Here is a 105460-nt window from a genome sequence, read left to right as displayed (position 1 = left end):
TCCATAGGCAAGCCAGTTGGAGGAGGAGGAGGAGGCACTCAGGGGCGGGACAACCACCCTGATTGGGTGTTAAGCCATGAGACCAGCTCCTTCTCCAAGCCCTGACCAGAAATATTAAATGGAACAGATAATTGTGTGTGTAGGGGATGGGGGTTCTTGGGCCCACACAAACCTTCTTCCAATTATTTGGCTGTTTTTAAATGTTTTAACTGTTTTAATTTTTAACTATTATCAGGTATTTCTCATTCCTACAAACCAGGATTCTGAGGGACAGAACTTTACAGTGCCATCCTGATCTTGAACTTTACAGTGCCATCCGCGGGCGCCACGGACTAAATAAAAGAGTAAGGTGTTCTGGGGCGGGATGTGTCCGGGATGAGGAAGGGTCCGGATTGGACCCTTCCTCATGACAGACAATCGGAGGGACCAATCAGCAGGCGCTTTGCGCCTGCCGATTGGTCTCTCTGATTCCCAGCCCTAGCAACTGCGAGCTGCGCGCAGCACGGCTCGCAGTTGCTCCCGGCCTGACGCCCGAGGGAGCCCCCGGCAATCGCGCGGAGCGCAGCTGCCGGGGGCTCCCTGCCTGGCAGCCTGATGCCACAGAAATAACGCCACCAAGTCGCACAACCCAGCAGCCCACCGACGCCCAACCCAGCTGAGCTGTGGTCATCGGCAGCAGCGGCGACGCGATCGATGCCGGTGCCGTGATTGGAGGCACCGGAAGAGCCGCCATTACTCCCCGCCCTTCCCACCACCCCCGCAAACGCCCCTCAAAGCTCACCACCACCAGCGACCTTCCCCCCCCCCGCTTCCCACTCACCGCCTCGCCGCTTCGCCGCCTCTCCGGCCGGCTCCCCATCACCGCCGCATCCAGCCTGCTTTCCCCGGCGGCCCATCGCCGCCGCCTGCAGCTCCCGAGCTCCTGGGCCTACTCCATTTCACTGCCGCTGCTGGGGCAAGGCCTGCCGATCCATGAGGCCCCCAGCAAAAACCAGGCCACCGCCCACGTGCTCCGCCGCCAACACCCTGCACACAGTGCCATACCACATGCCCGCGAACACAACGGGCCTGCCGCCGCTGCAGCACGACGCCCCTGCAAACTCCTGCCCTCGCCAGCTACTGAACAGCCACCCAAGCCGCAGAAGGAGCCGCCCGCCCTCCAAAATGGCCGCAGACAAAAAAAACCCGCCACGGAGCCGCCACCCGCGCTCTCACTTCATCGCCCACTTCATGAGGCTGCCAGGGAGCCGCCGCAGGAAGCCACGGCCTCTCTTCTCACCTCCTTTCCCTGCCCGCCGACATGACAAGGACGCCGTGGAGCCGCTGCCCGCCCTCGAAAATGGCTGCTCTTACTGGTAAGTTTCCTTCCCTCACGCTGCCCCCGGGACCCCTGCCATACTGCGTGCTGCCCACCATGCGCCACGTCTGCCACCCCTCTCCCTTTCTACCCACTCGCTGGCCCCACAGTGCTCGCAGGGAACACGGGCACTTCCAGGGACCCCTGCCCGCACCCCCAGGAAAGCCGGAGTGGCTGCTAGCGCCCATTGTATTTTTGCTACAATGGGCTTTATTCCTAGTGAAGATATAAAGATCAAAACTTGGGAGAACCCTGAAGAAAGATGCTGGTACTTAATACTGCTGAGTACCACCCCCACCCCCCATCGGAACATTTGCCATGCATATAAGCTTAGTTGTAATCAGGGGTGGTTTATCCATATAGCATGTGCTACAGGCCCTGCACTCCCAGAGGCCCCACACAATGCCTTCCCTCCATGGATGAGGACTTCTCTCCTCTCCCCCCTTTTCCCTCTTTAAGAACATTCAGAACACCACTGTGGGGGTCTCTCTGCCCCTAGTCTGGCTGCTCCCACCAAAACTGTACTTTACTAGAGCCCTGCAAATACTCAAACCACTCCTGGTTGTAATGTAGTAAAAGGTTACAAAACAGTGAATCTTAAATGTGAATCAAAAACTATAGCACAGGAATAATTTTATCTGAGATAGACAAAGATAGGATCACATCCCTCACTCCTACACTGGCATAGCCCAGAAAGATGGGGGCAACCTCAATGAGCTCTCTACCATATTCACCACAGCTGCTCATATATGTCCCTGCCACTGGCTACTACCTTTACATATTGTAATGAACCAACCCTAGGGCTTTAGTGAACTATGTGGTAAGATAAAAATGTTAAAATAAACACAGAAACCTATTTATAGAACTCTCAATCTTCCAAACTTTTGAGTGTTTGGGTACAGATGAACAAGACTGTAAAGCATTCCTAAAACTGCTGGATTCAGTCTCATAAATGCCAAGAGCAAAGGTTAAAATTGTACAAGTGGTTTTATTCTTTCTACAGCATCTGTTCACATGGTCCGAATATTCTTGCGCTGAACTGAAGATGCTCTGCTGGGCAGGCTGATATCTGGAATGAATACAAAACCATACACAAAGACAGACAAAAAAGAAAGAAACTTCAATGCTAAATTGGTAGAAACCTTGTGACCTGCTTTGCTGAACAAAGGTGCCCAAGCACAGACAAAGGAAACAGCAGGAGATCCTTGTTCAAAAAATATTTCAATTGCACATTTTGGTATAATGGATCTTATGCAGAGCACAAAAGCAATCGCTATGGTTTAGGAGTCATCTTGCATTGCTCTTGCAATTCTCTTGTTCCATTACATTCCACTTCAACCAGCAAGATCCCTGCGGAGTTACCTCAGGCAACTGCTGATTAACAAATGCTTCTTGCACTACATTTCTGTTGTATTAGGCTTACCAAAGGCAAGATGCTCTAAGTAATGCACAAATCTTGTCATCACATGTAGCTAAGCAAGAAGAGTGGATAAGCACAATTCTCCATTTTTAGGTGTTGGAAACTAAAGGCCTCAGCTCTGGTACATAGCAGTATCAGATGTGATGTGCAAGGTTGTGGCTATTGGGATGGTCCTGCTACACATGATCCTAGAAAAGATTTAGGACACTCTCACAAACACAAAAACAACCTTAGTGCAAACCAGCATATGGATTTCCTAAAAGCAGACAAACTACTAACAGGTTCCTGTATTATTTGGACTGACAGCAAGGCATTGGCCAGTTTAGGCTCACTAACAAAGTCCAAGAAATAGGATTAAAACTGCAGGTAAAAGCCAAGTACTGGAGAATGTGGAATAGTTCCCAGCCAAGACAATGTTGCTGAAATAGTTAACTAAGCTCAGCTGCATATCTAGAGCAGACCTTCTGAATGCCCAGCAAATCTCATAGATAAATGCAATAGAATGTAAAGGAGAACAGGTCTACACTGTAGCATTGGAAGTCTACGCTCTCCTCTTCTTGAGATATTCTGATGATGTCATCCATCATAACCATTTGGACCCATGGGAAGAACAGTGTATGCAACAAAAGCACAACTACAATGTGAACCTGCTGCTGGAATTCATATGGAGATCTTATACTGTCACCCTTGGGCTCAGTAGTGGATGAGAATTACAAGCTCTTTGTACACTAACTGATTGTCTTTCACTTACTTACTGTATCTCATACTCTACATTGTAATTTAATGCAGATGTTTCTTGGAAATAATCATCCCTTCATCCACATCAGCCCTTGAATGAGAAGAAAGATGGTTCCTTAGCACAAGGTATGTGTCTCCACATAAATGGGTCCTGCAGGTTTGTCCTCAAGCTGCAGCTTCCCAAGCCACTTTCTTGATCCTCAGAATGGGTATTTCAAGGTCAACACAGTTGCAGTGGGCAAAAAAACCCAACAACCATTAAGGGATAGCAAGGTATATATGCTACAGGTATGCATTGCTAACACTTTAGTCTATCTAAATGGAGCGTACTATTTTAAAGGAGAGAGAAAAGCCAAATAATTCTGCAGCCAGAGATAATGGAACTAAAATTAGATGCCTCTAAACCACAATGCCAAGAAATGAGAACAAGAAAAGTCCATTAGTGCCAAGTTCTTATTTCTTTAAATCTTTATTAAGGTTATGGCTTTGGGAATCAGAGGCCAGTCGCTTCTTGTACTGAGACCAATCACAGTGAACTTCACAAGTTAAACAGCTTAATTTGCAGATATCAGCAGATGCCACCTTATGGGAAAGACAGACACTTCCTCAGTGAGTGTTTATATTGAGCTGGAATCTGACAATTCAGTCAAAAATAATGATTAATGAAATCTCAGTTATTTATTTTTTAAGTAAATAAATTGTATTTAAAGGGAAACAAAGAATACTATATATAATATACTACAAAACTGCTATTTCGAAAAAGGATAAACATAAAACTTGCATTTAATAATAATGATGTAATATAATTATTTTATTTTTATTGCCTGCCCTTTCCTGCTGGCTCAGGATGAGTAACAAAAAGTATACATGATTACATGGGTAACAACTTTTAAATGCTTTAAATGAACATACCACCTCCTTAAAAACCTTCCAAAGGGGAATTTATTTTTGTTGGGTGGTTGGTGTTATGGATGGAGCATTACTTCTTTTTGAGCAGGGAGGCCAGCATTTTCTCTGGGTTCATTTCCTGGCCTCAGACATAGGCCTGGCAGAGCAGCTCTGTTTTATAGATCCTCCAGAACTGCTGAAGGACCTGGAGGGCTTTGATCTAACCACAGCGAGCATTCCATCAGGTTGGGACCAGGACTGAAAAGGCATTGGCCCTTATTGAGCTCACTTTTACTTCTCTGGGGCCAGGGATCTTGAGAAGGTATTGTTCCCTCAACCTTAGTCCTCTTTAAGGGGGAGGGTATAGTGGAAGAGGTGGTCCTGTAAATAGTCACAGACCATGTAGGGCTTTAAAGGTTAGTACCAACACCTTGAACCTCCGGTCTGGCCCCAGTGCATTTGGGAGAGAACAGGTGTAATGTGGGCTCTCCATTGAGTCCTAGTAAGTAAGGACTCATGCTGCTGCATTTTGGACCAGCTGGAGTCTCTGGATCAGCTTCAAGGGCAGCCCTGCATAGAGTGAGTCACAGGTCTAATCTGGTGACCATGGATCACAGTGGCCAGGTTGGATGCTGACAGGTATGGCACAAGCTGTTGTGCCTGGCGGAGATGGAAGAAAGCCTGGTTGGTGACCTTTGTGATCTGGGCCTCTTTAGACATCCAGAATCACACTAGACTCCTGGCAGTGTCAGTTGGTGTTAAACAGACCCTATCTAGCATTGGGAGTTGCACTGTTTCCTCTTCCACATACCAGCCCAATCAAAGGACCTCTATCTTTGTTGGATTTAATTTGAACCAACTCTACTTGAGCTAGTCCACCACTGCCTCCAGACATTTATCCAGGGAGTCTGGAGATGTTAATGAATGGCCACCCATCAGCAGAAGTAACTGAGTGTCATTGTATTGGTCACAACCCAGCCCAAAATTTCAGACCAGTTGGGCAATGGGGTGCATGTAGATATTAAATGACATCGGGGAGAGAATAACTCCCTGTGGGACTCTGTATATCCTCCAGGATATTTTCTACCTTAGTGCCACCCTCTGTCCCTGACCTTGGTGGAAAGACTATAGAAGAAAAAAGAAGTAGCTTTTATCTACTGAAGGAGTCTCAAAGCAGCTTACAATCGCCTTCCCTTTCCTCTCCCCACAACAGACACCCTGTGAGGTGGGTGAGGCTGAGAGAGCCCTGATATCACTGCTCCATCAGAACAGCTTTATCAGTGTCGTGGCGATCCCAAGGTCACCCAACTGGTGGCGTGTGGGAGAGCACAGAATCAAACCCGGCTCACCAGACTAGTATTCCTAACCACTATGCAAAGCTAGGTCTTGAATTTCCATGTTGGCTAGGCAGTGAATCAAGATCCCATGGTCAACTGTATTGAATGCCACTGTCAAGTCCAGCAAGAGCAACAGCACTGGTCTGCCTAGATCCAACTGTCTCTGGAGATAATTTGTGATAAGGGGTGTTGGAATATGCAAGATCTGTGCTTATATACAAAGAACTGACAGAAAAATCCTACAGGGGCAGTAACCGGGACAGATAGCTAGAATAGTATGGTTAATGACCTTCCCCTATTTCAAATACTTAGTCTTCTTATTTCTGATTGGCTCATTCAGGTTTCCCCCTGCTTTTCTGAGTAATAATTCTCTTCTTCATTCCAGCTAGAGCAGAGATGCTTCTCTCTCTCATCTTTCCTATACAGTTTGTTCTCTTATTCAATACATCTGTTTTGTTCTTAATCAGCATGTGCTTAACTTCAATGCATATTTAGACTCTGCCAACAAAGTCATTTACATATAGGTAAGAACAATTTAAGCTGCTCTGAGGAAAAATAATGAAGCAAATAATAGTGATCTTTGTCTTGGAATAGTTGTAAAACTTATATAAGTCACTGGCTGAAAGTTTTTTGCTACTGAATGAGTGAGTGTTCTGAGTGAAAAGGGCTGCATTTGATAGACTCCCCTCCCCAAGCTACAAACCTACATGTGAGTGTGAAATTCTGCTTATGGCTGAATGCCATATCTGGAACCAGATTGAAGTGGATAGCTGTGCTGGTCTGAAGTAGCACAACAAAATTTGAATCCCGGTTCCGCTTCTGGTTGCGCCCCAGTCACCCGGAAGCCGCGCTTTCTTCCGCGTTTCGCTAATGCGGCTTTTTCGGTGGCATGCACCGAATCTGCGTCCGGTTGCAGCCAGCACCGTGCGTTGTCCGTGATTTTAGTTGCCGCCATTCCACCCCAAATGTGCATAATGGGTCATATGCACATTCCTTACAATTCCCTCTTCTTTTTATTTTATTGGGACTATGAGACTATGTGATGTAAGCATTAAATGCTATTTAGACTATAACTCTCTGTTCTCAGGACAGGATAATAAGGTCAGCATGGCTTGTCACTTGTGGGAACATGCTTGGGTGGTGATGGATGGGGCTAGAAACAAGTCTGTTTTAATTTCTTCTTTTCACAACTGGGAAGGTGTCTGCCATTAATCACTAAGCTTTTTAATTGTCCCAACTCTTTTGTGAATGACAATTGAACCCAAAGGACCGATTTGCTTTTCTAGTAAAGAATTATTATACTGCATATTTTAAACATTGTGATGCTGTTTACTAATTCGCTACTAATTTACTTTCTCCTTAAATCCGTACTCTTATGATTCCCGTCCCATTGTCTGAGGAAGTGTCCATGCATACAAAAGCTCATGCCTTGAATAAATCTTTATTGGTCTTAAAGATCCTATTGGTATACCTGGGGCCACTGATCCATTAAGAAGAGAACTTATGCCTTCAGTTATTTAAGCAATGTTTATTTCACCTTTCTGCCATAAATGCATTTTCTCTTCTTTTAATGAGATTCATTTTCTACATTTATCTCACTTTCCCTCTTTTTAAGAAAATTTTCAGTTTAATGGGGAGGGGGAGGTAGAGAGAAGTCTCCTGAGGCCAGCAAGCTATTATAAGAATGTTTTGCTTCTTTTATGATTTATGGACATGGCTGAGTATCCTTAGTTAATATTTTATTGAAATTGTTGCATATAAATGTTGCAGTGTGCTTAGAGCATAGGAGTGGTGAGGTGAACAAATAAGAATGAATAAATAAAGTGACTATTGCCCATTCAAACATCACATCTTCCATCAAGACCGTCTACAGATATGTAAACACTCCATCTGGTGGGCGATGTATTATGGTTATTTGCAAAAGCTCTTGTTCTTAAGTTGCAACTAAATCAATTACTTTTACATTTATAAAATAACAAAGAAGACACTACACTCTTTCAGTTCCTCACCCCATGTTTGCATGTAGTCTTAAAATTCTACTTCCAGCAGTGATCTCCCTTAATTGTCTCAGTTGTCTGATCTTTAGCTTATTTTCCAATCCTCCTGTTCTTCTATCACTGAAGTGGCCCTAAGAAAACCTTTTAATAATTTCATTTATGCAAGTCAGTGGCTTTGATCTCTAGAAAAATAATACTTTTCTCTAATTTCAACATATGCTTCTCAAACAATTATTGTTGCAGGCTGAAGAGCTGCTGGCTATCAAAAAATGCTGGATCTGTGGGTTCAGAGACCAGGACACTTTGAATTCATTTCAGCTTTTTATTGTACAATGGTACAAGAGGCAAAAACTGAACTAGGAAACCCACACATACCCTGAATTTATATACATAACGGGACAAAAAGATCTTCCTGCCAGTGTGTGCTACTGGTCAGTTTCACTTTAAACTGACTGGATCCAGCAGATGGGACCTGACCTTATGCTGACCAATCACATGCTCAGTATTATGATCCTGCCTTGAACCTCAAGCTCAGTCCTCAGCAGATCTACAGACACAACAAAAAAGAACTACAAATGTGAAGAAAATATGCAATATGATCTCTGTAGGAATCTTTTAAACTTTGGTAGGGAATTCCAAGAGGAAATTCTGCTTTCTCCTAGCAGCTTGCATAAGTGTCAGTTGCTAAATAAAACAGAACAGTTACTCAGGTTGCTAGGTGGCCCCTCCACATCCACCAATGGGGGATAGAGGGGGCAGGTTTGCCAGCTCATGGTTGGGAAACTCCTGAAGATTTGGGGATGAAGCCTGGGTGCACAGGGATCTCAGTGGGGTACAATGTCATGGAGTCTACCCTCCAAAGCATCCATTTTCTTCAGGGGAACTGATCTTGGCCATTTAGAGATGAGCTGTATTTCCATGGTCTCCCCAAGCCCCACCTGGAGGCTGGCACCCCTATGAATTACACTAACCATTGTAACTATTTGCAGAGCAATAACCTTAAAACAAAACTCTGAACTTATTGAAATCCTTCTTAAAGTGAATACATATTGAAAGCTGTTATATAGCCTCTCATAGCTATTGTTGTGTAATAAATTCACTTATTGTATGTCACTAATTAAACGTAAACTTTTCCACACTGAACTCTGGAACAGAAACAATTACTGACATTGAAAACTATCTGGAGAAGGCTTGAAGGTACATACTATAAGCATTTTATTAAGTATGAGCAGAGGGTTGGATCCAATGGCACTTTTCTTGATGGAAGAGGTGGAGAACGTTTTGCTGAACACCTCTCCCTTGCAGGCCCTACATCATACCCGACACTATTCCTGAAGGCCTCTTGAATGGAAAGGGACATTGTGGTGTATGTGTGTGAGAGAGAAAAAGGGAGACACTGTTCCTTCCCGCAAAGAGCTCCACATACAAATAATCGGATTTAACCCACACACTTTGGGCCATTCCGCACCAGGATCTATGTAGCAAATTGGTTGCGGAACGAAAAAACGCCATTTTAAATAGTGGAATTCATTGTTATGCATACCTTCCTTTGTAGTGGAATCCAGTTGCGTTTCTATCATTTCCCACAGGTTTCCGGTCTCGGCAAAAATCGCTAGCCAGGAAGCAATATTGCCGAGCTTTGTCCCGTCCCTGGCCATCAAGCAGCCAATGGGCAGCCGTTATCATGCTCCCAAAAAGCCCCTTTCCCTTTAAGGGAGGTTTTTAAAACACACACACACACACACACACACACACACTGCAACGAATTTGCGTTGATTCGTTGCAACGGAGAGACCCATCTAGCTAGCAGGTGGTATTTGAGCTGCCGTTTCATCGTTGTCATGCTCCCCCTGAGTGAAAAAAAAATAACCCTCCCCCCCCCCGCACGGGTGCGATTTTCGGCCGAAAATAGAGTGAAAAATAAAGGGAAAATAAACCAGCAAACGGGGCTGTGTGTTGCTTGGTGCTTGGTGACTTAAAACAGCTCTCGGGAGGGACTGCAGCCAGGGAAGCCTCGCTGGGTAAACGAAGGCTTGCCGGTGCGTTGATCTCCGCTCGCTCCGAGAAAAAAAAATGGCGATCGCTTCGCTGGAAGATCAGAGGAGAGAGCTAGGGGGAGGGACTTTGCAGAAACTGCAACAATGGTAACGCACAGAACTTTCCCGCTAGTGTTGCAGTTTGGTTGCAAGAGTGTAGCGCTTTCCGGAGGGTGAATCCACTTTTTGGGATTTCCCTGAAAGCGCTACAACGAAGCGCTTTTTGCGGATCGGTTTCAGGAGTGTTGCAGATTGTCAATGATGTTGTGCATAAGAGCAAAACAGTAGCAATTTCAATTTGCAACCATTGTGCAATTTTGAACGAGTGCGGAATGGCCCTTTAAAGTGAAATACATCAGACAACCAGCTATATATAAACTGAAATAAATTCATATTTGACCTTTGCTGCCTATTCACACAAACACATCATTGTTCCATGTTCAAAATACACTTAGAGAGAGCGAGTTTGGTGTAGTGGTTAGGAGTGCGGACGTCTAATCTGGCATGCTGCGTTCGATTCTGCACTCCCCCACATGCATCCAGCTGGGTGACTTTGTGCAATGATGAAGCTGTTCTGACCAAGCAGTGATATCAGGGCTCTCTCAGCCTCACCCACCTCACAGGGTGTCTGTTGGGGGGAGAGGAATGGGAAGGCGACTATCAGCCGCTTTGAACCTCCTTCTATAAGGGGGAAAGAAAAAAGAGAAGGCAAAGGTCCTCAGCACATACACCAGCAAGTGAGCCATGCTGAAATACAGAGATTTCAGTAGAAATAACTCTACATAGCAATGCATACATGTTTACAGTCAGGTTAAAAAAACACAACAAAACCAGAATACAATTATGCATTGAACGGTTTTAACAAGATAACTGAAATAAATAAATATCTATCCTGCTTCTTTATCCATACTGGCTCTACTTTCAAGTTCCCAAACAAAAGAAGTAATTTATTTTGACTAAATAACACAATCATGGTATGAAACATATCATACTGGAAGCTATTTACTATCCTAAGGAAGAAGAAGAGATTGGGGGGGGGGTAAGAAAAACTGTGAGGAAAAAGTCACTTGAATTAATAGCTCATCTGGAGCCCTCTGCAGGTCAGTTAAGGACATACAAGATAGTTTGCCAATTACATTTAGCTTTTTTCACGAAATCTAACCTCTAACTCCTAAAGTTACTATGTTTTAATATCAGTAGAGTTAGCTTCAGATATTTACAAGCCTAATACTCTATACATATTAGCCCAGTAATCATGAAAACAATAGTAAAACAGGTTACTAATGTAGTACAGGGATGGAGACTGCAGACATGAGTTACTGCTTTGCAAGGCACGACGAGGTAAAAATGGCTCAATAAATAATTAAGCTGCAGACCTCCTCGAGAACCTCCTGTAATTTGAAGCCGATAAAGAGGAACTCTGGCCGAAAGAACCAAACGGCTGTTAGGAGAAAGGAAGCAAACGTGGCGGGACTGTTTAATCAACCAGATTATTTTCTCTATAAAGTGGATTAAAAACAATCCAGTTTGAATTATATTGAGAAATAGGAGCGCGCGCAAATGACTAGCTCGGAGGGAAGAGACTATCTTTCCAAATCAAACGACGGAGACAAAACCACTGGAGGCAAGCACGGAAGTTCTTGGGGAGCGAGCAGACCGAAAGGCACAGTTGACTCTTCCTCCCCATTTCTGGCAGCCGTAGGCAGCGCTCGCCGGGAAGGAGGGCCGGCTTTGGAAGTAAACCGCGGAGAACGAAAGGACAGAGCCAACTCGCGCATGCGCATTGCACATAGTCCCCGGGGAGGCGGAATGCCGCGAGAAGGTAGATCGTGACGCCTAGGAAACGGGGCGGGGCGTGAAGGGGAAGATCCGAGCTGCAGGGTAGACTTCCCTTTGGCGCGTCTCGAGGGATGAGGTTGGTGGAGCGGGAGCAGAGAGGGACGAGGGGAAAGTTGGGGCAGAGAATGACTGCCGTTCCGGGAGACAGTATGTTTTCTGCAAGAATCTGAGGACGCGGGTTTGTTTTTGTGGGGGTGGGAATAGAGCCTGGGCAGACCCGGAGATCTGGTTGGAGCAGCAGCTGGGATCAAAGTTCCGCTCGAACCCGCCGAGCTCTAGCGCGGCCCCTGCTGATGTTTGTGATGTTATCTTGCGCCTCATCCAGGAGCCTCCAGCATTTATACGGAGGGCTTAGAATTCTTTATTTAGAAGCCGCAGTTGTCAGTTTAAAAATGTATGCACGACATAATTTCAAGTGGGTTAGGAGGAGTCCTGTGACATTTGTGGCAGCTTCAAGACTAACGCATGTTTATGCGTCTGTGGACTTTACTTAAAGTGGGGCTGTCAACCCAAAGTTAGGGCCTGGGGTTCTCCTGGAGCTGATCTCCAAACGACACAAATAATTTCTCCTGGGAGAAGTGGCAGCTCCAAAGGGTTGATTCTGTGGGAGCACTATTGAATCCTCTGCCCTCTCCAAACTCCATTTTCACAGGCACTGTCTCCAAATTGGACTTGGCAGCCCAATCTAGGGGGTCCTCAGTGGATCAGATGAGTTGAGATCATTTGTTAGGAGGGCCTGATCTGATGTAAGTGTCCATGTGTGCCATCAAGGATTCAATTCCAGGGCTTGGAACTAGATACAGGGGTCTAGGTCCCAGGCTGTAGGAGCAAGCGCATGTTACAGGCAGCAAGGCAGGGTGCAGCTGTATTTGCTAATCAGGCCAGCCTCACCAAACTGTCGCAAACAAGGCTGCTCCCACACCAAGACTTGCTTGGAATATTCCTTTTATCTGCTGGTTTTGTTGACTCATCCCCAGAGGCCCTTACAGTCACTTTCCCATTTTGACACCTTTCTTTCAGTCTGTCAGTCCTGGTCCTGCAAGGACTCTGCTCCAAGAATTAATACTGATAGTTGCTGAGCAAACAGGTGAGGGCTTCATCTTCTCTCTAGAGTTGTCAAGCTCTCTCTCCTCCTATGCTCTGCTGGATTGGGAGAAGCCAGTGGAGATAGAGACACCCGCTTCTGTGGTGTCTCATCTAGAAGTCTGAGCAGCCTTGATATGACTGGGAAACGTTCTTGTTTTCTGATACTTCTTGTGTTGCGTCTGCTGCTGCACCCAGCTGCTCAGGTGGGGATTCCATTGATTTGAGACAGAATTCTTCTGATTCCTCCTCCTCCAAAATGCTAGTAACTGGCTGGCCACCATCCAAGCAGCCTCCTGTCTCCCTCACCCTAATTGCTCATGAGCCAGATAAAAGCTCTGAACAGGCTGGTTCTGATCCACAGGCTGGATATTTGGCAGCCCTGCATTTTTTGCCATACATGAAACATGAAGTGAATTCTATACCTACTGGCTTTTTCTTGCAGTATCTAAAATTATTGCCACCAGCTTCTATCCTTCCTTGTCCCAGGAGAAGGATTAGAAATTCTTTCTTATGGTGGTGTTCCCACTTCTGAGAATGAGGGTAAGATACTTTTTCCGTACAACTATTATTGCACATTGGACCTTGTTGGTTATTGAATTCTAACTAGGAACTCTAATATGATGGTAGGTGTTTAGCTAGATCAGTGTTTTTCAACTGGTGTATCACAAGAGCCCCTCAGATGTACCGGGGTGCAGGGGCTTCCAAGATGGTGGCTGCACGGGGCCAACAGCAACCACCACAGCATTGCTGCCCCCAGCCAGTGCCAGCTTCTGCTCAACCTCCTGGTCCTGCATGTTCCATGCACCAGACTATGCTGGGCAGGCTGCAGCATGCATGGAACCAGCAGCATACAAAAACATGGAGCCAGCAGCCTTGTTTTGATCTCCCTGCTTAGAGCCGAGAGCCTTGGCCCATCCTCCCTGCACGGAGCCAGCAGCACTGCTGCCTGTTAATGCTGGCCTCAGCTCTGTCAAGGAGTGGTGAGGTGAGGAGACTGCAGAGAGATGGGCTTACTTGTGTTATTTTATTTTAATTATATTTGCAAATGGGGCATTGCAGCCATGGTGTGGTAGGGTAAGAAGATGGGGAGAACTGGTTTTTATTTTTATATTTTAATTTGCGTATTTTTATTTTATCTGTATTTGCATATGGAGCATGAACAACTAACATCACTTCTGTGGTACCTTGAAGTCTGAAAAATATCCATCCTTTGAAATACTAGTTTTCCTAAATGTGTATAAGATTGCGTGGCCTTGTGATATTTGTTGGTTTAATTTTGTGCTCCTGTGTCTGTTAGGAAATAGATATACACTTGGTAAAGTAATAAATGTGTTGTTCCTTTCTAGGTTCACCACACTCTCCAGAAATTTACCATGTCTTTTTTCAACATCCTGCTCCCTGTTATTTCAAACTTCCAAGAGCAAGTGTCAACAAAATGCCTCAGGCATAAAGAAAATAGTGTGCTTATTTAGCTACCGGAATGTAAGGAACACTGTCAACATGGTTCCATGTGCCATGATGCACACTTCTTACATCAGTTTCAGCATAAAAAACAAACATCAGTATATAAAATCCTTCCCAATATTAGATGGAAACATCCCTTTCCTATATAGACATGTGTTGGATGGAAATTCAAGCAACAGTGAGATCTGCATTCAGAGGTAATTTATTAATAACCTTATAAGTTAGTTCTGTATATATACAAAGAACAGTTGAGGAATTATAGGGAATTCTCGATTCATGGGAATTCTGAACTAGGGTGACATTATTTACACCAGAATCCAAAGTAATTGTGTTTGGTTTCAAAGCAGCCACAATCAGTTTTCTAATTTGAAAGTTTCCTAAAGCAACTTGGGCATTGAAAATAGTTTTGAGTTATTATTTCCATACTTCCTTTAGACAACTTAAATATTCTAGTTGATTCAAACATATAAACTTGAAAACTATATTACATAATGCTTCTTGTGCATTTTAATAAGTTTGGAATTATTCCTCATCTTATGTGAATGGGGATTTTTATCTGCATGGAGTGGATAGATAAAGGACAATTTACCCAGGGTTGTTGGATAATTTTATTTTTCCCTTTAAATTTTATCATTACTGTATGCTTTGCATACTTTTGCAAACTTCATGAAATTTGCCACACACTTGATTCCAAATTGAGAGACATATATGAGTCGTATCTTTCTACAGCCTGATTGAAGTTGTTTTACTTAATCATGATTTATTGACAAAGGCAATATGTGCTTAAGGACCAAAGAATAGCAGCCCAAATGACTTTAATCAGAGCTGTAAACATGAACAGAAAGAATGCAAGAAGGCAGTGTGCTGCCTGACCATTGCTAAATGTGGTAAGGCTGAAATGCGTCTGGTCAGTGGACGCATTACTATGTATGCATTGATTTTATTGAGGCTATGCTAAAAGCCTTGGCTTTTTAATTTGATTAATAAATACTGGTACTATGTTTTTTAAAATTGTGTTCCACCCTGCATAGGCGAAAGTTAATTTCCCTTGCGTTGACCTTTTTAGGTTCTTGACTTTTGTTTGGGTCATTATATATTTTTCTTTTTCTTTTGAACCCTACAGGGTTACCATAAGTCAGTTGTGATGATGGAATTTTCCATGATTAGTTCTACTAATGACTACTCTTTGGTTTAGTTGTTCAGAAATAAATGTGTTTGACTAGAATTCTTAAAAAAAAAAGATATCCAGTCATAGACCCAATTGAAACTAAGATCTATATGAAAATACAACCAATGGTTATCTAGTACAAGGAACGTTCCTCTGAGGTAAAAGGTTTTTTCTGCTGATAGAAGAACATGTTGCATCTGAGGCAGGTGCAACATGTTTGTAGAACAAACCTGTTATTTCCTCAAATTCACTATGATTAAGCTAATACGCACAAGTCACACAGATCCAGCTTAAATTTGTGGAATAGTACAGTTGACAAGCCATTTTCATTTGCATATAGAAATATGCTAAATAAAAACTACCATCTTAAACTTGTCTGATACCTTAACCAGTCTAAGACAAAGGTAATTTATATATGGAATACTAACTTGTTTTTAAAGTGCTTAGTTATTTGGAAAAGTTTTCCTTTGATCTTTTGTTTTTGATGTCAGATACTTGGATTTGCTTGCGAAGGTCAATAAAAGTGGAGGAGAAAATGCAATCTTTCGTCACACTCAAAGGAACAAGAAGCTGCTTGTTCGTGAACGCTTAAGGATGCTTCTTGATGATGAATTTTTCCTTGAGTTGTCCCCACTTGCAGGCCTTGATATGCCTTATGGTGATGTTCCTGCTGCAGGATGTCTCACTGGTAGGTTTTATGTAAAGGAAAATTGCTATGATCGGCTGCATTTGATGTGGTCAATCACACATTGGTCCACCGCATCTCCGGGGCTGGGATTAGGGAACAGCCATCTAGTGGTTGACCACCTTTCTTAAGAACTGGACACAGAGTCCAGTTTGCTGCGGGGGAAGGGTTTGCTGACCCATTTGGGCTCCCGTGTGGAATTCCACAAGGGGTGATACTCTCCCATACACTTTTTAGCATCTATATGTGCTCTCTGGCTCAGCTGGTCCACTAGCTTGTGCCCAGAAAACTTGGCCACAGTTATCCATGCAACGGTTACTTCCAGACTAGAGTTCTGTAACTCGCTCTACATGGGCCTACCCTTGTCCCTGACCCAGAAATTAATCAGAAAGGCCAAAAGCTAAAGTGAGCTAAGATTGGCCAGGGAAGCCCACTGTAACAAGAAAAGATTTTTCAGTTATGTGAGGAGCAAACGTAAAGTAAAGGAGGCAATAGGCCACGGGTGCGGATGGACAAACTCTAACGGAGGATGCAGAGAAAGCAGCGCCTATTTTACATCTGTTTTTTCCCACAGGTCAAAGGGTTTAGGCACATCTAGAGATGGCAGTAGCCAAGGGATAGTGTCTGGGTGGCAGGTTGACATGGACAGAGAGGTTGTCAAAAGGCATTTAGCTGCACTGGATGAGTTCAGATCCCCTGGGCCGGATGAAATGCACCCGAGAGTGCTCAAAAAACTTTCCGGAGAACTTGCAGAACCCTTGTCCATCATCTTCGGGACCTCTTTAAGGACTGGAGATGTCCCGGAGGACTGGAAGAGAGCAAACGATATCCCAATCTTCAAAAAAGGGAGGAAGGATGACCCGGGATACTACAGACCAGTGAGTCTGACCTCTGTTGTGGGGAAGATAATGGAGCAGATATTAAAGTGAGTGATCTGGAGGACAATTTGGTGATCCAAGGAAGTCAGCATGGATTTGTCTCCAACAGGTCCTGTCAGACCAACCTGGTTTCCTTTTTTGACCAAGTAACAGGTTTGCTGGATCGTGGAAATTCGGTTGATGTCGTTTACTTGGATTTTAGTAAAGCTTTTGATAAGGTTCCCCATGATGTTCTGCTGGATAAATTGAAGGACTGCAATCTGGATTTTCAGATCATTAGGTGTATAGGGAATTGGTTAGAGAACGGCACTCAAAGAGTTGTTGTCAATGGTGTTTCATCAGACTGGAGGGAGGTGAGTAGCAGGGTACTTCAGGGCTCGGTGCTCGGTCCGGTACTTTTTAACATATTTATTAATGATCTAGAGGAGGGGGTGGAGGGATTACTCATCAGGTTTGCAGATGATACCAAATTGGGAGGACTGGCAAATACTCCGGAAGATAGAGTCAGAGTTCAGCGAGATCTGAACACGATGGAAAAATGGGCAAATGAGAACAAGATGCAATTTAATAAAGATAAGTGTAAAGTTCTGCATCTGGGTCAGAAAAATGAAAAGCATGCTTACTGGATGGGGGATACGCTTCTAGGTAACACTGTGTGTGAACGAGACCTTGGGGTACTTGTGGATTGTAAACTAAACATGAGCAGGCAGTGTGATGCAGCGGTAAAAAAGGCAAATGCATTTTGGGCTATATCAACGGGCATCACATGAAAATCACAAGATGTCATAGTCCCATTGTATACGGCACTGGTCAGACCACACCTGGAGTACTGTGTGCAGTTCTGGAGGCCTCACTTCAAGAAGGACGTCGATAAAATTGAAAGGGTACAGAGGAGAGTGACGAGGATGATCTGGGGCCAAGGGACCAAGCCCTATGAAGATAGGTTGAGGAACTTGGGAATGTTCAGCCTAGAGAAAAGGAGGTTGAGGGGGGGCATGATTAGCCCTCTTTAAGTATTTGAAAGGTTGTCATTTGGAGGAGGGCAGGCTGCTGTTTCCGTTGGCTGCAGAGGAAAGGACGCGCAGTAATGGGTTTAAACCAGTGGTCCCCAACCTGCGGGCTGCGGCCCGGTGCCGGGCCGCGATGGCCATGGCGCCGGGCCGCGGCTCCCTCTCCCCGCCCCCCCACCAGTAAAAAACTTCCCAGGCCGCAAGCTTGTGGCCCGGCAAGCTTCTTACTGCGGCAGGGCGGGGAGAGGGAATCGGGCCCGTGGGCGCGGCCGATGCGTGGGCGTGGCCCGCGCGGGCCGCGCCCCAATGCCCTGCCGGTCCCCAACCTCAGAAAGGTTGGGGACCACTGGTTTAAACTACAACGATATTGGCTAGATATCAGGGAAAATTTTTTCACAGTCAGAGTAGTTCAGCAGTGGAATAGGCTGCCTAAGGAGGTGGTGAGCTCCCCCTCACTGGCAGTCTTCAAGCAAAGGTTCATAGAATTATAGAATCATAGAGTTGGAAGGGGCCATACAGGCCATCTAGTCCAACCCCCTGCTCTACGCAGGATCAGCCCTAAGCATCCTAAAGCATCCAAGAAAAGTGTGTATCCAATCATCAACCGAATTTCCCCGATCCAGCAAACCTGTTACTTGGTCAAAAAAGGAAACCAGGTTGGTCTGGCAGAACCTGTTGGAGACAAATCCATGCTGACTTCCTTGGATCACCAAATTGTCCTCCAGATGTTTGCAGATCCCTCCCTTTAATATCTGCTCCATTATCTTCCCCACAACAGAGGTCAGACTCACTGGTCTGTAGTTTCCCGGGTCATCCTTCCTCCCTTTTTTGAAGAACCGAATAACGTTTGCTCTCTTCCAGTCCTCCGGGACATCTCCAGTCCTTAAAGAGGTTCCGAAGATGATGGACAAGGGCTGTGCAAGTTCTCTGGAAAGTTCTTTGAGCACTCTCGGGTGCACTTCATCCGGACCAGGGGATTTGAACTCATCCAGTGCAGCTAAATGCCTCTCGACAACCTCTCTATCCATGTTAACCTGCCACCCAGACACTATCCTTTGGCTACGGCTATCTCTACATGTGCCTAAACCCTTTGACCTGTGGGAAAAAACAGATATAAAATAGGCACTAAGCCTTTCTGCTTTCTCTGCATCCTCCGTTAGAGTTTGTCCATCCGCACCCAACAGTGATCCTATTGCCTCCTTTACTTTACGTTTGCTCCTCACATAACTGAAAAATCTTTTCTTGTTACCATGGGCTTCCCTGGCCAATTTTAGCTCACTCTCAGCTTTGGCTTTTCTGATGATTGATCTACAGTGCCTAGTAACCTGTAGGTACTCATCTTTAGAGCTATGTCCTTCCCTCCATTTCCTGAACATTTTCCTTTTCTTTCTTAGTTCCTCTTGAAGTTCTCTGTTCATCCAAATAGGCTTCTTAGAGCTCCTGCAGTGTTTTCGTCTTTCTGGGACAGTCATTGATTGAGCATGCAATAGCTCTTGTTTGTGTAGCGCCCACCCGTCACATGCTCCCTTCCCTTCCAGCATTTTTGTCCATGGCATGACACTCATCATGTCTCTGAGTTTATTAAAGTTTGCCCTACGAAAATCCAACATCCGCATCTGGCTACAAGCTTCCTTGGCTCCCCATCTCAAAAGGAATTCTATGAGGACATGGTCACTTCCCCCTAGGGTCCCCACCTCCTTCACCTCATCCACCAACTCTTGCCTGTTGGTCAGTATTAAGTCCAGTATGGCTGAACCTCTTGTGGGTTCATCTACCATTTGATAAATGAAGTTGTCAGCCAGGTTGGATACACACTTTTCTTGGATGCTTTAGGATGCTTTGGGCTGATCCTGCGTTGAGCAGGGATTGGACTAGATGGCCTGTATGGCCCCTTCCAACTCTATGATTCTATGAAATTGCAGTTGGTACAGAATGCGGCTCTGAGGGGCCTCATTGAGTCAGCATGGAGGTCCCATGTTCAGCCAATGTGGCATTGGTTGGCAGTTAGCTTCCAGATCACGTTAAAGGTTGTGGTTTTGACCTTTAAGGCTATATGCAGGCTAGGTCCTAGATTTCTGTGGGACCGCTTATCTCCTTATGTTCCCTGCAGGGCTCTTCGCTCTGTGGGTATGAATTTACTGGTTGTCCCGGGCCCTCAGGAGGTGTGCTTGGCCTTGACCAGAGCCAGGGCCTTTTTGATCCTGGCCCCATCTGGTGGAATGAGATCCCAGAAGAGCTGAGGACTCTGTCAGAGCTCTTTGGGTTCCGCAGGGCCTGCAAGACGAGTTCTTCCACCAGGCTTTTGGTTGAGGTCAGGCTGGAGGCTGGGGCTGGTAAGATTGGGTCCCTTCCTTCCCCTCTTGTGATGAGGCTGACATCGCCTTGGACCAATTATAGTGGACATAGACTGCAAGCAGCAGAGTCAAGACTTCTTGGGAAATAATAGGTTATCGTTTGTTGATGCCATCGATGTTTTATAATTATGTATTGGGGTTTTAATGGTTTTATATTTTTTATCGTAAACCGTCACAAGCCAGCCTGGCCAGGAATGGCATTCTAGAAGCTAAATAAATAAATATTTGGTTTGTTTCATTTGTAGCCCACTTTTCAATCAGGAGCTTGGCCTGTCACTAGTGTCTGTTTGATAGCTGGTAAAATGAATTTCTGTACTGTATGAGGTTTCATGAGGAGAGACTTGAGAGCTATTATTACTTGCCATCTTGATGTGTAAAAATAAATATGCTCAGAATAATCTTTGTTGTAGAACATATGAAAAAATCCTTGGAAACCTTGCAAAGTTGTCTTTAATAGTAATTTTCAAGTTAAAGGTGATAATTGTATTCAGGTGTATACAGTTGTTATGTTTTATTTTGCAACTCATAAGAATTTCTGGGGGACGCTTTCTGTCTGTTAATTAAATTAAGGAGGTGACTAATGTAAATTGGAAGAGAGATAGAGAGAAGGACACAGCCACAGACTTTGGTAACATTAGCATATTTCTGTGGTTGTATAATTTTCTGTCTGCTTTAAGGCATAAGTACAAAGTCTTTCCATGTGGATAATTGAAATTGTTCTAAAACATTTATTTTTGTAAGGTCTTCTTTGCAATACTTTCTTTGATCTGCATTGCAGGAATTGGGAGAATATGTCAAATTTGGTGTGTCTTCATGGCAAATGATGCAACTGTGAAAGGTGGAACCATTTATCCTGTAACTGTTAAGAAGCAGCTAAGAGCTCAGGAAATAGCAATTCAAAACAGACTTCCATGTGTCTATCTAGTAGATAGTGGAGGAGCATTCTTACCACTTCAGGTAAAATATAGGTCATATGGAATTCAGTTCTGATCATTTCCTTATAAATTTACTCACTAGTTTTAGTCTCTCTTTTGTTTGGCTCTCCCTACTTGAACTTTCTATATGCTAGGGAAATGTTAGTTAAGTAAATTGCCTACATTGCAATAGCAAAGCTAAAGCCAGAATTCAAATGAGCTGCTAAAACATTACCATAGTTGGAGAGCTGGATGCAGTGTCAAATGAACACAGAGAATTCATAAATGTGTTTTGTGACATCTAAACAGCAAAAAACAAAACAGTTAATCACTGATTTGAGGGATGATGTGATAGAACACTTTGACTTATCATGTCTCAACACCATCAGTGCACAGAACTAAAGAGCTGATGAGACTATTGCTGGAAGGGATGAAGATACAGAAGGAAGCATTACTATTTTTGTATTGGTCAATTGCTTATAGTTTAATAGTTGCTATCCAGTTATGTAAAAATACCATGTCTCATCTTGTTTGTGACGTGCTCCTCCTCACGTTTGTGATTGCTTTTGTTCTGGGGGATAGGAGGAGCAGTTGCAGGCTGAAGTTCCTGCCATTTGGCGTTTATATAGATACACACACACACACACACACACACACACACACACTACACACACACACTTAAAATGATCAGTGTTCTAATTTCATAGCCAGGCAAGAACCTATGGGATGCAAAAGAAAATAGCTTTACATCTTAATTTAGAAATTGACTATGAATATAAAATAGAGACAGGTATGGTTTTTGAATGAAAAATGAAGATTCAAAAGTTGCGTTTTGAATTTAATGTACTGCTGAAATGCCTTGGTTCTTTCATCTTCCTTCATAATTAGGCAGAACTTTTTCCTGACCAGTTCCATGGAGGTAGAAGTTTCTACAATGAAGCTGTGATGTCTGCAATGAAAATCCCTCAGGTATAATCTACCCAGTGCAGTAGTGCAGTTCATGGGGGGGGGGGAGTGGATAGTTGTTGAGTGGAGCACTTAATGCTTCAGAAGTGTCACATTCCATTTGAGATTTTGCATTGGATGTATATGCTGTTTTCTGTGCTCCAGGAACAGTATAATAGATGGAGCAAAATTAGCAATTAAATATTTGTCTTAAGATCTTTTGATCTTCTGCAGTATGATTAGCAGTTATATACTTTCCTAAGCCCACAGAATGTCTGTTGTGGGGAGAGGAAAGGGAAGGTGAATGTAAGCCACTTTGACACTCCTTCGGGTAGAGAAAAGGGACATATAAGAACCAACTTTTCTTAATGTTAGTTATTCTTAAAAAGGTGTAGCTCTGTTTTGGATTGCCTTGTAAATATGGGTTTTTCAGAGCTGTTGCTTGCTGCTACTGCTATTGCTGAAATACATCTTAAATTTTCTATGTACTGCTACTGTGTGAAGCATTTCCATCGGAACTTCCCTTTTAACCAGTAATGTTGATTGTCCTCTAGGTAGCAGTTGTGTGTGGTTCTTGTACAGCAGGAGGTGCTTATGTCCCTACTATGGCAGAGGAAACAGCCATTGTAGATAAAATTGGTACAATGTTCCTGGCTGGGCCCCCATTAGTTAAGGCTGCCACAGGAGAAGACATTCTTCCTGAGGAATTAGGAGGAGCTAGCCTACACTCCAAGTAGGTACATTTTAAAATCTTACTACTGAATGAATCTTATGACTTCAGTTGTAGTACAGCACTTTTCAGGTAGTTTTTGTGAAGAGATTTTGAGGGGCTCTTAAAAATAAAAATGGAGAAGCCCTGGTTAATTTGCACCAACCTTTGTTCTTGAGTCTTTTTTCAGGACAAGAATTATCGTGAACATACATAGTATTACTGAATTTATATTTCCTGCTAAAGAAGGGTGGCTTTGTTTCTTTTGAGATACAGTTGTCCCTAAACCATATAATTAGCTTATCTTACAGGTTCATTTTCACTCAGGGGACATAGCACATTCCTTTTTAAGAATAGCAGCATCTTGCTTCTCAGGAAGTTCTTTTCTGGAGAAACTTGTCATACGTGGAAAGGATGTAACTGAAAAACCCATTGCATGGAGCGTACAATGCCCATAACATTTTGAATCTTCACCAGTACGCCTTTCAGCTAGATTTCTGAACGCGTCACATCTATGACACAGTCTGCCTGAGGCTATTAGAATGCCTTAATATTTCTGTTGCTTTGCAGAATGTGAAAAACAGAATTGTTCAGGGGGGTATTCTAGAGGAGTAGAGCTGTGATGGACCAGCTTGGAAGGTGATCTCTATTGGGGGCATTGTGTTCTTTCTTCCAGTTCTTCAGTTCTTGCTCCACTATATTACTCTGTTTTACCAGGAATTTTTGCTGTGAGGGTCAAATACTGTTATCATATTTTGCAATCTGCTTATTTACTGACTTGTTCTATCATATTGTAATCTGCCTTGAATCTCACTGAGAATGGGAGATTATAAATAAAACTAAATAAAATATAAAGTACCAAATAATGAAAAATTAGTTTTAGTGTCAAATTTCAGTTTAAGTGCTGAACCTAAACATTTATTTAGAAAGTCAAAAAATATTTAAAAATACACAAGTATATGGCCTAATTGCACAGTAACAACATGTAGAAAGTTTAAAATATCCAAATATATTATAATACATGCATTTATTATAAAGTAATTAAAAACAATTTCAGGCCTAAATAATAGCCTCTCATACAGAGAGGCTCTCATACAGAGAGGCTCACTTACTTTGGCCGCATCATGCAATCCAATTCAAAGGTGAAAGAAATTATGCTAGGATTGGTCAGTGGCAGAAGGAAACCAGGCCGACAAAGAACACAGTGGTTAGACACGATCAGAATGGACACCAGTCAGAACATTGCTTTATAGAAATTATTTCAGATCACTTACTAAAGTTATTGACTGTAACACAGGACCAGAATAAAAAAGCAGAACTCTTTTTATAAGTAACTATCAGCCCTGGTCAAATGTTGTTGTTGTTGTTAGGTGCAAAGTCGTGTCCGACCCATCGCGACCCCATGGACAATGATCCTCCAGGCCTTCCTGTCCTCTACCATTCCCCGGAGTCCATTTAAGTTCACACCGACTGCTTCAGTGACTCCATCCAGCCACTGCAGTCTCTGTCGTCCCCTTCTTCTTTTGCCCTCTTTTTGAAGGCTAATGTGCTTTATGCTATCTTTATACCGCTCCGCGGGAGTGGTATAAATAAAGCAGTAAGGGGGGTTGGGGTGGGCCCAGTCCAAGATGAGGAAAGGAGCCCATTGGCCCTTGGCCCAGGACTGATAATCGGGGGGGGGGGCAATCGGGAGGTACTTCACGCCTCCTGATTGGCCCCCCCCCGATACTCAGTCCAGGGCCAATCGGGAGCCGTGCACAGCGTGGCTCCCAATTGGCCCCCTGAGCCCCGGACTGTCCACTTAGCCCACTGACTCGCCTGCCTGCCACCACAACCCTTCTAGAAGAAATGGCTGTACACAAAATACAACAGGTATGGCGCAGCGACCCTCCCCCCCCCCAGCAGCTACGGCAGCTTACCAGAAGACCACTGGCGGGCTGCGCCGTCTCTGCCACCGTCCCCAAGCCCCGTCGCAGGGTATCTGCCATCAGCGAGCCTCTGCAAGCGGAGGGGATGGCTCTTGAAAGCGCTGTGCGGGGAGCTGTGTGCTGCTGCTGCCCAGGTTGTCACAGCCTCGCCGCCAGGGGCATGTCGCTGCTGGCGGGTCTGTGCTCAGCGGGGGTCTGCGGTGGGTGTTTGCCACACTAAGAGGCGGATGGTTATCACTCGTGCTCGACAGTGGGAATGTAAGATCGTTGCATACAGCTGCATGATTACTGCCTCCCTCTTACTGCACCCAAGACCCCGCCCAGAGGGCTGCCAAAGCCCAGGCTGCTGAGCAGAGATCCGCCGCCAGCGACCTGCCCCTCATGACGAGGCTGCGCCACCCAGGGCTGTGGTGCTCGGCTCCCTGCGCAGCACTCTCAAAAGCTGCCCCCGCTGCCTGCTCAGGCTTGCTGGCGCTGCGTACTCTGCAATGGGTATGAGGACGCCATCAGACATGGCAGCAGCCTGCCAGCGGTCTTGTGGTAAGCTCACGCTGATGCTGGGGGGGGGCCTTATCTGCTAGTTTCTTCTATAAAGTACAAATGGAAGAGCAGTCACTTCACGTATAAGTATTTCTATAACCCGTTTTCTGGAACAAAATTGTACTATGCCTGAAGCAAGAGTAAAAGTCTGTTTCAAGCCTTGAGACAGTTGAAATACAAATACAACTAGTGTAAATCAGTTGTCTTGATCATGTTGATATTTTGCTTGCTGTGACTTATCCTGAACCTTGTTATGTGTGCATACTTTCTTGCTCAGAGTCAGTGGCTGTGTTGACCACTTTGCGTCTTCAGAAAAAGAAGCATATGAATGTGTTCGAAATATCTTTGCAACACTGAATTATGAAATTCCAGCAGAAAATATTCTAGACTATGACAGCCCTTTGTACAATGCCAAGGAACTGCTAGGGCTTGCACCAAAAGATTATAACTACACTCTACCTATAAAATTGGTAAGAACGTTTCTTGTAACATTACCCACAGTGAAGCTGCTTAAAACCAATTCCCATTTAGAGCACCTGTGTGCAAGATTATTGTTTTCTTTTTGAGCTTTCTGACTTTAGATTTGCTCTGGTTTATAAGAATAATAGGACAGTAGCTTAAACCATGCCCATACGTATGTGTCACAGACACATTTCCTTATGTACAATTTCTTTATGTACAAATCAGCTGACATCTTGAGCTTCAATACTCCTTCCATTTTCCTTCCTTCCCTTGTATGCAGTGCCATGACTGAAGATTTTCTGGTTTAGAAACTTTCATAAATTGTTGTGACATGTGAGTTCAGGTGCCTCAACAAAGTGGTATTTGTTTCTTACCCCAAACTGGAATTATAATCTAGTTTTAAAACATGTTTTTTTTAAAGAGGTGGGCAGATATCAGGTTTGCAGGAACCACTTTATCTTGGGCTGGAAAACCGAGGTCCATTATCTGGACACAAAATAATGGGCATAGATGGTAGAGCCAATCGCTTGCAGTATCACTTGAACCAGATTCCAGGATAACTTGTTTATATGTGTGCAGTAGAAGTGGGAGGGAGGGAAAGCGAACCTGCCTGAGGAGAAGCTGTTGCCATTGATGGCAGAGCTGCCTCCCTACCCCCAAGGGGGGGGTAGACATGTTATTACGTATTTCTGCTTTTGTGTATGTTTGTGTATGGGGTGTGTGTGTGTGTGATATTGAAAACCACTTAAGTGGAGAAAAAGTAGGTTAAAAGTACCCAAAGAATGACGGCTGATTAATTACTCCTGTTACAAATGAGGAACACTGGGGCTAAAATGGGGCTAAATAGGGGGGTTTTTTACTTGTAATTTGTAAGGATTAGTGAGTTACATTAGAATGCATTGGCCATGCATCAGTCAAATAAATGTGCACAAAGACTGAAGGGTATTTGCACATACATTCTCTGTCATGCCACTTCTCTGGAAACCAGATTATCAGAGAGCCAAATCAAATATGTACAGCAAGTTCCATGTTTTGGAAATCCAAGCAATTTTTAAATGTTATTTTTCAAATGTATGACACTTGATTTTGATCAAGGCTGCAGCATGCAAAGAGAGGGGTTTAAGCCTCCCCCCTCTATTTTCCTAACTTTGAAATGGCCCTAGAGAATTGCTATTTATATTACATGGAATCTGTTCTTTTGTAAACTGTTTTGAGGAGCATTTAATTGAAATATAGACTATGAATCTTTAATCAATACAAGTGTTCCATACCTAAGAGAATATATTCTCCCCTTGCGCATGTTTAAAAGACTGACTGCAAAGCTTGGCACTAGGTATATGATTGTTATCTAACAGTTAAATTTCCCCCCCCAGCATAACGTATTATTAGATTTAATAGTATACAAGTTGTGATCTAATATAATCTTCAAACAAGAAGCTACAATTTCTTACTGAAGGAAAACATGTCTTTTTTTTCTTTTATAAAGCATCTTAATATTGATTTTTCACTTCTCTTGAAAATGGCTTTATAGATTCTGAGCCGCATGATAGATGGCAGCAGGTTCCAGGAATTCAAAGCTAATTATGGAACAACTTTAGTGACTGGATTTGCCTACATAGAAGGGTAAGAATAAAGTTTTCCAAACAACCAGACCAGATTCCTTTAAAGTAATTATTTAAAGTAGTCTTAGAATCATAGAATCATAGAGTTGGAAGGGGCCATACAGGCCATCTAGTCCAAACCCCTGCTCAACGCAGGTTCAGCCCAAAGCATCCTAAAGCAAAGTCTTGATCAAGCAAGTTATGGGATTCTATGATCTACATCAGCTGTTCTTTGTGATTATTGTGAATTTAGATTTACTGCCATTTGTAGCCAGCTATGCCTTTGTAACTATTTTATACAGAATCCCAAACTGGAGTTTTAATTGTATTTGGATTTAGCATAATTTTATATTGAATTTATTTAGTACTTCATGTTGAGTATAAACAAATATTGTCTGTGCTTGGTTATCTGGCTTAAGAAATATGCATTGCTGATTAATGTTTAATTTCTTCAGGCATTTTCTTGCTCTTTGTCAAACATTCTTTAGTTGCTTCAAGTTGATTTACTGCACTGATACATGTTAAGCACTGTGCTTGAGAGGCCTTTCCCATGCCTAGCCCTCTTGAAAATGGATAGTGAGATGAAGTTGAGTTTGAAAGTTAACTGAGTTCTGCACACACATATTGACTCTCGTATTGGGGAGAGGAAAGGGAAGGCGATTGTAAACCACTTTTGAGACTCCTTAGGGTAGAGAAAAGTGGCATATAAGAATCAACTCTACTTCTTCTACCTGTTCATGAAAGAGAATGGTTTGTTTAAGTAATCTCAAAATTTTTTGCTTTCAAACACATTCTACTCTTCTCCATCCCCTCTGTTTCTTAGATGAACTATAGGTCTCTTATGTAAGCTGAAAACCTCTGTAAATATTGGTAGTTGAAAACAGTGCTGCTTATCTAGCACAAAGAATGTGAAATTGCTGCTTTGTATGTTGTAGTGCAGTGGTCCCCAACCACCAGGCCACGGCCCCGTGCCGGGCTGCGAAGGCCTCGGCACTGGGCCGCAGCTCCCCCCCCCCCGCAGTGAGAAACTTCCCAGGCTGCCAGAAAATCGGCCGCCAAAGAGGCCAATTAGCTTGCAGCCCGGCAAGCTTCTTTCTGCGGGGTGGGGGAGGGAAGCGCGGCTGGCAGTGCAAATGCGCATGCACGGCAGGTCCGCACATGTGTGTTTGCGGTCCCACTGGGCATGACCTGCCCACTGGGCATGACCTGCCGCGCATGCACGTTTGTGCAGGGGCTGCCACGCATGCGCGGCCGCCGGATCACCTTCCCCCCACCGGTCCACAACCCGAAAAAGGTTGCGGACCACTGTTGTAGTGGATTTAAATATCCTCCCCCCTGTATAGTGTGTCAGCTGTGGGGAAATACCGTTTTCCCAACACACTATCAACAGTTTAATGCTAGGAAAATGTGTATCGCCTACTTATGATGCCATCCACTAACAATTACTACTGTAAATGTATGAAGTGTGTGGGGAGGTGTCATGGGCATTGATTGACAAGTGATATTCCTTCCCACACTTTATTATAAAACTTTATTTTTAATTTTTCATGATATAGCTGAGTACTTGTCATTGGCACTCATCTCACCTTTCACACAATTGCGAGAAGCTGGAAACTGCCAAGCACTGGCAGCCCACCCACACGTGCCTTTCCACAACATTGGTCTACACTGTTGTTTTTTGGGGTGGGTGGGTTAGGTGAGCCCTTTCTAAGTTAGTTTAGACTGGAGCATGTATACTCTCTTGGAAACCAAATTTAAAGAGTATGGTCAGGTTTGTCCGCTCACAACACATATATTCCTATTTGTTTTCTACTTTTGTACTTGCCCTTCTCCAGTGAACTCGGAATGGTGTGCATGGCTTTAGCTGCATAAGCATCCTGTGAGATAGATTAGGTTGAGGGATAGTGTCCAAGGTTACCTGGTGGGACTCCTGACTGATCAGGGACAAATGTCCAGGTCTCTCCAGTCTCACTTGCACTACACTGAGCTCTCCCAGCAGCTGGCTGCCAGCTCCCTGCCTTTCTCTGACATCTGGCTGGTGAAGACATAGTACTTCCCTGCTAGCTTTCATTACATGAATGCTGCTTCAGACATTTCTTTTAGTGCTGCTGTGTTTTCATGAGGTGGCTTTGTTGTGTGATGAGCAAATTCCACGGATAGTTCCTTGAGCCCTGTGCCCATGATGCAAGATGAAAGAGCCTGAGCTGCCACCTCTTGGGTTCAGCCGAGTGGATAAGCAGCACACTTCAGTCTCCAGGGGAGTTAGTAAGACTGCTTGCTCTAGCTGTAAAGTCACTTAGCATTTTACAACTGGAGTGGATATTTAAAAGTCAATTTTGTATATGAAAAAGTAGCTTCTAGGAGACATAACCTTTTCCCTTAACATTTACCTTCTCTCCAAACAGTGCTAACAAAGTGAATAATTTTGCTAGGTTTAATAAAGCATGCTTCTGACTCGAACAAATTGATTTCCTCTGAGATGAAAATGTGAGAGCTAAGATGCTTTTTTCACCATTATGATGGAAAGGCAAATTGCACCATTGAGAATATGGATGAATGTATTTTGCTTGCTGCAGTAAGCAGCTGGAGCGGTATAGGCTAAGACTAGAAGCTACATATCAATTCTTTATTTGTGAGCCTTGATTTATAAAAATGTATACTTTTGATACAGGATAACTATATAAAACTACTATGAGCTACATCTTGTGGTATTGAAGAGATGCAATCATGCACACTGTTATTTGAAGAAGAAAAGAAGAAGAAAAGAAGAAGAAGAAGAAGAAGAAGAGTTGGTTCTTATATGCCGCTTTTCCCTACCCGAAGGAGGCTCAAAGCGGCTTACAGTTGCCTTCCCATTCCTCTCCCCACAACAGACACCCTGTGGGGTGGGTGAGGCTGAGAGAGCCCTGATATCACTGCCCGGTCAGAACAGTTTTATCAGTGCTGTGGCGAGCCCAAGGTCAGCTGGTTGCATGTGGGGGAGTGCAGAATCGAACCTGGCAACCCAGATTAGAAGTCCGCACTCCTAACCACTACACCAAACTGGCTCTCAATTTGTACAGTGATAACTCTCTGAATTATTATTTCTATTTTCTACATCTGAACTGAGTTTAGTCACAGGTTCTACAGTAGATAAAAGGTAAAGGTATCCCCTGTGCAAGCACCAGGTCATGTCTGACCCTTGGAGTGATGCCCTCTAGCGTTTTCATGGCAGACTCAATACGGGGTGGTTTGCCAGTGCCTTCCCCAGTCATTACCGTTTACCCCCCAGCAAGCTGTGTACTCATTTTACCGACCTCAGAAGGATGGAAGGCTGGGTCAACCTTGAGCCAGCTGCTGAGATGGAACTCCCAGCATCATGGGCAGAGCTTCATACTACATGTCTGCTGCCTTACCACTTTGCGCCACAAGAGGCTTTTCTACTGTAGATAGACAAACTTTAATTGGCAAAGTGAAAACTGGGAGAGGAGCCCCAACTGCTTGACCTTATAAACTAGCGGTAGTTGTTTGAAATGTAGATGCTTAAGAATCTTCAGCTCTGTGCTTTTTTTCTTTGGCTGATCAGATGACTCATGATGCAAGATGAAAGAGCCTATTAGGAATAGGCTGCCTAAGGAGATGGTCAGCTCCCCCTCACTGGCAGTCTTCAAGCAAAGGTTGGATACACGCTTTTCTTGGATGCTTCGGGCTGATCCTGCGTTGAGCAGGGGGTTGGACTAGATGGCCTGTATGGCCCCTTCCAACTCTATGATTCTATGATTCTATTCTATGACTGCTTTTTACCTCAAATTGTGTGAAGACAAGCAGTCATCTAACCACCCAAGGGAAGAAGGCACATTTGCCACTGACTTGCTGTAAGGATTTGGACAAGAAATTGCCCATGTCTTACTGTTATTTTAAACTCCTCATAGTGAAATAAGTATCTCAGAAGGCTTTATATCAAGAGAAATGCAAGGCATTTGAATGCCTCTTCAAGATGGCATGATGAAACCCCAGTACTAATAAAGTGTGTAAGATTTTGGTTTAATTTAGTTTCATGCAGTGTTTGCATCACTTTTGACTACATAACATGTTCATGTTATTAGACAGCTGGTTGGAATAGTGGCTAACAATGGTGAGCTGACTCATGATGCTTCTCTAAAGGGCTGTCACTTCATCCAACTTTGTAATCAACGAAACATTCCTATCCTGTTCCTTCTGAATACAGCTCCACAGGCAGCAGAGCCTCTCAGTTTTGCTCAGGTAAAGTGAACGCGCTGCAGTATAGCTGTGGGATTAAGAAACAACTTTAAAAATGACTGGGTTATTTATTATTATTATTATTATTATTATTATTATTAATTAGATTTATTTCCAGCCACTCCCCGTAGGCTCGTGGCGGGTCACAATAGTCCTATCCCGATTAAAATACCCATTAAAAGACTTTAAAAACAATCCTCTTATTATTCCCACCCCTCCTATCAGAGCGGCAGGGAGGGTGGGGAGGAGATCTAACTTACTAGGTCCGGGGGGGGGGGGAATGCTGGCACTCATTCGCTGACCCCGGCCTCAACCAAAAACCTGGCGGAAGAGCTCCGTCTTGCAGGCTCTGTGGAAAGCTGGTAAATCCTGCAGGGCCCGCAGCTCACCCGGGAGCTCATTCCACCAGGTAGGGGCCAGGACCGAAAAGGCCCTGGCCCTGGTTGAGGCCAGGCACGCTTCTCTAGGGCCAGGAACGATCAGGAGATTCTCCCCCATTGATTGTAAAGCCCTGCGGGGGGATATAGGGCGGTAGGCAGTCCCTCAGGTATGTGGGTCCCAACCCGCGTATAGCCTTAAAGGTTAAAACCAGAACCTTGAACCTGATCCGGGCAGCAATTGGCAACCAATGTAGCTGCCTCAGCACTGGCTGGATATGGGCCCTCCAAGGTGTACCAGTGAGGACCCGAGCAGCTGTGTTTTGCACTAGCTGGAGTTTCCGGATGAGAGACAAGGGTAGGCCGGCGTAGAGCGAGTTACAGAAATCTATTCTGGTGGTGACTGTCGCATGGATCACTGTAGCCAAGTGGTCATGGGACAGGTAGGGCGCTAGTAGTTGGTGCCTGGCGAAGATAGAAAAACGCCTGACCCGCTACTCTCTTGACCTGAGCCTCCATAGTCAGGGAGGTATTGATGGTCACCCCCAAATTCCTGGCCTGGGGTGCGATAGTAAGTTGCGCTCCTGCCAGGGTGGGTAAGCGCGCTGCCTGGTCCTGCCCTCTGCCTCCCAGCCACAGGACCTCCGTCTTGGAGGGGTTGAGTTTCAGGCAACTCTGCACGAACCATTCAGTCACTGCTTCCAAACATCTGGCGAATGGTTCCGGGGGGGAGTTCATGAGGAGATAGAGCTGGGTGTCATCAACGTACTGGTGGCAACCCAGCCCAAAACTCCGTACCAGTTGGGCCAGAGGGCGCATAAAAATGTTAAATAACGTGGGGGAGAGGACTGCGCCCTGCGGTACCCCATAGGGGAGTCTGTAGGGACGCGAGAACTCTTCCCCTACCGCAACCCTCTGGGTCCGGTTCTGGAGAAAGGAGCGTATCCAGTGCAAGGCTGTGCTCCGTATCCCCGTGCCGGCGAGGCGATGGATCAGAAGGCCATGATCCACGATGTCAAAGGCCGCCGATAGGTCCAAAAGGACCAACACGGCCGACCCACCTCTGTCCAGCTGGCGACGAAGATCATCCAAAAGGGCGACCAACACCGTCTCCACCCCGTGGCCAGGACGGAAGCCCGACTGATATGGATCGAGTGCCGAAGTTTCCTCCAAGAATGCCGAGAGCTGGTCAGCCGCAGCCCTCTCCACCACCTTGCCCAGGAACACCAGATGCGATACTGGGCGGTAGTTGGCAGCGTCCTGCGGGTCCAGCGTTGATTTTTTTAGGAGAGGGCGAACCACTGCCCCCTTTAGCTGCTCAGGAAACTCCCCTGAACTTAGGGAGGAGTTGATGATGTCTCTGAGCTGGCCTCCTATCCCCTGGCCACCTCCCTTGAGGAGCCAGGAAGGGCAGGGATCAAGGGGGCAAGTGGTCGCCCTGACCGAGCTCAGCAATTTATTCCATGTCTTTTTGAAAAATGCAAAGTAATTAATATTTGTAGCTTACTCTTTTGATAAATTAATTTTATTTACTGTTAGGAAAGAATATTAGGAGTTCTCAATGCTATAAACATTGAAAGCCCTTGTAATAAACCATTAAGGACCTCTGAAGTTCAGTGTTTCCAAGTACTGTGGCATGTTTTTGTTGATGAGGAAGAATGAACTTGCAGATTTTGAAAACTGTTTGTATAACTTTGTTTTCTCAGATAGAACTAGTTTTGTAGAAAGATGAAGTCTAGCGATGGCACAGAACCTAACACTAATTGATAGTGTCTACCTCTCTTCTTCCTTCTTGAGTTGTCAGGCAAATAGAGAAATTATTATAAAACTTTCTCATGTAGGCTGAGGATCATACAAGGAGGTTAAAGGCACAGGGCTCCATGATGGCTGTGGTTGCTTCTGCTGCTGTTCCCAAAATAACTCTTGTGATTGGTGGCTGTTACGGAAGTGAAAGTTACGCTATGGTAAGATTTTTTTGAGCATGTTGGCTAATATGTCAGAGTGTTAGGTGCTTGTGATAAACTTGTCTCATCTTGCCAACTTTCCAATATTCAGATCTAGTCTGTGTTAGTTGTATGATTAATGAATGGCCTAGCAAAGAAAAAATCACTGATCTTGTTTAAATAAGCATTTACATGGAATCTTGGCTTTACTGTGGATATGATGCATGTATTTGAGCCAGACCTTGTACATATTCCATGTATTTGGTTCTGTGTGTAATAGAAAACTGAGTTATAATTATGGATGTGAGATTTGGATCAGATAAGCCCAAAAGAACTCGAATCAATGCTGATTCGGGGTTTTGGGGAGCTTATCTGAACTGAATTGCAATCCTCATTAGTTTAAATGGGTCAAATCAGAAGATTCAACTGATTGAGAAAGACTCTGCCAAGCAGCTGATCCTGAGGATCATCTGTTTGGCATTGTCTTCAAATGTCCCCCCAGCAGACCTGGTCTGATGCTTTGGAGAGCTGGCCCTCCACAGCATCAGCTGTTTGCTAGGCTCCAGTGGAGTTGAATACATTTGGGTACACCTGAATTATGGGAACCCAAATCACTTTGCTGAGCTAGCGATTTGGGTTATTGGGTATACTCAAATCAATATAGGATGAATCAAAATCGTACTGAACATTTTTAGGGTGTATGTCCCTAATTATAGTTTGTATGAGATTAAATTTATGTCATTGAACCGACTCTTCTTCTACTGGGAAAGTGCTACTGTGGAAACAGTATCCCCCAGCCTCCACATCTCCCTATGGCCTTATGGTGCTTCTGTGCCCTGTCTGTCCTTTCCCCATCTTCCATGCCATTGGTCTCAAATTTGCTTTGTTGTAGTGGTCTTGGAAAGACTGCAGCACTACCAAGGTGGTATCCATATGGAAAGGGAAAGTCTGTATCTTCCCAGTCCCTCCCACATCAGCATTAATTTCCCAGCTGCAATTGCCTGTGATGGCTACCCCCAAAGCATTCCTCCCCTTTTGGATTGCAAATTGCAAACCTCACATGACTTACTCATGAGTAAACATTCTCAGGTCACAGGCTTGTCCTGGGTCCCAGAGGGCTGGCAGGGGGGGCATTTCTTGGCCTCTTACAGTCCCCCCTCCATATGGTGCACAGAGGCAGGCGATGTGAAGAACAGTGTTATGGTGTGAGGGAAAGGAACTCTTTGAATTAAAACACCAGGAAGTGATTGCAGCTTGGTCTAGCTCTGTCTTTTGTGAACCAGAGGCCTGGTGGTTCAGCCATGTGGCACCTCAGTGATTTTTTTAATTTTATTTTTTAGTGTGGAAGATCATTTGATCCAAATTTCCTGTTCCTTTGGCCTAATGCAAGAATTGCTCTTGTGGATCCAAGACATTTCCCCACATACTCACTGCTTTGGAATGACAGTTGGACAGGAACAGAGTTAAAACAACTAAAGGAAAAGTAAATGTATTGTGAACAAAAATCTCTAAGACTGAATTAATGTTATTTGCATGTGTTTGGATTTCAGGATACTTCTGAATTTCCTAATCAACTGATATTTAAAATTACTCTGCTTGTGATTATCTTTAGCACTCTAAAATGCAATGTATTTAACAGATTTGAGTTACATTTTGGGATGTTTTTCTCCTCATGAAATTACACTTGTCCCTTGAGGAAAGAACACTTCAAGGGCCACACAGAATCACTGTATGGATTCTTTATAAATGTCTCTGAAGAAAGCGTTTGTGTTTTTAAAAATATCCTTTATAATTTTTTTACATTTCCAGGCTAGAAGAAGAAAGCAGTGCATTTTACTCTTCTGCCAGGGTGTGGGATGATGGTGTGATTCTGCCTCAGAATTCTAGGAAGGTAGGTTACTTACACCTATGCCTTAGAAGCTTACTCCACACAAAATGTATTCTGGCCCCTTAGGCTCTCGGGCCCTGCATATCAAAATACCTGTTTACAGTTATTTTCATACTTTTCATGTACCCTGTTACAACTTTGCCATTCATTCAGTCAGCACAAATGATTCCTGTTCCTAACATCTGATACAATTGGCAGAAGCGTTTTCGTCCATATTCCTAAGAAGTCACCTGGAATTACAGCCCCATTGAACACAATGGAGCTTACTTTCTAGTAAATCTACATATGATTGCACACTGTCATTCTCTCTAATAGGAAATCATAAATTTAGACTAGAGCATCTTTCTCCCTAGTTTTTTCATTCTTTCACGCTCTCCCAGGCAATGGATGGCTGAAAATCTTTTACCTTGTTGCTTTTGGAAACGAAATGCATGGGCAAAGCCAAGACTAGCAGCCAGATCCTTGGCATGTTTATCAGAAGCCACGACTGTGTTGTTTAGTAGGACTATTCCAAAGTAAGTGTATGACTCTTGTGGTGCAATGTGTGTTTACTTGGGAGTAAATTCCACTGGGTTTAAATGTGCATATGATTGAATCTTTAATCAGGTGATTTGAAAAGGAGCCAGAACAAGACAGAATAGGAAAAAGACAGTTGTTAACGGCATACTTCAGAGAGGTAACTACTGTTTAGGAAAATGAGAACAAATGCTTCTATAGGCCAACAAGTTGCTTCTTTTTACTGCATTATGAAACATACTTCTTACTGTTATATACACATGCATGCTTTATGTTTCACTACATGCAATATTACTTGTCTCTTGCCAGTTCTGCCATCATATTTCCTGTTCTTAGTACCTGAGATTTACAGTGACCTAAGAGTTTCATATTGGTGTCTTCAGTAATCACCTATATATTACTCTTCAGCTTTGGATCCAAAGTTCCTACTGCTACAACACAATTCTCCCACCCCACCCCCTTTGAAAAGTGACTACAGAAAGCCTGAAGCAGCAGAGTGGTGGATGGTACAGGTCATTTTCCTTCCCCCTTTTGGCTCATGAGGCAGGACTTTTGGATCAGATAGTATTGTTTGCTTGTTACTTCAAAGAGGTGATTTGAGATGACAACTTGCTGTATCTGTGACTGCCTTTATGACTGCCATGTACTGAGATTTGTAGCCTGCTGTATTTTCAGAAGGAAATTGCTGTTTCTTAGGTTGGCCTTTAATAATAAATAATAATAAAAGTGTGTTCAATTGCAAGTGATGAGCAGGGGTAGTCTGCCCCTGCCTTTCTTTGCACGGCAACTCTGCTCTTCCCATCCAAGTACTGACCATGGCTGACCCAGTTTAGCTTCCACGCTCTGACAAACTCCAGTGACTCTGGGATATTCAGATTCCCCACATTGGTCCTTAATGGAACAAAATGAACCTGCATGTTTTTTGTGTCATGATTAGTGAAGGAGGAGGTTTAAAAAGTGTATTACTGCTGCGCTAAGACTCAAGATATTCAAACTATTCTGGTGCTGAAGAGGAAACAGCAGTCATACAGAAAAAGGTTCCTAGAAGTAAATGTTGTGGTTGTGGCTCTATTCAACTGTTATCTGGTGTTATTTATGTTGTTCTTTCTCTTTTGGCAGATTATTGCACAGTGTTTGAGAATTATAAAACAGCAGAAATATCAGATCCTGTCACCGCAACAATATCCTTCACCTGCCATAAGGATGTAAGCAGGAGTGGATGCCTGGGAAAAGGTTATGATACCAATACAATGTGACTGGAAATCCAATCTTTGCAGCAAACTTGTAGTAGTTAAGAGCAGCGGCTTCTAATCTGGCAAGCTGGTTTTGATTCCCCGTTCCTCCACATGCAGCCAGCTGGGTGACCTTGGCCTCATCCCAGCCCTGGCAATGCTGTTCTGGCCGAGCAGTCCTTTCAGAAGCTCTCTCAGCCTCACCTACCTCACAGGGTGCCTCTTATGGGGAGTGGAAGGGAATTGAAAGCCACTCTGAGACTCCTTGGGCAGTGAAAAGCAGGGTATAAAAACAAACTCTTCTTCTTCTAGTGTTTCTATTTCATCATTTTTAAATTTGTGTAATCCAGTTTTATTGTATTATTCATGGAAGACACTATACATCATAACTGCAAAATAGTAGGAAGAGTGCAGTCTTTAATCCACTTTGAATCTCAATGAGGTGGACAACAAATAAGTAATAAAAAATAGTCACACCTTTAGCATTAGAGCCAGTTTGGTGTAGTGGTGAGGTGTGGACTTCTAATCCGATGAGCCAGGTTTGATTTCCCGCTCCACCACATGCAGCCAGCTGGGTGACCTTGGGCTCACCACAGCACTGATAAAGCTGTTCTGACCGAGCAGTGATATCAGGGCTCCCTCAGCCTCACCTGATAGAGAAAAAAGCAGCATATAAGAACCAACTCTTCTAGATGTTGCGTAGGATTATTTGTTAGAATGATGAATTAAAAGTGTACTTGGCACTGTGAAGTACCTATACTCAAAACTCTACAAATGAAACCAGACATTTACTTTTGAGATTAATGGATAAAGAACTTGAAAAAATAAATTTTGTTTTTATATATGATTACGGCAGCAAGACAGTTACATGCTCAAAAATGGAAATTTGTGATTATCCACAATGAACGAGTGGCTGATTAAAATGATAGTATTGGCAGAGATGTCCAAACTCACTTCTTTAATTAGAGAAAAAACAATCTGTGTTTGTCGCTAATTGGAAATCTCTTAGACTTTTTGTGTGATGCAGGGGGAAATGAACTGATGGTGTATGGTTTTGAGGATTAAGAAAAAACAATGAGTTTACAGAAAAACTTCTTTTAATAGTGCAACTGATATGTAATTGGATTTATATTAATCATAGATCAAGCTGGAAGCCTTTTCTTTTTCTTTATGTAATTTTTTGTTTTATTTGTCTTTTTAAATATCTGTATTTTGTTATGTTTTAAAATATTTAATAAAAGTTATTTGAAAAAAAATTAAAATATTATCAATGAGACACAATGTTGACAATTTCCAAAAACCTTTATGGTATACAAGGTTCACAAAAGCATGTTTAAATTATGTAGATTTGCCCCTTTTTGAAGTGTTAGTCTTACTAAATTAACAAGTCACTGTCCACAGTGGGTCTGAGTTCCATTATTCTGAAAGGCAGGTGCCAGTGGTGATGGACTCACAGCTGCTGTCATGCTCTCTTGAACATTCCATGAAAAGTAACTGGAATATTTATGTCTACTTCAGCCCTGGCAAGTTCACTCATGTCCTGTGCTCTCAAGATCAAAAGGTAGGCTGGCTTTGGTCCACTGCCAGGGCTAATGACAATGCTCAAGATAATACCTGAATAAAAAATAAATAGGAATTACCCAAATGAAGAGGCACTCATTTCCACCACTAAAACAGCTACAATTACAGTTATTGATCAAAACCATGATGAGTTCATCAGTTAAAATCTGGTGGGGACAAACCACATTTCTCTTTCAGAGGCCCCACCTGACCCCACAGAGACAGGAGAGTGTAATGGACTTGTATAAAGACATTACCATCGTCTTCTTCCAGGGCATCTGGTTGAGAAACAAAGATTGGTTCAGAAGGGTATGCATCTGTTTCTTGCCACACCCATGTCTCTCTAGTTTTAACATTCATCTTACAAAGCTGGAAAAAATAAAGAGAAATTATTACTGAATGTTAATTGGAAGGTAACAAGGGCTAATCAGACAGAAACCTTCACTACTACCTTTGTTGATATTACAAGGTCGTGTCAATTAACTTTTATCCATAATTTTCCCCTTATTGTTCATCAGAGTATGCTATGAAATATTACTGTATGAATACATTTAAATGATACAATATCAATTAAAAGTTACTTTGTCCTTTCATATGTTAGAAGCCATTAAGAGAACTGAGTCTTATTTAATATTATCCTTTCATGTTGGTATTATTGGTAGCCTTGTTCTGGGAAGAAATGGTAGCTTATCTGTTGGCTAGAATTGAGAAACTTCAGAGCAGCAGACAGAGCTGTACTGCCTGCTATGCATATGGATGTATACGCCTTGTGCAATGTATAGAACCTGCATTGTACTGCATGCACATAAACTGTTATCTATGTTACTTTTAAATGGAATTGAAAAAAAAACATTTTTGCTGATTTGAGCTTTTATATACACACATACTTAGGCAGGCCAGGATTGGAATAAATATTAAAATATATTTCAAGTTTGCGTTAAACCAGATTGCTTTTTATTGGTCATAAATTGCAACCAACGTAATGATTCAGTAATTCAAATTGCTGCTGAGCATTGGTGGAGAGAAAACAGGTATGAAAAATTGTTCTTTGGTACATCTATATCAATGCTAGTCCTGGCCATGAGAATGATTGTGGATTTGCATTCATCTTTTCACCTTTACGCTAGAGCAAGAGTTTTGCCTAGTGCAGACATTAGCATGTAATGTTTACCCTGTCTGGAACGAAGTGATTCAGTCCGAGTCCATATGCATACATGTAGGGCTTTCCTGAATACTTTGTGTAGTTTATTTGTGGAAACTCAAACGCTATAAAACAAGAGAGATGTTTACAGAAAATTTTTTCAATCATTTGACTTTACTCAGCTACTTTTGTTTCCTGTGGCTGAAGTTGAGGTTAATCTTACCTTGACGAGGTCCTGAAAAAATGACTTCTGGTTCCAGCCAGATTGTTTCATCACTGCGTAGTACGGCAGTAGCAGTTGTGTTAGGCAAGGTGATTAAATTTTTGCCTGTGTCAGCCTGAGACAGTGAAAGAGGCAGGAAAATACTAAAGCATCCAGTGTTATACTTCCAGTACTTTATACTGTTCCTCAACATTGCACCCGTCTCTCAAGGTTCTGTCACTGCTGAAGTGTAACCAAAACCCAGAACCCATTACTGCACTGTGACACTGAACAAAGCAGAGGCTGGTTTGTAAATGGACATGAATCTGGCTTGTTGCCATGCCCCCTCTTCCACCCCACTCCAGAAGGCACCGGAAACCTTCATGGTCTTCAGCCAAACTCCTTTTTGCTACCACTTTTGAGTGTGGGCATGTGGATCTTTCAGAGATTCCTTCCCTATAAGCCTGGATTTTAAACAATGCTAAACCAGTTCTCATTTATTTCCCAACAAATATAACAAAAAATTAGAAGTCAGCATTCAGACCATTCATATGGGATTTTCAAAAGTTAGGCCTTGATATTCTCAAATAAATGAACCTGTAATTGGCAATTACCTTCTCAATATTTAGGGGAAGGACATAACGCCGAACTTCAGGTTGAGGAGCTTTTTGTGCATTTCTTTTCACTTCATCCCAGTTTTCCCGCAAATTGGCTAAATATAAGTAATTGTAAACAAACTCATACCTGTACAATGACATAATTAACATTAAAATCAGCTTTATTTAAAATTATTTTAAAATACAGTTGGTGGAATTTGTTATTGATCCATACAGCATCAGTTTTCTTAATAGGTATAGTTATCACAACTATGACAAATAAGCAGACATCCACTGGAGAACAGGCCAATGTCTGGTTCTCTAACCATCATCTAAATTTAATAGCATCATCATCAATTTATTTACGGTCCATTGACTAGTGAATTCCAACAATTATAACAATGTGGCATAAGTGATTAGTAATGATAATTTAAAGATGATAAAGAGTGTGGGTGTGCTGAAAGAGTGTGGGTGTGCCCTGTAAAACTGCCAAGGGAAGGGCATTGAATCTAGCCTTGGAAAATGTTCGTCTTAATTTTGGACTTGTGGTTTTCTCAAGACATCCTGGAGTCAAGCTGAAATCTGATCTTAAATTCTTATAGAAGGTGGGAAATTTAATAGCATGAGGTTAAACCTAAATCTGTTGCAGAATTAGATTAAAGCACCTTAGGTTGCATCTGGAAATGAGGTCTCAACTAGATGACTATTTGGGTGACCTATGAATGGATGTTTTCAAGTGACAGCTGCTGCTGCCATTTGTGCTGCGTATTTTTGCTGTTGCCATTTGTGCTGTATGCTGTCAGCAACCCTGTTGGGCCAATAGAACTATAGTGTGAGAAAATAATGTGTATTTAAATGGTCCTTTGTTACCCTCTGGTGTCATACTCTGAATGGGAGGCACACATAGTTGCTCTTCTCATTAAGAACTCCAATCCAGATACATCGTTCAGTGTTTCATCTGGTTTGATCTTGAATTCCAGTAGAATAACTGATTTTTAATCCTAAACACAAAGCCTTGTCAAAACAAAATTATTTCTGAGTATTATTTTTAAAAGTTGTCCTTAGGAGTGATCTTCACAGTGAATGGACTGATTATAGTCATGATTGGATCTTCTGTTAAACTGGCCTCTCTGTGTAATATCTCTCCCCGTTTCTATTGTTTGCATCCTTCAATATATATTTCAACGGCCTCATGGACATATATTTCATGCATCTGATAAAGTATGCTCTGACTCATAAAATTATTATGCTGGAATAAATGTTGTTGGTATCTAAAGGAAACAAATTTTGTAAATACATTGCCACTTGAATATTGTTTTCTTTTTAGGTTCTATTTGGACACCGGAGCTTTGAATGCAGCGTTTTCAGTGCCAGAATCTTACCCCTTCCAGGTGCATAGGTCAACAACCAGAAATCCATTATCTTCATAAGTATTAATATGATGAAAGAGGTTAAAGGATGATGTCCTGTATTTGATGTTGAGGTATTTCCCTTTTTTCTTGTCAGCTACATGCATCCAGACCTAAAAATATAATAAGTCAGACAGTTCATCTTGCAAAACAAAGAGGCAGTTATTGCTATATGTACTTCCATATTCTTTTTAACAATGGTGGCAGGTAATGTTAGATTGATTTCCACCAGAAAGAACCTATGTTACTTTTGCATAGTGTACCTCACTTTCCCTAGAACAGCCTTTATCAACTTTTTTACTGTTGAGAAACCCCTGAAACATTCCTCAGGCTTTGAGAAACACTAGAAGTGTTGCAATCATGCAGAATATGATTGGGAAGTATAGCTATATACACACCTACCTGGAGTCCCCCTCCCCCCCTCCAGGCCTATCATTTGGGTGGGTTGACATGACCATATATGGTCATGTCACCCGATAAATGTTTTAAAAATTTCAAAAAATATATTTTAAAATAATCCCCACCCATTTGGCAAACTCCAGTTGAGAAAGCTGGCCCTAGAAACAAACCTACGTTTATTTATTGATCACCTCAGAGCCATGTAAATCAAAGTGATTTTTTTATTTGTTGAGATTTAGTACAAGAATTTTAAGAACTGGCATTAAATTGCTGTTGATTGAGATTCATAAGATGCTTTATCATATTTTAGAGCAGGGGTAGTCAACGTGTGGTCCTCCAGATGTTCATGGACTACAATTCCCATGAGCCCCTGCCAGCCTGTTTTAGAGAACCCTTGCCTAACTTTTTTAGCATAGAGAAACTCCTGAAGCATTCTTGGTTTAAAAAGCAGTATAAAACTATGGAAAATAAATATGAATAACTTCACTTACACCCATGCTTTCATTAGACTCAAAGCAGTCCATGTAGTTGGCTCCCCAGAGACTCCAGGAAGAAAGAAACTTCAGCAGGTTGATTTTCACAGGTGTTTCAACAAACACAATATAATTTGGAGTCAGCCCAAAACTATTCAAATACATAATGAGAATAGTATCTATCAGATAGCAATGCTTTATATTTATGAAAATGACAGCAAACAAAATTCAACTGCAGGTTTTTGGATCATTGCACATTTCTTTGGCTTTTCAATTCTAGTTGCTGGTTTCATGTTTTCCTGTCAACATGAAATGGTTCCTTAACATGTCAATTCCTTTGCATTTTGGGTATATTTTCTAAAAATACTAATTTAAGAATAGCACAGTTTAATACTATCTGAGCGATTTTCGACTGCATTCTTACTTTGAAGTTTCTTTGTAGGTGGACTTCGATCAGCACCAAATGCCCTAGAAGATTAAAATATTCACCCATTGGCTAATGAATGTTCAATTGTTCATGTCAGATTTGAACCATTTGTTCTTTTGAGTATGGTTTTACTTTTCCTACCAGTGTAGAGAATAGAAGGGCACTGTTGATACACACTGGCAGATACTAGATTGGAGGATGAGCAGCCAGATGGGACCAAGATGGTAAAGCTGATGTTATTAGGTTGTGTGGTTGGGTTGCATAAGAGTATGTGACAATAAAATTACATATATGCCAACATCCCTAGATTAATCCTATTTTAGCCTGTCTATTCACAGTTCGGAATGGTCCTCATCCACTCTGATTGGATTAAGGACCCTTTTGATTTGCCCTTGTTTTAAACTAGTCTCTCTTTTTGTACCTCAGCCACTAAAGCGACAGTAGAGTCTTGCTACAGTTTATTTTACCTCTATTGTGTAGGTCTAGATAGCCATCTGTTAATATAATTTATTTATATAAGGAATTAGAATTTACCTGTGAACATAAGATGGCTTGAATCTGTCACTGCAAGGAAACTGAACAACCACTTCACATTTGGTAATTGGGTCTTTCTTTTCTGAAAGAAGATTGAATTCAAGGGCAAAATCCACTCAAGCAATTTCTCCTGCACAAGCTAGTCAATGATAACTGTATAAGAATGCCTCTTTGTTTTTCAACCCAAGCATGGGTTCTTGTAATTAAGGAAACTTCTTTCATTGACTCCATAAAAATCTTTGTTGTTGTTGCTTTGTTTTTATATTTACAGGCAACAGATATATTTGGAATATTTGGCAAAACGAAATTTCAAGCAAATGGGGACTTTGGGGGATAGAGGGAGGGGTGATATTGTAATCCAATATATTCTTTCCTTGTTCTTTTCTATATATAAAAATAAAAAATTATATTTAAAAAAAATAAAAAAATCTTTCAAAATGTCAACCTATATATAAGATATGGCAATGCTATCACCTAAACAGTCAAAACTACAACACAAGCAGATTTAACTGGTAAACGGAAGAAATAAATGTTCAGTCATGTTCTGAAACACAGTGGTGTTTTTTGGTAATGAACAAACCTGCTTTCAGGGGAGGGATCCGCACAATATTGTAGGCAAGTGAAAAATTCTTTCCAAAACAGTTACCAATATTGTAAACTGTTCCATCATTTTCAATGTGAGGATGTGCTGTCACCCCATTGACTGAAACATATTTGCTGACATCCACCTAAGAAATGAAACAAAGAGCTGACTTAGTTGGGAAAAATTCTGTACATTCTTGTGTACGTAGTTCTTTCCATAAGCCATAATGCTTTAATTGAGCGACTAAGCTCTGGAGCTATATTCTGAACCAACTGTAGGCATACTTCCCAAGATTTTTAGGGGAAATCATCTGAGAAAAATGGAATCATCTTCTCTTAGACATGAATGTGAACAACATTTGACATGATAAACCTCATTACTCTCCTAGATACTTAAACATTATCTAGCAATTCATCACAAATTATTACATTTAGACAGTTCTGAGTGGTTGAAATAGCTGCTAGAAAGATAGTTTATAAGAAAATACATATGGTTAACTACAATGACTTCTTTGGAGAACGGGAATATGATTTATTTGAAATTGTTTTTACCCAGTGGAAAATGTTTTTTGGGGGTGGGGGAATGACATTTTACACAAGTAGTCTGTTTGTCACACAATCTATAGAAACAAACCAATGTGCAGGAAAATTGTTAGTCTTTGGAATTAGGAAGTAAATGTTCAAAGAATACATAAGGACAAGTTATTCAAGGCAGCTGTGATCATGGGCAGTGGAAGGTTTTGCAAGTGGGAAGAGGCAGGACATGCATGAGGGTGGATGGAAGGGAAAGGGGTTGTGAGTAGGGGCCTGATGGTGGGCAGAGAAAGGTAGAGGGCCCTGGGAATTCTCTGAGCAGGACCTCCAGAATCTGATTCCTTTAATTGACTTCATTGCTATTGATAATTTGTGTCTTAATTGTCTTTGCCAATACTACTTCTCAGAAATTCTGTATCTTTCACATTTATATCAAATTCTATAAAATTACCAGTCTGTCTGCTGCCACTTGGACTAAATGCTAATATGCCCAATCTACAGAGTCACGATCAGTATTGCTCCCAAGTGTCTCATAAGTTCTTATAACCAGGCAGACTGACGCTGGCCAGTGCATTCTGAGAAAATGTTTTTAGTAGAACATTTGGTGCAGGAGGCCAACATTTGAATTAAATTTGATCAGAAAATGGAGTTTGGCTTCTGCCTCAGACCTTATATACAAGCAGACCATTTTTTAAGGCAAAGCATTCCACATCATTCTGCTCTTCCTACATGTTTTGTTAGATATTCAGTGTTGTTAATTTCTATTTTTCATTCACCTCTGGCTTTTATCTATCAACAGTTTACCTTTTTAATTGTTTCCAAATTCTCTGGGTTAATTCTTGTTATGAAGTTGGTCTCAGTACAAGCATAAAAATCTTCTCCCACAGGATACACATTCACCAGGGCATTGTCAGTGATTTCTACACCTTGGAAGTATGAAAAAAACCTGGCAAAGACATCCAACAAGAAAATAAGATTTCCCCCCCCTCCTAAACCATGTAGCGGGAAAATGAGTTTAACAATATACTTTCTGTTACCTGGAAAATATATTCTTGCATGGATCTGGGTAAGCATATGTGCCAAATTCTGTTATTACTATTCTTTTCTCTGTCATTGCTCTTACATAGGCATCGGTACGGACAAACCTATGAAGAAAACAAGACTGTAAGAGCTATAAATATATGCAGTAGGTCCTGATCAAATGTTACCAGCTGTAGCATGGTGGCTGCTTCCTTAAAGCTGCTCTCATGCCAGTTTTGGCCAATGTAGGCAACTTCTGCCCATAGGGCTAGGGTAGATTGTGTGATGATTTGTTGTTGTTCTGTATTGCTCTTTGATATGGGAAGAAGAAGATTTTTTTAATCCCATTTTCTTTTCACTAACTGAAGAAGTCTCAAGCAGTTTACAAACAAAAACAGCCATGGGATAGCAACAGTCATGTTACTGCCAGCCCTAGAATGGAAGAGGCACCACATTGAGAAACGAAGCTAAGGAGCATCCACAAATACTGAAAGCTACATCCAAAGCATCCTTGTTGCATGGTCTTCAGCAGGAATTATTCACTACTGAATACCATTATTCACAAATTATTCATTTGTTTAACATGCTTTAAAATACATTGTCCAAAAACACTAAAATAGGTTTTGGAAGTATAAAATTGGCCAAAACCTAACATGAATTTTTAACTGAATTATTGTAAAGACAAGTTTTGATATAAACAAAACAGAAGATTCTGGTGAAGCTAAAGGGTACCATCTTGTCATTCATTGGCAACACTGGAGATTATGACGTGCACCACTTGCTTGCTGAGCACTGACCTTCTGTAATAAGTGACATGGCCCTCCTTAAAGTCAAACTTGTGAAGGAGCGCTTGCCCATCAAACAGATGATAAAATGGTTCTGAGCCGACTTCAAATAATCCAGGTCCACATCTGAGGAGACTGCCTTTGAGCCAAACTGGAATACTACCTATTGCCAAGAGAGCAAAGCAAAGTTCTCCAATAAAACACTTCAGAAACAATAGATGTCGGGAGTTGTGTAGTATGAAGTACATTTTTAAAGGCGGGGGTGTCAGACATACAGCCTGTGGGCTAGAAGTGGCCTGTCCAGGGCTCTTATCTGGCCTGTGAGCAACTGGTCATTACCAGAAGACAGAGTCTTTCCATGATGCCCCTGTATATTGTCCCAGTGCTAATGAGTAATAGATGGTAGAAATGGGAGAGTGGGCATCCAGGGGATACTTGAAGAAAACTTGCTGTATTGTAACAGTATTCAAGGTTTAGATTTGACTTTAGTGGGATTTCAGCAGCCAAACTGAGCACCAGATTCCAGTTGGAGTTCACACAGAAATTAATTCTGCATTACAATGTGAGTGTGTATAACTGCTATTTTTTTTAAGAAGCCAGCCTCTATATTAGCCTTTGCATTTACAGCGTGGGGTTTCTCTCTCTTTCTTCCCTCCAATATCACTAGACCTCTGAGACGAACTCTACCTTCTTTATCTCAGTGAACAGAATCCTGTTCTTGAAAGCAAGGTTAAAAAAAAGAAAAGAAAACATTAGCAAAGCACTCACCTGTAATATGAGCTGTTATTGGCGAGGACAGTTCCTCTACAGTCTCAAAAAGCTTCTTGTATCCCCCAGCTGGGTGCTCAACTCTGAAAGATGTCAAAGCGGACAGGGACACACATTTGAATAATTGGGAGGGAAGAAGATGGGAGTAAACTTTAAGCTGGCCAGGAATTGTATTGACTTAAACCAAAAGGAGGAATTTGAAGACAGTACAGTCCTAAGCATGACTTCAGTGGGACTACTTCCTAGGAAATGTTTTTGCAGCCAAAATGTATCATCTTATTCCCACTGCTTGGAAGCAGTTATAATTCTTTCCAGCCAAGGGCAGTAAGTTGTGTTTCCAGAGATGGGCTGCATGTTTCCAGACTATAACCAAGATTAGCCAAAGGCAAAATGGCCACACACACTGCTTGCATCAAGTTCCGCCTCAAGATCATCACATTATGTAAGAACTAAATATACAGATTAGCCATTTTCACATGTGCCAGACTCCAGGAAGATGGCAGTCATCAAAATCTGAACACTCACACACACACAAAATGCCCTCCTTAAACTGATCCCAACCAAACTGGTCACAATTCAAAGACCAATGGATCCAGCAGGGCTCTGAACACGAGCTTCTTGAATAGCAGCTCCCTGTACCCACAGTATACTACTTTAAACATTAGGGAGTTTCAAAAGTGGTTTGTGAAATGGGCATATGTAGATTTTGAGAGCTCCTGAATGCGCTCTTTGGCCGCTGCGTAATACTTTACCTATTTCTATGTATTTAAAATCTAAGAATAAGGGAGAGCTAATTGCAGTTCTATGAGTATCCATTGCAAACTGCCTTCTCATATCTGGTGTTCTCCCCCTAAAATTCTGAGGATTCAAATCACAATCCTGTGATACCAAGAAACCTGGGAAGATGCAATCCTTTTTTCGCTTCTGAAAAATTAGCCAGCTGCCATAAGTAAGTATCAATGGTATCTTTTGTTAGTTGGTATTCAATCTGAGAAAAACCTAAAGGATACTCACTGGTTGTACATGTCTGCAGTAAGATTGAAACTTTCCTGAGCCAAGCGTAGACTACAGCAGTCAGAGATGTGGACTGGGCATTTATATGAATGCTAGGTGTTCCTGAAGGGAGCATTGGCTTTAAGAAAACACAGAAGCCAATCAGCTTGCTACCAGTAAACAGAAGCATCTTTCACTACTCAAATCCTCCTGAAGCTTTATGAGATTTTGTCCTGCTGTTCAAAGGTCTTTGAATGTTTCCCAGAGACCTAAATCCTCAAGCAGAAATGGATTACAAAGAAACAAGGACAAGGAGAACAGACTATAGTCACACAGCCTGTAACGTGCTTGCTCCTTGGCACCAACCATTACCCAGTGCCCAAATTCCCAGTTTAGAGAAATTGGCCCCAGGCAGGCACACTGCTGGCTCCAAATTTGTATAAGGCTTCTCCAGTTATCATATTACATGCAGGATTGCGCACTGCTTTCTCTTCTCTGGAGAGGCTCTGATGAACATGCCAAGCAGAAGATTTCAGCAATTGTTAATTTATCTTCTGCTCACAGCATATTTTTGTGAGACTGATAATGTGTGCTGCTTTTCTGATCACCAAATGAACTCCTGGTGTGTTAACCATTTTTATTTCTCAGTTGTCAAAGTTATGTCTAGGGAGTACATAATACAGAACAAGGCATAATTTAACCAAAACATTAGTGGAAAGGTAGTCTTTAGTTATACAGAACTCTTAGGTCAGTGGTCCCTAACCTGCGGGCCGCGGCCTGGTGCCGGGCCGCGGCTCCCTCTCCCCGCCCCCCCCTGCAGTAAAAAACTTCCCATGCCGCAAGCTTGCGGCCCGGGAAGCTTCTTACTGCGGGAGGGCGGGGAGAGGGAATCAGGGCCGGCTGTGCCCATGTGGGCGCGGCCCGATGCGCGGGCGCAGCCGATGCGTGGGCGTGGCCCGCGGGCCGATGCCCTGCCGGTCCCCAACCTCAGAAAGGTTGGGGACCACTGTCTTAGGTAGTCAGGTTACTCCAAAAACACTTAATTCCCACTCTGTTTTAAATGTATCAACTTGCAATTAAATCTCACTAATTTTAATGGACTGACTTTGTTTATCACAGCCTTATTCTCCTAAACCAGACTTTCTCAACCCTGGGTAGGTGTGGGTGGGTATCTCTAAGCCTGAAGAATGTATCAAAGTTTTCTCAACAGTAAAAGAAATTGAGAAAGGCTGATCTATACTATGGGCTTAGTCTCAGAAACTTCACTTAGCATAGAACAATGGCGAGGACAGTTGTCATAAGGGATTTTTTTTACTTTCTCCTGTTTCCTGTGCCACATAAAAGCTGCTTTTGAGCACTTAGGAATCCTGGTCAACAGTAAGGGATGTAGTACAAGGGCGAATTAGCCCAAGGATTTCATTTCTATGCACTCCTGCTCCACTTGAAGAACAGCTTTTACATGGAGAGGACTGATTTCTGCTAATATCTCCTTTGTATAAACCCATGCTGCATTCCATGGCATTCATTAAAAATAAATAAGTACCATTATAAGTACCAGAATAATTAAGGAAATGTGTGCAATGGGAGGGGAAGACTGGTAATGATCACTTCGATTAAACCATAGGCAGGACTTAGGACTCAAGCCAGAAAAATTAAACTGTATGTGAAATCTAATTCTCAACATCGCCATGGATAAACAGGACAGATCTTTCTACAAAACTGAGAAAAGCCCCAGATTTGCAGAAAAATTTGAACTCTCAAAACCTTTTGGGGAGGTAACAACCAGAATATGAGAAAAAGCACATGTGTCTGTTGCTAAACAAATACTATATTATTGCTACTGCAAGGTTGGGCATGAACTGGCTCACAAAGAAGTTTGTGCCAGGTCAGCCAGCATGAACTTTTCATTGGTTCATAAATGGATACACTTCCAGACAATCTCTGCTCAACTGAAATGCAGGGTGAGGTTCTCTGCAGTTTGGTGTGCATAGCTTGCAGGGGGTCTGTTCTACACACTGCTGAACCTGTCATTTCCCCAGAAAGCACCTTCCTGGGAGCACATTCTTGGGGAGGGGCATAACTTTGATCCTGTAAATGCTGTCTTCACTGAACTTGGAACAGCTGGAGAGCCTCTGCACATTTGGTCTCTAGCAGGGCACTGGGTCATTCAAACCTCACATATAGAACCCATTTTTTTCTGTTGTCTGAGAGTTCATGACACAAACTGAACCGTTTTCCTGGTTCACCCCCATTCCTATTTGCCAGCCTCAGTATGAAATAAATTGCCCTTTAAACAGCTTAATTTAGAAGAAAGACACTATTTACCCTAGAACTAGTCCTATTTAAACTGACTAGTTTTAAGAGAAATTGGACCTGCAATTTCCCCCCTGCACATCTGCTATATATTGTACTGAACTTACAGAAGCATACAGTTAATCTTCAAGGATGATTGACTTTATTAAGGACTATACAATTAAGCCCTTTCCAGACATTAAATGTGAGGATGGGGCTTTTCTTCCATTTTTTCAATATCTCGAGACTAGATCGTAGCATATATATTTTACTTTAGTCCCTAAGTCTGAATGCATTCTCACTCAAAGAAAAAAAGCAACTATTGGTAGCTGTGATTTACAGATTGATAGAATCCAGAAAGACAACTTATACAAGGGAAAAAGATTTATCAATATGTATCTCAGAAGAACTGGACCGATACCGTAAAGATATCAAAAGAATCCATTAATGTGGGGATCAAGGAAAATATACTAAAAATTATGCCTAAGTAGAACTGCAAAAGTGGTACTTAGAACCAGCACTAGCATTTCAATAAAAGGATAGGGGTGTTTTTTACATATTGAGTGGCAAGGTTCAGAGGTAAAAAAATTCTGGATTGAAATATCTAAGATGTGAAATAAAATTTAACAACAGAGTTTTCCTGGGGAGAGGCTGCCACAGGACGGTAGGAGGGAAAGCTGAAGGTGTGTGGCTGATGGAGGTGCAGAAAAATGGCTACAGAGGGTTTTATAGAAGGGAACAAGGAAATAAGCAAAAGTAAAATTGATCCCAAATCCAGATGCTTCATTTTATGCTAATTAGATCCTTCTACTAAAATTCAGGTGGCTGGATGGAGTCACTGAAGCAGCAGGTGCAAACGTAAATGGACTTCGGGGAATGGTAAAGGACAGGAAGGCTTGGAGGATCATTGTCCATGGGGTCGCGATGGGTCGGACACGACTTCGCACCTAACAACAACAACAACAACAACTAAAATTCAGTTTTGACACAGCTGAAACACACACTTTCCCCAACGTATTTCAAAGCAAGATACCCACATTAAATCAAGGTTTATTAAACAATTTATTTTGACAGATATAATCAAAAGGTAAGTTTAAATAACATATCAATGCTGTAAATACAATGAAGATAAACACACAAAAAATATAGTCTACTTTTACAACAGAACATTCAGACATGAACTGAACAAAAACAAACAAACAAAAAACCCCAGACTTGGCACATTACACAAAAAAATGAAATAAAGGCTCATAAACCTTGTGATTCAATTTACCCCACAGTGGTGCCAATGCAAGGGAGGTATGAACAGCCCTTATGGCTATTGAAGCAAAGCAGCCATCTCTTTCATACGCTAGAATTCAACAAAAATAGCCAGCATTGTAAACAGAATTTTGATCACCCCTTTCTATTCAACATCTGTGACCATGCTGTATGCTTCCTAGTATTCACTGTTTTGTCAAAACAGTGTTACATCACAACTGGGTACATCACTTGGAAATACATATAATTCTATTAACAATAAGTGCAAATTGTAGGAGAGATGCACAGTCGGGTTACCCAAACCAAGGTTCAAGCCCAATGTTTTTACTTAAGATCCAACCATTTAATATTTATCAAAACTGAATGCAAAGGACAATTTATCGGTGTATTGAAAAAGTGCACCCTTTCCAGAAATGGTACACCAAACAGCTATGCCATATTTGCTTCGTTTTCTCAAGACCACCAGTAGTACTATGCCAGTTCTTTCTTTTTGGCTGTTAGTGTGGCTGTACTTGATGTTGCCTTCATTTCACTTAAACACTTGTTTTTTTATTTATTTACAGCTACTCAGTTCATTTGTAAACACTGTCACTTTCACTTTCGACTATTTTAGAACATTTCAGCATACTTGCCCACAAAGGCCGTTTACAAGGGAGCTTCCAAAAGATGTAAATCAGTGTCTTAGACTATAAAACTTTGGTTTTTGCAGAATGAGCATTGGCTGCTTAATTGTGGGCTTGTCTTCAAATAATATGGCTTCACTTTCTGTTGATGGAAATCTCCTCTGATAGATCTGTGGGTATGCTTTCTGAAACTGGTGGGGGGAAAAAGATATACCAATTATTTAAACTGGAATTTCCTAGAGTAGGATCAGTACACCTGCCAATTTAGCAATTAAATGTTATCAGCTGACCAAAAAACTCACTACCTATTATTGGACAATAATGCAATGTTCCAGGAAGCTTGTCTGTCAATGACTAGAGCTAGGGCTTTCTTGGTTTTGGCCTCCACCTGGTGGAATGAGCTCTCAGACGACATCAGGGCCCTGCCAGAGCTTCCGCACGGCCTGCAAAAAGGAGCTCTTCCACAAGGCTTTTGGTGAAGACAAGTAAACAACCACCAACCATTATCCAGAAGCCCCATCAACTGCACCAACAGAGAACGTAACTGCAGTGCAGACAAACTAAATTGTTGATTGTTAAATTACACTTTCATTACAAGTTTTCAATGTTAAATGTTTATATTTGAATCAAGATATTAATTGTACTGTATTGCTTTATAAGAGTTACAATGTAAACTATCCTGAGCCAAAAGGGAGTGTGGTATATAAACATAAATAATATATGTTGGTTTTCCTTCTGAATGTCAGTATAGTGTTATTTGTTAGCAAGAGTATAGAGTCATCTGCCAGTAATGGCTGCTTGCCCATGTTGGCTTGATGCCTACTTACTATAAATGCAAGACTATTCAAATAATGACTGCTGTTACTATGCCTGTACTTTGACAATTGTTTAGGAACTGCAGTATGAGACTGGAAACAGGCTTGCGTCATGAGTGGAGACAAATATCAGCCCAGAAAACATCCCAGGGTAGGCATGACAGCCAGTGGCAGCGTGGTATAGTCATCAGAATTTTGTGCTAGGATCTGGGAGTTCCAATCCCCACTCTGCCACAGAAGCTTGTGGAGTGTCCTCGGGCCAGTCACACACTCTTAGGCTTCTTAGGGATGTGGCGAGAATGAAAGGGAGGGGAGGAGGAAACAGGCTTCGGTCATGAGTGGAGAGAAATATCGGGTATAATAAATGAAGTGAAGAAAATTAATCATCAAGGCAAGCAGCCCACCAGAGAAACATATTGGATACAAGTCTCAGGCTTCCCTATCAGTCTTACACATTTAAGTCTGATTCACCATAAGCTCAGGATAGCTTTCTGAGCATGCCCACAACCACACTGAGAATGTCAAACAGAAAGGGGCTATTTTCTTTGCCTATGATGGCTCTGATGCTTTCAGGCCAATGGAACAAAATTAGGCTCCCAATTCATTTTCACTGGATTTCTTTTCAGCTTTCCCATGGTCTCTGTTAATCTGGCTGTACCATTTAAGGGTGGTTTGGCTTTCAAGCTTCACTTCCACAGACAATGCAGAACAAGAGTAGGGTTTCTAAGAGACAAGACCTGACTTTAGAGATTTCCTACTAAAAAACTGGAGCAGAAACTACTAAAGATAGGATGAAGGGTGTTGTATTGTTTTAGACATTTTTGAAAGCAGCTGGTGAATGCTCTTCCAAACACCTTCAACATAAGAACTGTCAGGAGCTAAAAACTGAAAATAAAAACAAGTTGTTCCTTTGCCCATAAGTACATGGCTACTGGATGCAATGGCATTTTGTGCCCATCTCTATAATACGTTCTTTTTAAAGTACAAATCACTCTGTATGGTAAATTGCAAGTTAACAGAGCTGTCTGTATATGTAGAGACAGGTGTCTGAAACATAAAGCCTTTGCCTACTTTATTGCAAGCTTAATGCATTGCCAAAACTCTGTTTCTGAATTCTTCCCCTATCATCACTTAGATCTATTTGGTCAGATTTATTTAGTACATTTTGGTACCCTCACATTTACCACACTGGTGGTGCTCCACTAAGCTGCTGCAAGGGTGTTTGCGACAGGGCAGTTTGCCTTGCTGCTTCCTGCATACCCCATGGAGGACCTTTTACAGTGGCGCTGCCCTGGGCTGCTGACGGGTATTTGCAACAGGGCAGTTTGTCCTGCTGCTTCCTTTGTCCCCCATGGGGGAACTTTTTCATTGGCACACTCCATCTATCCCAGATTTCTGCCTCCAGATGAGGCAGCCAGGGTGGAAACGTTCTGCTGTGTGTGTGTGTGTGTGTCTGTGTGTGTGTGTAATGGGGGCTTTTTTTTGTTTAGGAAAGTGGTAGCGATACTAACGTTCCTAAATAAAAAGTGCCCATGCAGCACGGCGGCGCTGCACAACACAATGGAGTCAGCCAAGGTATATTTTTCCCCTTTTGGGACACTGTAGTCGGAGGAGGAGCCAGGCTTGGACAGCTCGAATCAACCCCTGATGCCCCATCCAAGGGCCTGTTGCTGCCCATGGCAAAAAAGAGATTGCAGATATATTTGCGAGCCCTTGCTGCAGGGCAATGGAGTGCCTGAATCAGGCCACGTCTAGGATGGACCCAATTCGTCACGGATGTCATTCAGAACTGGGAATCAGCCCCGCCACCGGACAAGCAGTAAGGTGGGGCTGATTCCCAGTGTGGAAAAGGTCCTTCTTTCTCCCAGGAGCTCAGGGTGATATACAGGTTCACCTCCTCCCGCATTTACATTCACAAAGAACCATGTGCGGTAGGTTAGACTGAGAGAATTAGTGGACAAGTTCAGTCACTAGGGTTAATGGCAAGATCAGATATGAATCTGTTTCTGCAGTCCTAATCTAATCACTATGAGGACCCTCAAGATTCTGTATCATGGGGAAGTAAAATGGAAACAGCAAACATTGCTGCACAACCCATTACAACAGGGAACCCTGGCATTATGTGGCAAGGGCTAGGACAATCACAACCAATATACAACCATCAGTCTTCTGATCTACATCAGTATTTGAATTTATATTTTTATCATCTAGAACAAAAAACAGTAATTCTGGAAGAGAAAGACAAGACAGACAGGAGCTGAGGAACTGGTGTATCTATTAAAATGTTTGACAAAATATCAGAAACATTTTAAAGCACTACATGGTCTGCATTTCTGCAAGAGAGTGTAGGGAGAGGGAGCAACAGCAATTTAGTGACTTAAACGCTTGTTTACAGCCAGGCTCCAGTCATAAGACTTGCTTAGGAAAGTCTGGGACAAGTGCAATTGTGTATAGCAGATCTTGGCAAGTTTCTCTGAACAAGGTTTTCTGCAAAAAGAACAGGAATCCTCTGTGCTAAGCTCTGCCAAAGTTGTTTCACTTTATCACAAAGCAGATTATAAATTATGTGCTACATGACTTTGAATAAACAGTTTAAAATGATATAGTTTACATCTCATGACAAGATATTCATGGTACAGTATTAACATTAATAAGTCCAGCTGCGAAAGAAGGAAGGAAAGAAAGAAAGCATAGCAAGTTCATTATGTTAAGAATGCAAGACTATACGCATGTATTTCCATGTAAATTCCACTGAACTAGGTGGGATTTATGTCCAAGGAAACAACAGGGTTTCAGCTTAGGCCAAAGAAATCAGATTTTAACTATTGCTTTATAGTGCCACCTAACCCAGAACATGAACAGCATAAGGTTTTGCAACAAGATCATCTCATGCTATCTTGTTTAGTAATGGTAGTATCATACTGAGGATGTCCCTGCATACTGCAGCTATGCTGCACAAGGGGTTTGTGGGGACAGAGCCCAGAGACACTGCCACCACTTCCTCCTACTGCAGTTAAGTCTTAGCCCCAGTGTAATACCAAGGCAAAAAGATGTGCTTCTTATGCTTTAAAAAGTACACACCAAGCCTTTGCAGTAGTTCAAAGGTGCTTCGTACCACAAGAATGATTAAAGTCTTATTTACAGATTATCAAAAGCTGGCCCCATGAAATAACAAAAAGATCCCACAGTCAACGGAAAGAGAACTTTCTCGCAGGCCCTCCTAAAGAACATGAGAGATGTTTGGACACCCACAGCTGTGGGTTTTCCAAACCAGATCTGATCAAAGGAACAAAACCTTTGCCTAGATCCTGTTTGGAACTTCTGCATGCACCAGGGGGATGGCTTGAATAATCCCCCTCTCCAAACTTTTGCTGGGGTTTCCCCAACTTTGAGACATTTTCCCTACATGACAGGGGAGATTAAAAGATTTGGTTACGGTCTCTCATTAGTAACCCCTTCAAATAATAAAAATCTCCAGCTTTCGTGTAATGCCTAAAAGATGCTAGTAGAATATTCTTCTGTTACCTGTTTAAGTTTTTTCTTCTTATCTTTAAGAGATAATTTCTGCTCCTTAATAATGCCTTCCAAGAGCTCTGCAACTGCAGCCTGAGAGGTATATACTTTTTGTTCATCAAATTCTTGAGTAGTTATCCTCTTGCAGTAGGAGTAAGTAGGAAATACAGCACTCAGATCTTCCCCAAAACATTCATTCTGTTGACCAACAAGGCAGCAGAGAAATCATTAGTATTTTGACCACAGAGAACCAGTAAAATTTAAGAAGTCAGTGTGAAGCCTCCAACTAAAATGTAAGCTCAGTGGGAACTCTCTGGACTTAAATAAAGCACAATTCTCATTAGTCTCTAATACTGCCATAACACTGGTCTATTTTACAGGGACTGACAGAATTTATGTAAAGCATCTGTTACAGCTGCAACGGAGCACTATAAAGTACTATCACTACATAAAAGTATACAGCATGGTTTGACAAGTTAAATCACTTAATAGTTTTCTTTTAAGTAATAACTATAGTTTCACACAAAAAGCTGGGCAGAATTAAGAAAAATGTTGGCTTTAGCTATGGATAATTCCAGGAGGGTATCCTATTGTAGCTACTTATTGGGTTAGTTTATGGTTGTAAGAAAAAACAGAAGTTCCGCAGCACTCTAAAAAAGTCAAAGACAGAATGCAACACAGAAATACTGAACTATAACTCATCAAGAAATTGAATAATCTGACCTCAACGGACACTTGGATCGCCTTACTCATTAACATTTTTAACTAAACAGGACAAACTTCTTAGAAATTCTGACTTTTCTTAACATCTTGTATTGTACTATTATTAATTCATCATCATTATTATTATATTATTATTATTTATTTATGTATAGCCCTTTACTGATGTTAGTATATTTTCTCATGCGTCCGTTGTGTTGATCCTACTTCTTTACAGCTTAACTGTACCACATGGGAGGCCGAAACCTCTGGTCTCTTCTCAACATCCATTAAGTCTAACAACCAAATATGTTCTAGTGCCTTACACAAGGAATTACACCTGAAAGATTTATGATAGGATTCACATCTGGCCTCTCTGCTTTAACTCCTCCTCTTTCTCCCCCCACTTCTGTGATTTGTTAAAATCTCCAAAATTATTTCCTTCCCATTTGCATCTGAAGAATTGATCACCAGCTTATGAAAGTTCATGATGGAACAGGCTGTGTTAATCTTTAAGGTGTCCCAGGACTTTGTTTTATTTTGTTTCTGTTCCTCTGTCATTAAAAGGAAGGTCACCCTTCAATGCAATGCATGCAGAATTACATTGTGAAAATTCATGTGCCCTGGAGAACAATGCTTCCACTAAGGACTTGTAATTATTTCTGGAACAGAATGCCTTTAAGGCCATTTCCTTTTAGAATGCATGGTCTGAAAACAAGGGAGATCAAAAGACTCTGCATTGAACATGACTTATACTGCCAGTAAGATAGGAACCTCAAGCCTATCTTACTGACATCTGTGGCAGTTTGATTGAAGAACTACAGAAAAAGGTTTCCATAACATCAGGATGCAGATCAAGCAAAGAGACTACTAAGTGATTAGATCCCCCAAGAGACAATTCAGCTAGCTAAGTTATGTGTCGTCACCATAAAAATCTGATCCTCCTAAGTAATAGTTTTAAACTTTATTTTAGGATTTGTTGTAATTGTATTACATTTAATGACCATACTGATTTAGTATCTTATTATTCTGTTTAGATATAACTTGGGCTGAATGCCTCTAATAAAGTTTGACTGACAGTCTAACAGATTCTGCTCTACTGCGTCACACCCAAACATTTGCTCTGTGGCACAGCAGGTTCCTAAAAATTCTTGATACAAAGACATATACAGACACAAGAAACAAAGTCTGGATTGTGCTGATACTTTCTCTTAGTTTTCAGGCAGTTATGTTGCTTCTGTGGTAAGTACAAAACTAATTCTGCTAAGCTGTAAACTCAACTGGTCAAAACCTAAGCATTGCATAGACATTTATTCAAGAAACATGTGGTACACCAGCCACCAAGCTATTACATCAATGGAAGCATCCTATGTAACTTTCATCAAGCAGCAAGGACTGTTGTTGAATCCTGTATTTTAAATATGACCCAAGAGTAGGTACTATCTCAGGAGAGAGAGGAAGAGGAAAAAAAAAGTTGTCAACAGCCTAGAGCAGTGGTCCCAACCCCCAGTCCGGGGACAGGTCCCGGTCCGTGGATCACTCAGTACCGGGCTGCGGCTCCTCCTTGTCCTCCTCCCCGGCTGCTGCCTTGGGGGCTGCCCTGCCACTCTGCCGCTGGCTCATCTTTGGTGTTCTCCAGCAGCTGCCATGGCTGGGGCTCCCCCTCGGCGTGGCACTGTGCACTGCTGCTGGCAGCACCCCCCAGCGGGTGGCGGGAAGTCAGGGGCACCGGCAGGAAAGCAAGTGGAGCAGGGGCTCAGGCGGTGGCGAAGTCCCTCGGCAAAAGACTACCCACCCCCAGGCCTCAGTAAAATTTTCAAGCATTGACCGGTCCCTGGTGATAAAAAGGTTGGGGGACCACTGACCTAGAGAACCAGTGACTCTAACTGACTAAATCTCACAGGGGCTTCTAGACAAAAAGCTTTAACCCTTTCCCACATTATCTCACCTGAGTAGTTTTTAAAGACTCTATGTGGTCTTGTACTGCAACTTGTAAATAAGTTGGGACTTGAAAAATATCTTGATGATGATCCATTAGAAAAGAAACTAATCTAGTGGCAAGCAGCTCATCAAGGTCTACTTCTTCTTCACAACGCAATACACATCGAGAAAACGTCTGTATCATCTGAAAACATGTAAACAGGCCATGTAACAAAGGGATTTCCATTAAATATGGATCTCACTGCAACACTTATTTAAAGCCCACCTTTCTCACTGAGACTCTGGGTGTAAAACAATGCATTCCAATAGCACCTGACATTAAAAACTGTTTTTCTTACATTAACCTCTTTTTCAGCAATACAATCTTCTTTCTATTTCTAAATGACATTATACAGCTGGAAAATGTAAAAATTACTTGCGGAGAGAAAGGAATCTCACCAAAGACCTTGTGCCCACTGCATCATGGAAGCGTGGCATATCAACGTTTTCACTCATTCGGGAGACCATGCGCATTAAAAGTTGAAGTTTTCTGCGGCTGGGTGGTGGAAGGAGCAAACAGCATACTTGCAGAGCTTCGATGGCTACTCTTTCTAAATGAGGTTGCAACAGACCTAGGGATTAAGGATTGGGGAAATGTGATAGACTATTATGAAAACAAAGGTGGTAATAACAAGTCTAATTTCTTTAGAATTTTTAAAATAAGCATCCCTCTTACAGTAAGTTAAATGTTTGCTCCCATCTTACAAAGTACAAATATGATAAACTAGATCAATATCACAGGCTGGACCAGAGAAGAAATACTTGTATTAGCATGCACAACAGAAGATATTGAGGCTTGCATTACAAAGTATTAGATTAACATGTTTCTTAACCTGCAGGCTACAGGCTCCTGTTTGATAAGCCTAGCAATTCAAACTCAAGCAGCAGTAAAAGAAAGCAGAAAAAGTTTAGTTGTTTTTTTTTTTAAATCATGCTCTGGAAAGCAATCTTACTTGATGTGCCAGTCAACATAAAAGAGGCAGGAGAAAATGCGTTTTCTGAAAGTTCTGTGGAACTTTTGCAGAGTCTCTTACGGATGACAGTATCAGTACATTGAGGCTCACTTCCTGTTTTAGCAGCCAATTTAGCAATACTTTGGTTTTTGTGGTTTTCTGGATGTGGTTTTCTGGATGTGATCTCTACAACTGGAGCACTGATGTCACACTGATTGGATTTGTTATTTGCACGTAAACTCTGAGACCTGGCAAGTTGCTTTGGCTGGTAGTTACCACTATGTAGTTCTTGCTCAGTATCACCTGATGCAGAAACTCTCTTGATGCCACCTGATTGTTTTTGATTAGTGTTACTAGAACAGAGATCCATCAAAGTGTCTGGTTTAGACTGTGAAGGAAGCAGCTGGTTTTCATTTTTTATGACTTGGGTGATGTGAACTCCAGCTTGAGAAAACGTTTTAAATCCATCTTTGCTAAGCACAGTTGTTGTGGTATCTGCGATCCCCTCCAAAGAGCAGCATCTTGCCTTAGGTTTGAGAGGAAGGGCTTGTTCATTTTTCAGTCTTGAAAGATTCTGGTAACTGCCACCCATTAGTTCATGGGCACTGCAACGTTTATGGGCCATATTATATCGCTGAAACTTTGCACCGTAACTGCTTTCAACTCTATACATCTTTTTAGAAAGAGTTCCAGAAGTCTCAGAGTCCTCTTTTTTGTCAGTACCCCGATGCAGCAAACTTAGCAGGAGACACTCAGTTGATTTGAAAGAGTTTAAACGTGGAGTTTTTGGAAGCTCCAAGCCATTCCGGGTACTGAGGTTTCCACAGGATCTATTTGGAATTGAGATGTAGCCGCACAAGACTATCAAAAAATGAAATACAAATTAAGATGCAAGTGGTGTGACAGGACAACAAACAAGCAACTGAATCAGAAAAGTTAACAAGGCAGAGATTTAAGTTTAGCATTAGTAAGAACACTTGCTCTATCAGAGGTCATTCCAAAACAAACATGCAACCAATAGCTGCCCTAATATGCAATGCTAAAGACAAACAGATCATTCTGTGATCAACAATCAGCACCTAGACTAGGATGCACTCAAACCAGAAGTTATTCGGATTTACAGTAGTTTACATGGATTACTTATGCTAAAATCCAGGTACAGTTTACCCTGAAAATCAGCCTGCAGTGATTAATGGTATTTTAATCCATCCTCTCAATTGCACATACGTTTTCAGTGCCACAGATAAATGCATACCTAAGATGTTCACAAACAGTTCATAGTACTCAAAGGTAAGCAAAGGTTCAGGGAGGCTAAGGAAGTAGTCAGCAACTGTTTTAAATACATCTCGTTCAAAGCCCATGTAAATTGGCTGGCTCATATCATTACTTCTAGGCCCTGAATGTAGAAGGGAAAAAAAAAGGATTTTTCTGTTAAAGAATTACAGTGTGAAATGTAAACACCATACAGAACCGCCTAGTATTGCTGCAGTACAAGTCTTATGTCACCTCTCATATGCACCAATGAAAATACTTCAGAAAGCATGAGATTTAACTACAATTGTGATGTCAAAATATATTTTAGTAATACAGAGAAGTAAAAATATTTTAAGAGACACGAAAATTTACTATTCCATTTATCTTCAGAAATAATATTAGTTGCTCTTATTTTCTTCTTACAAAGCGACATAGCCCTTATTGAATAATTTCCTTCCAAAGGCTTCCGTTAGTTACAGGCATGAAGATGTTAAAGAAGCCACAAAATATTTCCAACAGAAGACATTAGCTCTCAACTCAATACAAGTTAGCTTTCCTCATTAATGTTGTCAGTAAATAACATCAAATTCAACACACTGGCCTCTGATCTTCAGTGAGTTGGAGCCACCTACTTTTGCAGTCATCAAGTTCTCCCCCTTCTTACAGCCCCCATTCCACATGGTTTGTTCATGCAAGTCCTACAATCCCCAGCATAGCTTTTCTGAAGGGGACCCCTCCTCCTTTTTTCAGTCAAAAACTGGTAACGCCTCAGACTCAGCACCCTAAGTACAGCCACCTTTTCAACCAACTTTCTGCCTCCCTTAGAATGTCTTTTGCTCTTGATCCCTGTGAAGGTTTTGTTTTATGGCCTCCCTGTCATTTACTCTTTTTACTTCACTTCCCTATCTTCTCTGTCATTCTTTTCCTTGTCGTTCTTTGCCTCTTTCACATAGTTTCCTTCAATTATGCTGCTTTGAGGAGGGCTTGTGGTTCAAGAGCAGGGCTGATGGGTGGTATGCAAAATGTCATGGGTATCCCCAGTTAGTCTCCCAGATAACAGGTCCTGGGAAAGACTCTGCTTAGGACTCAGTAGGACCACTGCTTGTCAAATAGACAAAAGCTGAGTTAATTGCCTCAATGGCCTGATTTTGTACAAAAAAGCGTCAGAGAACGCTGCTTTCAGCCACCCTGTCTCTTCATATTCTGTTCCTTTGGCTCTTTTTTTTCTATGGCCTGTCCCTACTAACTTGTTTAGAAAATGTCTATGCTGCCTCTCCAATGATTTGCTTGAGGCAGTTTGTGAAGCAACACACTATAACAATCTAATCCTAAATAAAACCATCATTAAAATTCACCATGAAGCCACATTAGTGAAGATCATTTTAGGCTGTTAAAATGGTCTTTGGAGTGGAAGCAGACTGAAGAATGGTTAAATAATCTAATTTCTCTGTTAAAAATATTAAAAGAAATATTCTGGCACCTTCCTTTCTCTGCTCATTCTCTGGCAGCCAAGGATGATCCTGCTACCCTGGTAGGGACTCAGTCCCTGGACACCACACTTTCCTTACAGAACTCTCCTTGAAAGCTTACTGTTGGCTACTCCACTACCTCAGCAAAATTTTTGCAAAATTCTGGGCCTTAACAGCAACTCAGCCAAAGTTTTATTACAAAATCCAATAATTATACTATGAACTTCCTGTACAGAGATGGAAGGACTGGTGAGGAATAGAATCAACCACAGGTGCTCCTGTGACACCAGATGTGGAAGATAATGAGACAGCAAGTGAATGCATGCCAAACAGAAACAAAGGATCTTTAAACTAAGGTATAGAAACAGGATTGATTGATTGATAGAAACAGAATTGGGTAGTTAGTTGTGAAAAGGTGAGCATATGTCAGTAATAGGGGCTGGCATTTCTTTGAGAAATGCATTGCAAACAAAGTTCTAAATGTTACTATTGTGTGATACATATTAAGTAAAAAGCTGGAACGTATTGGATATTTCACTCAAAGTTATAGCAGGTAGTAAATTCCCATGATTACATGTTCCTAGTTGGAGCACTAAAAGTTATTTAGCAGATGTTTGAGCTGCTATCCAGGGAACATGCCCAATGCGGATTACAAAGTGTGCTTATAGAATTCATCACTGGGTAATGCAGCACTGACGGCTATATAAAGATCAGGCATAATCATGGAAGATCCATTTTTAGCAGTTATGGCTAACAAGGTAACACCCAAGCCCAGGGCTTTAATAAAGCAACAATTAATATTTGGATGATTTAATAGAAAGGTAGATTACCAGTCATGAAAGTGCTTGATATCAGGTACATCACCAGTATATGATGCACCCTGGCATTGTAATTGCATGACCATAGTTTTATTTGTATAATATTAGTCTTTCCATTATTATCTGGTCTATCTTGAAGTCTGAAATCTGTGCTCCAGAACAGAAGATTCTAACAGAAGTCACTAGTAGAGTATACTACAGTTCTGCAGAACAAAAATCAAGTTTTTGGCATTTCAAACAGTTGTCTAACTTACAGTTTGCTAAACACTTCATGGCAGACAGTACCCAATGCGGAAGGTCTTCTGCAGGAAAGAGGGGTGGGGAGGAAAGACATTTGTATTTGCATACTGTCATGAGTCCTAAGAAGTGTACTTTGATGCAGTGGTCCCCAACCCGCGGGCTGCGGCTCCTTCTTCCCTCCCCCCCCCCGAAGCAAGAAGCTCACCAGGTGACGAGCAAATCGGCCGCCAAATCGGCCGATTAGCTCGCGGCCTGGCAAGCTTCTTGTTTCGGGAGGGAAGAGAAGCTTGCCGAGTTTGTTTCTTGTTTGCACTGGGGCTGCCGCGTGTGCTCGGGCCCCTGGGCCGCCCTCTCCCCCCACTCGGCCGCAGCGGCCGAAAGCTTGCGGACCGCTGCTTTGATGTACTGGTTTTCTGGAGGCTGGTGCTTATCCCATGACTAGAAAATGCCTGGCCCATCTTTCCTACTGTGACACAAAACCTAGTGCTGTGGTACAGATTCACTAGCAGTCAGCAAGCTCCAGAAAGGCTGAGTCTCCGCCAACGATAGTGACCATGGGGGAACTTCCAGCATTGGCTGAGACAGTGGTGAATACACCATTGAGGCCCCATCTTAGCAGCTGAGTAATGGCTCAATCCAATATACAAGGGCACGAGGTGGGTGGAGTTTGGAAGGGGCTAGCTGGTCTATTTAAACTAAGCCAGTCCTGGGCCAAGGAGGATCAGCAGGGGGCTGCTCTTGGAGTGCAGGACTGCCCAGAGAGAAGGGAAGGCACTCCAAAACAGATCTGAGGAACTAGGGAAGTCCAAAGTGATGTGAATCTGCCTTCCCTCTGATTCTGAGGCCCAAGGAAGCTGACCAATGTTTGAATCCAGATAATTCCAAACCCCACCTGAGGGATGGAGGATACCTGCTTTCAGGTAAGCAGAGCAAGCCCCTCATCCCCCACTCTGGTATACATCACTGTCTAAAAAGAGCCTCTCTTTTAGCAATATCTTTCCTATAAACTCACCCGGCAGCCAATTTTTCCAAATTCCATTTAATGAAAGAATTTGTTTGCGTGGATGGAATGTCCTAGATACTTTGCCACATTTACTGTTTTGTTGTCATATGTTTTTGATGTATCAGCATTCCCCAGTCAGTTATATGAAAAAATTGAAATGTGATTGTGTAGAAGAGAAGCAACTGGTTAAAATGTTGAGTGAGAAAGTCTATCAACTATGTTTGGGATAGCCAAAATTTTGTTGGCCATTTTAAGAATAAATCTCTCATTGATGGAGACTGTTGGTATTAAATAAGGTACAACTGCTCTCATTTTATATGCCCTCTGAACTTTACTCATTATATTGAAGTCTGATGAATTTATTTTCTATGCCAATAAAGGTTTTCTGAATATGGTGTACAACGGGTCTCTCACTTGAATGGGAATTTGAACCTGTCACTATACAACAATGGCTTAGTTTAAAATGCAAGAAGGGCCACAAATACTAAATTTCAACTTTATCCTTGCATCTCCACCATTAGAAGACAGTCCTCAAGGATATTACCAAGAAGAGCTATCAAAACCATTGGCTCTTGGTTCCTATGAATGTTTTCTAGGATAGTTGCTCAAATAGAAAAGTTTTATTCTGAATTTTGGCTACATCGTAGAATAAAAGGATTTGAAATGCAACTTCAGAAGACTTACCTGATTTGTCTTGTAGAACAACAACACCACGTTTACTTGTATTTGTCATGTTGTACATGATATGCTGAGGAAATATTTGTGCTGGGTTCAAGAAACTTTCCAAGGATGGTACACCTAAAATAGTTTGCAAACTATAGGAAGAAAGAAGGGGCAGATAGTTTAGAAACTGAACAGAATACTTTGACAGCAACCTAGCACTACCGGGAAATAATTTCATCTTCCTTTATATTTGAGCAGTTCACAAAATGGCAAGCATTATGCTTTTACAGTGTGGTTTGTGATGTTGTTTATGAGTCAAACTCACTTTCTATTCTTTTGGAAGCTCCCCCCCCCCCAATAATGTACTACACCAGTACAGTCACCGTCTGATAGCTGGAACCTGACCGTCGATGGGTATTGGGCACACCAACACAGTGTGCAACATCACTTTTGGGGACAACTGGAAGTGACATCAAATGGTGCTGGTCATTTCTGGAAACTAGTAAAACCAGAGTTTCTGGTGACTCCTACAAGCAGTAGGACATAATGGGTTTCATCAGAAGTGATGTCACAAGATGCTGAAGAGTAATTGCACATTGTGATATTAATATTAGTAGACCCCTACAAATGTGGATATTATATGACCATTTTGGGATTGAACTACACAAAGCAAAATATTACGAGAGACACAGTTATTTTCTACAATTTCATCACCCAAAATACAATTAGAGAAGATTGAGTTATTAACATTACCAGCTTGAGACTTTTTTCTTCTGTTTATATTATGGCTGACGGTTACATAACTGTTACAGAGGGTAACCTGGCAACCTTGTTCACTACTCAAAATCTTCGTTACCACTACCATCACATGGAGGAAGAGTGGCCAAGTGACTCCACTCTAACTTCCAGCACATTGCCTACTACAAAATCAATTCTTCTTTAAAGTATGATTCTATATAGTGCTAAGCCTATTTATCTCATACAACTAAGAAGGCTTAGTAACAATAGAACACAACAAGAGAAATGTTAGAGAAAATGCAAATATTATCAAGGAAGCCAGAGATCTAGCAACTGAAAAGTACAGCAGCGGTTCTGTAAAGGATTACAGTCAACAAAAGTTGTTTTCTAATAAAGTCTTACCCATTCCAAAATACTCTATTTGTTTATGGCTTAGTAAGTTGTATTTATCTTTTTGTTGATGTTAGTTGCAACGTTGTGTCCGACCCATCGCAACCCCATGGACAATGTTCCTCCAGGCCTTCCTGTCCTCTACCATTACCCGGAGTCCATTTAAGCTTGCACCGGCTGCTTCAGTGACTCCATCCAACCACCTCATTCTCTGTCGTTCCCTTCTTCTTTTGCCCTCAATCGTTCCCAGCATTAGGCTCTTCTCCAGGGAGTCCTTCCTTCTCATGAGGTAGCCAAAGTATTTGAGTTTTATCTTCAGGATCTGGCCTTCTAAAGAGCAGTCCGGGCTGATCTCCTCCAGGACTGACTGGTTTGTTCGCCTTGCAGTCCAAGGGACTCTCAAGAGTCTTCTCCAGCACCAGAGTTCAAAAGCCTCAATTCTTTGACGCTCGGCCTTCCTTATGGTCCAACTTTCACAGCCATACATTGCAACTGGGAAGACCACAGCCTTGACTAAACACATTTTTGTTGGCAGGGTGATGTCTCTGCTTTTTAGGATGCTGTCTAAATTTGCCATAGCTTTCCTCCCCATGAGCAAGCGTCTTTTTCTTTGCTGCAGTCCCCATCTGCAGTGATTTTGGAGCCCAGGAAAATAAAATCTGTCACTCCCTCAATTTCTTCCCCATCTATTTGCCAGGAATTGAGAGGGCTGGATGCCATGATCATTGTTTTCTTGATGTTGAGTTTCAAGCCAACTTTTGCACTCTCCTCCTTCACCCACATCAATAGGCTCTTTAGTTCCTCTTCGCTTTCTGCCATTAGAGTCATATCATCTGTATATCTGAAGTTGTTGATATTTCTCCCTGCAATCTTAATCCCAATTTGTGACTCATCTAACCCCGCCTTTCTCATTATGTGATTCGCATACAAGTTAAATAGGCAATGCGACAGTATACAGTATCTTTAGAAACACAAATATTACTTGGTAAATACAGAAGTTCCACTCTTCAGTATAAGCATCTAGTATAAATTAGGGTTGTGCTATCAGAATGTTCTGAACATCCCAGGTTCATTACTGGGACACTACTATCTGAACCTCATACATTAATGGTTGGGGAATGATAGGAAAAAGGAAGATCTTATCAACTCACTGTATCAGAATGGTGCTTCTCCAAATTTCTTCTATGTCTGCTTGGCTTATTTTCTGGCTTTGTGCCATTTTGTCAGTATCCTCTTGTACAGCATCATTATTTAATTTTTCTACAATTTCCTACAAAAAAGCAATAATAATTGATACATAAATACATCCTCATGAGTTGGGAAAAAGACATTCAAGGCCCAATAATCCAGCCCACTGTAACCCAGAATACAATGGATGCTAGGATTTCCAGGTGGGGAAAGGAGAGATGGAAGGAAGTGAAGAAGTAAAGGTGATAGAGGGGGGAAGGAAAGAAAGAGGAGAAAGGAAGGAACGGGGTAAAGGAGTGGGGAAGAAAGGGCGTAGGACATGAAGAGTTCCTACTCAGAAATAAGAGATTGTACGACAAGTCAGAAGGGCAGTTTCTCTCACAGTGACTTTCAGTCAAACGAGTCTCAGTGTAATAATGAGTATTTCCTTCGGGATTTCAGGTTTACAACTTTCCCCCATATTGAATAAGGAATAGAAAGTACTTGCTGGATTTCAACTCCCATGGATTCTAGATCAACTCTTTCCCAACATAGGCCTTGGGAACACAGACTGAGATGTTTAGTTTAGAGTGATGACAACAAATACCTGAAAAATTCTGTACCAGAGCGCTTTTATTCTCCTTTAGTAGTTTCCTCACAGTAGTTCTAGCCTTTATCATTTTCTGACTGAATCATGGTTCTGACTGAATCATGGTTCAAATTTAGGAAGCTTCTACCTTGCAATCAACCCCATTTCTTCTCCCTGCTGGTCAAAGCTGAACATTCCTCATGCCACTTCTCTCTTGCTCACAAGCTACCCTTTAATGTTCCTGTCTAAATACACTTCTGTCAAGAGCAGGCAAAAGGAGGATAGTAGATGTTGGTTGGTAACTAGCAGGCTGGGTGAGGTCTTTCAGTGCGCCTGACTTAACTAGGAGACCACAAGTTGCTAGTATATGTGTATGTTAATAGCATGAGATTGGCTCATGCTGACATGCTTCACCAACTGTCTACTGGAACTGTATTACACCATTTAAGCCTTCCCTCCAAAAGGAATAATACTTGACTTACCAGTTGGTTATGTTTTTTAGGTGTGATCTTGGAGAAATGTGGCACCTTAATTGCACTGCCTGGCTCTTTAGGAGTAATATTTTTGTTCTCACGCAACGGCCACCGACTTGACAGACTTCTAACTGGAGAAGTTAATGGAAACCTGTAATGCAGAACACACAATAAATAATTACAATGTAATCTAGTTTTCATGAGCATCTTCAATTATCCTGCTCAAGAAGGATTTGCAAACAGATTTACACTTCTGGGTTTTCAAACATTTGGAGTCCTTTTTATCACTTCAGCATTTGCGATACTGAAAAGCACGGTGGTGTTTTAACATACCAGACAACAACAAAAGACAGAAGAAAATGGGATGGCAATGTAATAAGTAGATATGGTACAAAGTTGACAATTTTTATGAAGAGGGTATATAAATTGTTACAAGTAGGTACTGCAAAGTACACTGACAGGATATATAAAATGCATCCCACGTAGCACAAGTATGAAAGGAGGCGTACTATGTCATGTAACTGGAATCCTGGTCCTGTGGTATAGGTAAGTATTTAAAACCACATGCTATAAGGGAATGGAATTTATGAACAAAGGAGGCGTAGAATTCTCATGGTAGTCACGAACAATTGATATTTGCTTCAATCAATTTATTTTTAATATTTCATCAATGGGAATTTATACTACCTGTACAGATTACTGTTGTCTTCTAAGTTTTCTGAGCCCCATCTTCCTTTTATATCCTCAATCACATGATTTTTGAGAAACTTCCTTAAAAGTTGAACAGTTTGCTCCCTAGTAACTTCTAGACCAAAATTGTTATTATTTTTAAGTAATTCATGAAGCCAATCAGTTGCTTCAGCTGCAGTAAAACAATTGCCATATTTTTTAAAGTGTTGCCTGTGTTTTCTTCGTGGCATTCCCGCCCGAAAATATTTAGTAACTTCATTCCACTGCAAAACAAAAGAAATTTAGGATTTTAAAGAAAATCCCAAATACAGCATAAAAATCAATACAGATAATTTTACCTTGAAATAGGGTTCACGAGGCTATAAATTCAAAACTATATTCCTCCATCAACAACACATGCACAAACCATTGTGCTGTTATAAATAAAACACCACTGTGCTAGTTTAGAATCTCTTTTTCAAAAATAAAGATGCCTGTAACAGGCAAAGTTAAGGAGTGCTATGGGGTAACTGAACACCATGTCACAGGACTTCAATAATATTTTGGTCAAGATAAGTGAACCAACCACCAACCAGAGCCCAGAGGTCCATCCCACCAACTGCACCCACAGAAAAGGAACTAAACCACAGAACAGTAGAACTGAGTCAAATGTTCTATTGTTGAATGTTAAATTTTAAACTGTTTTATTTTAATACAAGTTCCTATTGCTAAAAGTGTTAATATATTCAAATCTTATTATATATTCAAATGCTTATTCAAATGCTTATATATTCAAATGCTTATTATATTGTACTATTTTAAGGAAGATTCCAATGTAAACTGCTCCAAGCTGCAAGGCCAGTATATAAATATAAAACAAATAAATAATATTATGTTAAAAAAGTGGCTGTGATCATGTCACTAGCTTTTCAATTCCTGTGGCTCCAAAACAAGCTAGTATTTTATTATGTGACAGCAATTCAACATGCAAGAGCCTCTTGTGGCGCAGAGTGGTAAGGCAGCAGTCTGAAGCTCTGCCCATGAGGCTGGGAGTTCGATCCCAGCAGCCGGCTCAAGGTTGACTCAGCCTTCCATCCTTCCGAGGTCGGTAAAATGAGTACCCAGCTTGCTGGGGGGTAAACGGTCATGACTGGGGAAGGCACTGGCAAACCACCCCGTATTGAGTCTGCCAAGAAAACGCTGGAGGGCGTCACCCCAAGGGTCAGACATGACTCGGTGCTTGCACAGGGGATACCTTTACCTTTACCTTTAATTCAACATGCTGCATAGTAAACACCCCATAACTACAATTATCATCCCTAACCAACCTGCCTATTGTTCACTGGTGATGTGAAATCATGGTCACATTAGTGTACTTAGCCACATTAGTGTACTTGGAGCTCCCACTGGGTATTCTTGTCTTCTTTTTAAAAGAAATGCACTTAAAGCAATCCCTCCATATTCACCAAGAACATACTCAGGAATTCTCAAGAAGGAACAAGTTAGCCCTAAAAATATCACTCCGGCCTGTAAGAAAAAGGTAATACACAACCACTTTCAAAATTAAGCCAAGGACCAGACAAATATTTCAATTACGTGTTACATGAATGCAATGAAACATCTTCTCAACACGTCTTCGCTGTATACTGTATATACAACGCTCCTGGGTGCTGGCGGCTGCTGTTCGACAATCACAGGCTAGAAGCGCTCATTTAAACGCACACTGAGGAAGAAGCTGCGGACGATCGCCAGTTTCCAGGTCATGAAGCAGATAACCCGCATTCCGCGTAAGCCACGTCCTTGTCCGAGCAGCACAAGCCCCCGCTACTCACCCACCCGCCCTCTCCCACTTGGGGAGCTCCTCCAGCCACGCGAGCCTCCTTGCGCCGCACAGCTGCGGTTTGACCGCGTCCCCGCACGGCGGCACCAAGGGCCGTCCCGATCCTCCCCCCTTACCAGCTTCGTGGCGCGAAAGGGGCCTGGAGTCACCAGCCGAGTCTCCATCGCACCACTGGGGGAGGAGGGGGGGGGGAAGGAGAAGAGAGAGGAAAGGCCGAACCGAGGCAGCTCCGCCGGCGCCACCAACGGCCGGCTGAGGGTTTGAACTGCGTCCGGCAGCTTCTGATTGGAGGAGGACGAGCCGCGTCATACAGCAGGGACTATCTCGCCGCGCTTATAAGGTGAAAAAGTTGGCGCGGGGAATTACAGAGAGCGAAGAGTGTGCGGGCTTGAGTGGTGTGGGTTGGAGTTAATGAGGAAAGGGCAAAGAATGGGCGTTTAGGAATGCTTTTTCAGTTCTATTAAAACGAACAAAGCTATTATTTCCCCGGGGATTAGTAGTTAAACGCAATAATTGGGTGTCGGTGCTTTGCCCATGGACTGGCTGTTTACTATAGTTCGTATACTGAGCGATGTATTTTTAGGACGTAACCGGATTGTAATCCAATTCAGACTCAGTTCCAAATGTCCACTGACTGTGGTGGTGGTCTGAGACTTATAGACATCTCAGTTTGGGAATGGTAGATCTATATTCAATTATTTAAATATGAAATAAAGTTTTAAAAAATGCCACCAACAATCTTTTTAAAATCAACTTATAATAGACTGAATCTTGGACAAAGAAAGAGGAGTCTGTGAGAGGAAAAATGTTACAAACTCCTTCATTGAGACAATATGAGTAAACCTTTCATTTGCAGTTGAAAGGAAATCCTCTCCCTATCTCTTTTTGTAATAATTTGGGCTGAAAGGAGCTAGAGTCCAGTAGTACCTTAAAGACTAGCAGCTCACTTCTTAGGCTGAACTGTAATTGGCCCAAGGTCATGGCTAAATGGGAATTCTAACTCTTGTCTTCCCAGTCTTAGACCAACACTATAACAACTACACTGCTTGCGTACTGGATAGTCAATATGAGTTTTCAAATGCGCCTTAGAATCCATGGTAAATCCACAGTAGATACTGGCTTTGCAGATAGCGTGACCTGAAATTATGGGAGCATTAGTTTGGTTGATATTGATTTGTTTGGTCCACCAACTTTATCTCCCATCTCCCACTTTCAGAGCTTAAAAAGTGACCATTCCTCCATTTCTTCTTTTCTAAAGCTGCAAATCCCAGCATATCAAAACCACTTTCCAGTATATTGTGTGTTTTGATGATCCACAGGCTAAAAAAAAATAAAGCTAGGCAGTGCTCCTGTATGGCAAGTAAATGTCCCAAACACCCCAGTGCAGTTAGCAGACTCTGTTGAAGTAGAGAATATTTGCACAGTTCAAGCCTAAGCTTTCATGATAAGCTTCATGATACTAACTGAAAGCCTCTGGAAAATCTTGGGGGGCTTGAGCCCTATTCTCCCTCCCAATTTATGCCCCTGGTGGTGGCAGCAGAGTGCGAGTGAGCAAAGAACTAGCTGGGATATACTAAAAGGAATGACAACAAGCCTTACGTTCTGCGGGTGAAAATCTGTTGGTCGTTCCCGGCCCTAGGGAAGCACGCCTGGCCTCGACCAGGGTCAAGGCTTTTTCGGTCCTGGCCCCTGCCTGGAGGAATGAGCTCCCGGGAGAGCTGCGGGCCCTGCGGGATCTTCCATCGTTCCGCAGGGCCTGCAAGACGGAGCTCTTCCGCCAGGTCTACGGTTGAGGCCAAGGCTAACACCTATGCCCCCCCGGGATCTGGGATCGGGATTGGGACTACTATCCCCCCCTCCACCTGTCAGTAGTGGGAGGGGAAGTGATTAGCCGATCTTGCCATGCTAGTTAACTAATAATGTCGAATTGTGGTTTTAATGGATTTTAATGGGGTTTTAAGATGTTGTAACCCGCCACGAGCCGCAAGGGAGTGGCGGGGAATAAATCGAATGATGATGATGATGATGATGATGATGATGATGATGATGATAAATGTCCATTGGGAACAAAGGGAGATGCTTGAAAGACCATTCAATATGGGAGCCAGGAGTGCCAACAGTGTGGGCTTCAGGGGAAAAAATTACAACACAGAAAACTTGCAATGAAAGTATGGAAGGGGACTGGAAGGACGGCCCACAGAGTGGAATGATAATCCATGGGACCAGATAAATGGATCCAGGACTGGTATGACTATCTCCAGAGTGATCCTTGGGACTACTGTGAGTGTATGGCCCAGTCCAGGGGTTGTCATTCCACTCTGGGAACTGGCATTCCAGTCCCAGAATAGTATGTCTGGTACCAGGTGCCTCCATTCCACTGTGTGGAATTCTCTTTGTAACCCCAGAACATTTATGGTACTCTCAGGGACAATCATTCTACCCTTGGGGCTGTTATTTCAGTCCCCAGAGCAGATCTTGGCTGCTTAAGCAGGGTCAACCCTGGTTAGTACTTGGATGGGAGACCACTAAGGAAGTTGATGGTTGCTATTCCAAGCAAGCAATGACAAACTACTTTTGTTTGCCTCTTGCTTTGAAATTCTCATGGGATCATAATATGTTGCCTGTGACTTGACAGCCCTTGTCACCAAAGAGACTCAGGGAATGTGTGTGGAAATTCACTGGTTCTTTTGAATGGAGATAGGAAGTCACAGGGCTGGCTTAAGCCTTTTTGCTGCTCCAAGCGCTTTCCTTTTGTGACTAAGGCAGGCTTCCAGAGGCAGTATCTCTATGGCTCTCCATAGACCTGAGCTAAGCAACACAAGTGTAAAGTGTAATTTACACTTCTTCCTGCCCTAGTCAGATGCAGCAGAATACAATTCATTAGGAAAATGCCAGCTTCTACTAAACATGTTTGAATTTCTTTTAAAAAGCAACGTATCCTTTCCAGTAGCCATTGGAAGAGAAATTCTAAGGTCATTAAGGAACAATGGATTCCAATAGTAATAGTAATTTCCTGTTATTTGCTTTAGTATATATCCACTTGTAAGTGGGCAGAGTACCACTTCTGGGTGAGCTTGCATGGCAGTGGGTTCTTAAAGCAAGTACCAAGTAGTTATGCATCCTGAGAGCTGTTGCTGGAATGGGTCTACTGGTTTATATGATTCAATTCATCTAAGCTTAAAAAAATAGTACTATGAATTTGGACCTTGGAATTTGAATTCAGACCTTGTTATTAGAACAGGGAAATGGCTACACAAGTCAATGGTGCTGGTGTTTCTTGAAAGAATAGTGTTGCAGTCATCATCCACTTGAGCTCTGACACCAGCCTTCTCCAGCTGGATTTCAAGATCATTGTTATTCTTACTCTGATTGATCTTAAGCAAACAAAAAACCAAACAAAACACCTCAGTTCTGTGATGGAGAGCTTGGCAGGGTGATTAAAGGCAATCTCCCAGAATGCTTTGTTATTGATCTTAAAGTCACCAGTCTCCAACCAATGGACTTCCAAAGTTCAGTTAGAATTTGTCATAAAATCTGAAGGCATATCTTGAGGTCTGTACCAACACCTTGAATTATTCAGCTGTTCCAGGTGCCAACCAGTTTAGCAAAACTAAGGGGACTAGGTTACCACTAACTACTATTTTGGTAATTGGTCCCACCTCATCTATTTGATTAAATGAGTTCTAGTCCACAAAAAATTATTTATGTGTTAACTCAATATAATTTTAATGTATTAAAAGACAGTTATTATAAAGAAGCAAACATTTCTGAAAATAACTATACTTAGGGCATTTATATTTGATGTCAACAGTTCATAAGCACCTAAATTCACATATACTCTTGAACTTAGTTGCAGAGTTGTTATTGTTGTTGTTGTTATTATTATTATTATTATTAATAATATAAGATCTAGTGGCCTCCCCTCCCTACCATGGGCTCAGGCAGCTAACATCAATAAAATACATGCAAAACAAATATAAACATTTACAGGCAGTAATTAAAAAATTAAAACTAAAAACCACCTCTTGAGTGGTTCCACGCACATGGGTCAGAATAATTCTGGTGTTGATTTTATATCCAGATTTCAGATGAATGGGGAGTTGGAGAGAGAGGGGTGGCCTTTCTGATGTCATGTTATGCTTGTGGACCTCAACCATAGTTCCTTTGAAACTTTGTTCAGCTCCAGTAGGGCCCAGATCTCATCTGGCAATTCATTTCACCAGGCTGGAACTAGGGCCCAAAAGGCCCTGGCTCTGGTTCAGAACAGTTACACTTCTTTGGGCCTGGGGACTCCCGGTTGGTTGGAGCTTGCAGAGCTCAATGTTCTTTGGGAGAAATACTCCATTCACTTCTTTGAACTCCAGTCAGGATATGGGGCAGACCCATCCAGTTAGCAAGGCTGGTTGGGATCTTATATGTCTGTGTCATGAGAGGTTCTGGTCTTTTACAGAATAAAACTTTTCAAAAAATGTTTTATGATAGGTTTTAATGTATGCTGTGCCAGAAATTTTGCTTGCTCATTGTTGACCTTCATTTTTAAAAGATTGCATATGAAAAAGTCTTTTGAAATTGCAGTTGAAACTGCAGTTGTCCTAGGATCTGAATACAGAGTACTTGTTGAAATAAAACATTTAGTGACGCTAAGGGAGATCAGACTTACATAAATATAATCTTGGGATTTAAATCTTTTACCAGTAGGAAGAGGCACTGGTCACATGCATATTGCTTTGTGATTGCTTTATGCAATAGTCCTTGACCTCAAAAACAGTCTTCAGGAAAGCTGCAATGTTTTACCTGTGTTTAACCTGTGTCATTTTGTCTAGACTCTAGAGCAGGGGTAGTCAAACTGCGGCCCTCCAGATGTCCATGGACTTCAATTCCCAGGAGCCCCCTCCCAGCGAATGCTGGCAGGGGGCTCCTGGGAATTGTAGTCCATGGACATCTGGAGGGCCGTAGTTTGACTACCCCTGCTCTAGAGCAAGTAGTCTTATATCAATTCCATAACAAGAGTCATTTTGCATGGCTGATTAACTTTCAGTAATCAACTCAAAGCATAAATAAGTTGTGATTCTGTACTTTACATAATACAGTACTGTATGCACAATCTTACAATCCCCAGTGGCCTAATTGAACTAGAAAGGGATAGAAATAGAACGGGAACCATTTAGGATGTTCCTAAGAAAATCTTTTTGGTTTCCCTTCTGTATGAAAACATATTCTTCCTCTGGTTATAGGAGTCCAGATCTTCATTTTCTGGACTAGAATCTTTTTCAGTGGAAGCAGACAGACTGCCTAAATTCTGTCTGCATTTAGACTTCATAATAAGCTGTGGCTTGTTTGAATCAAACAGTTGGTCTTATGTGACCAATCTCAGCTTATTCATAAACCAGTTATTTATTTGTTTTATTTAATTCCTTATATTTATATACTGCCCTCCCCTGTGGCTCAGGGCAATTTACATGGAACAACGAAGATCAATACAGTATAACTCATAAGTAGCAGTGATAGCAGAGAGAACTGTGAGTCTTTCCACACAGTGGCCAAAATAGTGGGATGCTTCCCGCCTGCAATAGCGTGATAGTGAATCACACTTTTACCCCCCTTCACACAGTACAATACAGTAGACTCTCCCTGCCACATCTTCCCCTCCCCACATGCTGCACAATCAGCAAATATACACACAAAACCACAGCTGGCCAGCAGAGGGCTTGGTGAAGGCGGCAGACCCCCCCCCCCGCCCCCCATGTCAAACAATATAATTCTCCTGTTAGATGTGCAGCCTTCTCATTTTCTTTGGTCCACGACCTTTGTCCCATCCACTGCTCTATTACCCCCTGCTCTACCAGTCCATACTAGTCCAATCGCCTTGGACGTCTTCTCTCCCTCTCCAGCACGTCGTACACTAGGGAACATGGAGGTCATGACATTCTGGACCAGTTGCAGTTTCTGGATCAAGGTTAAGGGCAGGCATGTGTTGAACGAGTTGCAGAAGTCTAGTCTAGACATGGATCATTGTGGCTAGATGTTCTGTGGGCAAGTAGAATGCTAGCAGCTTGGCTTGGTGCAGATGGTAGAAAGCCTGCCGTGCTACTCTTGTGACCTGAGCCTCCATGGAAAGGGAGGCATCGAGGATCACACCCAGGTTTCTGGTAGAGTGAGCAGCTGTTAGTTGCACTGCATGCTTCCTCCCTTGGTCCCTTCCTACTCAGCCAAAGGACCTCTGGCTTAGAAGGGTTGAGTTTCAGACGACATTGCTTGAGCCATCTCGTCACTGCTTCCAGGCATCTGGCCATCCATCAGGAGCAAGAGCTGGATGTCATCTGCAAATTGATGACAACCTAGCCCAAGCTTACGCAGCAATTGAGCAAGAGGACACATTAAGTTATTAAATAGGATTGGAGAGAGGGTTGCTCCCTGTGGGATGATGGCTAGATATTCTCTCTCCTATAGCTACCCTCTGTCCAACACCCCAGAGAAAGAAGATCAGCCATTTGAGAGCTGTGCCCTGTATCCTGGCATCGACAAGGCAGTGAGCTAAAAGCTCATGATTGTTTGTGTCAAACACTGCTGACAGATCTAATAATACAAGCAGCGCTTGGTATTGGTACAGCTGGCGATGGAGGTCATCTGTCAGGGTAACTAGCACCATTTCTACCCCATGGCCAGGCTGAAGATTCCTCTTTTAATCCTTCCAGAGAAAAAGAAAGGTTGATTATTTCCCGAAGGAGGGGTGCTATTATGTCTGTTGTTTTTAGAAGCTACGATGGGCATGGGTCTAGTGGGCAAGTGGTTGGCCTCATTTTAACTGCGTCCAAGGTTGGAGAGAGATCATGGCAGAGAGTTGAGATTTTGTCTGCGAAATGAATCGCAAATGCCTCACAGCTAATATCTTCTTGCAGAGCTCCTTTGTATACCAGGGGACCCACTTGTGTTTGCTTTGCCTGGTGCATGTTATTAATGCTCTCAAATGTCCATTGCAGATTTTTTAAACCTGTGAATCTCCTAAGGGGTTAATTCTCCTTCTCCTTGATTAAGAGTCATCATTTTACTGGGCATCTTGATTTCTTTTTAGTATTATCCTTCCTGCCTTATTTCTTATTAAGAAAATGAAAGCAGAACATTTTTCAACCTGTGGTTAACCAGATGGCTGTTATTTTCAACTGTAAGATTAGAAGAGTGGTTTTCTCAACACATTTTGCCATTTTTAAACAATATTAAGTTTTCAGGTACTGAATGTTCTGTGTGGCCCACAGTATGTGATTTTTCCCTCCACTTAGATGTTTTTTCTTTGATAACTTGGAAGAAAAATACATTGTTCCTTATCTTCAGGGACCATGGTGGACTGTTGCTTCAGTACTCTGATTTTAATTGGGTATTCTTACAGCTATTGACACCTCTAGCGGTTTGAAGTTTGTCTCTTGGGGTGCAAGAGGGTCTTTGATTCGCTCAAAAGTTGTCAGTTTTTCCCAGTTAACTTTATTTGCAGGAGAATTGTTTGAAACAGCATGGCATGGAATTTTTGTAACCTTTGCTCTTCTATTTTTCAAGGCTATATTAATTTAATCAACAGTCTGGGACCTGCATATACACTCCATATACGCCCCCAGAAGAGCTCTCTGTTCAGCAATCTTTTCTAAGAAGTATTCAGTTATCCATTTGTAATTACAGACATGGTGCTTATCTGCGATTTTTCATTTTTTTGAAACAGAACTTCCTTTTGCAGACATGTTGCATTGGGTTTTTAGCAGAGCAGCAGTTGCAGAGTTTCAATGTTATCCTTGAATAAATAAATATAAGTATGATTTTAGGGACCTAACTCCTTCCTTTCCTATTAAATCCACCTCACTCTAGCTGCTATTATCTGGGGGGGGGGGGTCAATTCAACCATGGCAAATAAGAGAAGAGACCCCTGCCTCTCCCCCCCCATCCACCACAGTTCTCAGAAGTACTGGGCTATTTTCTTTGTAAATGTTTCTGAGATGATCACTAGCTTGCAAATCAATTAGTTCCATATGAAAAAAGTTAAGGGGACAGGATGAACAGCATCAGACGGTGCCTCTTGAGGAAGGAAGAACATTATGGGTCTGAGGGAAAATGCCCTGAGGGTGATTGCAGTAGACAAGCAGGTTTGGAAGGCCACACAGAAAGAGTTTGAGGGCCTCATGTGGCCCTTGGGCCTCAGGTTGGGGAGCCCTCCTCTAAACTAAGTCTTGCTTTGTTCAGTGGGAATTAACTTTCCAGTAAATGAGTCTAGGATTACAACATTATTTAGCATAGCGAACATTCTGTGTATTCTATACAGCTGTAGAAGTGACTGAGTCCTAAATAGGGATGCCAGTCCACTGGTGGAACCTGGGGATCTCCTGGTTTTATAGCTCATCTCCATACAACACAGATCGATTCCCCTGGGAAAAATGGCTGTTTAGGAGGATGGGTGCTATAGCATTATACTCTACTGTCCCTCCCTGCCCTAAAATCCGCCCACTCCCAGCACCATCTCCAGGTATTTCCCAACTCAGAGCTGGCAATCATTCTGAAGGTTGTCTTTAAAAAGTCTTTCAAAAATGTATACAGCAGAAGCAGAAAAAAGAGAAGAAAGGTTACATAGTCATATAATTATACATCCATAAATTCTAAGAAGTCCCAGCAATCATTCTTCTGATGGTCTTCTGTTTACTAAGTTAGTTAGCCTCGTCATTATGGCAATATCTCTGGTCTTCTCCAGCCATAAGTCCAAGCCGGGTAGTTCTTCTTGTTGCCATCCATCCATCCATCCATCCATCCATCCATCCATCCATCCATCCATCCATCCATCCATCCATCCATCCATCCATCCATCCATCCATCCATCCATCCATCCATCCATCCATCCAATATATAATTTTATATATAATATTATCCTTATTTAAAACAAGGATAATTGTTTTATTATTTATAATATATATAATATATTAGAACAGTATTGCAGATGTTACAGAACATATGAAATAGAAATTTCACAAACATTTTAAATACTTGTCCCAATGTTTTGAAATTTTTCTGATGGCCCATGATTAACCGAGTCTGTTGGTTTGGCCATCACTGCTAATTCTCTGAGTTTTTCACACCATACATCCATGTGTCGCTTCTGTTGTTGCTTCTAGCCAGAAGCAATAATGTACTACAAGCAGAAAGCAGCAGTATGAGAAAACAAAGTTTGTTTTAATTGAGATTTCACTTTAAAAAATACTTAAATAACCGAAGTAAACAATGAACAGGGAACCCAGCCTATTGTGCTTTCAGACTACAGCACATCTGACTAGCACCGTTCATAGACCATGATTATATTGAGGAGCAAAATGCTAAGATGCCCAGTCAGTTCACTTGTGGTCTGGTTGCTTTAGGGAGGGTGCACATTCTCCATGGAGACAACTCCCTGAGAGGTCTAGCTGCCTTAGCTTGCAAATATTACACTTACTTGGGGCTGAACTGCATACAAGTGGTAGTTGCACGATCCTTATTTGGGAGTAAATTTATTCAAATTAATGAATTGCTTCTGAATAAATGTGAATAGGAGTATTAAATTTCATATTTATTTTCTAATGCATTTCCCCCCACAAGATGGTGCTATTGAATTTCCTTTTAGGCATGAAAATAGGTTTCAGAGATAATTTAGAGCTATATTTTAAAATATGGCTGCACAATTATCCTATTAAATATACATTGATTTTGAAATATTACTATTTTGTATTACAGGCTATAATAAAATTTTAGTTTTTCACTTTTTCGTGAAAAGTATTTACATTTGTACATTTCTGTCTGTCTGTGTTGTTCTATGTGTTGTATTCTGAAAAACAAGTTGCCTTTCAGGTGGAAACAAACGTATAAATGCATTTCTTTCCCATAAGCCATAATTTATTAGAAATCTAAATAAACAAAAAAATAAATATATTGTTCATATTAATCAATTTTGTTAGGCATTGTAAAGGACTGTCTCTGTGGACTGTGTCTTGTGGAGTTCCTATTTCTTCGAAAACGGAGCACAGGAGAGGCACCCTTAGATTGCATTGGTTAAACACCATTGTATCATCTTAATGCCTTAAACTGTATATTAATCCTACAGTGAATCAAAGTGAACTGGTATATTAATCATAGTGAATTGGTATATTAATCATAAAGTGAATGAACCTGAAATAAGATGAGGGGTATAATCTGGTCAAATAGTATAATGACTGTGTTATACTAGTTTTTAATAAGTGCGCTAATCTTGAGGCTTCACATACATGTGATATAGATGCAGATTTATTAATGTACAGCTTCAAACCAGGTACAAAAACACTTAAAAACCCAGAACAACACTATAATTATTATAAAATATTGTAAACCAATAAGTACTCATAAATAATATTAAACTTGTGATACATTTTTGTGCATGGAAAACATAACTTATAGTTCTTATAACATATAAATGCTGGCCTCACTGCTAGTTGGAAGAGAGCTGGAAAGATTGCCAAAACTACTGCCTGGAATTTTAGTTGGCAGTTTTTAATGGATCTACAATTTTTAAAACTTTTTGTATGTTTTATACAATGCAGTAACCCACCTTGAGCATCTCCGGAAGGGTAGGATAATAAATTATTATTGTTATTGTTGTTGTTATTAAAATTCTGTCCAAAATTCTGAACCATTCCAGAGGATATATTCTAAGTAGGTTGCTGAACATTTGTTGTATGGTAGTAAAATTATAAATTATCAAAGTTCCCTTTGTATCAAAAAAGAACATGTTAGGAGCATATGCATAGTCAGTAAACATTCTCTTATGAAAGGTCTGGCTGAAAGGAAATGTTGGTTGCCTGACCAGCCAAAATGGAACTGGCTGCCAAGTAGGCAGAGGAAAATGGGAAAGGCTTGTTTGGGGGACAGTTATTTTCAGGGGTGGTCTTAATGATTCTGGGGCCTTGGGCAAAAATCCAGCATCCCCCACCCTGAATTACTGCCACCCTCTCCTGTGCCTACCTCCTGCCATTGTGATCCAAGCAATGCCCCATGTGAGGGTGGGGGGGGGGTTCTGCCATCATCAGAATTCGATGTCTGAGTGCCATATGAAGTGCATATGACTGTGTCCCCCTGTCCCCTAACAAATCACTTCCATGTACAGGGAAACATTAAAAAGAATTACTTTGTGTCTGTGATGAACTGAGGAAGGTCCTGGAAAAGAGAAAGGAAAGACAGATGCACCAGATGAAATTTGCCACTAGGGATAGCCAACAGAAGCCTTTATGCTTGCTGAGCCAAATGTTGCAGACTGGAAGAGGAAGCTTGAGTACTAGTTCAGAAAGGAGTGAGGGGAGTCTAAAGTGTGTGTAGAGAGAGAGAGAGAGAAAAGAGTGAATTGGGGTTACTTGTAGGAAAGAAAAAAGGGTAAAATAGTGTTATGGATCCCTTTGGAAAGCACAGTAGCAGGGAGCCAAGCAGCAGCTAGGAGACAAGAGGGGAACAGAGGACAGGAGGCCCCGCCAGGACTAGCAGGCTTGTGCAATGGGCATATACGGGCTTCAGAAAACCTTGCCCGGGAGAACAAAACATGAGGCAGCATATCTCAGTCCTACAGAGGTAAGAACTTGGAGAACAAAGAGAAGGGTTTGGTTGTTGCCAGCACCATGTGGGAAACGCCACTCTTGAGGGATGAATCGATGGAGGAAACATCCCCCAGGCCAAGGCTGTGGGAACCCCCCCTGGGCTTACAGGGCTTGTTGGCCAGGCCCTGGGTCCATCCCATGGATTGGTGTCCTCTGGCAGTGACGGTCATTGATATGGGACTGAGCAGCTCTGCGTTCCAGCACACAGATTGTGCGTGCAGGATCGGAGGAGGTGGGCTTGAAGATTCAAAGGGCTGGCCAATATCCCTCCCTGTGCTGGGATCAATTGGTGCTGGAGCTCTTTGCTGGTGAGGGGAGCATCAGAGGAGCCTGAGGAGCGGCTGCCATTAGGGGCCTCAGAGTAGGAACTGGCCTTGAAGAGAACAATGGCGGAGAAGAACTCCAGCGACACCTGGTTGTGGCCATAAGAATCGCCTTCTGAAAGAAAGATGCTGCCATCTGGTGGTGGGCTGACTACATGTGGCCTTGCCGGAGAGGCTGAAGAGTAGTATGGTGGATTCTGCAGGTTAGGATAGTATAGGTAGGAAGGGTTAGCCTTAGTTTAGTTGGCTGGGCAGAGAGCTGAGGAGAGCCACTAGAGGCAGGAGGATCCCAGCCCAATGCCCAGTTAGTTGAGTTAGTTAGTTGCTAGATTAAGTTGGTTAGAAGCTAGGTTTAGAGGTTGGGTATGGTTTGGGTGAGATTGAGGGGTGGTGGGGTAGTTAGTGCAGCTGAATAGTTTTTTTTTCTTGTTTTGGACCAAGGTTAGGTTGGGGCCCTGCGAAATGTCCTCTCAGACTGTGAACCAGCTGCCACATTTGTGAGTTCTTGACTGGACCCCATGGGAGTCAAGGGCTCCTGATGGTGCCACCACAGAATAGAGGGGGGGTGCCTTTGGGAGGGATCCAGCTCAGGGAGAGGATTCCTGGAATTCTGGGCCAAGAGAGGTATAGCGGTGAGGGGAGGTTCAATAATAGGGGAACAGCAATGTACGCAGGTCCAAGAGGGCTCCAGCCATGGGTATCCCAGGAGGTTTACTTCTTCAGGGCACTCCTGGCGCCACCGATTCCAGGGGTTGAATGTGTCAGTCTAGGATGGGAGTTGGTTGAGAAAGTGGCCATCTGGGTGGTATGCCGTTCACCCACTGTACCTCTGGATGTCCTGTCAGGCCTGCTGGAGGCAGTGGCCACCTGGGCGTTGCAGTTCCTTAGCGATCCCCAACCTGTGGGCCACGGACCACATGTGGTCCTTCAACTAATTGGAGGTGGGCCCAGAAGGACGCCTTCTCTCCCCACCCCGGCCCTTTACTTCATCCCCCCCGGCCCTTTACAACACACTTTGGGTATCATTGTCTCCCATCACTCCCAGATGGGACTATCTCATTGCAGAAAAACAAGCTCAGGATTCCCATTGATAAAATTTCCATGAAAATAAAATGTTCCTTACGTTCATTGTTGTGGCATGTCTGTATCTTATTTTGAAGGGATGTTTAAACATTACCCTAGCGATCAGAGAGCGTTAGGGCAGTGGTTGAGAGTAGAGGAATAAACTACCCCCCCCAGGCCTCAGTAAAAGGCGCTTCGACGGCCGATTTGCTCGCGGCCTGGCGAGCTTCTCGCTTTGGGCGGGGGAGGCAAGAAGCTGCGGCCTGGCGCCAAGGCCTTTGCGGCCCGGCACCGGGCCGCGGACCGCAGGTTGGGGACCACTGCTCTATGGGACCCGATGCCCTCCAGCATCTTGTTGGCAGCCTTGGTGGAAGACTGGCAGTCCTGTCTTAAAGCTGCCATTGACAAGATTGCTCCTTGGCGCCCTCTCCATCCTTGTATCAACCAGACTCCCTTGTATTCACAGGTTCTTCATGAGAGGAAAAGTGAGACGGCGAGAGTAAGTATGGAGGAGGACTTGCAACTAGGCAGCAAGTACATCATATCACACTCATATGAGGGCATATGAGAAGGTTGTGAAAGCGGGGAAGTGTGAATTCTTTGCCACTAAAATCACGTCTGCTAGCTCTCACCTGGCACCCTTATTTATGGGTGTTCGATCTCTTTCTGCCCTCAAGGAAGGGCACCAAAATAGTAGTAAATTGGACTTGAGCTGTGAGGCAGCACTGATTCCAGCAGTTTGTTCTTTTCAGTTAAAGAGATCTGTCTGAAACGAAACATTATCCCCCACAATGGCCACAGAGCTCCCAGCTCATGTTCTGTATCAATTGTGGCAGAAAGGTCATTGCGGAGCCACAATACTTTGTCCACAAAGGAACTTCTGTTTCTAATAAACAGCATGGTGAGTTTTAGGTGGCTTCGTTTTATTTCTCAATATATTTCTTCAAAATATTCTGTGTTAGCACAGTAGAGAATCTTGTAGAAAGCTTGGGATATTTTGCTTTTTACTCATAACCAGAACATGTGAGGAGTATTCTTATCATTCTGGGAAATAAAGACTCCATTATAGGTTAAGTGTATAATGTCATCATAAACTACATCACATTCCATTTAAGTCCCAGTTAGATGGTCCTCTACACAAGGACAAGTGGATAATCACATGGAAAAAAAATATAAGGACTGCAGAAAACAAATTTGAAATACAATTTATCTGCTTTTATTTTTCACTCAGGAACACCAGCAGAATTCAGTAGAATGTTTTAATGAATTTGTTCGATTTGTCTTTAGAATAGTATCTTTTTATTTATTAAAATCTGCATACCTTGCCTTTCAAATGAAAACAGGAGGGACCACACAGGGTCCACAAGCTCTGGTAAAAAAAAATGTACTTCAGTAATTAGGCATGCGAAACGAGATTTTGAGGAGCAGGGCACTTAAAGCATTGACAACAAACATTTTTAAAACTGTGTCTGGAGCAGGAAATCAGCCAAAGGAATAAAGGGATTGCTAAAGGAATATTGGCAAATGACAGAGCAGCTCAATGAACATTTTCCTTCATTATTAACAATGGAAAGGGAGGCTTGTAACATGCCTCAGCCGCTGTTTTCAGTAGGGAGTCTGGAAAACAGTCATGTTGAGGTGACTTGAGATGAAGTTTGGTTAAATTAAAATCCGATAAGTCTCCAGTTCCTGATGGCATCTACCCAAGAGTTCTCAGGGAACTCAGATGTGGGATAGGTCTGAAGCTGTCTGCCCATGAGGCTGGGAGTTCAATCCCAGCAGCTGGCTCAAGGTTGGCTCAGCCTTCCATCCTTCTGAGGTCGGTAAAATGAGTACCCAGCTTGCTGGGGGGTAAACGGTAATGACTGGGGAAGGCACTGGCAAACCACCCCGTATTGAGTCTGCCATGAAAATGCTAGAGGGTGTCACCCCAAGGGTCAGACATGACCCGGTGCTTGCACAGGGGATACCTTTACCTTTTATGGGCTAGTAGATCAACTATCTCTAAATTCAGCTCCTGTACCAGAAGACTGGAGAGGAGCAGATGTGACAGGATCCAGCCACTCTAACACCTGTTCCAGGCAAATTAGTAGAAACATTTTGCATGTTTTGCCTACCTCACCATTTGTTTTGGGGCAGGGAGGGTGGTGTTTCCTTTTTTCTTCTTTAAGTATGCATGTTAGTGTTACAGCTACCCAGCAGGAGACTGAACATGTGCTGAATAAGCTATCATAGCAAATCAGAAAGCCTGAAACAAACACCCAATCACTGTTTTGCTGCTTCATAGAGCATTCTTTACAGCACATTTGAGCACTGTGCCTGGGCGTTGTTTTCAAATTCTGGGTACCATGCATACTACATTCCTGTAGAACATGCAGGCTAAAGAGAAAAACAAGACCATGGGAATACTTGGGATCTCTTGGAGAAAGCAGGAGACCATGGACTTAATCTAAGTTTCTCAAACTGGTTGGAGACAGAAGGAAGTAGACTTAAGATGTTCATATGTGGGTGGGCCTGTTTTGGACCCTTTTCCTAGGCAAAGTTTACTCAGAGCTGTTTGCAACAGCCAGAGGAGCAACACACACACCTGTAGACACAGTCTTATCCACTGGAACTTTACTAACCGAAATAAGGCAGAAAAGGGATACTAACAAAAAGAGAAAACGTTTTATTTTCTTTTTCTTCTTCCCTTTCCTTTAAGAAAAAAAACAACATCTAGTTCTTTATTCAGTCTCCAGCTGTACAAAAATGGTGTGTACCCTCCCCCCCTCCACTGCACAAAAGTGATAAAGTTCCTTTGTCTATTCTTTCCTGATCTGGGTGGGAGAAGCCAGCTGTTTGTGAAGAGAGCCTCAGGTGCTTTTCATCCTCAGAGGCAATTAGAGAATCTCCTTTCCCTACTGCACATACTGTTAAAGAAAACTGTGCACAGTGTTAGGTTGCTTTGAAGAATCTCTGTGATCAGCTTCCAAAGGAACATTGCCTAAGTCCTGCTATCTACCATGTTTCTAGCAGTTCTAAAGTATTTACCTGCTGGAATTTTTAAAAATGTAGTTAAACCTGCACAGTCAATGAAAATAAGTATTTTCAAGTGGGAAACAACTTATTGCAGACCAGATACATATACCAGGTACATTTCAAAGGTGTATTTTGTGGGGTGGGAACTGTATACACTTATGCACTAAACAGCATTGTGCTTGGTGTTGAATGAAAGCATTACAGTGCATGCACAGAAAAACTGGGAGGGGGGAATTGCTAGATATGGTTAATCTAATAAGTAAGAAATGGCACACATACAGATAAATTCCACATTTAACCAGGCAATGTGAAATGACCGCCTTGATCACACAATAATAGTAGGCACCCAAAAGCCAAGGATAAACAGGATCATGGCTGCAATCTGGAAGATGCCTGTGCTGCCAGTCTGCACACTTAGCTGGAAAAAAGCCCTTTGAACTCACTGTGGCTTATTTCTGAACAAGTATGCATAGGATTGCACTGAAATTCTTCTAACACAAATATTTTGCGACAACAGATTTGGTTTGTTTGTTTTTTTCCATTTAACAGGCATCATGCTGTAGCAGTGTACCTAACTGGATCCAGACAGAGCCAGTTTGATCTAAAGAGCCACCAAGATTTATTGGGGAGTAGGTGGAGTTTATTCCAGCCTCAGCTGTCATGAACCTGGGCTCTTTTCTTTGGATGCGATATAGTGAATTCTCACTATGCAATGGGTTCAAGGGGCCATGAAATACAGGGAGTGCAGGATGAAATGTAAATGTGTAAAATGCAAATTAGTTCAAGAAGAATACAGAGCCCATTGACTCGTTACCACATCTACTGGGCGAGTAGTTTTGCTAAAATAGGGTAGTTCACTCATAGATGTGGGTGGGTGTGGGGTATGAAAATTCTTAATGAATCCTTATCCAGCTATTTGAGCCAAGAGTCTCTTTTTGATTATTTAATTACTTCATTTATTATAATTATTAAATTTATATGCTGCCTCTTGCCATCATGTGGTACTGAGGTGACTAACAACAGCTAAATATCAAACATCAATTAAAAACAATACAAATAAAATTAAAAGGCAGCCCACATAAACAGACACAACTAGAGAAAAGCTGAACGGAAGAGCTCCGCTTTGCAGGCTCTGTGAAACTTAAATAAGTCGTACAGGGCCTGCATACCATCTGACAGCTGTTTCTACTGAGACAGGGCCACCACAAAGAAGGCCCTTGTCTGGTAGATGCCAGGTGAATATCCTGGTGGCCAGGCACCACAAGGGGGTGGTGGGTTAAAGAACTCTGATTTTGAGAGAGAACATGTTAGAAGAGTAGGTCTGCCAAGTATGGAGGTCCCAGACCATTTAGGGCTTTAAAAGGTAATCACCATCACCTTCCATTTGATCTGTCAGCAGACGGTGCACTTGTTTCAAGACAGGATAAATATGATCTCTCCAAAGCGAACCTGTCAGCAGTCTTGCTGCTGCATTCTAGACTGCCTGTAATTTCCCCCCCCCCCCCAGTTAACAAAGCATGCCTCTCTACTCCTGCCCAAAATCAGGAACAAGATTAATTTTTAAAAGCTCTAAAGCTAATGATTCCAAAAGGGTGGAATGAAAAAAGCCCTATGCATCTATGAGTAGATGCATAGACATCTCAATGGGGAAGTTTTACTTGTTAAAGAAAAATTAGCTTGCTTTTCGAGCCTTTTTAAAACAGGGAGAATGGTGATTGGGTGCCTGGCTTGAGTGACAGGCAGAGGAGAGTCGCAAGCACAGTGTATTCCTCTATTCTGCCATTTCAAGCAGGCGTGCAGAGTGCCAAGAAGCACGAGAAGGCGGCAGAGGAAAGGGAGGCAAGGACTGGCCAGAGGCGCATTATTTAATAGCATTATGTCACTGCGCTGGTGTAATGCTATTTTTTTCAATGTGCAGAATGCCCTGTGTCAATGCTCTTTTAGGACTTTACAAAAATAAGTCTGTTTCAGAAAATGGAATAAGAGAATATTTAAATTACATCCTGACTATAATGTTTACAGTAGAATTCAGAAAAATTTTAAATCAGACATTAACAATGCAAGAAATTATTGTAATCTTTACAAAACTAATTATCAGAACATGTTAATTGATATAAACAAATTTATCCGGATAGAAAAAATTAAAAATCTCCTGGCTAGGTATAATTTGAACAATAAAAATGAATGCACTGGCAGAATCTTATTTCAAATGCTGCATATATATGAACATTTTTGACAGAGTGGAAAAGACAGATAATCAAATTTATTTTGAATGGCAAGAAACTAAGAATAAGTTTTAAAATTTTCCAAAATGAGAATAAGAGAAGAGAGTTAGCAGTTCCAAATATGAAATTATACTATTAAGAGGGAAGGTGTTATCTGGATTGTGGATTCGATTAAATACCCAAAAGAGGATAATAAAACTTGAATAAGCAGACCAAGATAAAGGTCTACAAAATTATTTATGGATAAAAAATCAGCTAAAACAATTACAACAGAAGAAAAAAATCACACACAAAAATCACACATATTGAGAATATGGTTTGTACATCAGAATTTATTGACTTATCCAAGCTCTCCATTTATGCCCCCAGTACAAGCTCATCATGATAAGAATACAAGAAATAAAAGTGATTTTATTTACATCTTGGCAAGTTATTAGAGATGAAAGAATTAATATGTAATGGTTACTATATTAATCAGTTTCAAGATTAAAGAAATGAATTATCACAGAAGGTAGAGCTCTAAGAGAGAAGACTGAATTTAAATAATTGAGTACAGTACAAAAAAGATCATTTACAATGATGGATACATATTATTACTTGAGAGAGGAAATATTTATGCTCCAGTGGGAATGTTTATGGGGAAAAGAAATCAAGTTCACAGTCAGCCAGATATTAAGAGAAAATTTGTATAAACAGTTCTGTATATGGTACATTACTACAGAGGACATTAAAAATTAGATTAAAAGTACAAAGGAAAATGTGGGAAATGTAAAGAAAGAGATGGAAATTTTATCATATGTGGTGAACTTGTCAAAACGCAAAAAAAGATATTGGAACGAAATACATGGAAAAATTCAAAATGTATTAAAGTTTAAATTCCCTATGGAAGTAAAAAATATTTTATTAAAAATATTGCCTGACAAATTACCAAACGTTTTGCAAGAGGTATTTGAATATATGGTGATAGCTGGTACAGTAATCAACGCAGGGAAATGGAAATGTGGCATATGTCCAAGTTTAGAAGAATAGGAAAATAAATTGGCAGAATATGTAGTAATGGCAAAACTAAAGTAATATCTGAAAAATAGATCAATATTGAAATTTGAGAAGAGATGTTTATTATGAAAGCAGGAAACAAATTTACAATGTCTCTTTTTGTATCCCTTTTATATCTCTGTTTTCTTAAAATAAATAAATAAATAAATTTATATATATATATATATATATATATATATATATATATATAAGATGGATTTAGAAGTATGTAATTCTGTCTTGAATTGCACTGTAAAATTATGTCATGCCTTCTAGGTTGAAGTGCCTCCCATTAGAGTTAGGAATCAAGAAGAGGAGGTCTATGTTAAACTAAGCAGACAGTGGAGTTGATCCATGATGGAGGGGGGGAGAATCTCATCCTATTATTTGGATGTTATTAACCAGATAACTGGATGTTATTAACTGGATGTTATTAGCATGCACACGTGGCAGCTCCATGCAAACGCGCATGCGCAGAGCTGCCGTGCATGCACGTTTGCGTCTGCTGGGGTGCAAACACACATGCGCGACAGCTACGCGCATGCGTGTTTGCATCCCCCCTTCGCTTGCGGCCTGGTGAGCTTCTTGCTGCAGGGGGGGAAGAGGCAGGCTTCGGGGCTGAGGACCACTGCACCAAAGCACATTGCTGGCAAATTCTATGGCAGCAGCTTCTAATCAGCACACTCATAATTTGCATCAGTAGGGCCCATTATGCACGGGGGGGGGGATAGCACGCATTTGGGGTGGAATGGCGGCGACTAAAATCACCAATAACGCACGGAGCCAGCTGCAACCGGCCTCAGATTTGGTGCATGCCGCTGAAAAAGCTGCGTTAGTGAAATGCGGAAGAAAGCGCAGCTTCCGGGTAACCGGGGCGCAACCAGAAGCGGCGCCAGGGTCGCCACGTGCATAATCGGTTACTCTGGGTTTTGCCACCGTTGCGTCCCGTCCCGTGCATAAGCAGTTTGCTTCACTTCTTCCTCCTCCGCGTTTTCCATGTGACCCGAAATCGCTGTTTTGGCCGCCATGCATAATGGGCCGAAAAGAGGGACTGATAATATCGTTCAAAGAGTTGGGATTTTACCTAATACAGATTTATGCTTTAGTGAAAATAAGTGAATTAAGTTATAGGGGAAGCTGCTATATTCTAGATGATGTCGTTTAGGAAAAAAAATTCTTCCCCCTCCTATAGTATTTGATTTGACTCCAGGATAAGAAGCAAATACCAGACATTTTTCTTAATTGGACAATTTAATATTTAAGTTTCTGTATTGTAATTTTCAGTACCATGCATATTTTTTAAAAGATATTACCAGTGATTGACGAGATACCCTGAAACCTTCTCCTACTTTTTGTGCTTCTTGCTTCTGCTTTTCTAGCAATAATTGTTACAGAGCATTGTGAAAATGCTCTGCAGTTTTAATTAAGTTGGTTTCGATGTACACTTTCCCCCTCCAAATTTCACATTTTGACAGCTCTAATTTTAGAATGCAAATGAATTTAAAGTATGATAAATGCCAAAGATGGTAAGAATAATGTAATGAGGTTAAAATAAAATCCAGGCAGATTTGACTAATGCTACGGAAGCGTGCCAAACTACCCACATTCATCTAGTCAGAGAACAGTTTATGGAGGAGTGAAGCATCATGCTAACTGCTGGATATGTTTTTTCCTGTTTAAAATGTGTTGAGAACAAGTATAATTAACAGAATTTTTCATGGATGTGAAGTTTTGTCTCTAATGTAAGCTCTTGTAACCAAAAGATTCCAGCAGTGTTGCCAACTCAATCGGTAGCAAAATAAAGAATCTTGTGGCAACTTATGACAGATTTACTGAAGCATAAGTTTTTGTGAGTCAAAAGTCATTTCATCAGATGTGTAAAATATGTTCAGCTGAGAGAAAGCAAAGCTACAAACATCAGAAATTCAGGAGGGTTAGGCTATTTAGAAAGAGTCCAGAAAGCCTGGTTTCCTAGGTGTGTGACATTTCATACAGAAGCAATGAATTACCAAGATCCAGTAAACAGAATAAGTGATCAGAACAAACCACTCCCAACTTTTGATGAATTAGTAAAATAGGGTAAATCTGATGGACGATTACTTTTTGTAGTAAATTATCCCTTTGGAGCTCTTGATTGAGTCCAGAATTGATAGTATAAAGGAAAATAATTGTCATCTGTTGCAACTGTTTATTGTGTCACATTATTTTTACAGCATTGTATTCTATCTTCATAAGTCTCTACATGTGGAACACATCTACTAGCACACTCCCTAAAATGGAAATGATAACGGGCATGATGTCTGTTGTCCCACTTTAGGGAGCGCACCAGTAAATGGTAGCTGTAGTGGCAGAATCGCAAGGCTCAGAGCTGGGCCTTGGAGCTCTGCCATGCTGTCACCTGTCTTCCTGGCCCAGTCCCGCCCCCTGAAGAGCGGGGCCAGATTGGGAAGAGCGCATAGGCCACAGTCGGCGCCAGCCAAGCTCCGAGACCCAGCGCTGGCCCTTGGAGCTCTGTTGTGCCACTGCCCATATTCCTGGGCTGGTCCCACCCTCTGGAGAGTGTGGCCACCCTGGGAAGAGCATAGATGCTGCAGCCAGCACCAGCAGAGCTCTAAGACCCAGTAATGGGCCTCGAAGCTCAATTGCGCTACTGGCGAAAGACCACAGAACTCCTTCTGCAACCGTTAAGGAGGGGGGAAGGAGAGAAGTGGGAGTGTGTGTGTATGAGAGGGATTGAGGGGGAGGTACTGGGAAGGAGAGGTAGGTGGGAGAGGCAAGGGGGGAGCTGGGTAGGAAGGGGTGTGTGTGTGTGTGTGTGTGTGAGGGAGGGAGGGGGTAGGAAGGAGAGGTAGATGAGAGAGGGGAGTTGGAGGGAAATGAGTGTGTCTCTATTTTCTGTGTGTTAAAGAGAGAGGGGGGACGAACCAGGATGGAGATGGAGGGGGAGATGGACGGGGGACTGGGGGAAAGGAGCCATTGTCTGCATGAGTGTGCCCGTATGTGTGTCTGTGGCAGAGAGAGGGGGTCACAAGATTGTTTTAATGCTAAGTTTTCTGTTTGCTTTGTTTTCTAATTATGTAGTCCTAGTACTACTGGAGTTATTTATTGAATGTCTTATCCTGTCTATAGAGTCTCAGTGAGAAAGGTGAGTGTTAAGTAAATAAAAAGTACCAAATCTACATATGAATTTAAGCTCTGCATCTTCTTACTGAAGTCTTCCTTTGAGCTTATCTGCTGAAGTAAAGCAATCTTTAAATATAATATCAACATAATGTAACAACCTAATGTCCTTCTGGCTTCTCTTTGCAATAAGTCCCTTATGTTTCAGCTGTTTGTAGCTTTGAGTTTTCCATGTGTGTATGTATTGCCTTTGATGAGGGTGGAATTAGTTGCAAGGTGATTCTCAACAGGCTAGATGTATGACAAGAAGATTATCAGTAACTAAATATAGTCATACTCCATATATAATTGCCCAATACACAAAACGATGCATACTACAAAGCATCAGTCCATCAAGGTGGGCAGTGACTACTCAGACTGGCAGTAGGTTTCCAGAATGACAGGTGGAAATCTTTCATATCACCTGCTTTCTGATCCTTTTAATTGGAGATGCTGGGATTGAGCCTTGGACCTTCTGCATGCCAAGCAGATGCTCTTCAACTGAGCTACAAGCCTTCTTGGGGCCACACATCTAAGATAATGACAGGAAGTATTAAAGGACATTCTCATGCAGCTAAGTAAGCTAAGCCTGACACCCATGCATGAACCTGAAGAACAAGTGAATGCTTAGCTTACTTAGCTGCATGAGAATTCATGCCATTACAAGGGACAGGCAAGCAATATCCAGAGAGACGTGATAGAAAGCAAAGGAAACCTGCTAAGAGCACTTCAGGGGTCCCTCAGGACTTTCAAGTATTTTAGGCATTTGAAGTTTTGCATATCTTTTGAGGAAGTAAACCTGAAGGGAACATGATCCTTAAAAGCAGAGGGGCATCTTAAGAGAGACTGGAGGCTAAAAATGTTCTAACTAGTCATGCTGCTGGGGAAGAAGCTGATAGCTCTGTGTTTGACATCAATTGTCCTCTTTCAGATGTCCTTGTTTAGTTGACTAGCCAATGGGTGTGGGCTTACCCATATCAGTCCTATTTTGGTAAGGTTGCTGAATTATTTATTTTAAAATTTATAACCTTTCTTCATCCCAGAGTATTTTATGGCTTTCTTTGCTCTTTATTCATTCCAGATCTAGGCTCAATTCACCAACAGTCAAAGACTTAATTCCATAGCACTGCATTGTTATCTGTCAACCATTCATGCAATTAAAAGAAAATATCTACCAGCGTTTCCATGGCAGTAAAACATTTTGGAGGAACATTCAGCCCACACAGGTTCTATAAGCTGTAAAACATTAGTTCTGTGTGAGAATAACTTGGATAATTTCTGCATGTTTTACAGGTTACAATGCAGTTTTAAGAAATTGTCCAACTAAACAATATTCTGCTAGATCTTCTTGACAACTGCTTATTAGTTCTAAAACCACCTTTAACCAAACTGTCAAATAATCCAATGTTTGGATAAATAAAGGGGGCTATTTATATGAGACTAACAAAATCCCTACCATAATGAACATAAAGGGAAGGCCTGTGTATGGAAGGAGTCCAATGGGGGTATTAAATGGGCCTGGTCATCCATTGTTTAGCAAAATTTTGCTGCCTTGTCTCCATGCAAATAGGCATAGAATAATAGAGTTGGAAGGGGCCATCTAATGTTGATAGGTGCCAAAATGAATGATAAATATTAATTGTGTTTCTACTGCCCCAAATGGGATGTGTTAGCTACCCTTTCCTGCCTCAGTGATTTCTAACAGAACCTGAACTCAAAATGCTCTGTGTTTCTTTGTCTTTAACAGTGATTGCCAACAGTGTTGACTGGGCATGGAGAAATGCGTGACATCATCACACAGGTATGTTTTGTGAAAGAGGAGGGCAACTCAATAGGCTGCTGCTGTTAAGGTGGAACATGGCCCATATTTCCTCACCAGTGTATTATATATGGAGAGTCATTTTTGTGTAGTGGTTAAGAGTGGCAGCTTCTAATCTGGAGAGCTGGGTTTGATTCCCTACTGCCTGCATTAGATTGTTTCAAAGGACCAACAAGGGCAAGTCACATATATATTTTACCCACTTGGTGAACATTTTGGAAATATAGTTACCATGTAAGGCTGTTTAAACTGGATATTCATTAAACTGTAGTTCAGGTTAGTAACAGAACTAAGAAAAATTTTATCCTCCAGGCATTTAAAAACTCTATGGGTACTATACTGACAGGAATAAGCAAAAGAAACAGAACACTTGTCATTTTATTTTACAGGCAATTGAGCAAACTCCAGAACCATTGCGGTGTAGTAGTTACAGAATCAGGCTAGGAGTGGAAAGATCCATATTCAAATTCCTTCTGAGGCCGTGAAGTCCATACGGTGATCTTAGGCCAGCCTATCGAACCTCACAAGGTAGTGAAATTGAAAAAGAGGCTGAGAGAATCATGAATGCCCTCCCGAGGGTGGGGGGAAATGCCATAGATGAATGTCACAGGCTGCAATCCCATGCATGCTTTTTTGGAAACAAATCTGAACTGATTTTAGAATGAAAAGAAGGAAGATGCTGATTTGGCCAGCTGAGCACAATAATGGCAGGTTACCTCCTAACAATCCGGAAGAGTTGTAGACTAAAAGTGCTTGGCCTTGGGACAGGTATATGGACTATAGAATGTTTTGTGGCAGAATGAAAGATTTCAGAACTGTGGTACTACTTTGGTTTGAACATCACAGGCCCTGAGCCTATTGCAAGATTTAAGTTGGTCAAAGAAAAACTTTTAAAGGCCTTCAGACTAGAAATAAGTAATAAGTAACTATTTCAATAATATTTACGTCATGACGATCAAAGCTGTGTATTTTAGCCTACCCATGACTTGGGTTTCTCTATTGCTAAACTGCCGTTTCCATGGCTGTTGTGTAAAGGCAATGCAATATTAGTCTGTGATTCATGGACACAAAGGACCTAGCAACAAGCTTACTGTGTTCCATGCTATAAATACCTTTCTCTGGTTCTTTGTAGGATATATTATTCAAGCAGGGGAGGGAAAGAAACCAGAGAAATCTGGAGATCATAAAGATAAAATGTTTTCCCACATTCACTTTTCTTATATGTGTAGATGAAAGGGACATCATAGCCCCTCCATTTTCCTTTCATCACCTATATATTAGAAGAATTTCTGTTCAAGTCATTGCTGGGGGAAAAGGAAAACTTGGAGCCCTCTAGGGAAAGCCCTCACAATCAGCTACTCAAGAGAAAATACAGAGTTAAAAACTCCAGTCATTTGACCACTATTAAAGGCATGCATAATAAACGGCCATGCACATAAATTTGTAAGGATCCAAAAAGAGACACCTTCCCAGCAATCATAATCTGTCATAACAAAACTATAGTGCAGAACACAACTGCAGTGACTTGCAACTATAGGCCTTGAAAGGATGCTAATCACAGAGTAACAGGAAATAAATGTTGAAAGATATACTGGGCCCTTCTAGTTTTCGAATCCAAATAATACTCAGCTCCTTTGAATACACTCTTTAATCTTCTATTTTGACTAGAAGAAGAGTTGGTTCTTATATTCTCTCAAAGCGGCTTACATTCACTTTCTCTTTCCTCTCCCCACAACAAACTCCCTGTGAGGTAGGTGAGGCTGAGAGAGACTTGATATTACTGCTTGGTCAGAACAGCTTTATCAGCGCTGTGGCAAGCCCAAGGTCACCCAGCTGGTTGCACGTGGAGAAGAGGGGAATCAAACCTGGCTCACCAGATTAGAAGTCGGTGTTCCTAACCACTATACTAAGCTGGCTCTGCAAAACATTTAAGGAGGTGCAAAAGATCATTTACGAAAGCTAGTACACTGCAACCTAATACCAATTAATTATAAATTGAAGTCTGTTTTCTGACTAGCATATTCTTAAGTATGGGAAATGTCCCAGTTCATAGGAATAACTGCCACCATTCCTTTTCTGTAATGTAGAAAAAAGAAGATGCATCCCTTTTTACAAAACCACACTCCTGAGAGTGTAACAGTGGCCATCACATTGTGAATCGACTGAAGTTTCTGGATGGTTTTCAGATCAAATGCATTATAGTAACCTGTGCTAGATATAATTCAAGGATGGATCTGTATGATCACAATGTGTAATAGTGCTTCTTCTAACATACTGAAGCTACCTGTGCACTTTTTGTAATTTTTCAGGGTTTTTTAAATACCTCTGCAATTTAAAAAAAAAAAGATTTCATATTTTTCTGCAAACCTGGAGTTTTTTTCTGATTTTGTAGAAAGATCTTTTTTGACTAATAGCTCCAGTCACTGAATTTAAGTATCCTTAGGACTGGCTGAGGATCCTCAGTTTTCACTATAAGTATATAAATTAAATATTTTGATCTGGATTGCCAGTGACAAATATTACACTTAAGGATCTTTTCTGGCTCCTTCATGACTGTCAATCTCAGCCTCCTTCTGATTTCTTGGCTGCAGCCTCCCTTTTGATGGATGATGAAGCTAAAGAATAGATGGAGATGATGGAGCCAAGGAAGACGCCAAGCTGTGCAATTACTTCTGGAGCTTCTCAACATGAGCACGAGCATTTTTTATGAATAAGAAGCCATCTCCACTTTCTTCTCATTACTGTCCAGAATAGTCCATCTTTGGCATTTAGACCAGTAAAATATTTTTAGACAGTTGTTATCTCCTATTTGCTTGCCCACAATTTGCATCTTTCTAACAATGACAGCTAAGCCAAGCCTTTAGTCTTACCTCATACATCACATCCTTCAACCCCTCAATTATTTTCTGTTGCTTTTCTTTCAATTGACATGATCTATTTTCATAATTTCAAGTAATAAGGAGGCCAGAAATTATTGTTGTGAGAGCAAAGTAACTCTTGTTTGGATTTTGTATGAACAAAATTCGGGTCTGGATAGTTTGGGTAGCAATTTGAAAGCATCAAACACCTGAACAGGAAAGTTTAGTCCCGGTTTCACCATATTTCTAAATGTGGGATAATTATGATCTGTTTTTTTGAATACAGAGTAGTTCAATTAATTTCTCATAAGGGTTTTCAATGACAGCATTAACATACCAAGCAACATTTAAATATGATTTTTATACAGAGAAATCATCACAGTAGAAGTTAATTTATTGGAGGATAGCCTATGGTTGAGGCTGGGAGTGGCAAGGAAGAACCCCCCCTGGGGGGTTTGAAGGAGTCATCATCACCCTCCATCCCCCAATGCCCTTGTTCGGGTAGGGGAGACTGGTATTTTCTGACATGTTGGCTATTTTTATAGTCTTTTAACGGGGGTTTTAATGGGGGATTTTAAGACTATTGTTACCCACCACAAGCCTGTTGGGAGTGGTGGGAAATAAATCAAATAATAATAATAATAATAATAATAATAATAATAATAATAATAATAATAGACGGGTGGGTTCATTTTTGACTTACCAGTTTACTCCTCAAGACAAGCTTTAGATCAACTGTACCATATTTAAAACGTTGGGTTTAATTATATCTTGGCCATCAAGGGCTTGGACAAATATGAAAAAGACTAGGAATAAAGCCCATTTTATTGCGAAATAAAATGGGTGCTTGCGGCCAGTCCCCAGGGAAGCCTTCGCAGGGCGAAGGGAAGAAGGGCCCTTCTTAGCTTCTGTTGCCTCCGGTAACTGTCAGATTACAGCCAACACCCTTGGAATGTGTGGCTCACTTTGCCAGGGAGTTCTAACATCCAGAAAATCCCTGTAAATTTGGCTTAACCTAGAAATTGAATTTTATTTTTGTTTCTTAGTTTTGTTTCTCCCTTTTCCAATTCCCTTCATTTGCTTGGGTGTCCACACTTTAAAATAAACCCTTTGAAATTGGATCATTACTCTGAAACACTTTCTGGGACCCCCCCCCCCACTTCAACCTGGCTACTCAATGCACCTTGTCAAGAATAGGAAAGCAAGAGGTGGGTTTGCCATAGGACAGAAAGAACCCAGGCTGTCTTCTTATGCAAGGAAGATGCTTTCTCTGTTATATATGTTCAGACACAGTTCAGAAGTAGAGGTTCACGACTGATCCAGAGCAGCCTGTCAGCATTACAGAGGTTTAACTTCTTCCAGATGGTGGCAGTAGTACCAAAGCTCAAAGGTACCAATAGTGCTGTTGGCTTGCTTAAAGGCCCTTCACTTGTATGTACCTAGAGCAGATCCTGGCAAGAGGGAGGAGCAAATAAAAAGAGGAAAAGAGTTATTCCCAGGGGTGCAGAAGGGTAGAAGAGGTTTGCATTGCATGCAGCATTAGCAAATAGGGCTGCCAGCTTTGGGTTGGGAAATAATTGGAGATTTTGGGGGTGGAGGATGGAGAGGGTGGGGACTGGGACTCAGCATAGTGTAATGCTATAGAACTATGCTCCCAAGCAGCCATTTCCTCCAGGGAAATTGATTTTGATTGTTTGGAGATTAATTGTAAAAGCAGGAGATCTCCAGATGCCACCCTATTAGCAGATGGTTCCTGGAAGTGGTGAAAGGCTGGGGAAAGTTTGGAGTCAGCAAAAGGACAACAATGGTGACAAAAATGTAGGGGATTGGGAGCTGTGGATCAGTAGGATTACCGGTAAGGGAAAGGCTTGCCTAGCTGCAGTTTGTTGGAAGCCTGGCAAACCGCTGACAGAATTCTTAGGCAGTAGTGTGTGGATGAATGGCCATCAGGGTATCACAGTTTGTTTTGGGGTTTGTTGGCTCTCTGAGGGTGGGGAAGCCTGTGAAGAACTCACTAGCTCAGTAGTTTAAAAAGTAGACGGAATTTTTCATCTTTTCTTCTCTTGCAGCCCAAGAAGTGACAGTATGAATCATGTACAGCTAGAGGGATACAGGATAGAAATAGCTGCTGGGACACAATACATATACAGAATCTGGCTGTTTTCTGAGAGCACTGGAAAACTGAAATTTTCTTTTATGTACATACCCATGAGATTTTGCAGCTGGCAAAATTTGAAGCCAGTGCTGAATGACTGGTTATATAAACTTTGAATTAACAGTAGTCTGGGTTAACAAGCAGAACAACCAAACAAGTGAAACAAGCTCACATTTCTTCTTTGTTCTTTCTGTATAACATACAAAATGGAGATTCCCACCTCTTCTTCAGGACTTTTATTTGAGGGAGATATGTAAGGTTCCATTTTGTACATAATAGAGAAAGTGCAAAAACAGAGAGAATGTGAATTAAACATGCATCTGTTGTCACTTGTTTATAATATCTAACATTGCCCTATAGGTGTAGTTCACAACTCAATGCAACAGAACCAAACAAGCTTTTAAAAATGAACTCAGGGCATAAAAACAACATAGAACTGAAAATGATATTGATAAAACTGACCTCAGGCTAGAAGCAGACCATAAAACAGCTTCAAAAAGAAGGAACCCCTTAATACAGCTTTGGTAAAAACAAGTCTGGTGCCTAAAGAAAAAAAGCACAAGACAAGCTTCAAGGGAGAAGAGGTTTCCAAAGACAAAGAACTACCACTGAAAAAGTCATATTTCTGTTTTTATCCCATCTCACCTTTGCAAGAGGGGCCACAGACATCCATATTTGAGAAGTGGATTTTAATTGGTGGGTTGGTAAGCTCAAGAGGAGTTCCTTCAAGCAGCAGTCTATGGAAGAAAGAGATTTCCAAAATGTCTCTTTCCATCTTTCTGTATTGCAGAGCGGAACAAAATTATTCTAGTTGTTTATAAAGGCACAAAGTGATGCTCAGCAAGCCTAAAACTATATCATATGCTGGATTTCAGGCTATTATTTGTTTGTTAAAATAATTTTGTACATGCTCTCCATCTTTAAATAGGACAGGGTCCTATTAAATAAAAGAGTAAGGCCACCTGGGGAGGAGTTAGGGCGGGCCCTGTCCAGGATAAAAACTCAGAGGGCCCAATCAGGAGCCGCAAAGCGGCTCCTGATTGGGCCCTCCGAGTATCCATCCAGGGCCAAGCAGCCAATGGGGAGTGCCTTCCTATTGGTCCCTCACCAGGACAGACCAAAGTTCCATTCACCCAGCCCAGTCTGGCTGCCAGTCTGCTCCTGACCACCAAAGGGAGAGGAGGTCAGAAGGGCTGCCAAGGGGGGTGAGAACAGAGGCTTGGACAGGCTGCGCCAGCACTTTTCGCCCCAAGGCTGTCCTAACTGTCATGTCCAACTGTAAATTGCCTCAGAACCCTGACAGAGCTGGCAGGAGGCTGCAGACTGCCCCCTCCCCCCCTTCAGGCCTGCTGCGAAGGAGCCTCTGACAGGCCCTGACTGAGGGAAGGAGGCCTTTCCAAGAGCAACACAGGGGAGCCTGAGGGCCTTCCTTTTGAGGGGGGGGGACTTTCCCCTTCTGCCAAACAGTTGCCTGACAGGGAGGCCACAGAAAAGCCCCTTCTCACTTAAAATACTGCTCTGGCCGGGGGTCAGACACAGCCAAGCCATGTGTCTTTCTTCTTTGCAACTCTCTGCAGATTTGAGGCCACTGCACAGCGTTATTCTGCAGAGGAAGCTGGCTCTTTTGTCTCCTGTTTCATCTGCACAACAACCCTGTGCAGTAGGCCTCAACTCTTTCAATTCAACAACAACCTGTGTGGGAAGCCTTAAATGTTTCTTTTCTACCACAACCCTGTCCAAAGTAGCCCTTTCTGCCTGGGGAGCTGATCTTTATACTCTGCAGGTGAACTGTAATTCCAGGAGCTCTCCAGGCCACACCTGTAGGTTGGCTACCCCTGGGTTGGAAATATCCCTGGAGGTTTGGAGGTGGGACTTCAAAATCGTACAATGCCTCAGAGTCCAGCCTTCAAATGAGCCATTTTTGCCTGCAGTTGGTAGGAAGTGGTGCAGGAGTGTCCCTCCTGGCCTATGGGTTATGGCCAGCCCTTATCAACAACTCTTTGTATTTTGGGGCGCAGACAGGCAGACCAGCATCAGTCCTGTGAGTCTGGAAAGTGCAGGAAGATCTAAATAAATATTTACAGCCCGAAACTAAATAGAGAACAAGTAAATGTCTGGAGACACATCGTAACTGAAATAGTAACTGGCAAATAACCTTGGCCTGGCAAATAAAAAAACAGTATTAAAAACCTTACTAAGGTCAAGACTGCTGTGCACAGACAGTCTTCCTCTTAGGGTTGCCAGCTTCCCTGTGAGGCTCGCTACCCCACCGCCCTCATGGGGAGTCTGCTATGGGGAGAGAAGGGGAAGACGATTGGAAAATGCTTTGAGACACCTGAGGCCTGCTGGGTCACTGCGGCCCATTCCCAGTTCTCTCAGACCTCTCACAACCCTACATACCTCACAGGTTGACTATTGTGGAGAGACAAATGGAAAAGGTGTTTGTAAAATGCTTTGAGACTCCTTTGGGTAGTAAGCAATAGGGTACAAAAATCCGTTTTTCTAAGGAGCAACCATGAAAGAAGCATGTGGGCACATAACATTTTACCAACAGTGAAAATATGGGAGACAGAAGGAACAGGGTGGACACCTGTGTTCTGTGACGACCCTATGTGTATTAGGGCAGAGGGGCATTTCGGTGAATGTGGCCTAATTCACACAAGAAGGGAAATGACGCAGAACTGGGGGGAATTGGTTGCCATGTAATCTTCCTCTAAGAAGAGTCTCCAGTCTGATTTTCCCTTCACATATCTGAGGACATGGCTCTGGAAAGCTCATCTGTAACCACTATGCCACAATTCCCAAAGTCCTCTCCCACAATCAACGAACATTCCACACCACAGGTTCTTGACACCCATATCTCCACACCCATGGCCTCATTTGCCACCATGCCACCACAACCTCCCACACAACACACATGACAACCCCATGCCCTTACAGACTGGACAACTCCTCCCCTTCCTCTTCCCACTGCCAAGCTCTAGCGCCCGTTGTATTCTTGGAGACAACGGGCTTTGTCCCTAGTCTATTTATATAACCATTCAATCAGCATTTCCAAGATGTCTAACCAAGTCTTAATTTGAGAGCAACATGAGTTTCTAATAGTTCGCCTTGTAGAGTAGTTTAGATGTGAATAAAATGAAGAACATGGAGCATAAAACATCAGCACTGTGTATTATCAGAAATAGAGTCCTGAGGACTCAGTGAAATAAATACCATTAGTATAGATCTTCTTTTTCCATCTTGTGTTGAACATTATGAAGTGCTCTTAAATGCCTGAGTAAGCCACAAGTGACCAATAAAGCAGAATTAGTTTATCCCACCATGAACCACAGATAGATGTTATGCTGTGAGTGACTAGAGCATTAATAAATCAGTGAAGACAAAATGAATATTTTCAATCCATAGTGCAGGAAGGTCATAAAGGAACATGCAGTCTGACTGCTGAGCTGGTATCAGGCTTCCCAAGAGCTACAGCTGCAATCTAATAGCATTTTCCTAGTGGTCTCTGCACAGTATAACTATTCAAATGACATTTCAGAACAGGATGAATGATAGATGACAATTGCCAACCCCAAAGGTTAAAAATGAGTCTTGTTCACAATGCATTGAGTTGGCTTAAAAGGAAAGTTTAAAAGGCTAAACCTTGGGAAAGTATTTTTTTTATTTCTAAGTCTTTAATTGTACATTCCGTTCCCATTTTTGAAGCAGACTTAAAAATATGGAGGTGGTTGATTTTCAGACATACGCTCTTGAAGCTAGGTTT

The 105460-nt window shown here is 42.0% G+C and overlaps 3 protein-coding genes and 1 long non-coding RNA gene across 30 annotated transcripts; 2 read left to right on the top strand and 2 right to left on the bottom strand.

The window, feature by feature from the left end:
• The first annotated feature begins 11617 nt into the window (after positions 1-11617).
• LOC143835547 (methylcrotonoyl-CoA carboxylase beta chain, mitochondrial-like) lies at positions 11618-38813 on the top strand. 21 transcript variants are annotated; one of them, XR_013230204.1, is made up of 15 exons: positions 11618-11688; positions 14045-14359; positions 15822-16018; positions 21036-21214; positions 22060-22140; positions 22671-22849; positions 25571-25763; positions 27287-27378; positions 31442-31598; positions 33814-33936; positions 35256-35398; positions 35725-35806; positions 36184-36318; positions 36410-36479; positions 37439-38813. XR_013230204.1 is itself a non-coding variant. In XM_077333379.1 (14 exons), the coding sequence occupies exons 3-14, from the start codon at positions 14199-14201 to the stop codon at positions 37526-37528; spliced, it is 1677 nt and encodes a 558-aa protein (XP_077189494.1). In that variant the 5' UTR covers positions 11647-11688; positions 12633-12699; positions 14045-14198; the 3' UTR covers positions 37529-38813. The 21 variants fall into 21 exon arrangements, 8 of the variants coding, with proteins under 8 accessions (XP_077189489.1, XP_077189490.1, XP_077189493.1 ...); XR_013230201.1 differs by lacking the exons at positions 36184-36318; positions 36410-36479 and adding an exon at positions 36728-36910; XR_013230206.1 differs by lacking the exon at positions 36184-36318.
• Positions 38814-38834: 21 nt separating this feature from the next.
• RPE65 (retinoid isomerohydrolase RPE65) lies at positions 38835-52166 on the bottom strand. 2 transcript variants are annotated; one of them, XM_077333383.1, is made up of 14 exons: positions 48996-52166; positions 47982-48064; positions 47226-47376; positions 46446-46553; positions 46213-46354; positions 44873-45020; positions 44293-44374; positions 43350-43482; positions 42433-42572; positions 41069-41198; positions 40476-40590; positions 40283-40377; positions 39369-39480; positions 38835-39165 (listed from the first exon to the last, which is right to left on the bottom strand). In XM_077333383.1, the coding sequence occupies exons 1-14, from the start codon at positions 49004-49006 to the stop codon at positions 39014-39016; spliced, it is 1602 nt and encodes a 533-aa protein (XP_077189498.1). In that variant the 5' UTR covers positions 49007-52166; the 3' UTR covers positions 38835-39013. The 2 variants fall into 2 exon arrangements, 1 of the variants encoding a protein (XP_077189498.1); XR_013230209.1 differs by lacking the exons at positions 38835-39165; positions 39369-39480; positions 40283-40377; positions 40476-40590; positions 41069-41198 and adding an exon at positions 43756-43799 and having other exon boundaries at positions 42556-42572.
• A 143-nt stretch (positions 52167-52309) lies between these two features.
• On the bottom strand, positions 52310-72673 carry DEPDC1 (DEP domain containing 1). 5 transcript variants are annotated; one of them, XM_077333369.1, is made up of 12 exons: positions 72539-72673; positions 70601-70866; positions 69923-70064; positions 68836-68954; positions 66578-66708; positions 64905-64952; positions 62365-62505; positions 61110-61970; positions 60556-60728; positions 60125-60301; positions 57490-57675; positions 52310-53340 (listed from the first exon to the last, which is right to left on the bottom strand). In XM_077333369.1, exons 1-12 carry the CDS (start codon positions 72584-72586, stop codon positions 53200-53202), a joined length of 2433 nt encoding a protein of 810 aa, XP_077189484.1. In that variant the 5' UTR covers positions 72587-72673; the 3' UTR covers positions 52310-53199. The 5 variants fall into 5 exon arrangements, with proteins under 5 accessions (XP_077189484.1, XP_077189483.1, XP_077189485.1 ...); XM_077333368.1 differs by lacking the exon at positions 72539-72673 and adding an exon at positions 72305-72409; XM_077333370.1 differs by lacking the exon at positions 72539-72673 and adding an exon at positions 72179-72198.
• On the top strand, positions 72630-100090 carry LOC143835549 (uncharacterized). 2 transcript variants are annotated; one of them, XR_013230211.1, is made up of 4 exons: positions 72634-72762; positions 85892-85924; positions 96610-96663; positions 99273-100090. It is a non-coding gene; the product is annotated as an uncharacterized LOC143835549 (long non-coding RNA). The 2 variants fall into 2 exon arrangements; XR_013230210.1 differs by lacking the exon at positions 85892-85924 and having other exon boundaries at positions 72630-72762.
• Positions 100091-105460: the final 5370 nt, after the last annotated feature.

This window comes from Paroedura picta, chromosome 4, assembly GCF_049243985.1.
Source record: "Paroedura picta isolate Pp20150507F chromosome 4, Ppicta_v3.0, whole genome shotgun sequence".
Lineage (NCBI taxonomy): Eukaryota > Metazoa > Chordata > Lepidosauria > Squamata > Gekkonidae > Paroedura > Paroedura picta.
This window is presented reverse-complemented; position numbering and strand designations above follow the sequence as displayed.

What these genes read in the sequence shown, in the direction of transcription:
- LOC143835547 (XM_077333374.1), top strand. An exon ending in AGTGAGATCTGCATTCAGAG is followed by an intron (nt 14,360 to 15,821) that starts GTAATTTATTAA and finishes TTTTGATGTCAG; the next exon opens with ATACTTGGATTTGCTTGCGA. An exon ending in TGCCTCAGAATTCTAGGAAG is followed by an intron (nt 35,807 to 37,438) that starts GTAGGTTACTTA and finishes CTCTTTTGGCAG; the next exon opens with ATTATTGCACAGTGTTTGAG.
- RPE65 (XM_077333383.1), bottom strand. An exon ending in AATAACAGCTCATATTACAG is followed by an intron (nt 47,377 to 47,981) that starts GTGAGTGCTTTG and finishes TCTTGGCAATAG; the next exon opens with GTAGTATTCCAGTTTGGCTC. An exon ending in TGCCCTGGAAGAAGACGATG is followed by an intron (nt 39,166 to 39,368) that starts GTAATGTCTTTA and finishes TTTTTTATTCAG; the next exon opens with GTATTATCTTGAGCATTGTC.
- DEPDC1 (XM_077333368.1), bottom strand. Translation starts at nt 72,364, where the DNA reads ATGCGGGTTATCTGCTTCATGACCTGGAAACTGGCGATCGTCCGCAGC. An exon ending in CATGAAGTGTTTAGCAAACT is followed by an intron (nt 62,506 to 64,904) that starts GTAAGTTAGACA and finishes TTCTACATTCAG; the next exon opens with GGCCTAGAAGTAATGATATG. An exon ending in AGTCTTTAAAAACTACTCAG is followed by an intron (nt 57,676 to 60,124) that starts GTGAGATAATGT and finishes GTTGGTCAACAG; the next exon opens with AATGAATGTTTTGGGGAAGA.